General features: G+C 37.2%; 8 protein-coding genes and 1 long non-coding RNA gene across 14 annotated transcripts; 5 read left to right on the plus strand and 4 right to left on the minus strand.

Moving 5' to 3' along the window:
• The first annotated feature begins 1,602 nt into the window (after positions 1-1,602).
• On the plus strand, positions 1,603-25,394 carry thbs2b (thrombospondin 2b). The gene is made up of 21 exons (XM_084433472.1): positions 1,603-1,952; positions 2,166-2,319; positions 2,754-3,310; positions 3,608-3,692; positions 6,614-6,825; positions 7,287-7,521; positions 8,348-8,518; positions 8,602-8,778; positions 11,706-11,879; positions 12,029-12,156; positions 12,969-13,121; positions 13,272-13,490; positions 14,687-14,794; positions 14,906-15,065; positions 15,151-15,269; positions 15,351-15,585; positions 22,687-22,914; positions 23,010-23,281; positions 23,432-23,529; positions 23,910-24,049; positions 24,158-25,394. Exons 2-21 carry the CDS (start codon positions 2,253-2,255, stop codon positions 24,163-24,165), a joined length of 3,546 nt encoding a protein of 1,181 aa, XP_084289598.1. The 5' UTR covers positions 1,603-1,952; positions 2,166-2,252; the 3' UTR covers positions 24,166-25,394.
• Positions 16,966-19,628, plus strand: LOC311305660 (uncharacterized protein). Its single transcript, XM_084433473.1, has 4 exons — positions 16,966-17,263; positions 17,401-17,556; positions 19,195-19,287; positions 19,401-19,628. Exons 1-4 carry the CDS (start codon positions 17,084-17,086, stop codon positions 19,488-19,490), a joined length of 519 nt encoding a protein of 172 aa, XP_084289599.1. The 5' UTR covers positions 16,966-17,083; the 3' UTR covers positions 19,491-19,628.
• Positions 25,395-37,292: 11,898 nt separating the features above from the next.
• kcnk1a (potassium channel, subfamily K, member 1a) lies at positions 37,293-41,717 on the plus strand. The gene is made up of 3 exons (XM_084435208.1): positions 37,293-37,818; positions 39,827-40,222; positions 40,543-41,717. Exons 1-3 carry the CDS (start codon positions 37,464-37,466, stop codon positions 40,806-40,808), a joined length of 1,017 nt encoding a protein of 338 aa, XP_084291334.1. The 5' UTR covers positions 37,293-37,463; the 3' UTR covers positions 40,809-41,717.
• On the minus strand, positions 40,100-52,478 carry LOC311306678. Of its 2 annotated transcripts, XR_014630202.1 has the most exons (4): positions 52,324-52,478; positions 46,722-46,857; positions 40,524-40,634; positions 40,100-40,220 (listed from the first exon to the last, which is right to left on the minus strand). It is a non-coding gene; the product is annotated as an uncharacterized lncRNA (long non-coding RNA). The 2 variants fall into 2 exon arrangements; XR_014630203.1 differs by lacking the exon at positions 52,324-52,478 and having other exon boundaries at positions 46,722-47,594.
• On the plus strand, positions 47,832-58,673 carry slc35f3a (solute carrier family 35 member F3a). 3 transcript variants are annotated; one of them, XM_084435207.1, is made up of 8 exons: positions 47,832-48,352; positions 48,422-48,636; positions 52,597-52,930; positions 54,192-54,411; positions 54,549-54,674; positions 54,816-55,008; positions 55,113-55,202; positions 57,481-58,673. In XM_084435207.1, the coding sequence occupies exons 2-8, from the start codon at positions 48,426-48,428 to the stop codon at positions 57,729-57,731; spliced, it is 1,425 nt and encodes a 474-aa protein (XP_084291333.1). In that variant the 5' UTR covers positions 47,832-48,352; positions 48,422-48,425; the 3' UTR covers positions 57,732-58,673. The 3 variants fall into 3 exon arrangements, with proteins under 3 accessions (XP_084291333.1, XP_084291332.1, XP_084291331.1); XM_084435206.1 differs by having other exon boundaries at positions 47,832-48,059; positions 48,353-48,636; XM_084435205.1 differs by having other exon boundaries at positions 47,832-48,059.
• On the minus strand, positions 58,412-79,682 carry entpd1 (ectonucleoside triphosphate diphosphohydrolase 1). 2 transcript variants are annotated; one of them, XM_084435204.1, is made up of 12 exons: positions 79,659-79,682; positions 79,027-79,239; positions 78,665-78,914; positions 65,868-65,995; positions 65,647-65,764; positions 64,323-64,473; positions 61,881-62,040; positions 61,523-61,741; positions 60,074-60,325; positions 59,891-59,998; positions 59,656-59,793; positions 58,412-59,436 (listed from the first exon to the last, which is right to left on the minus strand). In XM_084435204.1, the coding sequence occupies exons 3-12, from the start codon at positions 78,678-78,680 to the stop codon at positions 59,227-59,229; spliced, it is 1,500 nt and encodes a 499-aa protein (XP_084291330.1). In that variant the 5' UTR covers positions 78,681-78,914; positions 79,027-79,239; positions 79,659-79,682; the 3' UTR covers positions 58,412-59,226. The 2 variants fall into 2 exon arrangements, with proteins under 2 accessions (XP_084291330.1, XP_084291329.1); XM_084435203.1 differs by lacking the exon at positions 79,659-79,682 and having other exon boundaries at positions 79,027-79,240.
• A 4,110-nt stretch (positions 79,683-83,792) lies between these two features.
• Positions 83,793-93,881, plus strand: aldh18a1 (aldehyde dehydrogenase 18 family, member A1). Of its 2 annotated transcripts, none has more exons than XM_084433688.1 (18): positions 83,793-83,926; positions 84,532-84,641; positions 86,452-86,603; positions 86,713-86,862; positions 87,331-87,435; positions 87,508-87,666; positions 88,163-88,253; positions 88,545-88,669; positions 88,768-88,912; positions 89,013-89,086; positions 89,239-89,338; positions 89,435-89,655; positions 89,884-90,021; positions 90,776-90,971; positions 91,097-91,218; positions 91,991-92,177; positions 92,431-92,526; positions 92,613-93,881. In XM_084433688.1, exons 2-18 carry the CDS (start codon positions 84,551-84,553, stop codon positions 92,807-92,809), a joined length of 2,349 nt encoding a protein of 782 aa, XP_084289814.1. In that variant the 5' UTR covers positions 83,793-83,926; positions 84,532-84,550; the 3' UTR covers positions 92,810-93,881. The 2 variants fall into 2 exon arrangements, with proteins under 2 accessions (XP_084289814.1, XP_084289815.1); XM_084433689.1 differs by having other exon boundaries at positions 83,796-83,926; positions 87,508-87,660.
• Positions 93,882-96,133: 2,252 nt separating this feature from the next.
• Positions 96,134-98,103, minus strand: crygmx (crystallin, gamma MX). Its single transcript, XM_084433860.1, has 3 exons — positions 98,010-98,103; positions 97,147-97,389; positions 96,134-96,665 (listed from the first exon to the last, which is right to left on the minus strand). The coding sequence occupies exons 1-3, from the start codon at positions 98,046-98,048 to the stop codon at positions 96,390-96,392; spliced, it is 558 nt and encodes a 185-aa protein (XP_084289986.1). The 5' UTR covers positions 98,049-98,103; the 3' UTR covers positions 96,134-96,389.
• Positions 98,104-98,659: 556 nt separating this feature from the next.
• On the minus strand, positions 98,660-100,261 carry crygmxl2 (crystallin, gamma MX, like 2). Its single transcript, XM_084433861.1, has 3 exons — positions 100,140-100,261; positions 99,448-99,690; positions 98,660-98,999 (listed from the first exon to the last, which is right to left on the minus strand). Exons 1-3 carry the CDS (start codon positions 100,146-100,148, stop codon positions 98,727-98,729), a joined length of 525 nt encoding a protein of 174 aa, XP_084289987.1. The 5' UTR covers positions 100,149-100,261; the 3' UTR covers positions 98,660-98,726.
• Positions 100,262-144,179: the final 43,918 nt, after the last annotated feature.

Consider the following 144,179-nt stretch of genomic DNA (forward strand, 5'->3'; position numbering starts at 1 on the left):
ATCATCTGTACAAGATGGTCAAAAGGCAACAAGAAAGAATGTGTATTGATGGAAAAGATTGATGATTCTCCGGAAGATTTCCTTTGAACATGAAAACATATTGGACCAAAATCAGTCCATCAAACCCATTGGGACGGTCTAGTGGTCTGAATGTCCTTTCTGTCCAATTTATGATTGTTAGTATGAAGTATGAAGTACCTCCGTAAAGTCATCGGCATTTGTTTATTGAACAGAAAATGTATTTGCAAAGACATGCCCTTTCCTCTACATCAAAGTGATAGTTCTATAATGAATTTAAAGAGGTTAAGATGTTATGAATGTTTTTAATGTTGCAGTTGGCTTTTAAGAGCAAAACTGACTGTTTAATTTATAGCTACAAATAAAAAAAGTAAGCTTATGATCAGATGATGTATGGGCTTTGGCAGGCATCCTTGTTCTATGTGCGTTATGTAATTAACGTGGAACCTTTCTCAAGAGCTGATTATAAGACGCACATCTTGGCAAAACAGCATTGAAAAACCTGGAACTGTAATTTAGATTCCATGGACACAAGGAAGGAAGAATTATTATTTATTTCACTCTAATCACGCACTTTAAAGAGGGCAGAACTCATGGGGATACTTTCTCATTTCAGAAATATACAGGATATAATGTAATTTCCAGCATATAGTAGTGAAATATACAATGATGTCATCATTTTAGGCCTCTGCTGAGGCCAGATTTTGGAGAACACCTCTCTATTTTTTTTTTTCACCTAGGGCATATTGTAAACATGTACATCATCTCATCTGCTGTATATATGTCCACTTCATGTGCTTTTGTAAGATGTTCCCACTCAACAAAAAATGATGGAATGTTATCAAAGGAATGCGATGCTCTTCATAGAAGAGGTCAAATTAAAGTCATACATCTTAAAATGCCACGTTGTGCTGTACTGTGTTCATTGTAACTATTCATCTTATCTATCTATCTATCTATCTATCTATCTATCTATCTTGGATATATACACACTACTGTTCGAAAAGTTTGGGGTCCAAAAAATAAAAAAATAAAAAAAGAAGAAAGAAATTAATGCTTTTCAACAAGGATGCATTATAGTAAAGACATTTATAATGTTACAAAAGATTTATATTTCGATTAAATGTTTTTTAACTCTTTTCATGTAAGAAAAAAAAATATCAAGGTTTCCACAAAAATAACGCCACGACAGAAATAAATTACAGTTAAAGAAAACTATTTTAAATTGAAATAATATTTCACAATATTATTTTTGTGATTATATACTTTGGCGTTTGGAGACATGATAATGTACTGCATAGTAGAAAATAATGACCCATAAAGGCATTTATTTGGTGTCAAGTATCTGGCATTTGACAGTTCAATCTTAGCCTTCTCACATGCTCACATTTAGGTCTTCACCCCTACCCCAACAGCCCCAGGCGCGATTCAGAACTGCATTAGCTAATGAAAACTGTCATGACGGTGCTGTCACAGCAACAACCCAAACCTCTCCAGCCCAGTGCAACCCGCCTCCAGCCAGCCCAAACCCTCCCCTTTGAAACCAAATATGCGCGCCCCTCATGATAAAATTCAAGAGAGATCAGTTATGAGGAGGGAGCCCGTGAGTCCGGCATCATCTGGATTTATCACGCATCAGCTTTGGAACATAGATACATTGTTCAGTAACACCTCATGATTGACTGCATTTCTCTGTGAACCGTGTAACCCGCTTCGTGCGCGAATTTTAAACTTTGCGCTTGGGGACCCGTGGTATCTCCAGGTTTTTACGCAATGAATTTTTGATCATATCGTGGGTTTACTATTGTGGAACTGACTGAGGATTAGGACGGATAGTTATTTTCGTCTTGTGCATAGAACTCAAACTTTTTCTTTTTCTTTTTTTTTGTCAGTTATTTTTTGCTAAACTTTTGCGGAGTTCTTCTTTGGTTCCGGTAAGTGAAGTGCCCGTCACTGTTCTATTGTTTCTGCTTTATGGGAAGTTTATAGGGGTTCTTAAAAGCATGTCCTCTTTTTACATAAAAGCATGTGCTCTTTTTACATAGAGTGCGCCAAATAGACGCTCGTTTCTCAGTTGCGCATGCCATTGTCCGGCTTGATAAATTTACTTGATTTGGGCATGTCTAATAATGTGCTTTTAATTCTAGGTGAGGTATCCCTATTTTCAGCCGAGCAGAGCCACTGTGGGGCAGGTAATTTAATTAACGTGAACAATTATTGTGATCCATAGAAGAATGATTCTCCGAAGATGTCTCCGAATTTTGGCCCTTTTGCTTCTGTTCACCTCTGTAAAATCTCAAGGTAATTCTGTAGGATTTTTCTATATATTCTGTTTCTGAATAATCTGTATTACATTTTAATGTAATGAATTTGTGTATCATAAGACCCCAAATATATCTTTAAATCTTTGCATTATTATTGTTATGTTTTATTTATTTTTTGTTACTTTCATTTTGGTATAACAATTATTTAATTATTATCTATACAACAATTGGCAAAAAAAAAAAAAAAAAAAAAAGATGGCATGTCTGGATCAAGGTTGTTGACAAATAACTTGTCTATGACCTTTTGGACATATTTGGTTTAAATTTACCTACAAGGGAGAATTTGTTTGTTTATGTCCTGTGACCAGTCATCATCTCAATTCTTACACCATGTTTAAACACCTTTTTGCAATCATTTTAAATGACCCTGTGATGTTTAACAGTAATAGCAAACCATGTACCCCTTTTTAGATGTGCAACTTGAAGATGAGACAGTTTTTGACTTGTTTGAAACCAGTGGGATCTCACGCAAGACTATCGGTGTGAAGCTTTTCAAGGGTCTGGACAGCGATGCTCCAGCATACCGCTTCATCCGTTTCGACCAGCTCCCCTCTGTCAGCTCCTCTGCGCTACAACAACTTCTTTTGCAAATACAAAACAATGAAGGCTTTATTCTGACAGCCACTCTGCGCCAGGACCGCACATCCCGTGGCACCATTCTTGCACTGGAAGGCCCTGGCGAGCGCAGGCAGTTTGAGGTCGTTTCGGATGGCCGAACCAACACTCTAGATTTGGTGTACTGGTGGGCCGATGGCTCACGCAACGTAATCTCTTTTGAGGATGTAGACCTCTCGGATTCTCAATGGAAGAATGTAACGCTCTATGTGCATGGAGAGACGGCAACTTTGTACATTGGTTGTGGACTCATTGATAGCTTCATTCTTGACGAACCTTTCTATGAACATCTGAGGGCCACAGGTGGCCATATGTTTGTGGCCAAAGGGTCCACCCGAGAAAGCCATTTTAGGGTATGTTTGATGTCACATTATTGAGAAAAGTAAAGTGCATGCAAGTAGAATACATTAGGACATACTCTACAGGAGATCAAGAATATTAACTAATAATTTTTTGCTCATTGTAACGCAATTTAGTCAGATTTAGTAGTTGCAGAGCAAGCCAAGCAAGTGGCTGGAAAGTGAGTAATAAATTACAGCTGATCCTCCAGTGTTCTGTAAATCCAACCCAACTTCCCAGTCTTGGGAGATATATGTGAACGGTTGAAAATTGGCAGAAGTAAGCCTGACAGCAGCTGTTGTTTCTTTCAGGGTTTGCTGCAGAATGTACGTTTTATCTTTGACACCCCACTTGAGGACATTCTGGAGAGCAGGGGATGTGATCTTGAAAACCCAGGTAGGAGGGGCTTGTGAGTCTTAACATTCTTTTAACACTTTTAGCCAGCCAAAAAAGATTTGTGGGATCAAGATGAAGTTCCTGTTTAATGGGAACTGCTGTACTGAATATATAACTCACAGACAGGAAGGGATTTGCTCAGTAATGATGTCTGTTTTTGGTGGAATTTTTTGTTTTAATTTTTGTTTCAGCCGAATGGTGGCTGTGGAAAGAATGGGTTCTTAGGCTTTTGACATCCCTCGCTCAGGGGAAGGTTTTGGGCTCTTGACAGTTAGCTTTGAGGGGCTCACGCCTGTAAAGACCTGCATGCGCACACTCCCTCAGACTAGGACCAACCAGCCTGATTGAAGGAATTATTAGCTTGGAATTGCCGTAATGTGCATGTATTACAAGCCTGTATTTGTCTAAATAGGTCATCCATCAATCGGGTCGAACTTTATGTGTCAGAGCACATCAACTCCTTTGATTTAGTTTTAAAATTGGTATGTTTTTGTAAATGTACTAGTATTGCATATATCCCACTTTTAGCTTGTATTTAAATGAATTTACCTTGTTAAAAGCATGGGAACATGTGTTGGGTCAGATAGATGGGTCAGTAGGTCATAAGAAGAACAGTTAAAGTTCACACTGCCACACAGACACAGACATAAACACAGAGAGAGAGAGAGAGAGAAGAGAGAGAGAGAGAGAGAGAGAGAGAGAGAGAGAGAGAGAGAGAGAGAGAGAGAGAGAGAGAGAGAGAGAGAGAGAGAGAGAGAGAGAGAGATAGAGAAACACACTTTTAACCACTTGAGGATTAAATGAGTTCTACAGATATAGAAAAACAGTCCTGGCTGCAAGGCAAGGCAAGTTTATTTATATAGCATACCATACACAATGGTAATTCAAAGTGCTTTACATAAAAAAAGACTTAAAATAATCACAACAGATGCAAATAAATAGAATATGCATAAGAAATACAAAAAAAAAAAAGATAAAATATTACTAAATTCGGGGCGTCTCTATCGAATGGAAGAATCTGAGAGGTTCCTTTTGTGATTTTACACCGTCAGTCTTTGACGGCTTCAACGTCTCTTCACCCCTAATGAAGTGAGACTTACAACATCTGCCTTTGATGGCTTCAACGTCTCTTTACCCCTTCAATGGAATGCGACACTTATACACTTATACACCTGCTTGACACCAGTGTATATTTACACCATCCATCCATGACTTAGAGTCCTGGTGTCTCTTCACTCACGTCTAAGTGCAAAGCCATCACTCTCCAATTCTCTAAAGCTTTCCCACCAGATATCCTAAATTCAGGACATCCCTATCTAAATGGAAGAGTCTGAGAGTTTCGGTTTGTGATTTTACACTAGAAGCAAGTGTCTCTTCACCCCTAATGGAGTGTGAAAACTTATAAACCTGCTTTACAAGAGTGTATATTCACATAAGGAAATTCTGGAGAATGTTCAACAAATACACAGTCTGATCATCTATGTGTCATATATGTAAAAAAATTATGCAGCTATCTTTAATGCTGCTGTATTAATCTTCGTTTCTTTGTTGTCTGGCAATATCAAAGGGATCAACTGAAGATATTTACAACAGTCTAATCTAGAAAGTAAATTCTGTTTCATGTTAGACTTTTTTTAATAATAGTTCATTGGGGTAACTCACACTGCTGCCCCACCCATACTTTAATATTGTAAGTTCCTTTGGAACTACTTAAAAATAACTTCAAAAATCGTGCTTCTATAAACGGCAATCAAGAATTGCTGAGATAGGTCTGTGTGCCTAGAAATAGTTTGCTCGCGGTTACATGTGTGTAACATCACAGGAGCCAATGAAATGGTTTAATTTGGCTTCCTATTACAATCTTCAAGCGCCTGAGTGTCGTGTATAAAGAGGCTTTATTGCAAGCAGATTTAGTCGTCACGCTGTGAGATACCAAATGTCTGCATTCTCTGTCCTTGAATTTGCCTTAAAGGTGAAATGTGACATTTTTCAACATTAAAATGCTTTCTCTAATGCTACCTTGCTAAGACAACTATAAGTAAGCCATGATTACTTTGGAAAGTGTAAACACTGTGGCTCTGTGGCTCTATCAAAACATAGCTGTGTTTGTTTGAGCATTTCAACCAACCCGACACAACATTGGCTTAACCGGTTCTGTGATTTAAGGGTAGAGCTACCAGTTTGGAAGTTTTGGCTGACCAAAAACAAATTAAATTTTCTTTCAGTGTATAACACTGCCGTTTAAAAGTTTAGGGTTTGTATGAAGTCTCTTGTACTCTCCAAGACCGCATTTACTTGACCAAAAATACAGTAAAAAGAGTAATAATGTGAAATATTATAACAATTACATTTTTCTATTTTAATATATTTTTAAATGTAATTTATTCTTGTGATGGCAAAGCAGCCATGACTCCAGTTTTCAGTTTCACATGATGCCTCAGAAATCATTCTAATATTCAGATTTAGTGCTGAAGAATACATTTTTTTTGTCAATGTTGACAGATGTCGAGCTGCTTACATTTTTGTGTGGAAACCATGATATATTTTTCAGTATATATTTTGATGAGTAGAAAAGAAATTGAATTATTTTGTAACATTGTATTTACTGTCAGAAAAAATCGTACTCACCCCAAACTTTTGAATGGTATAGTGTAACTACAATATGTAATATATTACACTACCTTCTTCGCACAGCTGTCTTTTGTAAAGAGAATGTATAATGACCTAAATACCGATTTGTCCTTCATGCAAAGTCCTGGTGCGTCTTTAGAAGACTTTGAATGTAGTGCAATGTGGTATTGGTGCTTTTATAGTGCGTATAAACAGCCTGTGGTCTCTATCTAATTGTTGCCCCATGGCTTTTGAACCAGCACATCAGAATTCATTTTAATCTAATTAGCATTTCTTCTGTCTTTTCCCAGTGGAGGTGAATGTAGTCAGTGAGAGCACAGAGGAGGTGGAGGTTCCATCTTCGATTGCCTCCAATGTGATTGGCCAGAATACAGATGTTCCAGCAACCAGCTCCTCAGAAATGATGTGTGAACATTCCTGTGAAGAACTGGCCAACCTCTTCCAGGAGCTCAAGGGTCTCAGAGTTGTCGTTAGCAACCTCATAGATGGTCTGCAGAAAGTGGTGAGACAGATCCGAATGTAAATCTTATGCTACACCTTATAAGGCCCAAACAAGATTAGGCACCTATAACTGCTGTCATTTAGAAAAGAGAAGTTTCCCGTGCCTCTAAGATCTCACATGCAGATATAGCATATCATATTGTTGATGCTAACTGATTTTGTCAGATGTTTATAAAAAACCTGAGCTAGGGCAGTTATGTTTGTGGGCACATGAATGTAATAGTTGGATCATAATTTGGTATACTCGCATAACTGTGGGAGGAATGTGAGCTCAGTAAATCACTGTGTGTTAGACGGTTTCTGTTGGAAAGCATCTAAAATTTGCAATGCATGAAAATGTATAGTTATTGTGACTGCTTGTTGTGTTTAAATGTGTGAAAAGCCTGATTTACGTCTCATTGCAGTATGAAGAAGGACAGTAGTGTGATTCAGTTCATTTCAAATGGACTTTTTTTTTTTCAGACCGAAGAAAACACAGCGATGAAGGAGGCACTAAATAAGATGCAGAATCCTGCGGAGCAGAGTATGTGTTGGCAAGATGGCCGTATGTTTGAGGACAAAGAGGACTGGATTGTGGATAGTTGCACTAAATGTACCTGCCAAGAAGGAAAAGTTGTTTGTCGTCAGATCACATGTCCTCCTGTGGCATGTGCCAATCCATCCTTCATCGATGGCGAATGCTGTCCAGTGTGCCTTCGTAAGTGCACACACAAACACAAGACATACAGTACAACCAGTACTAGTTGTTTCTAGTATTTATTTATGGTTTTGATAACAACGATTAAAAAGAAAAATAATATAAAACAATACAAAATAAGAATAAAATAAACAGCAATATAAAATAATAATAAAAAAAAATATATATACAAATTATACATTCAAAAGTTTGGGGTTAGTAAGATCTTTTTTTTAAAGAATGTATACTTTTATTCAACAAGGATGCATTAAATTGATCAAAAGTGACAGTCAAGACATTTATAAAGTTACAAAAGATGTATAGTTCTTTTGAACTTTCTTTATCAATGAATCCTGAAAACTGTATCACTGTTTCCACAAAAATGTTAAGCAGCACAACTGCTTTCAACACTGATCATAACAAGGAATGGTAAATCAGCATATTAGAATTTTTCAGCTTTGCCATCACATGAATAAATTCCAGAAAAAGTCATCAAATAGAAACACTTATAATAATAATTCACAATATTACTGTTTTTACTGTATTTTTGATCAAATAAATATAGCCTTGGTGCGCATAAGAGACTTCTTACTGACCACAAACATTTAAATGGTAGTTTTTAAAGACTTATAAATCATGTGTAACCGGTCCTATTTGACCCGCTCCAACCGGGACTCGAACCAGGGTCTCTGGCGTGGGAGGCGCTAAAGACCGCAGCCGCTAGCATGCCTCTTGAGGCCAGAGGAGTGAGGTTTACACACAAAGCTCTTACTGGCCTACGTCCGTTACACAACATGTATGTTGCATTTGTAAATTTTCTTATGATGTTGTATAAATCTTTGTCTAGCAATGGACAGCGAGGACGGCTGGTCTCCGTGGTCAGAGTGGACTCAGTGCACAGTCACGTGTGGGAGCGGCACTCAACAGAGGGGGCGCTCTTGTGATGACACAAGCAATACATGTTCTGGACCCTCGATTCAGACACGCAAGTGCAGTTTGGGAAAATGTGACCGCAGAGGTGCGAATACAAGCACTGTATGTGTGATAGCTTGTACTGGGTCATTGTATCACGCTTATAGTAACATTGTTTTGCACTCACAGTTCGTCAGGATGGTGGCTGGAGCTTATGGTCTCCCTGGTCGTCCTGCTCAGTGACATGTGGGGAGGGACTGATCACACGTATCCGTCACTGCAATGCTCCTGTTCCACAAAGAGGTGGCAAAGACTGTGAAGGTGACGGACGAGACACACAGAGCTGCCACGCAGACCCCTGTCCGAGTGAGTAAACAAATAGGGTTCACATATTTACTAGACCATCATTAAATTGAATAAATGTGAATAAACAGTGTGAATAATTGAATAAATGTGTTAGCAGCATTTAAAATGTGTAACGCTGTTAAACAGCCCTACAAAATTTAAAGCCCAACCCCCTAATTGAGATCATATAGAAACCTTCTCATCCACCCTGCTGTTCAGCTCTTAACTGGAAAACATAGAGAAGATGATGTCAGTCTTTCCATGGCTTATATTATCATTAGGGCAGGGACGCTACACAGATTTGGGCAATTTGTTCATCAGAGGATTATGGAAAAGATGCTTATGACATGGCCAATGAATGAGATTCACCTCTGAGACACTGCAGATGCCTGGGAACACCCTGAGATCAGAGCTATTGAGTACATAGGATCTGGGCTAACTTTTATTTTCAGTGAACAGCAGTAACAGAGGAGGGAGAGCTGTGTGCATTGTGCCTGCTTATTCTGAGCATTTATGTGTTATTTCCACATTAGCAGGGAATGTGACACAGATTGTGTTATTTTGGTGGTGTTACATAACATAACATGGGGTCCAAAATAAAATCCAAGTGAATTCATATCTACAAATGGTATTTATTAGTTAGTTTCATTAGATCAATATCAGTTCTTTGAAGTCTGCACTGCAATATCTTAAAATTGCATGAGCGGATCAATGGCACAATAAAACTAAATAACAACCAGTTTAATACAAAACAAAACTGAATAACAAGCAGATGGACTTTTGTCACATTAAAAACAGCCTAGTGCTTTACAATATGCAATAACATAAACATTACAATACAAATTTTATTTCTATAGCACATTTAAAACAACTGACGTTGACCAAAGTGCTTTCCAGAATAGTAATTACAACTAAAGCAGTTCCATACAGTCACACAAACAAAATGAAATCAGATCTAAAAGCCATACTAAAAAGATTCGAAAAGCATCCACAGATGGGGAAGATTTAATGTGCATTGGAAGAGGGTTCCATAAGCGTGTAGCGGCCACATAGAAGGCCCACCTTTTTTAGGAACATAAAGAATCTTCTGATTGGAAGATCTCTTTTTTTTTTTTTTTTTTTTTTTTATATGGTCAACAATGTATTTTGGAGCAATACCATGAAACTCTTTAGAAACCATTAACAGAACCTTAAACTCAATTCAGAATTTTACAGGCAACCAGTGTAAAGAAACCTTTTGAGGTCACAAAACAGATGCTATAGATGCCCTCCGGGGTCACTGAGTGACTACAGACAGATTTGTGAATCAAACTTTTGGGGCGGGATATCTAGGTAACACTTCATAATAACTGCACACTATTAATCATTAGTTAAGCATTAGAAAACAGTTGATTCATCATTTATAAAGCATTAATGGACATTAATAAGCAATTTATAAATACAGCTATAAATGCTTTATACTTGATTTAAAAGCATATCTATAATGTGTTTAATAATTGTATTTTCATACTTTATTAATGATCAATTTATCATTTCTAAATGAAGTATTGCATTATTTACACACCAGTTATTTAAGAGTTGTCAATGGTTCATAAGATCACTTAGAAAATGTAAGTAAATGATTAATAAACTATTTAAATGTACATTCATATATCTTATTATTCAGACATATAGTAATAGTTACTTAGTGTGTTAATAAATGCTTTATTAACATGTATTTCTACTGTAATTCAGGGTTAATTCAGGTAGTTATAAAACATTTAGTAGTTGTTAGTTAACTATTTTTGTGAGCTCATCTAAAGTGAGGACTAGTTATGCTTTGTAAAGCATTTACAAAGGAGATTTAAAGGCTGTTAATATTTATATGTTCTATATCACTGTGTTGTGATTGTTTCCTTTTTCTGTTTAGAATATGAATGAGCTTTTAAATCTCCTTTATAAATGCTTTACAAGGCATAACTAGTCCTCACTTTAGATGAGCTCACAAAAATAGTTAACTGACCACTACTAAATGCTTTATAACTACCTGCATCTACTACATTTACTTACAATTTGTAAGGGATCTTATGAATCAATGACAACACCTAAATAACTGGTTTGTAAATAATGCTATACTTCATACGATACGCGGCACCGATAGGCTTATGGGCAGCGTGCTGACATATGGCGCCGTTGTGCTTCGGGCGACCCGAGTTCGAATCCCGGCTCGTGGACCTTTCCCGATCCCGTCCCCCGTCTCTCTCCCATCTTGCTTCCTGTCCACTCTATACTATCCTATCACAATAAAGGCAAAAATCACGTAAAAAAAATAAAATAAAAAAAAAATAAAAAAAAATAAAGTATGACAATACAATTATTAAACGCATTATAGATACGCTTTTAAATCAAGAATAAAGCATTTATAGCTGTATTTATATACTGCTTATTAATGTTTATTAATGCTTTATAAATGATGAATTAACTGTTTACTAATACTTAATTAATGATTAATAGTGTGCAGTTATTATAGTGTTACCGAGTTTTTAAACATTTAAGCCCTCATGTTTTGCTTGAATGAGCTGTAATACTTATGAGCTCTGAGACATCACTGTCCTTCCACTGACTACCTTTCGCAACTGTCTACTTCGGGTATGTTAAATCTTTTAAGTGATTCCCATGAGCGCAACATTTTGATGAATGTTGCTGTAGAGTGGCGTAAAAGTCGCATGAATTCCTGTATGACGGTTCAGACTGCAGTTGCATTGTAAATAATCTGACCTGTAGGATTTAGGACCACATATGGAAGTTGCACAAATCGGAATGAAAAGATCAGATTCCATGTGGTTTGTGTAGTTCACACTGTCATGAGAAAAACATTGAGCAATGTGAGCAAAACAGTTTACCTGCAGTATGAATGTAGCCTTATAGATGGAAATATCACTCCATGTTGTGCCTGTTTCTCCATTTAGTTGATGGTGGCTGGGGTCCATGGTCTCCCTGGGCATTGTGTTCAGCTACATGTGGAGGGGGTCTGAAGAGTCGTGTTAGAGAGTGTAACAGCCCCGAACCGCAGCATGGAGGAAGGAAGTGTCTTGGAGACTCCATTGAAAATGAAGTATGCAACCGACAGGAGTGTCCAATTGGTAAGAAAAACAAACTTAGGAGCATATTGTCTTTGTGCCTTTTAAAGTGCCTTTACTTTTCAGACTCCTAAAATCTCTTTCCTTAGCATTAGAGACAGAAATGAAGTACAGTAAGAAAGAAGTAAGAAAGAACTGTGTTGATTTCACAGATGGCTGTCTTTCGAACCCTTGCTTCTCTGGGGTTGAGTGTGGCACAACTTCTGATGGATCTTGGGAGTGTGGGCCCTGCCCGAATGGCTACCGTGGCAATGGAACTTTTTGTGAAGATGTCAATGAGGTAAACAAAGGCACTGTTTAAACCTGGTTTTAAGATGTGTTTTGGTCGATCGGATCACAAGTAAACGAGGGAGACACATACCCCTTTACACCTGGTATTCTCTTTTATCCACTTTCAACCACTTATGTCCTGATTTCTTCGAAGGGAGGGTCTATGGGCAGGTAAATGTATAGGGTTTTTCAGATCTTTTGATCTAATGGACAAAATAAGCTCACACAATTTACATATGAACTCCAGGAATAGTGAGAGAACATTGAGTACCGGTCAGAGAACCGGCAACATGTGAGAAGAATTACTGAAAACTGTCAAAAAATTACATATAATTTACATGGAGGAAGGAACCAAAGCCATATCTAGAGACCAGAACATCATAGAGACTAGGAGCTCAGTTATTTTAACATGAAAACTGCCTACCAATGTTCTAGCAACCACACAAAAGTTGTTTCGCAATAAGCTAAATTTTGGTTGAATATTGCAGACAAAAAATGTCAATTATCTATTGAAATTATCTATTGATATCTAAGTTCAGCTCACACAGAAGTTACTTTCAAACCAAAAAGGTTTCTGTTGTTGGTCAATGCAACAAATTAACATAACCAACTGATGTGATGTGAAATGTTATGTGACCAAAGCAATGCATTAAAAATCACTCACAACAGTTTAGCAATGCCCTGGGATCATAGCAATGAGTTTTGCACGGGAAAGAACCTGTAGTGTGCATACACATGCAATATGTATATATATTCTGACAATCCTGATCCATTTATCTCTCTCTCTCTCTCTCTACTTCCTTTGCGTTCTGTGGTGTGCAGTGTGATATGGTTTCAGATCTATGTCATAAGGTGGGTGGCCAACAGCAATGTGTGAACACAGACCCTGGATTCCACTGTCTCCCCTGCCCCCCACGTTACAAAGGGACTCAGCCCTACGGCATGGGAGTGGAGTCAGCTAAAATCAACAAACAGGTCAGTCACACACATCACCTCACATACCATTTACCAGGCGGCTAATTTATGTCCATCCTCCTAGCCGATACCCTCAGAGTCTCAAGGTTCTGCTTCATATGTGTTTAAATATAGACAAAGTTTCAGTATGTTTTCCCCCCTCATAAATAGGTGTGTGAACCCTACAACCCCTGTAAGGACAACAGCCACAGCTGCCACAAGTATGCTGAATGCATCTTCCTTAGTCACTTTAGCAACCCGATGTACAAGTGTGAGTGCCGTATTGGTTATGCTGGAGATGGCATCATCTGTGGAGAGGACTTTGATCTGGATGGATGGCCCAACCAGGATCTTGCGTGTGGAGCAAATGCCACCTACCATTGCAAAAAGGTACTACATAACTCATGATTAACCAGTCTCATGTATGGGACCAGATGTAAATTTTATAGCAAAAATGTATAGAGCATTCAAATATATTGAAGACAGTATGCTTTCTGATGAGTTCAATGCTAATAATAAAGCAGACTGTGCATTGATTCAATGTTTTTTGTTTAATTTAATTCAAGCCAGACCATAAGGTTTAGCTGTTGACTGTTATGAGATGGCTTCTAAGGAACATAAAATGGAAAGAAATATCGTTTCACCTTAATAAATCCCACAGGACAATGGCATCAAGTCAGGCAGGGGGCCAGTGACCATGAACTACTAGAGGAATGTTTTGATTTGGCCCAGTATTTACTGTCTATTGTGCCTTTTGGAATCGTATATTTTATATCCCTTAAATGTCTTTGTGGTGAAATGTTTAGCCAAAGGGAGGGAGAGCAAAAGTAATAATTACGTCATTCTTCTCCTGTGATGGATAATTGCTTGATTATGTCATGATACACCGTGGAGAAAAACCAGGACCAGAATCTGCAAGACATCATAGATCTGAAGCTTGGGAAGCAAAGGGAGCCAAGCGAGAAAACAATAAAGGATAAAATATGTGCACATAACAAATAAAGGAAAATATTGGTAATGCACAGAATGAAAAATTGAGACCTCATAGCAGAAAAAGCGTGAAATTCTTAGTACTGTATGTGGGTGATTTGATGTGATTTATTTTATATGAGTAACTATTAGTGTCAGATGATTTCTGGTGTAAGACCTGTTCACATCGCACACATACAGTAAGTGAAGTAGCACTGTTAGAGCTAAGGCTCAAAATTAACTTAAATGAATACTGGTTAATTTATCTCCAGGATTAATATCATGGATTAATATCTCCATTAATCCATGAAACTGCATCATTTTATATACATTATTTATAATAATCTAAAATATATATATATGTATACACACTATTCAAAGGTTGGGTTTGGTAAGATTTTTGGTAAGTCTCTTATGCTCATCGGGATTGTGTTTATCTGATCAAAAATACTGCCAATAATTTCCCACTGAGTAGGATATATAGGTTGCGACCGATTTATTCAGATTTTAGTAGTCTTTTTTTTTTATTGAGTCATTATGTTCTTTCCAGATCAATATCCATTACTTATGCTCTCACTGATATGTTTCTGCAATTAACTCAACTTTATTCTCTGCAGGACAACTGCCCGACTCTACCCAACTCTGGTCAGGAGGACTTTGACAATGATGGGCAAGGAGATGCTTGTGATAAAGATGATGATAACGATGAAATTGTGGATGAAAGGGTGAGGCGTATTTAGTGCTTGTGATGCTTATGGACTTGTGTTCACGCTATGTATAAGAGTGTGCACTATTCATATTGACACATGTAGGCCTATATGATATATTTCTTCTAGGACAACTGCCCCCTGATGTATAATCCCAGGCAGTATGATTATGACAAGGATGATGTTGGAGACCGTTGTGATAACTGCCCGTATGAACACAACCCTGCTCAGACTGACACTGACAACAATGGGGAAGGAGACGCCTGTTCTATTGATATGGATGGAGATGGTAAAAAAAAATTTGATCTGCCTTTTATAATCCATGCGACTCTAGATGTGTGAATCACATGTCCTTTTCTTATTTCTGTCCATAGAGATTCTAAACGAGCGAGACAACTGCCCTCTCATTTACAACACAGACCAGAAAGACACAGATATAGATGGTGTCGGAGACCAGTGTGATAACTGCCCCTTAGTCCACAACCCACAACAGGTCTGGAGGAAAATGGAGACTGACTGCTTTCAGACATCTTTATTCATTTTTTTAAATAATGTTACCATTTTGTGTTTGCAGACGGATGTAGATAATGATCTAATTGGAGACCAGTGTGATAACAACCAGGACATAGATGAAGATGGCCATCAGAATAACATGGATAACTGCCCATACATAGCCAATGCTAACCAAGCCGACCACGACGGAGATGGGAAAGGAGATGCTTGTGATTTTGACGATGATAATGATGGCATTCCTGATGACCGTGATAACTGCAGACTAGTTCCCAACAAGGACCAACTGGACTCTGATGGTAAAACACTGTTAAACATGCTACACTGTAAAAAGTGAACATGGGTCTAAGTTGGATTACTAGAACTATTTGAGTCTATTTATTTAGTATTTCTGCTTTCCTAATCGTAATTGATTATTGTACATTCATTCAACTTGAGCACAGAGAAATTCACAGACACTCAAATATCTCACTTTCACCCAAAGTATAATTTCCCTTTAAAGGGATCTCCGCGTCAGACGTTTTTTTTTCTGACGTCATGACGCACGAGCCTGATTTCAACTTCTGTTCCTCAACTGACAACCGCCATTTTCTTTCTCTCCGGACTCGGATGAAAAAGGTAGGTTGGAATTTTATTTTAATTAATATACTCGAAAATGCAACTTTTGGACGTGTGTTTTAGTTGTTTATAAGTTAATTAATGTTGTTTGTGAACATGAATACTAACGAAATCGTAATTAACCGAATTTTTGAACGTACGTTTGCGATATAGCGTTACTGAACATGTTCTATGTATACAATATGTTGCATTTACTCGTTTGTTTTATAAAAATGTGTTCAGTTTGGATCTTGGTAGTGTGTGTATAAAATTATTTTTTTAAATTGATGCCTCCTTAACCGTCTGTGCCGCGCGAGATATTGGAAATGCTTTGGGCGGGAAGTGCTCGGGGAGTGGGATAAAATGCTTGAATTTGATTTCCTGCAGTAAAATATTGAGTATGCTTTTAAAGTAAGGTTTGTCTGTTCTTTTATTTGTCTTTGAAAACGTTTGCTAGCTCTGATTTATTCATCGATACATTTTTTCGCCCAGAAATATGATGATGATTAAAGTCATTGGGTGCGTCTCAATCAGCTCCCTAGTTAAGCAATCAGGGCACTGATCAGGGAGTCAGCCCATTGCCTGATTCCCTGATCAGTGCCCTGACTAAGTTACTGAACTAGGGAGCGGATCGAGACGCACTCATTGTGCTTCTGTGCTAGCTTCATCCAGGAAAAAATGTCAGGGTTTTCTTTAGTAGAAAATTATGATTTCTATTTGTAGAAATAGTAACGTTAGTATTTTCACAATTAATTAATTAATTACTTGACTTGTAGCAAATCATTTTCTACCACTTAAATACTAACTTACAAAATTTTACTCCCCTTAGAACCGAAAGCTTTTTTAATATTTAAGGAGGACACTTTGCTATAACGTTACATGGTAAGTAATTTCTATTATTTTAAGTAATTTATTCTATAATAGATAATATTAATTACTAATGTTGGATATGTTTGAGTAAATTACATCTAATGTTATTGACTTGCATTTTATCCTCATTAAGAATTTTCCAACTAAAATTTGCATTAACTCACCCTTATGACATTCTGAATGCATGTGCCTTATTTGGTTTTCAGAAAAATATCTCTTTTGTTAGTACATACAGTGTAAACCAATTTTGAAGCTCAAAATGATTACGGTACATGACGTGACATACAGTATTGTGCATGTAAAAGGTGCACAAGTACTAGCTGATTTAATATGAAAAATACCAAATTTAAACAGTGTTTGTGTCAGTTTTTCTTGTGTCAGACTTGCATTGAAAGGAGTTTGTGTTATAAAATATTTACGTTTGCTTACAGATGGCAGGAGGTAGTGAGCCAGGAGCTCAGTGTCAGGGATTTCAGGGCGAGGTGGCCTGCGCTTTTCAGACATTACGAGGTAATTGAAAAAATAAGTTAAAGTTCTAGTTTTACTGGCTAAATACATTATTTGAGTTGATATAATACAATTTTGCATGTGCAGTTTGAGACTGTTGTTGACAGTGTTTTTTTGTTGTTGTTTTTTTCTGATTTCAGATCAGTGCAGAGTTCCATAGACTTACGGCGGTTGCACTGGAAGACACGTTCTTTGCACAGTTAGATGTATACATGAGTCAACTAATCGGAGTAATACGTTCCAAAGGAGGAGCAACCCGTGAGAAGACTGCTGCAATTTTTCACATTTTGGATCAGGTACGTCTGTGTTTTAAATTAATATCAACTACACAATCTTATTTTAGTCACAGTATGTTTAACAGTAACATTTAATTGTTAAATACTTGTTTTATAGCATAGAAATTTGAAATTGTCATCACCACCCAATCAAAATGGACAATTTAAAAGTGATAGTTCACTCATAAAATAAACAAATGCTGTTAATTTACTATCCAAGATGTAGGTGACTTTTTATGCAAGGTGACATTTAATGCAAGTCAAAAAGAGTAAAGAAAAAAAAAAAGTAAAACAGAGGCAAAACAAAATTAATACCTGTGGGTCCTGACAATTCATTGAGGTTTTAAGGCCCCGTTTACACTGCCAGTGAAATGTGACCCAATTCCGATTTTTTGCTCACATGTGACACAGATCGGATGTGTTCTATGACAGTGTAAACAGGAAAAAAACGCATGCATTCGGATATTTCCAGATCGGTTTCAGGCCTCATTCATATGTGGAAATAAATCGGATATGTGCCAATGCGACTGTCATGTAAACAGGCAGATCGGATTTTCTGAGGCATTAGGCAACGTCTCCGCGGTTTAATGACGAGAGAAACCCCGACGCACATCTACAAAGGGACGGATGGCCCGACAAAACGTTGTGTCATTGTAGGAGAGGAATGTGGAGAGGGGCACGGGAAGTGTTTTCACATGATTGTAAATTTAACGAAAAATTTTGTTAATTTACATTTATTCATTTTAAGCAATTAATAATTTATTTGTAATAAACACTTTAAGTGGGCTATTTAAATTTAAAAAGTGCTAGGACTATTTACATGTTCAATTATATTTTTAAAACATGCGCGCAGATTGTGATGTAATATTGTGTGTGCATAGAAAGAATTTGTCCGCAGCCGCTCAAAAAAGAAAAAGAAAATTGTCCATAGCTGCTCAAGTACTCCTGAGCGCAACTCCACTGTCAGTGTAAGTAAAGGCTCTAGACAGTTTTTTTTGTGTTAATTTCTATTTCTTGTCGCTGTGCAGGCTCTTTATTGTATAACAGTGAACAGCCCTTAATTTATGTGCCGTAGATCGGTCCGTTGCATTACAAATGAAAGCAGTATCAGTAATCTCAAATATGTGATGTGCAGTCAAGTTCGGGTGTGTGTATGTTGTTTTAACGAGTGTTCTCACCGATACGCTTGTGATTCGTGGATAACGAGTTTTATAGACATTGTTTCTTATTCAAAAGTGGTGTTTGGTAACTTTGCATATCGCAGAGCATGAAACATATTTTGTGTTCGTCCATTTGTGCAAGAGAATTTAACCCTTTAAGCATGCGCGATATGTTTCAGATAGTAGGCTACTAGCCATGGCAAGTGTAAACATATGAATCGGATATGGGTCACAATTTAAAGAACGTGTAAACAGACAGTCAAAAAAATCGGATTTAGGCAACAAATCAGAATTGGGCATCAAGACCTGCAGTGTAAACGAGGCCTATGAAGCGAAACAATCGGTCTATGCAAGAATTATTATTTTTGACTCTCAAAGTGACTGTAGCCATTGACTTGCATAATATGAATCACAGAGGACTTTTCTCTATTCTCTATTACAGATTTACTCTGAATTTTTAAAATAAGAAATAATTTTTTTATCAATTGCTTTTTCACAGACTGAAAACATTCACGTGAAAAGAGAGTGTGTCCTGAAGGCCCTAATCGTTTTCCTGGGGGAAAATCCGCAAGATCTTATCAAGGAGTGCCTTGTGAGTTGAAAGTCCGCATATTCTATTTTTATTTAATTTTTCAGAAAGTACAAATTTGTGTTCTGTAGTTATGAACGAAAAATGTAAAAAAAAAAATATGTACACTACTTTAGGAGAACCAGCAAGATGATTGCGAGGGTGAGATGGAGCAGCTCACCATGGCGGTGTATGTTATTCGGAAGGAGGGTGGAGAACATCACTAACCACCGGCTGACATAGGTGTCGTCATCGAGGGTGTTAAAGTTTTGAATGAACTGCCTTCGTTCACATCAGCTTGTGCCTTGCTTCTCGGGATGATATACATCATCAATCTGGCTTATCCAAAACCACTTCGCTTTACATTCGAGGTATTCCAGAAAGTTCTCTTGCAGCTCGATCAGCACAAGATGTCACCCAAAGTTCAAAGTCTTTTCAGGAGACTACAGTGAACTTGCAGTAATGTTTGAATGTGCATATGTGTTTGAAAGAATGTCTCTGTTTTAGTTTGTTTCATGTGTTCTTATGTTTGTGAGACTATCCATTTGTTCAGTCATATGTCTAGTATGAATGTGTAGTTGTTCGAATCTGTAGGTGATTGGTTCCCTTTACATTGGTGAAAGGGTATAAAAACATGGCTCAGTTTAGTGCATTACCTGTAAGCTGTTCTAAAGCACTTCTAAATACACTTAATGGTTCAAGTTGTTCCAAACCTGTATGAGTTTCTTTCTTCTGCTGAACACAAAAGAAGATGTGTTGAAAAATGTTGGTAACCAGACAGTTGACCGTACCCATTGACTTTCAGTCTGTTTTTTTCCTGCTGGAAGTCAATGGGTATGGTCAACTGTCTGGTTACCAACATTTTTCAACACATCTTCTTTTGTGTTCAGCAGAAGAAAGAAACTCATACAGGTTTGGAACAACTTGAACCATTTTTGAGTGAACTATCCCTTTAATTGTTTTTAGGTGGCTCATTTAAAGGATTGGTTCACCCCAAAATGAAAATTTCCTAGATAACAACCTCTTCTTCAGCTGTGATCGCGTACAGCCCGTTTAAACACTTCAAAGACTTTTGAAACTGCATTGATTTGGACTTAAATACGATGGTCACCCATGAAGTCCGTTGTTAGAAGAAAAATCCAGAAATGTTTTCCTCAAAAAACATAATTTCTCTCCCACTGAGGAAAGAAAGACATGGATATCTTGGATGGCATTGGGGTGAGTAAATTATTAGGAAATTTTCATTTTGGGGTGAACTAATCCTATTATAAAGGGCATAACCACTTTTTATATTTTTATTTTATATTATATATCTTTTTATAAATATATGCAGTGCAAAGACAACTTTGCAAAAAGACTGTTATGGATGTAAAGTGTGTCAGTAAATGAAATTTCATTGAGAAATCATTACAAACTGTTCATATTTGTTGTGCCAAAATTTGTAATATGGAAAACACTGTTAGCGTATAAATGAATTAATGGTAATAAATATCTCTAAAGCAATTTGAGTCTTGTGTGATTGACCTAGTGAAATTAAGTTGAGAAAATATAATTATTTAAGTTGAGGAAACATAATTTTTTTAGGTGTTACCAATTGAAGTAATTTTTTTAAGTTGATCCAACTGTATTAGAAATTAAGTTAGACTAATGTAAATAATAGGATTGAATGAACTCAAATAATATAAGTGTGATTAACCTAGTGAAATGAAGTTGATAAAACGTGATAATTTAAGTTGAGAAAACTTAATTTCTTTAGGTGTTACCAATTGAAGTAATTTTTTTAAGTTGATCCAACTGTTCACTTTTTACAGTGTACATTAAAATAGACACACCTTATTTTGGACTCTGGTTATAGAACTGAAATAATAATCAATTATTTATCAGTTTTTTAGGGATGCATAATGAATTAATACCATGTCAGTTATTGTCCAGAAAAAGTTTTTTTTTTTAATCTTTGATAGTTGCATTGAATGTTATTGTAGGTAAAAAAAAAAAAAAAAAAAATACAATTTATAAACAAATTCCTAAAATATTCTAAATCAAATTGAAGTGGAAATATATATATATATATATATATATATATATATGTATTATAAAACATTTAAATATATTTGCACAAAAATAATATTACATTGGATTTTGCACCGCTACACTAACACGCATTACTATACACTCATATCATATCTCGCTTCTCTTATTTACCATTTCACTCCAGAGTAAGGAATGTGTGGAAATAATGTGTCTAATTATTGATATATGGCATTGGCTCTGAAGCATCATGTGAACATTTGTTCTGCAGATTATCAGAGAATGGAGATAACCGATAAACAACGTCCAGAATTTTCCTCCGGGCTCCTCGCACCTGTTTGTCTAAATACACAATCCTGCATTAAATTTTGGTGTCATGCGAGCGTCTGTTGTTCTGGACGTTGTTCATATTTCCTATGAGGGTCGTCCAAGAATCTGTCCCATAAAAAAGAAAATCAAAGACAAGGCATGAAAAGCAGGGAGATAAGAAATGCGTAAATTTCTCGCTGGCATCAGACATGCCGAAGAGTTGCAGTAGTCCGCGTCTCTTTGTGTTTTATGAGGTATTTTAGACACACATATACGCAGCTTGACGTTAAGCCTAAATGGTATAATGGTGGAATAAGTTCTCTGTTGTCAAGCCATGCTTACTGCTTGGGTTTTCTTTTATAAAGTGGATTTGAACTTTTAAGTGGGGTGAAATTTGCCTTGGCATTCCAAAGGGTGTTCATTTCAGCGGCCCTCTGAACTCCAAGTGCTAGCTGAAGCTGTCACGGTCTACGGGGAGATTGGAGATCTTTGAGGTTTTGTTGGCTTAGAGAGACAATCCTAAAGCTTTGGGAAAAGCCATTGTTCAAGTTTTCCAAAAGGAAAAGTACCTCTTGGCTAGGACTGCACTGTGATGCCAGTAGTTTGCAGATCAAATGATTGAATGTTTTGAAGCTTAGATTTGAATTTTCTAGGTCAGTGGCTTTGGAGTATTTTATGAAGTGGTTATATTGATAGTCTTAGCACGAGGAGTGTATATAGCCTCATATGATCTCATAAGCTCATAATGATTTGTTTTTAATTAATTATTTGGGTCACACTTTAGATTAGGGTCCAATTCTCACTATTAATAAACTCACCGCTTATTAATAGTTAGTAAGGTAGTAGTTACATTTCGGTATTGGGTATTAGGGATGTAGAATATGGTCATGCAGAGTAAGGCATTAATATTTGCTTTATAAGTGTTAATAAACAGCCAATATCCTAGTAATATGCATGCTAATAAGTAACTAGTTAATAGAGAAAATTGGACCCTAAACTAAAGTGTTTTAACCTACTTTGACTCCCCTGTGCAGGGCAAGCATTTCAGCTTAGTGGTTGGTTTAACGTTCTTATATTTTCTCCCAGGTGATGGTCGTGGTGACGCCTGTGAGAATGACTTTGATAATGACAATGTCCCGGATATCTTTGACACGTGCCCAGAAAACAGCGCCATCAGTATCACAGACTTCCGGAAGTTTCAAATGGTTCACCTCGACCCGAAAGGAACCACGCAGATTGATCCCAACTGGGTGGTCCGAAACCAGGGCAAAGAACTTGTGCAGACTGCCAACTCCGACCCTGGCATTGCAGTGGGTAAGTGAGCCGTAATGCAAACATTTACATACGTAAAAAGTTAAAACGTTCCAATATTGATCTTGGATCCTGATCTTTCTGCACAATAACGACAGGCTTTGATGAGTTCAGCGCTGTGGATTTCAGCGGGACCTTCTATGTGAATACAGACAGGGATGATGACTACGCAGGTTTTGTGTTTGGATACCAGTCTAGCCGACGTTTTTACGTAGTAATGTGGAAACAGATCACGCAGACGTACTGGGAAGACAAGCCGTCAAAGGCGTTCGGCATCTCTGGTGTCTCTCTCAAGGTGGTCAACTCCACCACAGGCACTGGGGAAAATCTACGCAATGCATTATGGCACACAGGCAACACCAAGCAACAGGTGAACGCTCTCTTCACTTTTATTAGTCCTGACAGATTTCTCTTTATGTGCCATTACTAACAATAAACTGTCCAATAAATTCCCATTTCAAAGTAGTGCTGTCGGTCTTGGTGCTTAAAATGATGAATGGCTTTACAATCCATCGTTTAGGTGCGCACTCTGTGGCATGACCCCAAGAATATCGGTTGGAAAGACTATAATGCCTACCGCTGGCATCTCATCCACAGACCGAAGACTGGCTTCATTAGGTAGAGACTTACACTGCATCTTGTTTTAGTCAGCAGCACACTACATATTGTATTCCTAGACACGTTTTTATAATATAATATAATTAATATAAAATGATGTATACACTTATTTCAATCTGATAATATTCTATAATATATTATATTATAAAATATTATAAAAATAATTATATATGGTTATATTATATTAGATTATATTATGTAAAAATAATGAATACAATTTATCAATAACATTATTAATCTAATAATAGATATATTATAAAAAAATAGAATATAACTAATATGCTTTTTCTATCTATCTATCTATCATTCGTATATAATGTATAAAAAATTATATTTATAAATTAATATTTAATAATGTTTATAAAATACATTTTCCCCAGGGTTGTTGTGTATGAAGGCAAGCAGATCATGGCAGACTCAGGTCCCATTTATGACAAGACGTTTGCAGGAGGAAGACTCGGGTTATTCGTTTTCTCCCAGGAGGCCGTCTTCTTCTCCGACCTCAAATATGAATGCAGAGGTGAACAAATATAACTTCCTTTACAGATGAAAATTTTTTTTTATAATCTTCCAATATCCTGTGATCTTTCTTTTTTCATCTTATTGAGAATTTTCTTTCTTTTTGCAGATAATTGAGTGTGATTGGAATACACATTCTGTCTCCTGTCATGGACTTTTTTTTTTATCAAAGCAAAACCAGATCGATGTAATCGAGAAAATGAGACATTCTGCAATAGAGGTTCCTTCACCTTCCGCTGGACAAGTATGAAAGGAAACAAATATTTGGTCAGCATTGCTTTAGAATCCTCAGTTAATTGTTGCACAAATAATATTTGTAATGCTACAATGAGTCCTGCCATCTTGAATATAAACCCAAGGCTCTGAGTGTTTTAGGGTTTATAGTTTTTCATGTCATATCATTTATTCTTTTACATGTCTTTCTAGTCATTCTTATTGAGGAGATTTTTGTGCTTTTTGTGTTTGTTGCAAACGTTTAGGGGAGATGTATTATATTCAGACATTTTCTATTATCTACTGTAACTTATTTGTCTTTTTTTTTCTGGTTATTAGTTAACATTCCTTTTGTATTGTATCCCTTGCTGACAAATTGTAAATACTTATTTATTTGTTTACATTGACAACTTTTTACAAATGAGGTTTAAAAAGATGTTTTGCATATGTTATCGAATTGCATTCATGTCAGTAAGGCTCCGTAATTTGCCATTACTGTATCTACATGAAGTGAATGTGACAAGAGGAACAGTAATGTAATATTCCTGAACATTTCAGAAGTATCAGGGTGTTTCACATTTCTTTTTATTAAACTACAGAGGCTGCATGAAAATAACCATCGCTTAAAACGTGTCTTCAGTGACCCCAGCAGCAGAGACTTTCCTTGCTCTCATACAATGGTGACAAACCAGGATTGTGACCTCAGTAACTCTTCAGTTTCTAGTCACCCTAACTTGGCATTGAACCAGCAATATTTGAGGTATCCCCTCAGAACCTTCTTTTGTATGCCTTTAGAGTCAATAAGGATAAGCGCCATTCAGGAAATGCCAATGAGAGATTTTATATAAATGTATTTCTTTCTTTTTTTATGAGCTGATAAGGGAATATATGTTATGCCTCTCACGTAAATGCTTTAAATCAATTAACTTGTTTCATTTACAGTCGTTTCATTCACTCCGCAACATGAAGCACTTCATCAGATGTTAGATTCAAGATTCGACTACAGGCTTGCTGCTAATCACATGTTTATCATACGTGTTTGTATTAACTAACAAACAGTTGTTTTTTATATTTTCTCACTCATATGTGATGAAATCAGTTTTTGTCAATAAAATTATATACACAAACCATCATTATAGTCTAATAAAATCTGTTTTATACTACATGGAGTGCACACACACACACACACACAAAACATTTAGACCTTAAATTATGATTTATGTATTTGAATTGCATATAGCATTTCCATCCATTTGGATTACATAAAGAAAGTAATAAACTTAATGTGATGCATATTTGTCAGTCATACAAATGAAACGGTAAGATTTGCATAGTTTGCATCTGCACATAGTTTGTAAAATAATCATATTCTTAAAATACAAGTATTCAAATTGCTTAGAATCAGCTTAAATCTGTGAAAACAATTACATTTATTCCGTTAAAAGGCATGAAAATATGGTTAGCTGTGGAACAAGCATTATTCAATTATTTAAGATGTATAAAACAAACTGGATTGACTGATGACAAATATGCATCTCGTTGAGTTTATTAGTTTATGTGGATGTTAGATCCATAAGTTTATGGATCGAAATTTAATATGCAATTCAAATACATAAATCTTACATATAGGCCAAGTACTACTTGCATTTTCTCAGCAGTTCAATTTTGCTCACAGAATAAATTATTCTGTAGTTCATTTCTGCAATGGCATTAGGCACCAAAAACTATATTTTTGCATGATGCTACACATCCATGCTGCTAAGAAGCTGCCACTGCAACATAAAAAAATTGCATCTTTAAAGAATTCTTAACAATTAATAAAATGAACGAAATTTAAATGTGTGGTTTAATTCTTTCTTGTAAATAAAGGCATGGACTGCTAGAAATCGTTCCAAATGTTCTAGCATGTCCATTTTTGGTAATATTTTATGTCTTCCATCTGGTGATCCCCTAGGCTCTCTTTGGAGCATTTAGGGTAGAATTAAGGCGGCATGCTGTCCTCTAGTAATTCTTGTCTCTGAAATAGTGCCCATATTTCACTGCTTTCAGATGCTGTTTTTGTGTGCATGCAAGCTGACACAACTGTGCAATTAGGGCATAATTAAGGGGAAGTTCTGTATTAAATCTAATGATCCGGCCACATACCAACAGGAAAACAGACATTTTTGCTAACAGACATACACGCATGTGGAGGATTTGAAGCTGATTCTGATTTATTTCATGTGCGGGAGTCTGTGGTTCATGAAAGCAGAAGATTTTAGACATATAACATCATGATGCACATGATGCTCTCTAACGCTTGGATGTTGTGTTACCGTTATTTAGTAGGTCTATAAACAAATCCAGCTGTGCTCACGGTACATTGCAAACCAAATCACACAGACAGCATTATGAAGCTTATGCTTCTGCAGTAATTTTCATGTGGAAGAAGCTGAGCACCGTGTCTCCTGAGGAGATATCAGATGTAGTTCTTGTTCCAGGGACAGGCAGAAAACTGAGAGAGAGGAAGAGAGAGATCTCAGAGGAAGCTTCTAAGAAGTTATTTAGTCCCTGTTTCTGGAAAGCACCATTAAAAACGAAAGCTTTTTTGATATTTTGCATGATTGAAAAATGCAGGTAATAAAATAAAACACTTGAGGTATTGCAGGACCACGGTGTTCTTTACTGTTTTGAACAACAACACTGTGTCAAGGTCCATTTACTTTTTCTCTTTTTATAAATCATTCAATAACAACTCATAAAATGCACAAGGAGAATTATTTATTGTTTTCAGTATTAGAGTAAGACATTTTCTCATAACTTTTGTATTGGAAGAGGTAAAGCTAACAAAAGCTGCCAAAGTTTTAGGATTGGTTTAAATTAGTCTTTTCTCTTGGTTTTACTGTTCATATAAATACATTTTAAGGCATCACTGCATCTCACTCTTTTATTTCCAGGTCCATCATTATGAAATAGAACCATAATGACAGAAATATATAAATAATGTGATAAAATTCAAGGCATAAAGTAGCTGAGATTTATGAAACAAGGCTGGCCAGAAATAGTTTCCTCTTTTTCTAGACAAAATAGCAAAGTGGGGACAAACTCTATTAAATGTGACTTAAATATTTATTCATATACAGGGATAATAATGAAAATTGTTGGGTACTATACACACAAACAGTCTAAAGTCGGTAAGAGTTTAGTTCAGATGTTCAGTACACCAGGATTTTCACCTTTTCTCTGTGAATTGTGTGACGGATGGTGCAAATGAGCACAAGGCCAAATACTACAGCAAATCAATTTCCTAAAATCCATATAGTCATATAAAACTGGGAAAGTGGAAAATATAGTTGCAGGTCAAAAGTGCGCAGAGAGAACGATGAGAGCTCTTTCATCACATCAGTATGTTTTTGAAATGATTTTGTGTACTGTTGTCGCTCTTGTTCCAGCAGGGGTAAAATGCAGAAGACTAATGGCTCATGGTGAATAGAGCGGTCCAAAATACAGTCATCTGAGTGGTGCATTTCCTCTCAAGACCCAAAATGACTTGGAAAGTTCATTATTATAATACATCTTTTAAAATATTATACTTGCATCCTGTTTTGGGAGATTAGGCCAAGCAACCGATAAGAAAACATTTTCCATTTCATGTTTTTTATAATTCCTTTCAGAAACACAAGCCTGCCATATGCGGCAAGATGGGGAAAAGATCTTTTATAGTAATTGGGGGCAAAGATGAGGGTTTATGAACTTCTATCATCTGCAGTGACCACATAAAATATGCAGTGATTACATAAGGCAAAAGACAATAGAGTGATGTAATGTGGACCACCCAGCTGTTTTTAGTGACCTCAATATTTGGGCAATGAACAAACTAATGAGCACACAATGCTAAAATGTTTTCCTCAAAAGAACACAATAGAGACACACAATTCCTTCACTCGACAAATTTTAATTCTGTCATCATTTGTTCACCATCATGTTGTTTCAAACTGAATGAGTTTCTTCTGTGGAACATAAAAGAAGCATATTTTCAATAAAGTTTTTTTTACTTTTTGTGTGTTTTGGACCCCACTGACATTCATTGTATAGACAAAAAAAGTGTAGAGACATTTTTCAAAACAAATTTTAAATTTTTTGGGTGAACTATCCCATAAGCTCAACTATGGTGAACAAATAGGTTGTCTAAAAATTGGCAGATATTAGAGAACATTTAGCAGAGGGCCCTATTTTAACGATCTAAGCGCATGGAAGCGCAGGGCGCAAGTTCACTTAGGGCTTGAATCCACTTTTGCTAGTTTAATGAGGGGAAAATGGTCGGCGCTCCAGGCGCATGGTCTAAAAGGGTTGTCTCTATTCTCTTAATGAGTAATGGGTGTGTTTTGGGATTTACGTGCGTTAAACCAATCAGAGTCTCATCTTCCATTCCCTTTAAATGCCAGTTGCGCTCGCGCCATGGCAGATTCGCTATTTACATGACGGAATTTGATAGTGGAAAGACTGAAGCCGTCTCCAGAGCGCAAACGGAACTGCTCGTGCGCGAGGTAAAAGTGCGCAAGCAGATCATCTGCGTGACAAGCTGGATTCCACCATAACTTTATATACATAATAAGAATCTTTTACATTGTAATCCTTTTATTGTAAATATCTGGCATGTTTGTGCTGCTGTATGTGCATCCCTGTGTGTTTAATAAGCAGTGTACGCACGTTGTGGACCCGCCTATAGGCGCACATTACTAACGCACTCTTTAAATAAAAAAATTAAAAAATGCCATTGACTTTAGACCAGGTTTCAGTTGGTCAATGGCGCAGTCTATTTCACTTACCTCAACATAGCAACGCGCCAACAATGCGCCAGAACACACCTCGTTTTCAGACCAGCACGCCCATGGGCGCACAAATGGGCACAAATGCATTTGTTATTTAAACAACGTGGTATACTACTTGAAAATGACAACTGCGTCGGACTGAAACTAGCAAAAAACACTTGCATCGCGTTTGGCCCTGTAAGATAGGGCCCTAAATGTCTTTCACACATGTTCTGCTATGTGACTGTATCGATTCATCTAACAAATACTCATGTTGTGGACAAAAACAACAGCTTGTTTTGTAGACACCCGTAGAGCAAAAGGAACTGAACTGTCACAACAGTAACTGAGCTCTCAGTTACTCACTCACACTCTATGGTTATTACATGCTTAATTACATTGGCTTACTCATTTTACTCATATTTGTCCAATAGTTCCGGGGTCATTTCAAGCAAACGTCTGGACATATCACAACAGCTTTGCCGGTTAAACAAATCTCCTTACCCAGAAATGTCTAACTAAATCATGTTATCTAAACATCTTCACAAAAAGCATGAGAACCGGCCATCATTAATAATCTTCATTAATCATACTTTACTGACAGGCAGACTCATTCTTTCAGCAAGATATGGAACTAGAAGCGGGAACAAGTTCAAAGTTGTTGTTTTACTTTAATCCAAAGGTTGGCAAAATTGCTTTCTTATGCTTACATCTAAAAACACGATCATTCATCAAGATTCTGTCAAAATACAATCCATTCCCTTTTTCTTCTTTTTTTTTTTTTTAGGACCAAGGGAGTTTAAAACAGCTTGTTCCAAATAACTCCTCAGCTCATTAGGGAACCACATGGAAAAACCTGTCTGTTTCATTCATTCACATAAAGGTATAAATCATCTGCAAAGGTAACGCTCATTCATTGCGTTTGATGTCTGTGCAAACAACTTAATCAAAGACACCAGTCTGACTTCACTATTGGCAGGCAAATAAAGATGAATGCGGCAAGGGTGCCAGTTTCAGTGTTTCGAAAATAGAGGGACCACAAGACAAAGTATTCATTTCAGAGCATATTACAGATGCATCTTTTCAGTTGTCGTACAGAGGCATGGCAAATTGATGATGTATGATTCAGGGTAGATTAAGAGGATATTAACTTTGCCACATTCTGGCCATAAGATGAGCTCATGGAGGAAGTTCAGCACATTTCAAACACCAGCCACTTTCACATTTCTGCGTACCAAGCCAGTCATCTGTCTGAGAAGTGAAGCTGATTAGTTCTGCACTCAAAACACCAAAAAATGGTGTTGAGGTCATGAAGGAAGGTGGCAGATTAAATTAGAAATGCTTTACAAAAAGCAGACTCTCAAAATGTTAAGAGTTATTAACTTCATGTGCAAATCTCTGTGGGGTACTGTCGTTTAAAAAAGTAACTCCAGCCTTTTTTTCTTTTCTTTTTTTAAATTTTTTATGTTCCTCTGACATTTTTAAAACTCAGTAGTCAGATACTAGTAATAATAGTAATTTCCAGTATAATTATCAAATGAACACTCACATGCGCTACAAAATCTACACCAACACTATTGACTCTACGGGCCCTATTTTAACGGTCTGAAACGCAAGTATCAAGCGCGAAACGCAAGTAACTTTGTGGGCGGATCTCGGGTTGGGTTCTCGCAAATCTAAAATGGGTTGGTCTGAAGTAGCTTCATTATTCATAGGTGTGGTTTGGGCGTAACGTGAAATAAACCAATCAGAGCATCATCTCACATTCCCTTTAAGAGCAGGCACGCTTGTTCTATAGCGGATTCCTATTATAACGGCGGATTTGCCAGACGCACGCCAGGAGCGGTTCACAGCCGAGGAGACCGACGTTCTCGTCAGGGCCGTAAAACACAGAGAAGTGACGTTGGGGATGGAGAAACACCCAAATTAACTTCAGTTAAACAGGCGTATGATAATTTGGGTAAATGTGTAAGCTAGATGTATGCTTTTATAATAAGCTGTCTATCTATCTATCTATCTATCTATCTATCTATCTATCTATCTATCTATCTATCTATCTATCTATCTATCTATCTATCTATCTATCGTAATAATGTATGATTTGCAAAAATGAAAACTGCTGCTTCTGTGTAGATGAGAGAATCAAAGTGTATGCACGTTGTGCACACGCTACATTGATTATGGCCAAGCATGCGCCCTTAAAATAGCATATTTTATAATAGCATAATAGCAAATAACATGCGCAACGCGCCACTGACTTTAAACTAGGTTTTTTCGGTCAGTGGCGGAATTGTTTTCTAAACCTGCAAAATAGCATAAGGGAACGTTTGCGCCGGAACACGCCTCCTCTTTGCGCTGAACCGCCCCCGGGAGCGCAAGTGTATTTCTTAGTTAACCGACGTGCGTCTGTGGAGGGAAAAGTCCGCTGTGCGCGGGTGCAAAATAGGAATGATAAATGCGTCGGTGTACAAAGTCAATTGCGCTGGGTGCAAGATAGGGCCCAACAACTACATGTAATATTTTACTCAAAATTGCAGTCTGAATTGAATGTAAGATTAATGGCAAGAAAACACTTATTTCTATCCAGTCATCTTCGCAGACAGCACACGAAAAATACTTTGTGACCTATGAAGACTGGTCAAAGAACAATGACTCGGATGAACTTATTCTTTTTAGTGAATAAACCAGTGAAGCCGATTCACATTCAAATGATTCTTGAGCCAATCCATTGAATGAAACCATTTTTATATTGACAGATGGATGGATGGATGGATGGATAGATTTGAAAGACTTGGGTCTTGAGGTATAAAGCGATGATAAAAAATCATACTTTCTCGATTTTAGTAATTCTTTATTTCGTTTTTCTAACATTAACTGCAGAAGTACATACAAGAATGCCAGTGAGTTTTCTCCCAGTGGCCATAAAAAAGGGTGATATAAATCAGAGGAGGTAATACAGGCTTTATTCTCAAAGGAGTGAACAGAATGCAGCGTGCTCACCCCAGCTCTTCATGAACTAGACCTAGTGTAAGAGCTCCTGTGGAGTGGACCGGCTGGGATGTCTTTTCCAGATGCATTTTCTGTGTCCCGACTACAGCCTACATGTCCAAAGTGATCCGCAGAAGTTGTTGAGCCAGGAAGCTTCCCCTGCACTCAACCTGAAACATATGCACGTATATGCAGCATGTGGCCCCAATCAATGACGTGCCCCAAAAAGTACAGCTGAACAGAGTGGCAGCTCCTGCCAAAGCACTCAACCCGGCTAACTAGTGTCCTGCCTGCGGGGCACATGGCGTCAGGGTGCTTGTGCGTCACAAAAGGATGACAAACCAAGGCCAGCTGTCAGATTGGTCCAGATCTTAATTTCAGCACTATTGCAACATAAGCCTGGGAACTGGTCAACAGCCCAGGGATGGGAAAAAAAACACATCCCTAACAGAAGGCACAAACACAAATGCCAACCATTGAGACAGAATGTTGACTTTGGATGGAGAGCTCTGCACGTGTTCACTTCCTGTAGAGGCTATACCATGTTAACAGCGAATAATATGAGCAGTCTGTGCCATGGAAGAGACAAATGATAGACTTAAGACAAGGTTAAGTGGAGACTCACAACATGATCTCCTTTGATTTATGAAGTAACCTCATGCTGGATTTTTAGAAAGTTCTTGTTTTCAACAAATAGGACATTTAATCCCTATGTGTGCACTGACATTTCATCTGTCTTTCTTTTCAGCCAGCAACTGGAAGAAAAGAGCCTTTCTGTGAAGCATTAAAACCAAGTTGGAATGCTTTGAAGCATTTATGCTTCTCTGCTGTTCCTTTACGCGCACAGGTGTAGATCAACAGAAGTGTCGACAAAGCCACCGATTAATCTTCATTCAGTGTCCTCCCTTTGACTTAGGAAATATCACTGGTTTTTACGAGGTCTAAAAAATATGATTAAGGCACAAGTGAGTAATGGAAATAACATTTGAATAATGGAATAAGTATGTGAAAATGGCTTTAAACAGTAGGTGATAACCTAATGGTAGCCTCATAAAACACAACGCAACAATTCAAAACACAAAACAAACAACTTCCTCTGCATTTAAAGTAGCTAAACATGGAAATCACAAGCTTTTAAAATATAACACTTACCACAGCAGGTGGAGAAGTACAGTAGACAGAAGAACATCAAAGGTTTGTGGGCCATGAAACAGGAACGATAAATTATACCCAGGTGTAAAGTTGACAGTGTTCTAGACACACTTTAATGGACTATAAATCTACAGATGTGGCATGGTAAATATATATTTTTTCCACTCACAGTAGAGGAATGCAAATATACGTGCTAAGGTGACGGACAGAGTTTGCTATGCTTTCAAAAACATGGTAGGGAGAATAACCAGACCAGGTTTTAGACGCTTTCTAGACACATTCCCCCCCACACAGTTTTTGGAGTCACAGCACCCTCAAGTGGTCATTAAAAGGAGCAATAACATTGAAAGACCCATATTGGTCATCCAGTAATCTGAATATGGCCTTCTGAAGGTGTATGGGGATCATCATGGCTCAGCGTATTCTGCATTAAAGGTAGCGTTCACAAAGTACAATTTTTTTTATTTTTTTTATTTTACGTCTCCCCTCTTTTTTCTATGTAAACATGCGCTCGTGTCTTTTGCAGCGTCTCGCCCCACCTCGTTCTAAAAACGCAGTGCTGAAGTTGAATGAATGAATAAGGCATTTATATAGCGCTTTTCATATGTATATAAACCTACTACTGTACACCCAAAGCGCTTTACAATCATATCAGGGAATCTCTCCTCAACCACCACCAGTGTGCAGCATCCACTTGGATGATGCGACGGCAGCCATGCACAGTACAACAGCGCCAGTGTGCTCACAACACACCAGCTATAACGTTAGGTGGAGAGAGGAGAGAGAGTGATAGAGCCAATTCAAGGGATGGGGATTAGGAGGCTGATTGGCAAGGCCATTGGAGGGAATGTGGAAAGGACACCGGGGTTACACCCCTACTCTTTAGAAATGCCATGGGATTTTTAATGAACACAGAGAGCCAGGACCTCGGTTTAACGTCTCATCCGAATAAGGACAGTGCTTTTTGACAGTATGGTGTCCCCGTCACTCTACTGGGACGTTAGGATCCATACAGACCACAGGATGAGCGCCCCCTGCCGGTCTCACTAACATCTCTTCCAGCAGCAACCTAGTTTTCTCAGGAGGTCACCCATCCAGGTACTGACCAGGCTCAACCCTGCTTAACCTCAGTGGGCACTGGGCAACCAGTCTTGGGCTACAGGATGGTATGGCTGCTGGCATAAGTTACAATTTTAAAGAGTCTCACGTTCCCAGCTAACAATTTTTGGTTCCCATAACGTTATTTTTTTAAGGTTTGTTTTTGGTTAGCCAGGAAAGTTTTCTTGACGGAAATAGAACGTAAGTTTTTGGTTTGTAGAATGTTATTCTAACGTTCCATATAATGGTTGCAAAATAATAACCTAAGAAAATAACGATTATGGGACGTTCTGTAGGCCTTTAAGTTATTTTTAGGCTATTTAAAAATAACCACCCTGCAACGTTCTGATAACGTTATTTTATGGTTGCAAAATAATAATATTGGGGAACTGTCTTTCTGTACAAGTTATTTTTTAGGTTATTTAAAAATAACCTTACACTGTAAAAAATTTCTAACCCTCCCAAATCAAAAATTTCAAGTGACCGATAACATCTACATTTTTCAATTGCCCCAAGTGAAATTCTGTAAATTTCAATTGGCCCAAGTTAAAATCTGTACATTTAATTTGATAATTTACAGAATTTCACTTGGGCCAATTGAAAAATTTAGATGTTATCAGTCACTTGAAATTTTTGATTTGGGAGGGTTAGAAATTTTTTACAGTGTAGGCTACAACGCTCTTGGAACGTTATTTTATGGTTGTAAAAAAATAAAACCTAAAAAGAGCGTTCCTAGAACGTTATTATTTGGTTCTCTAAAATAACCAGAACCAGATACTAACGTTGGGGAACATTCTGTGTTTTCTGGATTAAACGCAAAACCGCTGCTGCGGCTTGCTTACTTTACTGCATGGCATTATAGACCTATTATTACGAATATTGTTGGCTCTTTTGTCAGTCGCTTTCTATAAAAGAGTCTGCTAAAAGCATAACTGTAAATGTAATGTAAACATCCACATTGCACTCCCGTTTGGCGCAAGGCACAGCGTTCTAATTTAGGCTAAGGTTAAAAGGTAAAAGCGAAGGCAAAACGCGTTCTTTGTGAATCAACCCTTATGGTTATTAGATAAAAATATATATCTGGTGATTATTTTCACAAGAATAACATAGTTTGATAATAATCTTATTGTCAGTTAAATTTATGTCAATAATTGTCATAGTAGATTAGTTGTAACATATCACTTACAGTAGCATATAACAATAACATTGCCTGTGCCTGTGTGAAAGCAACAACCTTGACTACTGGCTCTCTGGTCTGGCCTGAGGTCTCACATTTCACTCGATCATCCAGAAATAACCCAAAGGAGCAGAACAAAATATAAAAAGGAAGTTCTCACAGTTTGACTTCAGTTCAATACCAAGAATAAAGTTTAGTCATCCAATGATACAGCAATACTGCAGAATGGCAAGCAGTACAGGAATACAGCTGCCACATCAAGCTGTCCAGCCACTCACGAAAACAGGCACTAAAATCATGACAAGAGCATTGTTTGAGAGAGAGTTTGTGATTGGCTTAATTCTTCTCATTGTACTTTTACCTTATTTAATTGTTTTACAGTGTTACACAAGGAACTTGTCAACGTGAGCAGACTGATGATCTCAGATTAGCTGAATGTGCACAGACCAGTCTATTGAGATATGCATCTCCTAACGTGTAATGCTGCCACGCAGGGTGGGGTCATGTTTTTAAAATGAAGAAATGTTTTAAAGACCAAAGGATGTGATGAGTTAAAGGGATAGTTCAAGTTCACAAAAAAAAAAAAAAAAAAAAATGATTATGTCATTCCAACCTTGCATAGCTTTAATTCTTCTGGAACAAACAAGGGGAATTTTTTTAAGTGAATGAGGACAGATGATGTCAAGCTCCAACAAGACAAAAAAGCTAATTTGTTGTAAAAATGGTAGATACAACTTCTGTGCAATGTTCCACGTGTGATATGCTCTAAAAAGTAAAAAAAAAATAGCTTTCATTATTATTATTATTCAATGTCAATCTTGACATTCATCCTCTGGTCATGTTTGTGATTGAATTGTTCTTTTGTGTCGGATATTTTCAGTGAATCAGGTGACTGAATAACAAAACTGGACTGAATGATTAATTTGTGAATCAAAATGATGTTATTCTGGAGTTTATAAGTATAGCTGTCAATAATCACTGTTTGTCATACAGCTAATGGCTTCAAGAGACATGAAACAGTTCAGTTGATGTGGGCCACTTTTATGATAGCCTACTACTATGGCACTTTCATACTCCGGCTCAATTTACATTTATTGATCAGATAGACTGAATAGGTCACTGAACTAAAGCTGAAATGCAGACAGTCCACCTCACAACTGCCCTTCACAGAAACCAGACACAAATTTTGGCTATACACTACAGAACCATTGGTAGCCTACAAAAGCATTTCGATGGGCTACATAGAAACAGGAGGCATAGGATTCCTAAGCCTCCACCTTGTTTGAGGTCACTTTTCAAAACTTTTGTCATGATTAGTCCATCCAATCACCACCTGGTCAAACCTGTTCTACCAGGTAGGCCTAACAGAAACTATCCCAATGATGGCCCAGTATGTCTTTGAGCAGATGCGGACTCTAATAGGGCTTTCACTTGGGGCTTTCACTTACCTATAATATTGTCTCTTTGAGACAGCTTGCTTAACTGTCTCTCTCTCTCTCTTATAAAGGCAAATTCCTCAGGTTTACCTTACTGGGTGCGCCCTGTCGTAATAAATGTGATGAATAAAGCTGATCTACGTAAGGTGACACGCGGAGGAACAAAACGTCATGAGTCTGACGTAAATCTACTACGGCGAAGGCAATCTTATGAATATTAATCAGGTAACGCTTACGTCCATTGCAACCGTCCAATGGCGAAGGCTTATCTATAAATATTAATTAAGTAGTGCTGACGTTGCGTTGTTACCTTCTACAGGCGAACGTTAGATTCATGAATATTTAACAAAAACCCTTAGCCATAGTACGATTAGTCAACGCGTCTACTGATAGTCCGTCGCATCAGCTCCGCAATACCGGCAAGGAGACAAACAGGAAATTATAACTTAAAGACAGCTGTAAGAGTTTATTTCTTTGTATGAAACGAGTTTATTCTGTTATTGGACTGGACTAAGTTACTGTATTAATTATCTTAACGTTACCTATTTTTCCGGGGAGACAATGCTTCAGTGTCTATCGGGAGGTTCGTGTGTGCGTGTCATAGAAGGTTACAGGTCTACGTGGTATTTTTTGGTATTGGTGGGAGCGTATGTGGTGTATCTGATATTCGGGGCTTTAGTGTTTTCCGCGGTGGAACTGCCGTATGAGGAGCAGCTTCGAAAGGAGCTTCGGGCCGTGAAGCAGCAGTTTCTAGATGACAATGAATGTCTGTCCGATGAAAGACTTGAGGAGTTTCTGGCTAAAGCATTAGAGGCGAGTAATTACGGTGTGTCGGTTCTCAATAATGTTTCCACTAGCTGGAACTGGGATTTCACATCTGCACTCTTCTTTGCCAGCACTGTGCTTTCCACGACAGGTGAGCACAGACATTCTCTTCACAACACTATACATTATAGTGCTTTTTTTTATTTATATATATATATATATATATATATATATTTGTGTCTGTGTGTATTTTAACACAGTTTATTTACATGAGATAATTCTGATAATATGAAGTCATTCTGTACAATTATTCACCCAAGAGGCTGAGACAGAAAAGAGGCCAGTGATGTCATTTCATTAAAGGTCGACCTGTCCTCTCTGATCTGCGATAAAAGCATTAGCCTATAGCTTACGCCTGTGTTGTCTGACAAGCTTGGATGGTCTTGTTAAACAGCCCAAACATTTACAATTTTATTTTTTATAAATACTAAAATATGCTTTAAACCAAGCATGCATGTAACTCTAGAAAAGAGACATGCCTGTATAATGGGTCCCCTCCCTTCATAAATAATCAAAAGTCAACAAATCTTTTTGGGCCTGGCCCTGATTGTTAACATTTGCAATATATTAATTAGGTACTTGCCAACATATGATAAGACAATAAAAAGGAGGTAAATAAAATATTTTCTTAATCTGCAAAAAGGAAAAGGTAAAAACATAAAATTTAAACACTCTCTTTCATACACACACACAAAGAGAGAGAGAGAGAGAGAGAATTTATTTAGCTTATTATTTCTTTTTTTATTTCTTTTTAATTTTTAATTTATTAAACTAGTTTGCAAAAGTTCAATCACATGAGATAAAAACATATGTGTTTTAGAAAAAACTGGATGTTATTTCACACGGACCAAGTTGTTTCTAATGGGCTTCATCATTTCAAATGACCTGCAGTGTCATGCAATTGGCAATTGACTGAGTTACTACTTTAACATTAAAGTCAGTGCTCAAGATGCTTTATTAAAGGGTTAGTTAACCCAAAAATGAAAATTCTGTCAGTAATTACTCACCCTCATGTTGTTCCAACCCCGTAAGACCTTCGTTCATCTTTGGAACACAAATTAAGATATTTTTGATGAAATCTGAGAGCTGTCTCACTCCTTCATAGGCTGCTAGGTAATCGATATATGCCATCCCAGAAAAGTTAGTAAAGATATCGTTAAAATAGTCCAAGTGACTACAGTGGCTCAACCTTAAGTTTATCAAGCAACGAGAATACTTTTTGTGCGCAAAAAAACAAACAAAAATAACGACTTTATTCAACTATTCATTTTCTTCTGTGTGGGCTTCTGAGTGAGTTCACGTAGTGTAACAGCGCAGCGCTTCTGGGCAGAGGTGTATAGTCCAGGGGTCAGAAAGTAAAAGCCCTGATACATGTTTATTCCACCCATGAACTCAGTCAGGTGATTTCACTAATTAGTTCTGTCTCTTGGCTGAATTAGCAAATCCAGGTGATTGGAACAAAATACTGAGGAGGACTTTTACTTTCTGAACCTGGACTTTACACCTCTGCTTCTGGGTTGTACATCAGAACATAGGCTCACTATTGGCCAGCATTACACGCATCACACAAATGACCAGCGTCGGCCAATAGTGAGCCTACGTTCTGCCGTACTAACTTTTCTGGGATGGCAGATATCGATTACCTGGCAGTGGCACCCTATGAAGAAGTGATTTTTTTGGGGGGTGAACTAACCCTTTAAACATTAGTATAAAAGTAGCAACAAACAGAACACCAAATAGGCATTTTTAGAGGTTTTAGTATATTTATTAGGATACTCTTACAAATATAGCAAGTGCATACTCATATATTTGCAGTGGTATACCCTAGTGGTTTTGTAATTCAATGTGGATGATCTGTGGGCGATTTGAAGGGTGTCTGAAGGATAAGCATGCAGTGTGTGTAGTGTTTCCACGGATTATGTAACTTAATCCAGCAGTATTTAAGCTCTACAAAAGGAAACACCCTTGACATTCCTGGTGACTTTTCTTTATGACATTAAGATGATGTTTAATACACAAATTAGCCTAACTGGTTCATTTGAGCAAAATGCTAGATTGTACAAAAGACCTTTTCAAAGAGCTTCATGTTTTCTTTCCAGGGTATGGCCACACCGTTCCTCTGTCGGATGGGGGTAAGGCCTTCTGCATCATTTACTCAGTGGTGGGAATCCCATTCACCCTGCTGTTCCTGACTGCGGTGGTCCAGAGGATCATGGAGTTCAGTACCCGCAGGCCTGTGGAGCGCCTGCACCGGCGCTGGGGCATTTCCAAACCTCTGCTGGCCGGCCTGCACGCTGCCCTACTGGCCATTATTACCATCTCCTGCTTCTTCCTCATACCTGCCATCATCTTCTCAGTACTGGAAGAGGAGTGGAATTTCCTAGAGTCTTTCTATTTCTGCTTCATCTCTCTTAGTACTATTGGCTTAGGTGATTATGTACCAGGAGAGGGCTACCACCAGAGATTCCGAGAACTCTATAAATTGGGCATTACCTGTAAGTGCACAATCAGTTGAATCCTTATTAATGTACAGAGCCATATATTGTACATTTCATTTGACATTCATACATGCACTACTGTTCAAAAGATTGGGATCAGGAATGTTTTCTTAATGTTTTTTAAAGTCTCTTGTGTTCACCAAGGCTGCATTTATTTGATCAAAAATACAGTAAAACAGTAATATTATGAAATAGTACAATGAAACATTTAGCAGAACTTTAACTGTGGACTTGAACTTTATCTTAGTTTGCTAAAGAGATCCCTCAAGGGTCATATTCCATCTCTCTTTAACCCTACCTGTCTTTCTCCTATACAGTCTATCTGATATTGGGCTTGATCGCGATGTTGGTGGTTCTGGAAACCTTCTGTGAACTTCAGCAGCTGAAGAATCTCAGGAAGGTCTTCTACCTAAAGAAACAAAAAACAGAGGACCAGCTTAACATCGTGGATCATGATCACCTCTCCTTTGCCTCTGTGTCTGACCAGGCATCCTCAATTAGAGAGGATAAGACTGATGTGTTTCCTGATGACATGGTCTCCACCTCACCTACTGCCACCTCTAATGGACCAATGGGCCAATGAGGCATCCTGCAATTCTGTGTCTAGAACCCGACACATCGATGTTTCTGAAGCACCTCCTCTGAGAGCATAAATGTTTTGTTAGTGTTCTCTGCTAAGTTAGCTAAAACGTACCATAGATATGAATACTTGAAACACCGGCTAAAGGTAAGTTACAGTGCTGTGGAAAAGGATTGTATGAATTTGTAGAATAGTTCATAATATCATAATATCAGATATTCTTGCAGCTACTGAACTGAAAAACATGTTGTGATCAAGGTGCGTGTGTGTGTGTGTGTGTGTGTGTGTGTGTGTGTGTGTGTGTGTGTGTGTGTGTGTGTGTGTGTGTGTGTGTGTGTGTGTGTGTGTGTGTGTGTGTGTGTGTGTGTACGACGGATAAATCCATCCATGAATTCTGAAAATAAATAGTTTACTGGTAAGTGGTCATAGACTAGCTGTACATACTGTATTCTGGTTCTTGTTAGGTAACTTAAAAGGGATCCATATCCTGTATTATAGGTTTACAGATGTAATAATGTAAATCATGTTTTCTGGCTATTCTAATTTGAAGAATTGCTTTAGGCTGAAATATACCACACATCTTTTGTACAGATTCTTGCCCTGATTGCTGTCTGAACAAGTCAGTGCTACACTCTTAAAAATAAAGGTTCTCTATTGATGGTTCCATGAAGAACCTTTAACATCCATGGAAACTTTCCATTGCACAAAAGTTCCTTTATAGTGGGAAAAGGTTCTTTAGATTTTTAAAATCCCACTAAGAAAAATGGTTCTTTTATGAACTGTCCACTAAAAGGTTCTTTAGGGAACCATAAATGGTTCTTCTATGGCAGGGGTGTCCAAACTCAGTCCTGGAGGGCCACTGTCCTGCAGAGTTTAGCGCCAACCCCAATTAAACACACCTGAACCATATAATCAGACCTTGATTATCTGGTTCAGGTGTGTTTAATTGGGGTTGGAGCTAAACTCTGCAGGACAGTGGCCCTCCAGGACTGAGTTTGGACACCCCTGTTCTATGGCATTGCTTTGACCCTTTTGGAACCAATTTTAGGCAGTCGGTGTAGACAGATTTAGCAGAAAATCACGTAGTGTAATACAGGCACAGACTCCGATTTTTTTTTTCTAATCTCATGATTCCATCCAAGCATTCCGTCAAAGGATATCAAACATGTTATCAAACTAGTGTTTTCATTTGGCAGCAACAATGTGCACAATTATGCCTAATTTTGTTGTGTCCATAACTTGAAAGTCTGGTAGTGTTTGATCCTCATTTGTTTAGTGTAAAGGTTGTGTAGTGTATTCCTGCCTGAAGCCTATTCAAAGTCTGCAAGTGTACGATGCCTAGTGTCATTCGAATTTTAGACAGGGGCAGGTCCCTGGTGAATTCCTTCTTTTTTTTTTTTTTTACATTCCATAATGCTTAAAGGGAATTTAAAATATATATTTTAGTAGAGGCATAAGACAATCAAAAAGCTGTATAATTAATTTATATACTAAAGGGATTATTGTTGTGTTTTTTTTTTGTTTGTTTTTTTGCCTTTAGTAATGATGGCTATCCTGAAGCAGTTCTGTATGTTGCAGTAGGCAGTGTCCACCACCTAAGGGTGCTGTAGTGCATTGAGTGCCATTACTGTTGTATTGTAAGCAAAAAACAGAAGTCACATCAGTGCATTCAATATGCTCTTATGAGTGACTGGGTATACTGCTGAAGGAAATAAATCAAATTTTATCATTAATTTATAATTTTCAGTTTTATATTTAAATTTTATTTCACATGCCTTAAAATGCTGAAAGTTGTGCATTTAATGTATGTTTCAAGTCGCACTTTATCAAAACAGAATAAACTGGTAATAGATAATGTGATTGTATTGTGTCCATTCTTCAGCAAATAGCAAGATGCTATACAGTAGGCTACATACACAACAGAATTTGCAGGACACATATTAAAAAATAATCCGAACTCATCTCCTCCACCTCTCAGAGTTTACCTAGATCATTTTGCTATAGGCTATATCAGTGTGTTAAAACCTTGCTGAGTGGGGGCGAAGAGGCTTTGTGGACCCGAGCAGCTGGAAGGTCTGTTAACAGTCTATCAGGATGCCTGCTCAGTGCTGTTAAAAGAGATATTTACTCTGCTGTTTGAAAGTGAATTCGATGCCATCCTGTAATTGTGGTGCTGAAATTGAGCCGAGGTTATGTTAACAAGGCCACGCAGCTGAGCTCACCTTGTTAAACTTGAACAGGACATATTTCAATAAGTTGTCCTCAGCTTAGAGCATGTGAAACTATAAGTGACCTTCTTGAGTTCCCCTAGACATTCACCTGAATGTTGCACTCATTATCATCACAGCATACGTTATTGTTGAGAACGGTGAGTTTGTTAATGGACAATGTATTTTGCTTGTATAGTCGATATAGGAGTTTATATTTCAGGGGGTTCACCAAAGGTAAATATTTCTTTCTATCATGGGTTTTTTTTTATATATATATTTGGTGTTCAGAATGATTTCTTGTTAGTATCTGTTGTTTTTTTATTTTTGATTCACTATTACCATTCAAATGACAATATAATTATTTTTCCTATACCTCAGATCTCATTAATGCTTCATTTACTGTACTGACTTAATATGAGATACGTGACCCTGGACCACAAAACCATGGATCACATGGGTCAATTTTTTTAAATGGAGGTTTATGCATCACACGAAAGCTGAATAAATAAGCTTTCCATTGATGTTAGGATAGGACAATATTTGGCAGAGATACAACTATTTCAAAATCTGGATTCTGAGGGTGCAAAAAAATCGAAACATTGAAAAAATCGCCTTTAAAGGTTTCCATTTATGTTCGTGTTTTTGCTGCACAAAAATTTTACTCACAATTTTTAATATATATATATATATATATTTACGGTAGGAATTTTACAAAATATCTTCATGGAACATGATCTTTACTTAATATCCTAATGATTTTTGGCATAAAAGAAAAATCGATAATTTTGACCCATACCATGTATTGTTGGCTATTGCCACAAATATACCCTTGCTACTTGTGACTGGTTTTGTGGTCCAGGGTCACATATTTCTTCTAAAATTCTTAGGGAGAAAAAAAATAGGCACAATAGACATTTGCTGACAAACCGTAAAAGTACACATCTCAATATTAATGTGAATATGGTTATTATAGCAAATACTTAAAAACATTTAAATAATAAAAAAGTAAGACATTTATATAAATAATTTGGCTTCAGAAGTATTTGATGATAAATATTTTAGATATCTGACTGTGTCAACAATCTGAGACATTACTGAAATATCTTCAGAAACTCCAAACCACAATATCAAAAATCTCCATTTGATCTCCATTCATTCTCATTGTTATATAGGAGAAAGAACATAGATATTAAAGAGATCTCTTGAATTTACTTTCCCATTGAAAATTGGATGTGTGGTACCAAAGGTAAAGGTATTTTGTCTGAATGTTGAAAGATTAACATACAACTATACATATTACATTTCCCTATTTGAAGATATGATATGACATAACAGCAACATGAATTAAATTTGAATGATTTCACTCAGCTTATAGGTTAGATGTCTAAAATGTACATTTAACTTATGGAATTACTGAAAATAACCTCATGAATTACAATAAATATTAAATTAAAAATAATAACTGCACCAAATCATGGGGGAACCATCTTACCCCAAGGGTCTAATTTGATCTTTTCACTTCGAAAAAAACATATCTCGTCCCAGGTGGCATCCCTTCTGTTCTCCTTAAAGAGAACAAACTATTGAATACTGCAGTTTTTATTTATAAATGTCTCCTTTTAACTTTGCATTTGGTTTGTCCTTGATAAATGTGAATGATCTCCACCAGCGCTTCGACAGTTCTCACCCAAGACTTTTCAATTAAACTCCCTCTCCCATGGCCTGTGTTTATCCAAGCCATGCTACTTCATTAGATGTCAGGTCTCGCTACAGTGTGTGCCAAGCTCAATTTTGAGTTAAGCATATACAGTGGCTTCTCCCCACGGCGTTCTCCAACGGAAGGTGTCGGGAAGGTATTGATGGCGCTGTCAGAAGTTTTTGCTTAGCTAAGCAGGTCTCCTGACTGAGGCGGTGGAGACGGATCTTCCGATCGATAGGTGCCAACCAGTTACAATGAACTCCCCTTCAGACACACACACAGACACACACACACACACACACACACCGTGGCTCACACCCCCACAACCAGCCATCTTTCAAAACCTGGCTGTGGACCGTGAAGCTGCCACACTGCAGGGAAAAGATCCCCATGATGTGCCGGCGCAATGCAGAAAGGGGACCAAACTCCAGCACCCTGTGTGCAACTATGTCCTCAAAAAGAAAGGTAAAAACTTATACATTTGATTAAGTGCTGAAAAGCTAATCTGAGTGACATTTTAATGGCATTATGAGGATTTTAAGGTGTTTTATTAATAAGACTGGCTTTGATAACCAGCATAGATCTTTTAATCCTCAACTTACTGTCTTAAAGTCTTGCTTTTCTTTCCTCTGCTATTTAATTTAGAAATCTGGCTTTAATTTTTATTTTATTTTTTATAACAGGCAGCAAATTCACAGGTTTTTGTTGCAATTCTGTTCATGTGAAATATAAAATTGGTTATTTGTCTTTGTTAAATTTGCTAAAATAACTGGTAACACTTTACAATAAGTTTTCAATGTTAACATTTATTATATTATTTAACATGAGCAATGAACATACTTCTACTGCATTTATTAATCTTAGTCAATTATATAGTTTCAACATTTACTAATGCATTTTTATCAAAAGTTGTTTTAGTTAATGCACTCTGAACTATGAACAAACAATGAACAATTAGATTTTTACTAATGTTAATGATTTAAAAATGATATACTCATGGTTATTATAAGCAATATGGTTAGTTAGATAATGTATTAACTATAACAGATGAGACTTTATTGTAAAGTGCTACACTCTAAAAACTGCTGGGTTGTGTTAACCCAATTTTGGGTCAAATATGGTCTCACCCAACGTTGGGTTAAAAATTCAATTTAAAAATGGACAAACCCAGCCGTTGGTTTACATTTTTAATGTAACCAATGCAATTTGTCCATTTTTAAATTGCATTTTTGTCCATTTTTGATTTTGTCCAAAATGCAATTTGTCCATTTTTAAATTGCATTTTTTAACCCAACGTTGGGTGAGACCATATTTGACCCAAAATTGGGTTAACACAACCCAGCAGTTTTTAGAGTGTACAACAGCAGCAATGAAAAATGCCATAAACTAGTGAAAAAGTAAATGTGGAACTTGTTAAACATGATTATGAACTAACATACATGTACTATATGTGAAAACTAACACGGTGTTTGCTAAGGTCTGCATCACTATTAGGTTATGATTGCTCATTTAATTGTTATAGATGTGAAAGATTGAACTTTGCATCAAACTTTAGCATGCAAACTCCATTCCACAATGTTTGTGTCATGACTGAGTTCTTAAATTGTGTGGCTTGATGAAGAGATATTGCTGTGATATGCACTTTTCTTAACAAGTTTAAGATTTTTATTTGGTGGACAATAAAATGCAGGTAAAAAATCTCATAGATTTACACTGAATGATTAAACAAACATTAAATTGACCCCAGCTGTAACGCACAAAACAAATGCTAATAACCAGTCAGAATGCATTAGCAACCGCATAGCAACACCCTGGTAACCACCCACAGCACCATATAATTGGTGTTATTGAGTTTAGCATGGTCAGGTACCACTCACATATCTTCTGGAATGTAAAAATTATGCATATGAGCATGTATGATGTACATGTATGGGATCAGTCTAAAACTCTGTGTGGGGAAAAAACAGGCTTTGCCTACAATGTTGTCTTCATGGGTAGCTTACCAACCTCTAAGATCCACTTCCTTCCTCATCTAAGTCTTGGCCAGTTTCCTTCTTCCCCCCTGCCATGCACTGGCATCTCTGCTGTGCCAGACAGATGGGCTGTGCTGGGCTGCTGTGTTTGCTGCAGTGTAGCTGTTCAACTAAAGGAAAATACACTGTGCTTCAGCTAAATTTAATGGGCATCACAAGAGCAACACAACAAGGATGTGTAAAAAGCAGAAGTGGACAGTAACAAAGTACCTTTACTTGAGTACTGGACTTATGTACACTTTTTGAGTATCTACTTTACTTGAGTATTATTTTTTCTGGAAACTTTTTTACTTTAACTTCACTACATTTGAAAGACAAATATTGTACTTTTTACTCCACTAAATTTCTGTCAAGGTCCTTGAGTAGAAAGTAGTAACGCCAGTCAGGGGATGATTTTGGTTGCAGACGTTGGATTTTGGTTGGAAATGAAAGTCGGGTTGACGTCAACATCCAAAATCGGACAGATGTTGGATTTTGGTTGGAAATGAAAGTCGGGTTGATCCGACTGATGTTGGTTTTTTGACGTCAACCCAATTTTCATTTTCAACCACAATACAACATCTGATCAACGTTGGAGATTAACGTCAATCTGACCTTGGATTCTGACATCAACCTGATTTTCATTTTCAACGTTAGGTTCGGTCTTCTAAATGCGAATTTTGTCATTGTTTTGGAGTACACTAGCTTATAGATAACAGTAAGGCTAACATATTCATACTAAAAGCCAAAAAACTTTTGATAGAGACTTTAAATTGGACACTATTTGAGGGAACAGTGTCCGAAACAATTGTGGACGTTATTGAGTGCACTTACTGGAACTGTGTTCTAGAAATAAATTTGATATTGATATGAGGGTATGAGCCTTTAGTCTGCCATTTTATTACAAAAGATATTTCCTCCACTGAATGCTCGTGATTTAAAAAATAAAATAAAAAAAAGACTATTTTCCTATGATTTATGCGCATGCACTATTGGACATTGTTAGTGACCAAATTAAATAAATTATAGTGAGTTTGAAAAGTGTATTTTAAGATAGTATTTTGGTGGTCCGCATGTGTAAAATCGTCCATAGAAGATGAAGCATCCATGGATTAGATTGGAAGCTCATAACTTACTGGGTCTCAGAATTTTGGTCCGCGCAGGCGCACTGCGGTCACAGGTGGTCGTGTCTTCATACGGCAGAGAAGCTCCAGCTCAACGCATCTGATTTTGACTACCCTGAACAGTCACGATTTAAACGATTGATTCTTTAAATACTTCTTAAAATGGGCTAATCAGAGTGCCGAAAGAAACAGAACTTCTCAGTCTCAGAGTGAGTTATACATTTCTTGGCGAATAAATATGAGAGGCTTCAAAATGAGCGCGTGCGCACGAACTGCTCATTGAATTTAAATGCATCCTTAGTCCTTTAAATGCATTCGTCTAGCCTGCAGTGATAAGTACCATAAACAAGTTTACACTATTGTCTGTTTAAGACAGCGGTTCAGCGCAACTGCAAGTTCTGACTCTCGCAGTTTTGTACAGTTTCATTGATTGGCAGCATTTTGTCGTATTGCGTTGTGTCGTGCCTCTAATTTGCAGTGTTGACGTTGTGTTTACATGCAGGTTGGTTCTTCTAAGCTCTACATTTCCGCTGAGATCCACTGTGTTCTGATGTCTCTTCTTTAACTTCAGGGGAATGATAAAGCCTTCAGACATGAGTCCGCGCCGATTGTCAGATATCAGTCCTGAGATCAGACAGCTGAAATCCCTCGTCATTGATGAAGAACTAAATGAAGAATTGAAGTCATCGAGATCTGTCGAGTACATCAACAACGCATCCATAGAAGAGCGGATTCTGAGGATCACTGGTTACTATGGCTATGTGCCATGGAACGCGTCTCTCAGAGGTATAGTAGCCTACACTTGATTTATGCATGTGTTTATGTTAAAGGTAGAGAATGAAAGACATATTATATAAGTTAAATTCACCATGAACTCAACATAGACAATTCTTTTTTTCTTTTCTTTTTTACAGAATATTGCAATTTTGATTTATCCGTGCACTTTATCATTAATAATAATACGCACGCATTATTATTTAATTCATGGGACATCTTTGTTAAAATAACTTCCCCAGTTCCCCTCCCTCTTGCAATGACATATGTTCTCTGATGACGTGTTTACTGGCGCGAGGGCGGGACAACCTGTCACTCACATGAGATCACAGCAGTAGCAAACCACAACCATCCAATCAATTCCTAGTGGACAAAATCAAGTCCTGACCTACATTTTACTTGTTGGAGAAAAGCACTCGGGCATACGTCACAATAGGGAGTTTTGTAGAACTCTGAGTGTACTATATAATTCATAATAAAAAAAAAATCGTATTACACGCATTTCATTATTGCATTATATGACTTTTACATGCATTATGTAGTAAGTCCTTAAAAGTTTAAAGGTGGCATAAAGGTTCAAGCGAGGACTGTTTCTTTTTGCTTTTCAGCTGTTTGTCCAGGCTATTAGTTTGATAGATGGTTTTTTTTTTACATGAGAGGTGAGCTGTAAACAAACACATCAATCAGAGTCCAACTTCACACCCCTGCTTCTATCTGAGCTCCTCCGCAACCCCACGCACAAGCAACAAAATCTATGACCCATTTGAAAAACAGCTGAGTCATTTGTAGACAACTTTTTTCTATTACTTTTTATATGTGTATATGTAGTACTAAAAAAAAAAGAAAAAAAAAAGAGCAATTTTTATGTCTTGCATATTCTGAAAATATCTGTTTAGCGAATGATGTATATTGTTGTATATAGGACTCTGATGAAGATGTAACTTTACATCGAAACGTTAGTCATTTATTGTTATGCACCTTAAATAAATATTTTAATTAGTAGACATCTGTGCAGCACCGGCGATTCCTTTTGTCTGGTTTGTTTTGTCCTGCCCTGGTTGCACCGGATTGTTTGTGGATTACAGAAGCGCAGAGAACCTTCTTTTCAAATGATGTATATTGTTGTATTTGAGCTGAGCACTGTAGCCAGAGTTATGATGTGCAGCTCTGGCACTGATTCTATATGCATAAGATGGTAACTGAGTCAGAGCCCAGATTTGCTGAGTCATCAGGGGCAGACGAGGTCTCTCTCAATTCTCATTTCAATTCCTCAACCGACTGCATCATAGCAATTTTATTTCGATTTTAACTAAAACTTTTTTTAACTTTGTTGTGTGTTTTTGTCTGTTTTATGTATACTGAATGTCTATATAGTTTTTATGAATTTTTATTTTAGTTATTTTAGTACATCAAGTCAAACTAAATGAAATTAACTGACATGTTTTTAGTAGTTTTAGTTAATAACCCATACACTGTCATGTCTTTGTTGTGCAGTTAGTTAACTCAAGCCTCTCCTGCATGTACATATTGAAACTTACCACAGTAGCTCCTTAAATGTACCCTTAAGCAGTTGAGACCTCTAAAACCCCCTGAGAGCATAAGCTGCGATCATCTTTAAAAACTATAGCCGGCAGTTCAGCATGTTTTGATGTCCAGACTGCCGATATACTGGGTTTTTGAATCATTGGGTTTAGAGGCCCAATCTTTAACCACTTTAGCATTACTTCGTAATACCTGGGTCAATATGCGCAGCACCGGGCTGGCACTTGTATCACATTATCTATCCCAGACTTTGGTCCGTGGTGTGGCTATGGTGAGGGTCACATTCGTTTGTGTTGACTGACTGCTACTTGGGGACAGTCTGTCTGCCTCCTTGTCCTCCTTGCACTGACAGTTCTATCCTTCAGACCTGGCTGGTTCTGGACAGTACATACTAAATGTCTTCCGACATGCCATGAGGACACAAGTATGGTACATAAAGGAGAAATGAGATGCCTTGTAAAACAATTAATGGTTTTCTGCATAGCAGGAAAAACAATGTTACATCTTCAGTGCAATGGACAGCAATACATTTGACGATCTTGTATATGGCTTCTTATCTGTTCTTGTATCTTTTTTTATAATGTTTTATAATCATGTCTTACTTTAAAAAAAATGTTTTATTACTGTGTTAAATTACATTATGTCACAAATATAGAGGACTGTTAAAGAAATTGAAGTAAAAAGTAAAAAGAAATTGAGTAAAAAGAAATTGACTTCATTTCTTACAATTGCCATTTTTATCTCACAGTTGTAACTTTAAATTCACAATATGACCTTATACAGTACCATTTAAAAGTTTGTGCTAAGTACAATGTTTTTTTAATTAATAATTTATACTACATCAGCATCTGTGTGTATATATATATATATATATATATATATATATATATATACACATATATATATACACATATATATACAGTGCTATGCATAAGTTTAGACACACATGCTAAAGTTGACTAAAAAGAGGAATAAAAAATCATCTTTTGGAAATTGAACTTAATGCCTTAATTTAAAAAAATAGGAAAAATCCAACCTTTAAGGACACCAATTTTCTTTGTGAATGAATAATGTATCGTAAACAAATAAATGTTCTTCCTTAAAATACAGGGTGCATAAGTTTGGACACCCCTATGTTAAATTCCCATAGAGGCAGGCAGATTTTTATTTTTAAGTATTTAAAAAAAAAAAAAATTAGGATACTATGCATCCTGATAAAGTTCCCTTGGCCTTTGGAATTAAAATAGCCCCACATCATCACATAGCCTTCACCATACCTAGAGATTGGCATGGGGTACTTTCCATAAGATCATCTCTCAATGCAAATCAAACTAGCTATTAGGCTAACTGAAATAAAACCATGCCAATCTCTAGGTATGGTGAAGGCTATGTGATGATGTGGGGCTATTTTAATTCCAAAGGCCAAGGGAACTTTATCAGGATGCATAGTATCCTGGATCCACGAAGTAACTGGCCTTTAAAAATAAAAATCTGCCTGCCTCTATGGGAATTTAACATAGGGGTGTACTCACTTATGCACCCTGTATTTTAAGGAAGAACATTTATTTATTTACGATGCATTATTCATTCACAAAGAAAATTGGTGTCCTTAAAGGTTGGATTTTTCCAAATTTTTTAAATTAAGGCATTAAGTTCAGTTTCCAAAAGATGATTTTTTATTCCTCTTTTTAGTCAACTTTAGTATGGGTGTCTAAACTTATGCATAGCACTGTATATATATACTATATTCCACAAAGATGCATTAAATTGATCAAAAGTGACAGCAAATGCATTTATAATGTTACAAAAGATTTTCAAATAAATGCTGTTTTGAACTTTCTATTAATCAAAGAATCCTTAAGCAGCTCAACTGTTTTCAACATTGATAATAATAAATGTTTCTTGAGCAACAAATCAGTATATTGGACTATATTGGATTTCTAAAGGATCATGTGACACTGAAGACTGGAGTAATGATGCTGAAAATTCAGCTTTGCCATCACAGGAATAAAATACATTTTAAAATGGATTAAAACATTTTTAAATTGTAATAATATTTCACAGTATTACTGGTTTTACTTTTTTAAATCAAATAAAGGCCGCCTTTGAGAGCATTAGAGGCTTCTTTTAAAAACATTTTAAAAATTTCTTAACGACCTCAAACTTGATTCCTGCTGTCAAATTCCAGGTTTATGTTGAAATATTACTTGATATGAGTTGTCTTACTAATGTTACACCTCAGAAATTATATTATTATATATCTTTTACTTGCTGCATTTAAGCTTTGTAAGCATCAGCTGTGTTATGCAAATATCTCCTATAGTACTTCATGAAAGTTTACTGCTGAAAGGAAAGAGTTGGCAGTACAGTTACATGCCTGTGGCTATTCTTATGACTTTATTATGCAATTTATGCTGTCTGTATCTGCAGAGGAGGACCAGTCCGGCAGCGAGAAGGTGGAAGTGAAAGTAGAAACAGAAACAGCCAAATCAGGTTGTGTGAGCAGGCTGCAGAGGCTCCGCTGCTGTTTGTGTACGACTGCAGTCCTCCTGCGCAGAGCACTGTGGGGTGTCGCTATGGTCATCTGCATCTGCGCGTCTTGGACAGGCTGCACTCAGTTGGCCAAAATAACCGTCAGACGCTCGAATGTCCCATTCACCCTCACTTGGTTCTCCACCTCCTGGAACTGTGCCATCTTCCCTCTTTATTACCTGGGTCACCTGTGCTGTAGCAAGGACAGACAGAGCCCCAAACAGCGCTTCAGGTGAGACGGGTTGATGCAAGTAGATCTTTCTGATTCTGTGGTCTACGAAACTTCACCGAGTTTCAAAATGAGAACTCTCTGCAAAAGTGCTGCACTGTGTAATAGTTTTGATTTATGCAGACACTTCAATTTGGCTTGCAGAACCAGAGTGACTGTTGACTTTGCAGTTCTTTTGGGCTAGGCTGCTCAGATAGAGGACTTGACCTTAACCTCATTTTCTTAACAATGTCCCATGGCATTTTTGTCCTTTTCATGAGTTCAGCACAGCAGATTTTTCGAAAGGTTTAGTCTTTTGTACGGAGCAGCACTTTTGGAAGTAGGTGTAATTTAACACAAACAGGGTTTCCCTCGTTTCTATCTAAATTGGATATGTTTTATCACTAGTTCTTCATCATGAAATCAAAATCTATTTATTAAAACGTTCTCAATGTGCACATCTTATTGTGTACATCAGTGCAAGAATTTTTTTTTTTGTCTTTGTAATCTTAAAAATTTAATTACTTTCTCCACCTCTGAAAAGACTTTCCTTGCCTAATGTTGATTAACATTACACATTATCCAAAGGCTTTTTTGATTTTGTTTACTATTGTAAGTAAGTCCCCCCCTCCCACACACACATTTTGGCAATTTACTGCAGAAATTTAATGGTGGTTATTTTTGATATGATATATTACAGCAGTATAAGCAATAAAAGCTTAAAAAGTTCACTTACCAGAGTCAGTAAGATATTTTTATGTTTTTGAAAGAAGTCTCTTGTGCTTACCAGTGTTGAATTTATTGATAAAAATTAAAGTAAAAACAGTGGATAGTATTACATTATAACAGTTTAAAATAGCAGTGATTAGAAGGAATGACGACACTTAAAAAACAAAAACAAAAAAACACTCTAATATGCTGATTTGGGGCCCAAGAAACATTTATTATTATTATCAGGGTTGAAAACAATTTTACTGCTTAATATATTTGTGTTTTCTTTGAAAAAAGTTAAAAAAACACACAAAAAAAAACAGCATTTATTTGAAATGGAAATCATTTGTAACATTATAAATGTCTTTGCTCTCACTTTTAATCAATTTTTAATGCATCCTTGCTGAATTAGTAATTAAGCATACGATTTTAGATTGAACATTTTTACAAATCAAGAACAGTCAGGTGTGCCCAAACAATTGGCAATCTATGCTACAAAAATGCATATTGTAAATGGTAGAATGATAAATGATGGTATGATAGATTATTTGCATGTGTGTGGATTCACAAATAGAGAGTGTTGTCAGTTCTTGGGAGATGACGGGCTGCCACTGAGAATGCTGCTCTCTCGCGTGGCTCCGTTTGGAGTGCTGTGGACTCTCACCAGCTACCTGTACCTGCAAGGCCTTCGCAGAATCCCTGCCACTGATGCCTGTGCCCTCTTCTGCTGTAGCCGTGCCTTTGTCTTCCTAATATCCTGGATTGTCCTGCGGGATCGCTTCATGGGGGTGCGGGTGAGTCTATTATGTATCAGTTGTTGCATAAAATGCTTTAATAGTGGCTATACTGGTGTGCGTAATTGAGAGTCTACTGTGGATTTTCCTTTTTATCATAATGTACTTTGTTAAAACAGTGTTCTGTCTGATCACAGATTGTAGCGGCCATTTTAGCCATTGGAGGCATTGTTATGATGACATATGCCGATGGTTTCCACAGCCATTCTGTGATTGGCATCTCCCTTGTGGTTGCGTCTGCATCAACAGCAGCTATATACAAAGTAAGAGAGGATTATATACTGTAGCACAACAAACACATCTTAGACTGTCATACACCATTGACCTATATTTCAAATGAACATTTAATTACTTCATTCTCTCTTCAGCTGTTCAGAAATGCATAAATGCACATGTCTCCTCAGGTTCTCTTCAAGCTTGTTCTGGGTAATGCAAAGCTGGGTGAAGCAGCAGTGTATCTTACAGTCCTCGGCGGAGCTAATTTGGTCTTCATTAGCGCTGTGCCTCTGATCCTGCTTCTCACGGGGGCCGAGGACTTTGTTTCACCTAGAGATTTGCCATGGCCAAGCATCTGCGGCATGTCCGCTCTTCTGCTGGGTAAGACGATGGACACAAACACACAAGCTTCTCTTATGTACTTGAATAGCCATCTTCCCTTACAATTATTAGCAATGTTGATTTTTCTTTGGTTGCCTTATTAGTGTTCAACTTCCTCTTGAATTTTGGTGTTCTGGTAACACTTCCCACTCTGATTTCTCTGGGCGTTGTCCTTAGTGTGCCTGTCAACGCTGGTGAGTCACTTGTTGTTTTCAAAATTAGTTATACTGTTATGTTTTTACAAATTTGCTTTATTATTTCTTCTGTAATCCACAAAAGGAGATGCTAAGACAGTATGTTAACTCTGCTCTTTTCTATACACTGAAAGTAAATATTGGCAAAAAAGCATCATAATCATGAAAAATATAACGGCTTGAAATGTACTAAATATTTATTGAAATTTAATTTGTTTTCCTGAAAATCTCTGCTTTAAAAACTCATTTGTGCAATTTGAATATGTTTATATAAATTTTTCATCTTTTACTCAGTCTCGCGTCAGACCTTTAATGAGGATTTTTAGTGGAATGTCGCTGCTGTTTTCCATATAAGGAATGTGAATATAGCGCTTATGGATTAGTTATGTTGTTTTTTTAAATACAGCGTCAACATTCTTCTAAACATTTCCTTTTGGGTTTCACGGGGGAAAGCAAGCTTGCAGGTCTAGAACAACATGAGGCTGAGTAAATTAGTTTAATTTACTCCTTCAACCTCATTATATACACTAAAAGTTTGATGTCAGTAAAAAAAATAAAAAAAGATGCTCAACAAGGCTGCATTTATTTGATCAAAAATACACTGAAACAGTAGCATTGTGAAATATGATTACAATTTAAAATAACTGTCTCTATGTTGATGTATTTTAAAATTTTCAGCATCATTACTCCAGTGTCCAGTGTCACGTGATCCTTCAGAAATCAGTCTAATATGCTGATTTGCTGCTCAAAAATGATTTCTTATTTTATACCAGTGTTGAAAACAGTTGTGCTGCTTAACCCTCAGACGGTCCTCGGTCAGAAAATTTTCTGTTTTGAATTTCTAAAAATCACAGCTTCATCGGAATGTTATGAAACTTGGTGACTTTTGTGGCATTAGGTATGTGAATACAAAAAAAAATTGGGGTCATGATCCGAGCATGCTAAGTGGTCGTAAAAAAAATAGTCACACTACAGGCCTTCGGTCAAAAATGACCGACCCATAGGAAATGAATGGGAATTTGACAAAAAAAAAATATTCTCCGAATTTTTGTGTGTACAATCTACAAATTGGCCACAATCTTAAAAAAAAGTACACCGCTGTAAAGGGGTGACACTCTACAACATCAAGAGTGCAAAAAAAGACACACCCACCTACACACACACACATACAAACACACTTTTATACACACACACACCAATAATTTTGATTACAAAAAATCTGTTTTGAATTTTTAAAAATCACAGCTTCATCGGAATGTTACAAAACTTTTTGACTTTTATGGCATTGGGTATGTGAACACATAAAAAAATTAAGGACATGATCTGAGCATGCTAAGGGGTTGTAAAAAAAATAGTCACACTTGTGGTCTTCGGTCAAAAATGACCCCCATAGGAAATGAATGGGAAATTGACCAAAAATGTAAAAAAAAAAATTAAAAAAAAAATTTCAATATTATTTTACATAAAGTGTTATAATTGAATGAATTGCATTTTTTGTTACAAATTCTGTAAAAAAAAAAAGAAGTAAATGTGTCCACAAACAGCTGGGGAATTCACATGCCTCTCCATAGAGAGCCATCTAGTGGTTACACAATGGTTCTACGCTTTCTCTCCCTACTCTCACCAGATGGTGTTAATCTGCTTAAAACATTTTTTTTTGGAAGGCCTAGACTCTATATTAAACTAAAATACTGCATTAAAAAAAATAAAAAAATACATATATATATATATAAAAAATGTTTTATTAATTTCAATGGCAAAAATAGACCATAAATATTGCATAAATATTAATAAATTCAATCAAATTCTCTCAAAATACAAAATTAAAAAGAATAAATATTATAGAACAAAAATAAATTGCATTGGTTTTACTGGGATGGAGGAAGTTTCATTTTTAGGTGTCCGGTCACTTCTGACCGGGAAGGCCCAGGGTGTGACTCCGAAAGGAAGACCTTCTGAGGGTTAATACTTTTGTAGAAACCGTGATAAGTGTTTTTTCATGATTTTTTGATGAATAGAAAATTCAAAATAACAGCATTTATTTGAAATCGAAATCTTTTGTAGCATTATAAATAGTTACTGTCACTTTTGATCAGTTGAATGCATCCTTTCCCAAAAAGAAATCTTACCGACCCCAAGCTTTTGAAAAGTTTAAAATTTACTAGAAATTGTTTTCCAAATATCCCTGATTACATTAGCATCTTTGTTTTTAAGATCAAATTATTCAAACGTTTTGAAGTAATAACCGAGTGACCACCATAAATCTTCTGCGCTCCAGTCATAGATCGCTACATGTGTGAGATCCAGCTCAACAGTGTACGCATCATTGCGGTGTCCATCATTTGTTTGGGCTTCCTTTTGCTCTTGCTGCCGGAGGATTGGGACCAGTGCCTGCCACACTTACGATCAATGCTGCACAAGCGAGAAGAGCCACAAGAGTGCGCCAGAGACAAACATTCAGAGACGCTTCACATCAGGCCAAGAGAGGCCAAGAACTGCAACGCCAAAACTACTCCCAGTGTCCACTGACTCAGCATTTTATTCATCCCATAAGCTCCGTATGGGCACCAGTCTTCCACACAAAATTTAGATGTACTGCACATCAAATTGAATGGCAATCGCTGCTTAGAGAGATGAAATAGTTGGTACAGATCCTCAAAGGAGGGTATTATATAGAAGATATTTAACAATTCTATGCAAAGTTTGATTGGTTCACCTGTTACACGATTAAGTACGAGCCATTTTTAAGCACAGCTGTGAGTCTAGATTTGAACATTTCATTGTTGCTTATGTTTAATGTTTGTATATTGCCAGTATCTCCACTGCTGACACATCATCACACTCTTCAGCATAAAATAGTACTCCTGAAATGAGCTGTATTCTCAAATTGGTTCTATATACTCTGCATATGTATTTGACAGTGTTATGGCCTCTCATATAATCTGTGAGATAGGCTATACCCACGGATTCTTCAGATTATTGTCTTACATTATATCAGTGGCAATACTTGTTTCAAATATTCCTGTGGAATGAAGGCTTCATGTAAACCTTTGTAAGGATGATTTTTGTTACTTCTCATTAGCAATAATAAAGAAAGAATGTATATCCTATGTATATTGTAGCATATTTATCTGAAGAAAAGAAGAAAAAAAATGTATATATGGGGTCAGTAAGATATATATATTTATAAATAAAATATATACACAATCCATCATTTGTAAATTTAATAGAAATTTGCTACAGGTATTGTTTAAATATAAAAAACCAAAATCTCACATAATTTTACATATCACTTCAGGGCAATATACAGGGAATTCATATACAGAATGTGCCTTACAGAAGCAGACATGAAGAAATGTTTTTAGCACAAAGGATTATTTTACCTCTCCTGTTACATCATTGTATGTAAAAACTATATATAAAAAATAAAAAACATTGCAATAAAAAATGAGAAACAGCAAAAATAAAAAACATGCAATGACAGACCTAGCAAAATGTCTCTCCATTTTGCAATTCATAAAAAAAACAATGATATCCAGTGATATTCATATGACCATTACGCAAAAGAAGGTCTACAATGAGATACCTTTGATCTCAAAGACATTTCTTTAAAACAAGTAAAAAAAGTAAAAGATACTGGCATCAAGAAGATATGTTCTTTTCCATAAATTGGGAGAACTTTCACACAGACTAAAGGCACACAATATATTGAATGTAAGTACACTTTTCCTTTTAAGAAAGCTCAGCAACCCTCTTTCATCCAGCTCCCCAAAAACTAAAACCTGTACTTATGACTTGATTTCTTTAATAAAACTTTTATTTGGTCACAAAAAAACACAAATGGGAATAGAGTTGCAGACAGTGGAACTTGTAACCCTTCTCTCTCACAAAACCTGTTCATCCTTCACATGAGGTATGGTGTCCAAATTCTTTGAAATGTAAGAACATTTAGATCAATTCAAAACATTTTTTTTCTCTGCAGAAATAAACATTCAGTATTAAGAGACCACAGCAAAATATCTATCTAAATTATGCCTTTCTGATCTTTTCTAGTGGACTGACGGAAATACAGGAAGGCCAGAAGAAAGAGACCAAGTATAAAAACTGTGAAGAGGAGCATAAATGTGACGTATCCCCCATGAGGCATCAGGCGAGTGTCTGGAGCTTCAGCGGGGATCATGTTGGTCAGGTTAAGCATGTAACCTAATGTCCAGCCTGCATCACTGTCTTCTATCTGCAAAAAAAGAAAGCAGTTATGACACAATGTGTGGCCCCAAAACTATTTTTTTGCAATTCATTTTACTGTAAAATAAAAGTGATTCAGTATTAATTTGTACTTAAACCTACATTAAATGTTTTGAAAATAATTTTTTAATATGTCTTAAGTGTCTAAATACTTTGAAGCCACTGCATTCTTTGATGAGAAATCATTTTTAATTTACACCATGCTTACCTTTTTAATGAAACTGATGTCTTTCCAGTTTTCAGAGGTGAAATTGTATCCGTCTTCCAGAAGAGTGAGTATGTATGTTCCTGAGAAGCAGTATTCTGAAAGGTACTTCTGTTTTACTGATGGATAATTTTCTACAATCTATAAAAGTCAAGCAAGTTTACATTTAGACATCCTGTCCCAACAAAATGCAACCGTTTTAAAACATCTTTCAAAGACAGTAAATAAACCATTTCACCTTTTTCCATGGAGTAGAGCAGTATTTTGCCAGCTTCTGCTTTGTAATATCTAATGAATCACTGGTCAGATTCAAAAAGTCCATCACAAAGAAAAAAGCAGAAAAAGCCTAGAAAATCAAATAGCATGATTATTAATACTAGTTTTGATTTGCAACCAGCCATTCAAATTTATCCAAACTTACCCCGAATTTTCCATCAACAGAAGGCTGGAAAACCTCATTGAAAGAGCATTGTGAGAAAGCACAACGGCTGGTATTGAAAACCTTTCTGATCGATTGTTGGCACTGAGACCAATCCCCCAACCCCACATGAGCGATATTTCCATTTGTAATGTTCACTGCTTTCATACAAGGGGTATCGAAGACACTTTGAACTGTCCTGGTGAAGTTATATCCAGGGTGGAAGCAAGGATCCCTTAACTCAATGGGGTCTGCCTTAGAGAAGAAAAAAATATTTAAGAATATAAGATACAATAGTATTAGAGTCAAGTGTGGTCTATATACAGTACAGGCCAAAAGTTTGGAAACATTACTATTTTTAATGTTTTTGAAAGAAGTTTCTTCTGCTCATCAAGCCTGCATTTATTTGATCAAAAATACAGAAAAAAAATGTAATATTGTGATATATTATTACAATTTAAAATAATTGGTTTTCAATTTATTATACTTTAAATTATCATTTATTCCTGTGATGCAAAGCTGAATTTTCAGCATCATTACTCCAGTCTATCACATGATCCTTTAGAAATCATTCTAATATTCTGATTTATTATGAGTGTTGGAAACAGTTCTGCTGCCTAATTGATGAATAAATGGTTAAAAAGAACTGCATTTATTCAAAATAAAAAAATATTTTCTAATAATATAAATCTTCTTTACTATCACTTTTTTTATCAATTTAACACATCCTTGCTGAATAAAAGTATTGATTTATTTCAAAAAAAGAAAGAGAAAAAAATTATTATGAAAAAATATTAAGCAGCAGAACTGTTTCCAACTTTGATAATGAATCATCATATTAGAATGATTTCTCAAGGATCATGTGATAGACTGGAGTAATGATCCTGAAAATTCAGTTTTGCATCACAGAAATAAATGATAATTTAAAGTATAATAAATTGAAAACCAATTATTTTAAATTGTAATAATATATCACAATATTAAAAAAAAATTCTGTATTTTTGATCAAATAAATGCAGGCTTGATGAGCAGAAGAAACTTCTTTCAAAAACATTACAAATAGTAATGTTTCCAAACTTTTGGCCTGTACTGTATATACTTAAAATATGCATAAAAAAATATATATAGTTAACTTCAACCAAAGCTAAAGTAAAGATAATGAGATAAATGTTTCATTGTCCCTCTCAAATTGAATTTGTTTGCTGTCAAATATTTTAATGGCTTTGCAATGTAGGTATCAAAGTATGTACAGTAAATGCATTAAAATGGTACTGTACACATATTGCCTCAATGCAACACTCAATTTGATACAATATGCAATAGGGGTATTTTACGTAAGTCTACACCTTTTCTTTACATATATATTTATTTAGATTGGATTAGGAAAGGACCACGAACAGCCCGCACAGCTATGGCTTCGACACACTTTTTCAATTGCAATGACAAGCATACCTTGTTAGCAGCATGTGCTGACGCTAATTTCTTGCCCATAGAAAGCTTGAGAGCTTGGTCCTTTCCGTAACAGAGAAAGCTGTGGGTGTACAGGTGATAATCATTTCCATACAGCCTAAAGTCAATAGAATTGTCATCCGATTCAATTTTCTGTTGAGGTATGAAGGTTATCTGAGTAGAGGCGCCACCCAGGTCCAGAGCTCCAAGAGTCCCTGTGGGCTGCATGAGAAAAACAGGAGCTGACATTGTTTCACTGTTCATTCTTATACCTGATAAGTAATTCACACTGTAATTCTGTGTGGAGCGGAGCTTTGGGTTCAAAATGACAAATTTGACATTTGAAAAAAAACCAGCATACCTTATTTAGGTTTTGGCTCAGGTAATTGACGGTGATCCATCCAAAAGCTCCCTCCTCTTGGCCAGAAATGATACGAGCTCCCTGGTAGGAGAAGGGGTACGCCTTCAGTGAATGTTCTACCGAGGCCAGTACCTTTTCTGAGGCTGTTTCATCCTCCATCCTTGAGAAAATAGATGTTATTGAACTTCATCTCTAAACAATTAATTAAATAATCATGACAGAGGTTCACTTATAAATTCGTGTTGGGGGTTTTTTGTGCAAAAAACTCTTAAAATAATATGTAGAAAAACAATGATTTTCAACCTTCATTCTGCCCCCTGTCTGAAATGATCAGTTTTTAAGGGGCGCCTCTTTTAAAGGGATAGCTCATCCAAAAATGCCATCATTTACTCACCCTGTCAGTTTTTTTGTTGAACACAAAAGAAGATATTTTGAAGACCGTTGGTAACCAGACAGATGGTAGCCATTGACTTCCATAGTATATATTTCTTTCTATTATGGAAGTCAATGTCTACCATCAACTGTCTGTTACCAACATTCTTTAAAATATATTATTTTGTGTTCAACAGAAGAAAGAAACCCACACAGGTTTTGTACAACTTGAGGGTGAGTAAATGATGACAATTTTCATTTTGGGGTGAACTATCCCTTTAAATCTTGTCAGTAAATGACCACTGTTATGCTTGGCTAATGTAATTGCATAGGAAATAGTATCCACGCCCACTCTCTATTGCACGCAAGAAAGTGTTTTGAAAACATATAAAACCGTAATTTACAGACAAAGCATTATGAAATGGTTAACTTTCGATTTGCGATACAGCTGCTGTCAGATCCAATACAGCTGACTGCTTCATCGGTCAACAAAATTTATTTCCGAACTCTCCAATACACTGTGCCTCGTTTACAAAACAACCTGTGGTCAAACTCTCTGAACACACATATAATCCTCTGACGCGATCCAGGACGACATTCAAAATAAACCATCCACTTGTTTCTGAGGCTGGTATCCTTCTAAAGTCTGTACAGAGACACAAATGAGCTGTTTTAACAGGACGCGTCACATTGAACGTTTCTTTAGGCTTCTATTTAGTTTTCCATTTTTCCTCTTGGCGGCAGACTCAAGCGCGTAGAGTAAAGTGAATGGGCATCTGTATACTGTATCCACTGTAGACAGTGTCAGTGATTATAATGGGTTCTATTTGCTTTTGACAAGACGCTCACATTCGGTGTAGGCAAGTGTCAGCCATTAAGTGACTGAACACTAGAGGGCAGGGCCTATGGTACAATGATGTAAAACTATTTGTCGATGTCTTGCTCTGGGGGCAGGTATATGCAAATACATTGGCTCATACAAGTCCCCCAATATCCAAACAAGCTGTTTTTGGAGCTTGATTACTGTAAGTAAATGCTTTGTTTATAATGAGGAGGACGTTTTTAGCTCTGGAACTTGCAGGATGTTTTAATAGGACTACCTCTTATATGTCAAAAGATCAAAGCAAATATGGGGTGGGGTGGTGTGGCGCAATGGATGGGGTGGCGCAATATGGGGTGGTGTGGCGCAATGGATAAGACACATGCCTTTGGTGTGAGAGACCCGGGTTCGAATCCACTGTGAGACACCAATGTGTCCCTGAGCAAGACAGTTAACCCCTAGTTGCTCCAGAGGCGTGCGACCTCTGACATATATAGCAATTGTAAGTCGCTTTGGATAAAATGTCATGACCCCTTTAATAAAATTGTTCAACTAAATCATTTGCATTATATACACTACTGGTCAAAAGTTTGGAATAATTAAGATTTTTAATGGTTTTGAAAGTCTCTTATTCTCATCAACGTTGCATTTATTTGATCAAAAATATAGTAAAAATAGTAATAATGTGAAATATTATTTTAAAAAAAATCAACTTTTTTCAATTTCATGTTTTAAAATTTAAAATTTATATTTAACATTTATTTTCAAATAAATGCTTTTCTTTTAAACTTTGTATTCATCATATAATCCTGTTTTCCACACAAACAAAAAACATTATAAATAATTGAAATAATTGAACACCAAATGAGCATATTAAAATTATTTCTGAAAGATCATGTGACACTGAAGACTGGAGTAATTATGCTGAAAATTCAGCTTTGCCATCACAGAAAAAAAAAAGAAATCACAATATTCACAGAAATCACAATATTACTGTTTTTATGTTGTTGCTTTTTTATTAAATAAATGCAGCCTTGGTGAGCATAAGAGACTTCTTTCAAAAACATTTAAAAAAATAAACTTAATTATTTCAAACATTCGACATGTAGGATAATTACAGAATAAAGACAATTCATCACTGATTTATAAGTCTTTCTTTTGAGTACTTAGAGTTCTATTCCAAATTATTCTCTATACCTCCCTACTCCCTTTCTGATTCTTGAGAATTGAGAATATTGAAAAGTGATTACTTGAGCAGTCTCATGCCTGCTGTGGCTCCCAGGTACACAGGGGTTTCTGTGTGTCTGTAAGCAGGTATTATTTGCTTGGCGTCCATCATGCACTCCTGCAGAGATTTGCCAGCCCCATCTGGATTAGCATTGTAACTGGAGATGCCTTTGCCTACAGTATGCAAAATGTTGTTGGAAATTATGTGGTGTTGACAAACTACTAAAGGAATAGTAAATTAAACTCCTGACTTTGTCTTTCATGGAATAGCAAAGAAGAAGTTTAGCAGACTGTCTAAACTGCGCTACAATGAAAGTGGATGGGGACCAGGAGCTGCCAAGCAGCATTAGGAAGAACAAAAAGTACCATAAATATATAAATTATTATATATATTTTTCAAGACTTCGGAAAGACATATGATAGCTTTGTGTGAGGAAAAGGCTGAAATTCAAGTCGTTATTTAATAAAAATCAGTGACTGTATGGGAAAAGAGCAGCTTGGACAATCTGCTAAATATCCATTTTTTTGTTCCACGGAAGAAAAAGTCACACAGTGCATTCAAGTCCTCCTGGGAAGTCCGTATTTACGAGTTGGGAAGTAGTGTTTATGACGTCATGTGCGTTCAAGTCACTTCAGTCTCAGCAAGATGGCGGTGAACCTTCTCTTAATTAAAATACAGCAACGTTTTTGAAATCTACTTCAAGAAAATGAAGAACAGAGAAAGTACATCAGGTGCATTTTGCTTTTTAATGTGTTTAATTAATTTATGAAGCCACTGTAAAAATAATTATTACATATTATGTTGTTATATTACAATGCTACTATATTTTTTGCATTGAATTAGCTTATTTTGTTGTAAATAAAAAAGCCTGACAATGTCACAGTTGCTTTCTTAAAGTACAATCAACTTGGATGTTTAAGTCATTTTCAACTTATGGAACAAAGTTGAACATTGCTTAAATTATTTTGATGAGTTAAAGCAATGTAAAAACGTATGTTGTCATAACTTATTGATCATATAACTTTTTACAGTGTATAAATATTGTGGAATTCCATGACCCAAACTCATAAAGATCGAGGCTTAAAGAAAATCCCAAGCTTCCCACTCGTATTTACGGCTTTGTGGTGGCGTTCATGTGCATTCAACTCATAAATACGATCTTTTCGACATGACTTGAACGCACCAACAGACATGGGGGGTGACTAAATGATGATAGTTTTCATTTTTGGTGGGACTATCCCTTTCATGTAGTTAAAAAAACACCAATTTATCCAGAATTATTTTAAGTTTTAGTTGAAATCCAATCCAGATCTTGGCCTCTGCAGAGTAAATTAGGGATCATGTACCTCTTACATTGCAGGTGTGTATCTGCCGTACCATGCCTGTGTTGTTCTCCTTCTCGGCAGGCCATTCATAGATAAACACAGAGGTGTGCGAGGAGCCTGCATCCAGAACTATTCCATACTGTCAAGTGAACAGGAACCACTGAATTAGTGAAGTCTGTACAAATCAAATCTGATTGATTATTAACAACCAGTAAATGGTTCACTCAAAGTGTCAGTCGTACCTTGTACTTCTTTGATAAAGGTTTGTGCTGGACGACAGAAATGGACACCATGATGACGATCCCCAGGATGATAAAAACAGTCAGAAAGATGAGCACTGGCCTGTGCCATGGGCTCTTGACTTTTACTTCTAAAAAGAGATAATAAAGAGAGCAGGTTGACAATTTACACTTATGATAGTATTTAACAGCCTCTGCGAGTCTTTTTTACAGTGTGAGCTGAAAAAATACGTAAATGTTGTTAACTAAAAAGGACATGTATTTCATATCTGTGTTACAGAATCTGTGTTACAGAACAGTATATAGCCTTTTAAATTATTCACAACAGCAATACAGGCTGGTGCCAATAGCATTCAACTCTGCATTCAATACAAACTCAATCTATACATCTTGTGTTTAAAAAAAAAAAAACTTTTCAAAATCTATAATGCAGTCTAATAATATTTGTGAAGTACTTTTTGTGTTTTGGTGCGGCTTTTTAGGTGTTAAAAGAACATAAATCAAACAGTAATACCCACTGTCATTTTAATGGAAAAACAAACAGGGATTGAAAGCATGATGGCACTGTGTATTCTGCTGGGCATTACAGCTGTCTCCCCACTGTGTATACATTAAAGCCTTCTAAGAGGCCCTTCATTCGTGTTTTAGATTGATGTATTTATTTTACAGATCAGGAGAATTTTCCTTGCTCCAATGAATAACTTTGAAATAAAGAAAATATCCTGTTTGTATTTTCTGTGATGGACAGGACATCTGTCTAGGGTGTTTCCCTGTCTTTAGCCCAAAATGCTGGGATAGGCTTCAGAATTCTCATGAGCATAATGTGGCTGCGTGGAGAATGGATGGATGGATTGATAGTTCATTTTGGCTAAGTGAATAGGCTAGGGAAAAGTGATTCCAGCAAAGCATGTGAATTTTGCGTTCCGAGTGACTAATTCAATTATTTTGGTATGAGATGATTAAAAAAATAAAGGCTAAATTATTTGTTATATTATTATAAATTCGTGAAACCTCTGTGATGTTATTATTTTTGATTGTTTCATTTATTTAAATCAGCTACTCAACTTTGTACATCAATGAATTCAGCCTGGGGAGAACAGGGAATGTTGCAGTAATGGATATGTAACCAATTAGAAATGAAATCACTATCATGACCACCTCCCTCATGAGGTCCACACATAAGTCACTATGTACAATTATATTAAATGCAAAAAAAAACAACAACAAAAAAACCCACATTATTCTTTCACATTTGTCTCAATTTAATTCGTGATGATCATGTTAATTAATTAAAGTTAATATCTGAACTGGTATAATCTAAATCTAATGTATAACATTAGGCAGCACAAGTTTTTAGAGGCTGATTTGTTCTGGCGTATTTCCCATTTTCAAGTAAAATATTTAAAATGAATTAAACAAGGATGGTGATGGGGTATGACACAATGAATTGCAAGTAAATCTGATTACATTTGTGCACAAGATTTAAAATGATCATGTTTTCAGTTATTCAAACTCTGGTAAAGGTTTGTGTGTAGCCTAGGCTACTTGACTCTAATTTAACGAGAAATCTACAAAATGATTAGTTTCCACACTACTTTTATTTGAAGCAGACACATATGGAAATATTCCGTTTGAGGCACACATAAAAAAAATAAAAAAAAATAAAACAGATCTCCCCTGCACGCTATAATTAGTTTAGGCCTAGATCTATTGCAAGGCCAATAAAGCAACATCTGATAAGGTTTGCTTAAAAGGACAGGTTCGCATGATTTCATGCAATTAAGCGGAAAGTAGTTACAAATAAATGCCAGGATTTAAGCATTTCAATCCGCGCGCCTTGCTGCGCTTTTCACCTACCAGCACCCATCAGGACACGCGCAGGACGTTTAACCGCGGAGAACGGTGTGTCAACGACTGTCGAGGTTTGTGTGGTAAGTCCCAGTGAACTGAGTGTTAACCGATTCCTGCCCACTTTTCAGTATCAAGAATCAGTACCAGGATTTCAATATTTAGTAACGACTTATCACACCTGTGAGCGTAACTGCAGCTTTGCTTGGTAAGAGTATGCGTGTGATTTTGGGGAAACACCCATTGTGCATGTGGAGCCATGCAGGCTTGCAGTGGCGTCACGGGCGGCAGTGAGCGGAATCCCCTAGTGCAGTGAGTCGTGCACTCGTTTTGGAAGTGAATCACTTTAGAGAACCTGTGTGTGAGCTGCATACTGATCTGTCTCTGGAACTGAAGCTTCTGTCTTTGGCATGCAAGTCAGTGGCATCCAAGTGTTTGGGAAACATTAAAGTTCTGAAGACTGTAAACCCATTGCATGCACAAACTATTTAATTTTTTTTATTTCTCAGAATTAAATTTTTCTTAAAACGTTTTATTAAAAGATAATTAGTGAAACTGTCTTCATAAGAGGACACAATGGATGAAAGATGTATCCAGTTCATGCAAGCATATAGAGATACAGAAATAACTCACTTTTAAATACCCACTTTCCTTCATTCACTGCATGTAGCAGCATATGTTATTTTCCAGACCAAATAGCTCAGCTGTTGTTCCCTTAAAGCAATAGCTCAACCAATAATTAAAATTCAACTTAAATTCCAGTCTGTTTCTCTGAAGATCTGGAATACAGCTAATGATTCTTTTTATGACAGTTTTATGTCATCTTTATAGCTTCATTCCTTTATGGAAAAGAAATTCCCAGGATATTCCTCATAAATTCACCCTTTGTGTCTCAGAGAAGTGAATGCAATGAGGGAAAGTCGATTTTGTTTATTCCCTAGCAAGAACAGCAGTGCTTTTTGTTCGGGAAAATAGCATCTGCTGCATGCTGTAAATGCAGTGCATGAAGAGAAGTGGTCAGATTTAAGAATACAGTTCACTTTCCATAAGAGACATAAGGTCATACGGGTTTGGAACAACACGAGAGTGATTAAATGAAGTTATGCTGTTATCCAGAACAAACTCTGTTGTTCTCTTTACAACATATCCCAAATATTTTACTCAGTGCATCAGGGTCTTTTATTGTCCTGAGAAGTCTCAAATGGAAAGTGTTCAGTCTCCGTCTTTATTTCAAGTTCCTTATTGTTGGTTTCCTGCCCTGAACTGAACGCCTGTTTGTGTTTGGATAATCTGCAGTGTTGCCTGGACACAATGAAAACACTCATTGTTAGATTAGAGGGTTGGTGAGAATTTTTTAACGTAGTCTCTTATGGCCACCAAGGCTGCATTTATTTAAACATAATACAGCAAAACCGTAATATAGTTTAAACAGTAATATATTTTAAAATATAATTTCTTCCAGTGATTGCAAAGCTGCCATTACTTCAATCTTCAGTGTCACATGATCCTTCAGAAATCATTGGAATATGCTGATTTGGTGCTCAAGAAACATATTATTATCAATGATGAAAACAGCAGTTATGCTTAATAATTCTTTGATGAAATTTTTTTTTTTGCAAGATTCTTTGATGAATAATTTCAAAAGAACAGCATTTATCTAAAAAAAAGTGTAACATTATAAGGCCTGGTGTGCATCTTGAGACCCTCTCCATCTCTGCTCATAACAGACTAACGGTTTGAGGGGAGTGGTTAAGCGTTTCCCAACCCAAGCCGTCAAACCTACATCATCAGAGAGGGAACGCCATTCCAGACCGGAAATAACTGTTCAGACTTTGATTAAAGATTACGACGGCAAACAATTTATCACCACAGATTAATTTTTCACCACAAGACTAGTAATATGCGCTAACAAAGTAAATGGGGTCAATTTTGATTTCAGTTGGACTTTAAGTCTTGTCTGTGAAATCGGGGGTAAATGTCTTACTTTCACTAACAAACAATTTAAATGCATCAATTTCAAATATTAATTACTTTTGAATCCTAGCCTGGTCTTATTTAACTGTTGCTATCTACAATGTAAAGGGAGCAAAGAAACACTGCTAAGACACCAAGAGACACTGCTAAGATTTTGCACAGAACTAAACATGGGCCTTATTTTAACGATCTGAAACGCAAGTATCAAGCGCGAAACGCAAGTAACTTTGTGGGTGGGTCTTGGGCGCTGTTGCTATTATACCGGCGGGATAAATGACTCTTGCGCCCGACGCAAATCTAAAATGAGTTGGTCTGAAGTAGCTTCATTATTCATACGTGTGGTTTGGGCGTAACGTGAAATAAACCAATCAGAGCGACATCTCACATTCCCTTTAAGAGCATGCGCGCTTGTTCCATGGCGGATTGCTATTATGACGGCGGATTTGCCAGGCGCACACCAGGAGCGGTTCACAGCCGAGGAGACCAACGTTCTCGTCAGGGCCGTAAAACACAGAGAAGTGACACTGGGGATGGGAGAAACCCACCCAAATTAGCTTCGGTTAAACAGGCGTATAATAATTTGGGTAAATGTGTAAGCTAGATTTATGCCTATTTTTTCACATCTTCATGGACACAACAATGATTTCCCTCGTGTGTTCATATTTTTCCTTGTAATAATGTATGGTTTTCTAAAAATGAGAACTGCTGCGTCTGTGTGTAGATGAGATAAGCAAAGTGTATGCGCGTTGTGCACACACTACATTGATTATGGCCAAGCATGCGCCCTTAAAATAGCATATAAATATACATGCGCATTGCGCAACCCGCCACTGACTTTAGACTAGGTTTTTCCTGGTCAGCGGAATTGTTTTCTAAACCTGCAAAATAGCATGAGGGAACGTTTGCGCCGGAACACGCCTCCTCTTTGCGCTGAACCGCCCCCGGGAGCACAAATGCATTTGCTAGTTTACCGACGTGCGTCTGTGGAGGGAAAAGTCCGCTGTGCGCGGGTGCAAAATAGGAATGATAGCCTACATGCGTCAGTGTACAAAGTCAATTGCACTGGGTGCAAGATAGGGCCCCATATGTTATAAGTCATATTGCACAAAACCAAAAACAGCTGAACAGTTTGGAGTTCTTAAACACAGAAGAGCATTGGTTGTAAGCAGCTATCAAATTGCTATAAGAACTGTCTGATTTACCGAGAACTTAAATTTACATCCTTGTGGTAGTTAAAGTCAGAGGAAATCCATGGTAAATTAACCATGGATGACCAACAGTACATATTCCCATTAGGACTGAACAGCCCTGTTTTATTGCTCTGAAAACTAAGATTAACATTAGACTCAGTGTTTTTCATGCATGATTTTGCAGTATTCGTATTATTTTATGCAGTCCTATCAAATTTTAAACTTTGGCAATACATTTAAAAATCTTATAGCGCAACCCTTTGCATTTGGAAAATGCTTTTCACTTCTGATCAAGTCATCCTCTATTTTCCTTTCAGGCCTCTTGGGAATGTGTTTTGACAGGACAGAACGTTAGTAGATTGCGAATAAAAACAGAAGAACCGCTGTTATGCTTACAAAATAACATTAGAACCAAACAGCTCAATCACTACACTGTGTTTATTGCATTCTTCCAGACAGAAAAAACGCATCACCTCAGAGCTGTACTGCAAAAAGTTTATGCCAAATGCAAGTTGTTACTGATATAGAGACAGCGGCCAAAAACAACCTTTGGCACCAGTGGCGTGTCGCTTGCCGTACTTAACAGACCGTTATTACAAAACTATGAGTTGCATTTCCTCTTCAGAAAAGGGAAACACACACAAAAAAAGGTTTCTTTGTGAAATGAGGGTCATTTCAATAGATGTTTGTATAGCTATGTCTCAGCTGTGAATCTTTTACTGACTGGAACACAAGAGATACATCAGAGCACACTCATGCTCTCAAGTAAACAGACTTTCTTTCTATCTCCGGTGTTTCTCTAAAGTCCTCCATAGATCAGCCATAATTGAGACAATGTCGTCACATACTAAATCCTTTGAAAGCATAGTAGCACAAACAGTTTTCATTATGTCTCATCAGACTGAAGAGTCACTGTAGTTTAAATCTGTGACTAAACGTGTTACATCAGGTTTAATATCTTCTCTGTAAGGTTCACCTGCACTAACATGCCATAGGTACCTGAGTAAGCTTGTATGAGGTAATCCAAGTCAATGTGACACTCTTGAGACATGGTAAATAATGATATGTGTTACTTCACACCCTACATAGAAAACTGTGACAGTGGTTCTTGCAAAACATTCGTGAGAAAGCGTGATATCAAAGGTGTCAAGTTGTGATGTCTTTGGGTTGTTTTGTGTTGGTATGTATCAAATGCACAGTATCTTTGCTTTCAAACAATGAAAGAACGAAATTCTAATCCTCATTCAAATGTGATTTAGATTACAAAAAACAGTACCTGGATTATCTGTCACTACAAGTCACTGTAAGTCACTACAACATATTCTATACTAGGGCTGTCACTTTAACGTGTTAAACTGGTGCGATTAGTTATGGAAACAATTAATCTGAGCAACACACAAAGGTGTTTCATTACTGAATGTCCTCGTCAGAGCTCATTTCCCAGTACATTCAGCTCATATTCACGATCTCAAACAAATTCTTAAAACTATCATTTTCAACATCTTCAAAATCAATATTTTGATCGCTGACAGCTTCTTCACCAGATCCACCATCAAGTGACAGTGACACTAATATTTGATTGCGTTCAGTACTCGGTCTGCAGTAAATCACTGAGCCATTTCAAGTTTTGCTGATGATACTTCCTATTCTTTTGTTTTCTGCCTGCGGTGACAATGAGTGAAACGTCACTTCATCATTGTGTATCAGACATTGCCACCTTGTGGAATAAAGGTAAACTGCACTTATTCAGTCATCAAAGATTCAATTATAGTTGACTCATTGATTGCCGCCACCTACTTGCAGTTTTAGTTTAATATTTAGAGTATCATTTCATGGTAACACTTAAAGGAACACTCCATCGTTTTTTCATATTAAACTATGTTATTCCCTTAACTAAGACGAGTTGATACATACCTCTCTCGTCTCAGTGCGTGCACTCAATCGCTCTGGCGCGCGGCGACACTTTGATAGCGCTTAGCTTAGCCCAGTTCATTCATTAGGTACCAAACAGAGATGAAGTTAGAAGCGACCAAACACCTCCATGTTTTCCCTATTTAAATACAGTTACACGAATAGTTACACGACCAAGTATGGTGACACAAAATAAAACGTGCCGCTTTTCTAAGCGGGTAAAAAGGATAACTATAATGTATGGCGGAATAGCACTTGGGAGCACTTCGACTCGGCGCAGTAAAAAGTCACGTTGGTTCTAATGACAGAAGTGAGAGGGAGAGAGGATTTTTCAGGCGTGACTTTTTACTGCGCCGAGTCGAAGTGCTCCCAAGTGCTATTCCGCCATACATTATAGTTATCCTTTTTACAGCCTGTGGAAATATACCTAAACGCCATATTTTAAAATATTATTTGAAATGAATTCAACATGAAATGTAAAATTTGAAATATTGAAAATGAAATAATTGTTTTTAGAAAATACGTTTTATTTTTTATTAAAATACGTCTACTTTTGAATTGTCGTCAATAAAGGAAGATGTTTTTTGCCTTTCAGAATTGTGTAATTTTTGCATCTGCCAACAGGGAAGTATATGCTAAGATGTAGGATTTATGAAGCAGACTGGACGATAAACACTAACTAGAAACGAACTCTCATGCTGACAGGCGAATCCCACATACAGCGACTTCCGCCCAAAAGTAAGTGGTGTGAATAAATAACATGGCCTGATCTAGAGCTTACACTAATGAGACCCTGTAATATCTCGTCATAACAAGTATTTTTGACCTCACTGTAGCCTTTTAGCTAGCAGTCATTCAAGACTCACATTAACAAATAATTTCCATTGAGTGTACATTTTGCTTTTCTTAGAGAGGAAATAAAATAAATTGTGCCTTTCTTGCCACTTTACTATGCTATCTAATAAAGTCCATTTGAAAGCAATCAGACTGTTTTTATGTGAGAGCCAAGAAGCCTCTTTAGATGACACATTATGCGGTTCATTCATCTACGGACTGAGAAATGAGTCAACTGAAAGTGTCTGGTTTAGCGGTTTAGAAAACTTGCACTCACAATTTCCATAAGAGAGAATTGCTTTTGTCACACCCATGTTTGAAGCGCGTGCCAGTGTGATCTTTTGGTTAACATGGGCTTGTCAGCACAAACACATGTCTGAGAAGGAACGATTCCCAGCAGATGACTTCCACTAACCCTCTTCAGAAGAGAGACATGCCAATGCAAACTCTTAGTGTTCTTCTTTGGCGTTACAGTTTGTGGAAAGTTAAGATCTGAGCTTTGATCTCAATAATAGACCAAGATAAGGATGTTTTTGTCATAACAGGAAAGGCCTAACTATGACATCCATTTTTGTTGTTTTTATGTCTACTGTCTTATTTCCTCTGTGTATTAAATTAAGTGACCTTGTAAAGTATGATGTATACATTTCAGCACCTCAGAAATATACAGGACAGTCTTCCTCCACGGGTTTGTTCAGACAGAAAAGGATGTTTATTTCAACTGCTGTGAGCTGTTTTGGGGTTAGAGGAAGTGAGCGTGTCTGTGTTCCAGTTGTGAAATGACTAATGACAACAGAACATCTCATATAGTTTTAAAACTAGTATTTCTTAATGAACAATACTGTCCAGAAATGTATTGCTAATATAAAAGTTACAAAAATATATAATATTTTTGGCCTTTTTTTAACATAATTGTCTATCTAAATATATTTATATAAATATTATTGTTTTTTAAATAATATTAGATTTATGCATTAATGTATTTTAAGATTGGAAATCGTTTTTTGTTAACCTTTGAAGTACATTGTGTAATATGTGGGTTTAAATAAATATATTTTAAATCCAAAAAAAAAAATCCATGAAGTCAGCATGAAACGGAAGTCACGATAGTCTTTTCTTCCCTATTGTGACGTATACCCGAGTGAAGCGGCTTTTCGAACAAGAAAGAATGTAGGGCGGGACTTGCTTGTGTCCATCGGGAATGGATTGGATAATTGAATCGTAGTAGTTTGCTATTGCTGTGATCTTATGTGATTGACAGGTTGTCCCGCCCACACACCAGTGAACGTCTCATTGAGTCTCAGAGTATTTCTGGACAGTTTGCTTAAAGGGTTAGTTCACCCAAAAATGAAAATGATGTCATTAATGACTCACCCTCATGTCGTTCCAAGCCCGTACGACCTCCGTTCATCTTCGGAACACAGTTTAAGATATTTTAGATTTAGTCCGAAAGCTTTCTGTCCCTCCATTGAAAATGTATGTACGGTATACTGTCCATGTCCAAAAAGGTAATAAAGACGTCATCAAACTAGTCCATGTGACGACAGTGGCTCAATCTTAAGTTTATCAAGCGACGAGAATACTTTTTGTGCGCAAAAAGTAAACAAAAATAACGACTTTATTCCACTATTCATTTCCTTCTCTCTGGGCCTCGAGTGAGCTCACGTAGTGTAATAGCGCAGCGCTTCTGTGTTGTACGTCACACGTAGGCTCACTATTGGCCGACGCTGGTCATGTGTGTGATGCGTGTGACGTACAATACAGACGCTCTACGCTATTACACTACGTGACCTCACTCAAGGTGAGTATAAAGTCGAATAAAAAATAACGAATAAATTCGTTATTTTTGTTTACTTTTTGCGCACAAAAAGTATTCTCGTCGCTTGATAAACTTAAGATTGAGCCACTGTAGTCACACTGTAGTCACTACTTTGATGATGTCTTTATTACCTTTTTGGACATGGACAGTATACCGTACATACATTTTCAATGGAGGGACAGAAAGCTCTCGGACTAAATCTAAAATATCTTAAATTGTGTTCCGAAGATGAACGGAGGTCCTACGGGCTTGGAACGACATGAGGGTGAGTCATTAATGACATCATTTTCATTTTTGGGTTAACTAACCCAAACTTATTAAAGATTACAAGGGCACATACACTTTAATGTATAAAAAAAAAACACAAAAAGAATTGTCCATATCGATTTCATTGTAACAGGTTTCAGATTTCATGATCCCCTTTGACTTGCACTGTAAGAAGTAGAAAGAAAGGAAAAACAGTAGAAAACAAAAGCAAAACAAAGTTCTGGTAGGCATATTTTCTACCAGGACATTATCCGGTAAGTTTACAGACAATTCCTTTAATCCTAAAACATAACACAATGCAGTGTGTAATTCAAAATACAGTAAAAACATCTGTGAAAAAAATCCTTTACACTGGGCCAGTTTTTTTTTTCTTTTTTTTTTCTTAGAGTGTGGAACACAGAGGCTTTATCTCTGCTTACAAACAAATTAGTTACATTTTGAGTGACACACAAACATCTCACCAAAGGAAGCCTAATTGTGAAAGAGAATAATATGTCCTCACAATTATCATTAATCTCTGACAACAAGAAACATATTTCCTTCACTGTGGCAACTTTCTCCATTCAAACCTGACCAGTCAAGCCCGAGCAGAAATATATTGCATGTAATTTTCCTGTATTAGAATGTAGTCCAAGATACTTTTTTTAATCATAGTTTTCATTGCTCAGTCATTTCCATTTCTTCACCACCCACTCAAATGCATGTCTTCAATGCAGTTGTGTGAAGTAATTCTTGCAATCTGTTTGAGCATGTCAGTGATTTTGATTGATTCATTTAAAGTAAAATAAGAAAGCGCAGCATTCTAGAGAGTCGCTGGAGGACACATAATATGTGCTTTTCCTGGCAGTTAAATTGGCCTTCAGCAAAATATTTAATTAGGAAGGAAAGTTTAGTAAAAGTCAGTTGCGATTGCTCTTTGCAGAGTCATTCATTTGTGTTACAGATGTATTGTAATTCCACGTTTACTTGATCAATTAATTGATTTACATTATCATTTTAAAAATACACATCAGATTGAATTATCAGAGACTTTCCGTATTTCAAAAATTAGACTTATGTTTTAATAATTTAATAATAAATTTAATAATGTTTTATTTTGCAGCCAACTAAAATACAAGCACAAGTTGTATTATGTGCCCTAACTTGTAAATTTTAACCGAAACCTAATTGATGTTATCAGCTTTTAGTGAGTGGTCTGTGGTTGGTGATCACTTGAATTTCCAGTAAAGATTACATAGTACTGATTAGTAAGCTTACATTTTGTCAATAATTCACATCTACTTTCATGTTTGAAAAGGTACAATTGTCAGATGGACAGTATCAGAACAACTTCTTAACGGCAAAGATGGAGCTTTTATTCATTACTGTGCAGATGTCATTTGATAGTTTTAATTAACTTATTTTAAAGTTTCTAAATGTTTCTCTTCATAGATTGATCTTCATCTATGACAAATGTTCTCACGGATAGTGTCATGAGAAAACCGCATCTGAGGACAGTGTAACCACTGCCACGCATCAGACATTCATCTGAAATATGTCATGAGAGATCTCAATAACGTGTGAGTATAGAGCCCTGAACCTTCACATGCCATTTACAATGACACGCAATATACCACACTCTGAGGTCGTGAGGAATCCATTTTGCACGCAACATTTTCCTATATGTCCTATAGTTCAAGTACTTAAAAAGAATAAGTGTCCCTTTATTTGTTATTTCTACTTTTGAAAAGCCTGTCTTGTCCAAAGATGCGTTGGATTTTTGAAGTATAGCCCTTTAAATAAAAGGGAATTACTTCAGTTGCTTCTAAAAGAGGCCCCGTGTGCGGGAGGGGTGGGACTTCCTCAATTGCACATGACTGGAATAATGACGAACATCTACACTGACCTTGTTGTGTCAGCTACAGGAAGTTTAGTTTGCTCAAGGCACTTAGTGGAAGATGGCACAGTGAGTACGTTTTCTCATTTTAGCATGAGAAAGAAACAGAACTTCTCCTATCGAAAGCATTCCTGTAATTCCTTGCCTCGTGCAAGAATGCAAAACTCCATGAGACATATTGCAGCTCTAACTAACTAAATTACTTTTTTGTCATGGTGGTAACACGTGGGATGTTTTGTCGGTTACCAGATGGCCTGTCCACTCTCAGGAAGAAATCCTCTGGTGTTATGTAATCTTTCTCTCTCTCTTACTGATGCTGCCTCGGCACTATCGGTCCTGCACAAACTCTCTGCTAAAGCTCTTAGATGGACACCAGATGCTGAAACCTGATGCTTCAGACGACCAAGCAGCCTGTAGGCGATTGCTGTATTTTTTTTTTATCTTCCTTTATTTACATTGCTTATTTATTTGCATGTCTAAGCCAAATGTAGTGCAAGATCTCAGAACAATGGTGGATTGTCCTGATCTACAATAGTGCTTCTTAGATAGTAAACTGATGTATTAACTTTTGAACTGTTTTACAGGCAGTCAAACAGTTAAAAAACAGCATGCTTCAAAGAACATTTTAAAGCCTTTTAGGAGAACGTTTCGGGGTGTATGATGCCTTTTTGGAGTTTCCATTGAGATCATGTCACTCATTTAAGCTGCAAAATGCTAATTACGTCATTTGAATCACTAGTTAATTAGTTGGTTCAGCGAACAACAGATTTTTAATAAAAAAGTTCCTGAACTATCTGCCCAAAGTAACACACAAAGATGAATAAATGACCACTCATTCATAACTAAGTACTTGTGAGTATTACTATCTTTTCTTTAGAAAGCTAGATTTAGAGCAAAAAACACTAAATCAGATCATTTTGAGTATATTTCCAGTTCCAAATAATGTGATCCAAACATTTTCCTGAAGTTGTGTACTTCTTTTTCTTGCTCATTCCTTCCTTTGTCCACTAAATTACATCCTGCCCTGCATGAACCCATATGGTGAAGTGTGAGTTCATATGAGTGGTTGTCATAGACTCACCTCCTTGTTCATCCATGAATGCAGCGACCTATAATCCTCTCTCTCTCTTTCTCTCTCGCCCTCTTTCAGACTCGTCCCAGCTCAGAGTGCTGTTTCGGGTGTTTGGCTCGGCTCTCTTAGAGGGTCTTTCCCATTCTTGAGGTTTCTTTATAAGGCTGGGGGCATGAGTGGGCGGGCCAGTCGCCAAGCTTTCTCCCTCCCTCCGCCACCAACCATGTTAACGATCTGCCTGTTACCTCTCTCTTCTCAACTGTGGGTGTGTGAGAGAGAAAGAAACAAAGACGCTGACAAAGAGCGTGTGTGTGTGTGTGTGTGTGTGTGTGTGTGTGTACATGAGAGAGAGATAAACAGAGAGAGCTTACCTTACAGTATTATTATTCACACTCTTCCCTCAACCGTGTTCGTACCACTTTTGACAGAGCTCTGACCAGAAACAAAGACATTTTTGTTTCTCTCTGGGTTACAACTAGCTCTGTCACAGCCCTTAGTAGTCATAAAAAAAACCATCAACACACAACAAAAGCCATGTTTTGTTCTCTGCTGTTTGTGTCTGGTTCTTTCACACAGGTGATCCCCTGGGGACAGAAAGAAGTATTGGTTGATAGGATATTAATAATGATATCTTTAAGGTAGGATGTGAAAAATATGAGGCTTATTTAGGCTTATCTTGTGTATTACAGTATATAAATGCAGGGGTAGTTCACTTAAATGCAACTTTCATTGAATGAAAAATAGTTGCTTACATTCTGCTAAATAAATCCTTTTGTAGGCCTATTCTACAGAAGAAAGAAAGTCATGTGGATTTTAAATTGGTTTTATTTTACATCTGCATCTGAAAACTATAGGGAACATTATGTATTTTAAAAATGTATTGTATTGTGTTTAATAATAAAATAATAGTATAAATCTAACAAATAAGATCAAACAAATCAATATAAATATTAAAATGGTAATAATATAAATGATAATCTTATGTGTATTATTGTATTCTTACCAGGTTCAGGCTGTCTGAAAAACTCTTCTGATATTTGGACTAATTAAAATTTGACGAAAAAGGGATGTTGGAAAAATATATGTTTACAAAGAGAGACGTTTGTACAGCATTTTCACTTCCTCAACCAGCGGAACTGTTTTGCATGAATTCTAAGAAGGTTTGCAAGAGAACAATCATGTTGCAATTTACTGCAGAAAACAGTTTTTGTTTTGAATGCTCAGAAACACAGATGCTAGTCCGTTCTCTCTAAAATCTTGAAAGAACATGTGCAGCTTCCCTGAGATCAGCTGCTCCTAATTAAAGCGATAGTTCACCCAAAACATGTCTTCATTTCCGTGTTGTTTTATGGTGTGTCTTATTCCCCATTCACTTTCACTGCCTTTTTCCATACAATGTAAGCAAATTGTGACTATCGTTGTCATTCTGCTTTCTTACATCTTCTTTTGGGATTAAAGAAAGTCATATGAGTTTTGAGTAAAAGATGACAGAATGTTCATTTTGGGTAAACTGTTCTTTTAAATGGGCAGAGGCTCCAACACGATCTCATGAAAGTGCGTATCTATAGCACGAATGATATTTCTTGTATCATTTATACGCCAAAAAGAGTTTTGGCGTTCAAATGATACGCACTGTAAACCCCTTGGGTAGGATTAGGGGTGAGGAGTGCGTGCGTATTACACGCCATAACGTGCGTATCATATGCACGCGAAATCTGCGTATCATATGTACGCAAAAACTCTTTTTGGCGTATAAATGATACGAGAAATATCATTCGTGCTATAGATACGCACAGATGAGTAAAGAGATTAAACACAAGATCAAAGTCATAATATGCAGTTTTAGGTTTTTGTTAAAAGTGAGCATGAAATATTTAGAATATATTTAGAACAATAAAAGTCTTTGAGGCATTTCCACAACAGTGGAAATGCATTGCAACGTGGTCACCCTAAGTGGAAATTAGTTGCCCTTTTAAACTTAGAACACAGAAAGGACCTCTGTGATGCCAAATGCATAATACATTACTTTTGGAAGTTCAGTCTCCATATGACTTTCCTCAAAAGAAAATGCATCGTCTGAATGACTTCCAGGGGCCCCGAAACAGACTTAAACGGCATATTCTTTCAATTAAACTTTCAGAAAGCTGTTTCCTGGTGTATGTTTATATCCCCTGTATTTGGATGGTAACAACGTAATCAAGTGCCTCATCTTGTTTCCATGTGATTTTTTTGGAACAATGTCATTGGACCGAATTATCTGATTAGAGAAAGAATAGCAGATGTGTTCATAGGGAACATTTGAAAAGGAGCGCCTAATCACCTTGCATCCTATACTATAATGCATTGAATATAGTATACAAAGACTATTCAGTGTTACTGAGGCGGACAACAAAAACTATCCGTGAAAAAAAGAAACAAAAAAACTCTGTTCAGTCATTCTCTGACCCCACATCCTATTGTTATGGGTTCCCATATAGCCTGAATAATACAGAGTTTCTCCCACAGTGATAATTTTCAAGAAATCATCAATGATTGTTAGAAATATGTGGTTTTAGCATTGGGTCAAAAGTGTATCCAACCATTTCTGCACAGATCTGTGTATATCAGTTCATGCCATGGTTTGAACTGGCCAAGTATTATTAAATGAACCCCCAACGGTACTAATGGCACTAACCGATCTTCAAAAAGTAAACAGAAAACTTTGTAAACTTTGCAAATGGTGACTCAGATCCAGCAGACTGGTCTCACTAATGGCTGTTTGGTAATGATGTCAACCATCTGCTTCCCGCATGGAGAAACTCTCTTCCCTTCAAAAAGGTTTCTTGCTACACATTAAAAGGAGCATTTGTGGTACACAACTTGGACAATAAGTATGCACCCAGTCAGTTATATTGATTTTCAAATAATAAATGAATTTTGAGCTCATCACAAATGCTGAAGAACAGCAGTGTTTCATAATAACAGAAAAATGAAACAAAATCTATTAGCGTTTCTTTCAGAATGAGGAAAAAATGCAGATGTTCCTGTTGCTCCTGTTGCTATGCCGGCCGCAGTATATTATTTTTGGTCTCACTTAGACACCAGCACTTTTGTTCTTGTATTCTCTTCACTCTTCACCAACTCTTCACATTCTTCTGAAATAATGCAGCACATATGAAGTCTATTTAAAGAACACATTCAGCACGGATGTCATTCTCATTTGATTTATATAGATAAAAGACTGCATAATGTGATGAATTAACTAGATTGTGAATTAGATTATTTATGTTTGTTGTGAGTGGTATAGGTTTTAAACTGTTTAGTTGTACATTACGGAGCTGTTCAGTGCTTTTTGTATTTTTTTAGGCTGATCATGCATGGCCCATTATTCCCCACTTTACAAATTCATCCATCAATTCACTTCTACACTGTAAACTGCATTAATGGGAAAAAAAAGAAGAAAAAAAACATGATATTTATTGCCTTTAAAATCAGTGTGCAGATGCATAAACTGCTTAGACTAGACTTAAAAATTAGTAATCTACTTTTTTTCTTCAAGACTGGTCATCTTTTTTTAAGTCACAAGTTACATAAAAAGGCTGTGTAACATGCTTTTGGGTTTTGTTTGAGTTTCATGCTTTTTATTTAACGTAATGTGTACAAAACAATAACTTGACTTGACTAATGACTAACAAGGAACACCTGTGCACAATCAAACAATGAACCAGTGAGAACATGACACATAGACAAGGAACCAATCAGAACAAGACACATGAACAGGGAAAGCACATGGCAGGAACATGAAACATGGCCAAGGCAAACTACTAAATAAAACCAAAACCCAACCAAACGTGACAGGTAGATCGTACAAATTGAATTGGAAAAGTAGGACAGATTACCCCTCGGTTAACTGCTTCAAACTAGTTCTTCAGGCATAGTGGCTAAGTTTATGCAACTGGCCCTCAGGTTTTCATAGAAGAAGATAAAGGGTTCTGTCTAAACTGACAAACATTTGAGTTGTGCCAGGTGTTTCACTCTGGGAATTGTTTCAGATTTAGTCACGGGATCAGAGCTTTTAACTAAGAGACTGTGGAATGTGGAAAATAAATAAAACCTGTCTGAACATCTGGATTGTGTTGTCTAAGGTGTCCTTGTCAGTGATGTGCTCCTTTAAATTGAGTCATGATGCATAGATGACGTCAGGCCATATGGATCATTCCTGTTATGCATATTTTCATGTCCCAATCATATGTTTCAAAATCACAATTATGAAATCAAGTCAGGTGTATTTAATTACAATATTGTCTGAGATCACCAATTTATTAATATTGATATTTATCCTTTTTTTATGTTTTTCTTTCTCAATATCTCACTAGCTATTTTTCTGCTATTGTATAATACTTATTAAAGGTGAATTGCATTGACCAGAGCATAGTTATGAAAGTCTACATTAATATTCTAAAGTTCCAGAGCTGTTAATACAGGTGAATACACAACAGGAATGCCCCACAGTGTCCAAAATTAATCAGTTTTTTTTCTTCTTCTTATGACCAAGACAAAACATTCTTTTAGATACCTAGCATTCATAAAAAAATAATCTATTTAGATCACTTTACAATAGAAATAATTGCCATTTAGTAACGCCTATGGAGTCTGGAATACATCACAGCACAGGCCTATTTAAATGACTATTTTAAAGGGATAGTTCACCCAAAAAAAAAAAAAACTATCCCTTTAATGATGCTGGAGGAAGGACTGGGCCACCAACCCACTAAAGACCTAAGAAAACTGCAAAATATCGGCATTAAGAATGGTCCATTGTCCATGTCCGGCCTTTGGAATGCAGGGTCGTCTGATACAAGTGTATCCTGATGTTTACACGCCGCCCTCTAGTGCTGGAGATTATGATTCAAACCCATGCCCTGTATAACAACTTTTGACGTTGTGGTTGCGATACCGACAAAAATACTGCATTCTGACCTTTATTGACATTTTAGAAGTTTATTATTATTATTATTAAATTTAAACAGTCATTTTTTTGCGAAGATTGTGTATGTTACAGTAGGTAAGCATAGTAGGTAAACGGCGTATCCAAGCGACCGTAAAAAAAAAATTGTGAATCGTAACGTTCTCGGCGTAAAGCTTAGTACGTACGCTCGTTGCGTATCAACGTGGATGAACGTCAACATGGCCGAATTCATGAGAGCAGCTGCTGAGAGTTGATGTGGCACTGAAGAGCAGCAGTGGCAGTGAAGTTGAATTGAATAAGTAATATTTATTTAGCAGATTAAGGTATGTAAGATGATATTTACACATTAAGATACTGCACGATCGCTTTTGCATTAGAAATGTCATGCTGGGCCATTTATTCTTCCTTCTTGCATCAGCCAACGTGTCTCTTAAGAAAGTTTACTGAAGAAATCAGACGTGTTGTTCTTTAATGTCTGTATTGATTGTGTTTATTAATCATATTGATTATTGTAACGGTTTCCTGAACCTCGTTGTTTTTTAATATTGTTAAATATTATTGTAGATACCATGCACTTAGATCTTATACAGTATTAAGCATATATGCACAAAACGTATTAAAAATCGTATTAATATAATAATAAAAAACATCAAACCCTGGTGACAACTTTCCTTCAGCACAGCACTTGTCTTTGAATTTGAATTGAACGCTAGGCTAACGTTACTAGGTCAATTGGGTGTTGAATTCATGTTTTAGATCAAGCTTTTGTTTACATTTACATTCAGTTTAAGAAATTATGATCACATCATATCTCACATAATTCATTTATGTGGGAGGACTTGCCTAGGATCTAGCCTAAGTGAATTGATCAGATTAATTGTTTTTATATATATATATCTGAAATATAAATATCTGGGCTATGTTTTAGTTGTACAGATCTGGTCACCATGTATCTCCAGAAGATGTTCTCATGTTCTCGGCTTTTAGCGAGACCAAATGCTCTGCAAACCTTCAGAAGAGCTGCTTCACAAGGCAAAAGTAAGTACTTGTGTATTATTTATGTGCCTTGCATCCCATAGCCTACCTCTTTAAAGAAAGAAAAATATGTAGGGTAATATAAAGAAAAGTTTGCAACACTGACTGACTGTACCATCCAGTATATCAGTATTCCTTGTTTCTTATTTATTAAAATCAGTCAGTAATTAAAATATGGAGATGCAAATAGTTGTTTCATGACCCTTGCTCCTAATTTACAGCACGTCTGTCGGTCTCATTCACTGGGTCGGTGCTCTTCTTTGAGTTCTGTCCTGTCAGCGTTTGGTTGTGCTGTCTGGCTTTGCTGATGTGGCACCTTTTAGTATGTTATTTTCTTTCATAAAGAATGCGGTGGGGCTTTGGTGGTCGCTGTACTTTACAAGCTCACAGCTTTGTGAATGGCTTGTCCCAGATTTCTGTTCTCTTCATTTGATTGCTTTGACTTTGATTCCAGATAACTTTTGTGACTGCACTGACATAATGTAGCATTTTTTATTTATCCTCTGTTATGTGAAATTTAAGAGTTAAAAATTATGTTTAGCTGGAATTTAATGTAGGGCGAGACTTAAATGTATTAATTGAAAAAATGTTGGGTCATGAAAGTTAGACTGTAATGTTATCTGCTAATGAACCTTTGTTTACATCAGCATAAGAGAAGCAGAGAAAGTTATTACGTTTTAGATTATGATTATTATAGATTATGAGAACATAATGAGAGCAATGATGAATTTTGTATAATAAGACCAGGGATATTTAATAAGTAAAATATAGTCAACATTGATTTCATGCTTTGTTTAATTTTCTGGAATCCCATAGAGAGCTTTGCTCTCTTTGATGTAAAGGGTGTGATTTCAGATTCACTGTTATTACTCAAAACATATATTTTTTTACATTTAGATAACCTTTTGCAGTCATTTAAAGTATTTAATAACTCTTAAGTGTAATCTTTTTAATCTCAGAATAAATAAAAAAATCCACTTTTCATACTGTACATTACTCTACACTTGTAGCATTTAAAACAGTAGAATTTAGCCTAGTTTTTAGACATTTTATTGTTAATTTATTCACAGAATCTTTATATACACTAAAGTAATATATTTATATTCATATTTTTTATAAACATTATTAAAACAAATCAAATGTTTTTTAACTATGAAATATTTATATATAATTAGAAATATATGTATAATTAGATTAGACTTCAATGGAAGTTGATTGGATCATGAACCATTTTTTTCCTTGCTCATGTGGCTATGGTTACTCCAGTTAAAGAGAAACAGAGGAAGTTATTACATTTTAGATTATAGATTATGAAAACATGCATTGATTCATTTTGAATTGCAAGACAAGGGACATTAAATAAGTAATTAAGTAAATATAGTCAATAATGACTTTTACTGTCTTTAAATCAGTTTTTTTTTTTTTTTTTTTTTTTTTTTTTTTTGGAATACCAGGGGGACCAGCATAGTGTTCATTTGTTTACATTTATGCATTTAGCAGGAATAGAAGAACATAGGCAATTTGTCAACGGTATTTATTCATAGTATACAATGCCATTTGTTACATTATGGACATGCACTTCATACTTCCTGTTTCCTGCTTGTCTCTCACCATTTCCCCATTATTCTGATATTCATCGGTGATACTATCAGTGCACACTAACACAATACATCTATGCACTCACGGCTTTCCTGCATGGCGTGGCTCCTCATTGGGTTCTTTCCCGGCTCTCTCTCCCATGCAGATCCCTCTTCCTTCCCATTTCTCACACTCCATGCTGTGCGTCAGTGGAGTAATGTGCCTTTTTTTACAGTGCCACTGGCACGGGCGCACGGTAAGTCCTTTGCCCACCGCAGTGAGCTGCGCCAGGCCAAAAGAATCGTTGTCAAGTTGGGGAGTGCCGTCGTAACCCGCGGCGACGAGTGCGGCCTCGCTTTGGGCCGACTTGCTTCAATAGTAGAACAGGTAAAGGATTTGCAAATAAGTCTGTGATGTAACACATTTTACTAACAAGAAGGCGTTATGCAGTATTTTGTTGTTGACACAATATGACTCTGAATTTTTATTGTTTAAGGTGGCCGTGCTTCAGAATCAGGGTCGAGAGATGATGATCGTGACCAGTGGCGCTGTAGCATTTGGAAAACAAAGGCTGAGGCACGAAATTCTTCTCTCACAGAGCGTCAGACAAGCCCTGCATTCAGGCCAGAATCAGCTCAAAGATATGGTGAGGACATACAAATGAATGCATATGAATCGAGTGGTTTTATGCAGGCTCCTGAAGAGACTGTCAATTCATATGATGAACGGATTTAATTTAGGCTTTTATTCACATATAAACATTGATCATAGCACACAAATATTTAATTTGATTTTATCAATCAATAAATTCCACTAGAAACAAACCTTGTTGTATTATTTTAATTTAATACTGTGAAGCTGCTTTGATACAATCTGTATTGTGAAAAGCGCTCGGCTATACAAATATACTTGACTTGACTTGACTTGACAAATAGATCACATCAAATCTGGTAAATGAAACCGTACTTCAACCATACTTGCCTGACGTGTGAGAACAAATGAACAAACCTCACTGGTTCTCTCGTACGTCAAGCGAGCATGTTTTATCTGAGTGAACTGTCCTTTTAACTTTAAGAAGTTAAGAAGCTAAAGTTGAATGTGTTTCCTCTGTCAGGCACTGCCGGTTCTAGAGGCGAGAGCGTGTGCCGCTGCGGGACAAAGTGGGCTTATGGCTCTGTATGAAGCAATGTTCACTCAGTACAGCACCTGTACAGCCCAGGTACATACGCACACTCACATATGCATGATGACACTTCAAAATACACTCTTATTCATATTTTTGTTGCTTCAGATCCTGGTAACAAATCTGGACTTTCACGACGACCAGAAAAGACGAAACTTGAACAGCACCCTTCACGAGCTGCTGCGTATGAACATCGTTCCCATTATCAACACCAACGATGCTGTGGTGCCTCCCCCAGAACCCAACAGCGACCTACAGGGGGTAAATGTGGGTACAGAGCAAAACGAATAGGGAGATAGAGTCTTCCCAGCAGCCTTGCCACCCATCCTCTTCCTTTTGGAACTGCATGCTGGGAAGGGGCTTTACAGATGCATGCTGGGAGTCAGAGCAGAGCAATACAGAGGCTTGATCTTTGTCTTCTGCACTGTTGTAGCCTGAGGGTTTTTCCATTCCTGTAGAAACTGGAAAGAAACTAACATTACTTCATTCACAGTACTGTCGCTTACTCTCTGAGCTCATCTACACTTGCTCTATCATGCACTGGCTGCGGCTTCTAATGTGGTTTCATGTGGAATTCTGCCTTTTCATAGACTAGACATTGTGCATCACACCCATTTTATTGTCATAGTTTAGTGATAAATGCTTGAAATATAGAGATGATGTCTTGCTTTGTGGGTTTTAAAAAACAAGGGCTATTTTATCTAATTTGCTCTTTTGAGACTCATTTTTTTAACACTCTATATTTCTCTTTTTCATTCTGCAGGTTATCAGCATCAAGGATAACGATAGTCTTGCAGCGCGGCTTGCCGTGGAGATGAGGGCTGACCTTCTCATCGCTCTCTCTGATGTAGAGGGTGAGATTTCAGATTGAATGTTTAGATCAGTACCATACTTGTTAAGGCCCTGATATACTTCAGTGGTAATTTCCAACAAAATCAGGCAAAAACTAACTTCGTTTGAAGACTGGAGTAGTAAGTTCCTTAAATAAATGCAGCCTTGGCGAGTAGAAGATACTTATTTTAAAAACATTAAAAATCTTCTGAAACTTTCCAGACAGAGTAAACAAAGGCAGGCTATACATTTTTGGTTGAAATCTTTCTTAAACTCAACTGTTTACTCTCTGTCCTCTTTTGCCACTTATTTAGGCCTTTACGACAGCCCACCGGGGTCAGATGATGCCAAGCTCCTGGACACATTTTACCCTGGGGACCAGCATTCCATAACCTATGGCACAAAGTCCAGGGTCGGCATTGGAGGAATGGAAGCTAAGGTATTATTACAGAAAGGGAATCTGATATAGAAACACAATGTAGCTTTTGATAGTATGAATGCCTAAAAATGACAGTCTGTGCTTTCTCTAAACTTTAGGTGAAAGCTGCCCTCTGGGCCCTCCAAGGTGGGACTTCTGTTGTCATTGCTAATGGTACACACCCCAAAGTCACAGGTCATGTGATCACTGACATTGTTGAGGGCAAAAAAGTTGGAACATTCTTCTCTGAGGTCAAGCCAGCTGGTAAGCTATCTCAGGTTCTACTGAATCAGTTTTCGTCTGACATGATATGTTTATCCTTATCTGTTAAAAGTCCTCAGATGCCACTTTTCTTCATCCACAGGCCCTACAGTTGAGCAGCAGACAGAAATGGCTCGCTGTGCTGGCAGGACACTTGCTTCCCTTGAACCAGAACAGGTTAGCTAAACATTTAAACCACTATCTGGAATCATGTGTGCCCATTTTCCCAGAAACCATTGAATCATTGCATTAAAATGAAATATTCTGGGTTATTTTCATCTTAACATCTATAGACAGCACCTGCGTCAAATCATTCTGTTTGTCCACAGAGAAGTGACATCATCTGTGCATTTGCTGATCTCCTCACCGAGAGGAAAGACGAGATCTTATCTGCCAACAAAAAGGACATGGAGCATGCTGCCAGCACAGGTAACAGGAAGTGATTGCTTCTCTCTAGACCACGTGCAATGTAATTTCCCACAATTGGAGTTGCATATCAGTCAGTTTTTATCTGTGATGTTACAGGTCGTCTGTCTCCAGCCTTGCTGAAGCGACTCAGTTTGTCATCATCAAAGCTGAACAGTCTGTCCATCGGTCTGCGCCAGATCGCAGTGTCCTCTCAGGACAGCGTTGGCAGGGTTCTGCGAAGGACCCGTGTGGCAAACAACCTGGAACTGGAGCAGATCACAGTCCCCATAGGAGTACTGTTGGTCATCTTTGAGTCACGGCCAGACTGCCTCCCTCAGGTCAGGTGCACAAAATGCATGCCAAATGCATTGGTTTTCCTTTTTGTGAGCATGTTTATGTTTGGGTGGTGCTTAAAAATCTGGGCTGTAAACTGAAAAGTTGTTGGTTCAAACCCCGACAGTAGCCAAGGCTCCAGGTTGCTTCATTGAGATTGAGAAACCAGTATGTGTACTGTAAGTCACCTTTTATAAACCTGCTAAATTACTAAATTTTGTTTATCTCAACAGGTTTCTGCTTTAGCCATTGCAAGTGGAAATGCTCTTTTGCTGAAAGGTGGCAAAGAGGCAGCCAACACAAATCGCATCCTGCATGAGCTCGCCCAGGAGGCCCTGTCCTTACATGGAGTGAAAGACGCCATCCAGCTGGTAAATTAAACACTTTTGCACAGTAGATTTTTACCTTACACAAACACACACACACGCGCGCTACTGTGCAAAAGTTTGGCATTAGTAGTTTTTTTTTTTTTTTACAGAAGTCGCTCACCAAGGCTGCACTTATTCAATACAAAATGAAGTAAAATCAAATATTCTGAAATAGTATTACAATTTAAAAATACTGTTTTCTATTGTAATATATCTTAAAATGTAATTATTTCCTGTGATGGCAAAGCTGAATTTTCAGCAGTATTATTTCAGGCTTTAGTGTCACATTTATTAGTAATAATGTTGAAAACTTGCTGTGCTGCTTTTCAAATTTTTTGAGGAAACAGTTGACACATTGTTTTCAGGATTCTTTGATAAATAAAGGGTTCAAAAGAACTGCTTTATTTGAAATCGATATCGTATGTAACAATATAAATGTCTTTACTGTAACTTTTGAACAATTTAATGCATACTTGCTGCATATTAGTAATAATTAAAAAAAAATTTGACCTTCTGATTGGTAATGTAATCAAAACTATTCAACTCCCATTGCAAATCAGGTGTATTGGCAAAATGTACAGAATTGCAGCTGTTGGCAATGAACAAATCAAGCAAAAGTAATTGAAACAGAACACAACAAATGTCTCAAGTGGTTTCCCCAAATTCAAAATGAAATGAAATGCAATGGGCGTTGAATAATCTTAATTACAACTGTATATGTATATTAGTCATTCAAGAATGATATATTGTGTGGCAGGTGAGCACACGTGAAGAGGTGGAGGATCTGTGCCGGCTGGAGAAGATGATTGATCTGATCATTCCCCGTGGCTCCTCTCAGCTAGTCAGAGATATTCAGCGTTCAGCAAAGGGCATCCCTGTTCTTGGTCATAGTGAGGGGATCTGCCATGTTTATGTGGACCATGAGGCCAGTATTGACAAAGCCATCAAGATCAGTAAGACTGCCAATGAGGATTTACTAGTGTGGATTATGTTTATAAAGTAAAACTACTGTATGTGGGATTTATTTTTTATTGTTTGTAACGGTATAAATTACTCTAGTTATGTTTCATCTTTCTAGTCCGAGACTCCAAATGTGACTACCCTGCAGCCTGTAACGCCATGGAAACCCTGTTGGTGCATCGAGATCTTCTCAGAACACCAGTGTTTGATCAGATCATCGACATGCTGAGAACAGAACATGTAAGACTGTCAGTGGCTATGTTTCCATTCAAAGTTGCTCATTTAACTTGTACGCAAAATTTGAATATCACATAAAACATTTTGCGAAGCACTATTACCATTCCATGTGTTCAAGAGAACAAAATCATCACTTCCTGGGAAATTGCCACAAAACATCTTTAATAAAAAAGGTTGCTGCAATCAGGAAAGCCACTGTGGCTCTTTTATCCTACATCATAAATGACTTGTGCAGACGAAATGCAATAAACACTGTCATGCTATCTTGCGTTCAGATGCCTGATGTTTGTGAATGCAATCGTGAAACAGTTCAGGGAGGTCATTATACCAAATAATTGATGACAGACTTTGGCTCGGGCATTTCAGAATAACTAAAACAACATTTGAGATGCCGTGCAATGAAACCGATCCACTTGTTAGTCCAGTTATCCAATCACATTCTCTGTTGAGGCAAAGTCACATGAGTTGTTTTGTTGTTGTTGCTCATCGATGGATTTATTCTGTTAATTCTGTAAAACATTTTTCTGATAGAAAGTTCCAACAGCTTTTATTTGAAATATTATTTTATAACATTATAAATATGTTTAGTTACATCAATTTAATGTGTCCTTGCTGACTATAAGTATAAAAAATAAATAAAAAAAATCTCACTATTTACTGTTTTTTGTTTTTATGTGGAAACAGGCTTTTTTTTTATTTTTCTGCATATTACAAAATGAGAGTCTACGTTTATTACTACATTTTCTTAAACTGATTGATGATTTGACCCCTGTAGGTGAAGATCCACGCTGGACCCAAGTTTGCATCCTACCTGACCTTCAGTCCATCAGAGGTGAAATCTCTGCGTACCGAATACGGGGATCTGGAGTGCTGTATCGAGGTGGTGGACAGTATGCAGGAGGCTGTTGATCACATTCATAAATACGGCAGTTCCCACACTGATGTTATTGTCACGGAAAATGGTAAGGCTGACCATATACCTGTCCTTTAGTGGTGGATAATCATGTATCATAAGACCAGACACTTTAGTGAGTTAATAATAAAGTTACACACTATGCTAATGTTAAAGTTAAGAAATTTGTTGTGAACAAAAAAGCAGTGCTGTAGTGCCATCTAGTGGAAAGATTGTTGTTGCTTCCATACATGCATTGACATCTAATTAAAAAAATATATTTAATCAATTATTTATCTTTATTTTTCATATGCTCTGTGTAGAGGAAACAGCTGAGCAGTTCCTTCAGCAATTGGATAGTGCCTGTGTCTTCTGGAATGCCAGCTCACGGTTTGCTGATGGATATCGTTTTGGTCTCGGTAAGTGTCTTTCTTTTTCCCCCCAACCACTTAATTTAAATATTTCCCTTTTAATTGCCTAATAATGACCCTGTGGTGCTTGGTAGGTGCGGAGGTTGGCATCAGCACGGCCCGTATTCATGCCCGTGGGCCTGTGGGGTTGGAAGGGCTTCTCACTACCAAGTGGGTCTTACGGGGCGAAGGCCACACAGCTGCAGACTTCTCTGAGCAGGGCACCATGACGTATCTGCACGAGAATCTTCCAGTGGCGCAGCTTCTTCCTGGACGCAGAACCACCAGCTAGAGTCTTTAAGTAAAACTCACCCACTTAAAACCCAATTAAAGACTCCATCAGGCAGTGTATTTCGATTAAGTGCGAATACATGGAAAATCATACGTGCATAGAGCTGTTCTGTAAACCCATCACTTTAAGACCCTTTATAGCTAATGTTCCTTTGTTTTTCCCATAATTTGGACTGTCTCAAGGGGCAAAGAGACTTCACTTCAACTTTTAGTCAAGTGTATCCTGTTTTCAGTACATACCAGTTGAACTTAAAGCTATGAAAAAACACATGAAAGGTCATGCCACACAGACGGATAAGGGATTTTGCTTAAAGCCTCGATCCATCTTCTTGTTCATGTTGTAATTTTTGTTATGATTTGTGCGTTGTATTATGTTTCATGGCAAATATAATGCCAATTCTACCCCAGTACTGAGTTCGAACTGACTTCTCGAACTGCCAATGTTATATTTATGTAATATTTAATATTTGAAATCCAGTAGCAATTTCAAAATGACATTTCCTGGTACAAATGAGAGCATTAAAAATCTTTGTGCTGAATTACAGCATATTGTGTACACATAACTTCGAACATAATCGGGAAATAATCTTTTTTTATGTGGCACACTGCTGGTCATATACAACATTACATAATAAAACTGTATTTTTGCGGAAAAAGGACCATTTTCATGTGGCATAGTGCTGGTCATATACAACATAAGACAACTGTATTAATAATGAAACAAGAAACTACTATTTTCATGCTGCTTTGTCGTGTCAGTTGCTTTTATTGACAAGAAAACAAAGGAAAAACATACATTTCCTGTTCTTTACTTCTCTCTTTTTCCTTTTTTTTTAATATTCATTGCCTTTAAATCATAAATAATGTGCAGAACTGTAGATATTTCCCTGTTACTACTGTAAAATTCACCTGGGACAGACAGACTTTGTCCTGAACTGCTACAGAAGGCCTTGTCATGTTTACTTAAAAGTACTATAACGCTCCACAAAATAGTGATGCTTATGGTGAGAAGAGTGTTCTGAAGATGTTCACAATTTTTGTATGTAGAATAAATTTCTTTTTTTTTGTACTTTCCAAGTGCTTCTGGATACATTCGACACTTCTGAAAAAGACCTTAAAGTTTAATTTGTACCTGAAAGATGTTTGGAAAAAGATTTAGGGAGGAAGCCGACAAGTATCGGGGCCATTTTGAACTTGATTAATAATCTTTCTTAAGTGCAGTTCAGTGTGGGAAACATCAAGAGGCTGTTCTGTAGGGAGAGAGAGACTTGCCAAGCACTAAGTGGGACATGGAAGAGTGAAAACAATACTACAGAGGATTAATTATGTTGCTATTAGGAAAGAAGAGACTGCGAGAAGACTGAGGCTTGCCATGAAAGTGCCAGTGCCTTTTGACTTACGAATTCTTTTTATTCTCCAAAATATGCGGTTTACGCTCAATGAGCCTTCATCGGGAACTAAAAAGATCCAGAGATGAAGAGAAACAGAGTCTAATTCATGTGTTATTGTGTTCCAACTTTACTGTGTAAGATCTATGATCAATGATTGTTTTGGATGAAAGAGGTTAAAAAAATGCTCAAATGAGGAGAGTGTTACTGCCAAAGCAGGAGACGAAAATACAGGTGCAGCCGTAAGAAAAGCATAATTATAACTAACATGCGAAACAAAGGTTGTTATGCTAAATTTCAAATGATAAGATCACTTTTTGTAAAGTAACATGAGCGTTGACCCTTAAAATTGCATTTTAGATTAATTTTGTCTGCAGTTATGTTTGTGTTGAAATTATGACTGCTAAATAATTCTTGATTTGGTGTTACGTCAACCTGCACACAAAATGTCACATGTCAAGGTCTAAGTTAATAGTTTAGGGTATATGGAAATGAAACAAGCCATCGGACCTTCACAGTCAGTACAGCTTTAATTGAACATTACTTGAGGCGAAAACGCATATTTCTTGTGTTTCCTTGATCTTTAGAGACTCAAACGTGCTCCCTGCAGAGCCAAATTTTTTCAAATGTATAATTAATCGTCAAAGTTATTTATTCATTTGTATCTTTGCCAATTATGGGCTTCTAATTAAAAATTTCAATAATTGATATTTATCTCTGAAAGGGCTCGGTATCCATACCTTATGAAAAATGCATGAGCTGAGATATGGACTTGGTTTTGTTTTGTGTTCTGAGAGAGCTGCATGCTTGGGGCTAGGACCAGGCCACTTTGACTTTTCCTTTTTGAGTCTGCATTGCCCTATGATGTGCTGCTAATATGGGGCCTCTTTCATGGGCCCAAAGCGTCTGCTAGACATCATGTGATCTTATAAAAGTCTTCTACTCTCCCATCCTCAGATAGCCTTTTTTTGTTCCTTAATAACTCAGTTCAAAGAACAAGCTTGTGTTTCCTTAATAATTTTCTTTTGTCTCTTGGGCACAAGATGAAGTCATGCACCATCAAGGCAATGGATACGGAAGGCCAACAGGGCCAAAACGTGTGAAACTAACATGTTAACGCGTAATTACGTAATTTACGCGCAGGGTTTGAAATTAACACCTGCCAACTAAAAAATCAACTGTGGCGGGTGACGCTGTTAAATCACTAGCCAATTTGGCTTGTTACTTATGTTTACTCACTTTGCTGGGGAAGTTCGTGTAAGCCAAATCTGTGCAGGTTTAGCGCAAATACTCAACTCGTGAGTCACCATGATAAATACAGCGTATTGCGCATAATCTGCGCATATCTGGCTTACTTGAACGTGCACGTCACTATGCAACAAATAACAGAATGTTTGTTCATTTGCATTGAAGCAATAGCGAAGATTAAAAAGCATTTGGTTAGAAAAGACATTGTTATTTTCCAAAATCGTAATTTTTGGGATGTTCTATGTACTGTATTGATCTGTCTACCTAAAACAGATTTTGGGTGAAAAGGATGCGGATGAAAGAGGAAGGAGGAGACGGCTGGATGACAGGATTTTGTTTGAATAAGAAATGAATGTATGAAATCCAAATTATATGTATATATAGGCTAAGCTGTGACATTCATTTGGTTTCTTTTTTCTTTTGGCTAGTAGAAGTTCTGAATGGCCGGTAACTTAAAAAAATTATAGCCAAATTGGCCGGCGAGTGAAAAAGTTCATTTGAAACCCTGTTTACTTAAAAACATAATTACGTGCAAACGCATAATTGCGTGTAATATGTTAGTTTCATATGTTTTGGCTCAAATGGCTTTCCATAAATGGACGACATATACTCATACGTCAACGTTTTGACGTTTTCATTCACTGCATTGCATTCAGACTGTACAAATATAATTTGTTTGATTTTAATACATTTTTCCTTTATTTCCATTTGTAGTTGGGAAGGGAAGGGTGCCGATAAAATACACAGTTTGCTCGGTCATCAGTGTTAAAGGAGACAGATAGCACTACTTAAGTCAGGCTGAACGGCACTTGTGCCGGATTACAGCAAGCATCACAAATACATTCAGCACGACCACCTCGAGGTGATTGAAGGTTAGACATTGTCGCTGCATGGACAGGCAGTGCTGTTGACACATTGGGAGAGGTGGTTGCGTGATTTAAATCTTCATTTGAGGTCAGTCACACGTCGCAGGGAGCCCATGGTAGGACTTGGACTGCCCCACTCGACGTGCCTCCTGTATTCCCCAGGACGCAGGAAGAACTGGCGGCCAGTGTAGTTGGGGTGCTCATGGAGCATCCAGTAGCCCTCCATGACATTGGCAGAAGAGATGTCTCCGTTGTTGAATCGCTGACGCAGATCAGGGCAATCTTCATTCAGCTCCATTGCCTGACCACCGAAATCGGAGCGCTCAAAGATCTTCATCCTGTAGTTTCCAGTGTACTGAGGAAGAAACAAACAGTATTATATATAATAGATATATTTATATATAAAATGTCAAATCATTTTCTACTACTCTGTTTATGCATTTGTAACTTAATTCCCTCCAAAAATGTAAAGCATTGCTCTGATTGATCAGCCCAACATTGCAACGTTGCATCAGCCAATAGCCTGAGTATGGGGCAAGATCTATCCTGTTTGGCAGACCAATGACAGACGAGGTGAGTGTTGTTATATACCTGTAAACCTGTTTGTTATCTATATTGTACTATTAAGAACATAATATAAACAGAGTAAACATCTGAAATCTTTAAAGACAAAAATATCAAATAAGAAAAGTACAAAATACTCAAAGAACAACCATTATTTTTGGTGCGCCAGTTCCTCACAACATAGCTTAACCTCTAACATTTTGATGTAATTATGTATTGCTTTTTAAATAATACAGTTGTCTACTAATGCTGATTATTCAGTAAAGACTCACGGGAGGAACCATGCGGCAGGAGCGAATGCAGTCGTTGAATCCAGCCCAGTGCTTGAAATCAGGGTATTCGCCCTTAGACAGCATGTACTGATATCCAGAAAAGTTGGGCTTCTCGTAGGCCACCCAGCTTCCGCTATCTACTCGGATGGAGTTGCAGCGAGAAAAGTGAGTCTGCATGTCAGCACAGTCTCCACTGCACTCATAGTGACGGCCCTGGAAGCTTTTGTCTTCAAAGAAAGTAATCTGTTGGATGTTGTAATGAAAGACAAATACAGGATTACAGGTACATTTTAAGTTCACTTTTTCTTTTCAATATAAGTATTTTGAAAGTATGTTTTATGGTCTGTCTGTTTACATTTTTGTCTTCTGTATTGCAGAAAAGTCTACAATGTACAGATTTAATCTCAAACATATTAATTGGACACAACAGAACTATCTTATGCTAATAGCAGTCTGTTTTTCAATTAGTTTCCTTCTCACTTCATTGTAGGAATCAAGTTATTTTGTAACAGAATATGATGGGTACAGTAAAGATCCCTTATTTTTTCATTTCCAATGTTAACAAAGCTGAATTTGCATTGCAGTCCATTATTTTGTCCATAAAATACCCTTAGTGCAAACATGTATGAATATAACTCAAATTACTACACACTCCATCAATTAGGGTTAGAAGAACTGTTGCCAAACATATAACATGCTAAAAACATAATAATCACTGCAATAATGATCCAATCCTAGACTCTTAAGCATTTGCCTACTTAAATCCAAACTGTGACCTTTTTTTTTTGGCAGTGTATTTTGAAGTTAAAAGCATGCTTTCAGTTTAGATCCGTATAATTTACAGACACTGTTTGGTCACTTACCTTGCCCATTGTGACTGTTCTCCGAGTGGACCAAACCATTTCTGAGGTCAGGACCTCTTTATAGACCCAGCATGGATCAGGGCTTTGTGTGTGACTCACAAAACTCTGTCTGGTCAGCACAATGTGTTCTATAGAGTAAATGCGACTGTAGATCTGCCAGCATGCGCCCCCTTTGTGTCTTTGCAAGCTTTGTGCTTTCTCTCTCTCTCTCTCTCTCTCCAAAGACAGCACCACTGCACTTTTCAGTGCTTGACAAAAAAGTTGCAAACTCTGCTTTTAGTTGCTTCAGGGCTTTATATGCAAATGCAATGAACTAGCAGGGCATATAAATGAGGATAAAATGGTAATATGAAACTGGGATATGAATTGATTTAAACAAGATTTAATTGAAATTGTCCTCTCAGATGGGCACAAAGTTCTTGATTTTTTTTTTTTTATCAGCTTGTTTTATGGTTTGGAATGAGATTAAAATGAATTCTTCAACCACGTCAGATTTCTAAAGTTGAGTTTGGCTTGCAATCGTGATCTTTATTTTCATGTGCATTGGGCAGCGGATCAGTGGATCCTCATTCGAAAGAGAAATGGCAAGCAGAACAAACTTTCTGTTTCCTTCGCTACAGAGTAATTCAAAGCCTATTGAAGAAAAGACAGCATGCGAAAACTGTTTTAATTGGTTTTAATGTCTTTAATGGTTAAAAAAACAGACCGCTTTTACATTTAACTGCTCCTCATTCTCCTAAAGGAGCCAATCATGGGATTCATGCAACCCCAGTCCATGCAGGCCCTGTACTCTCCGGGCCTCAGGAAATACTGACGTCCTCTGTAGTTGGGGTGCTCGTAAAAGACCCAGAAGCCCTCCATACAGTTACTGGAGTAGATGCCGTGGTGGCCAAAACGGTCGAAGACATTGGGGCAGTCGTCTGTGAACTCCATCATGTGTCCGTGCATTTCAGGCCTGTTGTAGATTCTCATGCGGTAGGCTCCTCTGTACTGTTGTGTGGGGAGAAAAACCAGCAGTTAGGCTCAATAATCAGGGCAATGCAGACACATTTGAAAGACCAGTTGTCAGAACGTTAGGGAGGCGAAACTCTGAATTCTTCATGTCGCTGTTGAGACTGAGCCTTTGAACATGACTTGCTGTACTGCTGTTTCAAAGATTTTCAAGTAGACGTTTAGTCATTTTTGTCGAACAAACTCTAGTGACAGTGTCATGATTCTTCCACTGCCAAAAACAGAGATGAATGGAATTATGATGAGCTGCGCAGTCATTGGAGTGTGTCTTGCTCCATTTCAAATAACTAACGCTCCTGGTGGACCTGTGAACCTGTTTCTTTTCCCCTGCATATATGAATTACTTCAAAGGGCTCGCTGATTGACGTTGCTTTTTTAAAAGGTGTCTAACTGTGTGAAATAAAACCCATCAGTTTGATTGACTTACAGGGGGGAACATCTGACAAGATCTAATACAATTGTTGAAGCCCATCCAGTGGTGATAGTCAGGATACTCCCCAGGGCCCAGGACGTACTGATACCCCATATAGTTGGGCTTCTCGTAGCCCACCCAATGACCCCCCATGACCCGGAGGGAGTTGCAGCAGTTGAAGTGCCTGTAGGTGTCATAGCAGTCAGAGGAGCACTCATAGGAGCGCCCCTGGAAGTTGCGGCCTTCGTAAAAGATGATCTGGTGACAGAAAGGCAATTATTTCAAAAGGCACAGCAGGTAGAAAGGATGTTTGCAAGGATCAGAGAAAAATAAATAAAAAAGTTAAGTCTTTGAATGAAAATCCTGATTCATTTTGTCCAGTTTTAGATATTATATGCATTGTATGGGCCTATATATATTATCTTATGAGTGAAGATAACATACAGCCGTGTTATGGTTTATAGTCGAGTCATGAGAAACCATGAGTTTGGGATTCCATCAATATAATTTAAGATGCACATGGAGTCTTATTCTTCTATCTAGTGTGACAAGCACATTTGAGACTGTATGATTATCAGGTCTTTTCTAGCTAATGTCCTGCACAAATGTCCCTGTTGTAGCATATAACCACATACTATCTTCATGTGAATGGCAATTTTAAACAGCCAGTGTCACTCTAACTTTAAGGTACCACTATCAGCGCCTACCTTTCCCATGATTGCAGAGCAGGATGTCCGCGCCGTTCTGCCGTACTGCCATAGAGGTCCCGGTGGACCTTTTATACTCTTCTACAGATGTATACATGTTGCTGCCAGAGGCACGTCACAGAGACTACCTTTGAAAACGTCACAGACCTTTCCCATTATTCATTTCTCTAAAAACAACTAAAGCCACACTCCCATTATTCCCAAATGCTAGAGTTTACAAATTCCGCTCACCTCATGAGCCTTAACAGCAAACCAAGCCTTGTTCACCCATGACCCGGTGATGTGCTCTTTTCACAACAGCCCACAAAAGGATCGGGAGGTACTATAACAGGCCTTTCTGTATATGGAACAATGTGTAGTAAAAATGGCATGTAAACAATTTTTAACTGAGTGCACAAGTTTCATTTGATGTAAATCAAAGTTCCCTTTACGTAACAGGGTTTTCAAAAGGAGGGGTCCCACGGCGGCCGCAAGGGGATGCTAGGAGATTTGAGAAGAGAAGGATGTTCACCTTAGATATGAATGAAATATGTTCATAATAACATGAAAGGCAATTATTTAATATGGCAAAGTATTTAATTTAGCAAAGTATTTATGTTCTAAAATTGTACGTTTTTGGTGGTTCTTGACATCAATACGTTTGAAAACTTTTGAAGAGTCAAATTTCCCCTACTTCACATTTTCCTTCCTTCTCTACACACACCTATATTAAAGAGACTGTCGAGACTGCAGATAAAGCAAACGTTTTTGAAATCCCTATATGGTAGAAGTTGTTCTCTGTAGCTTTGTTTTTTGATTTCATCATCAAATATGCAATTAGAGGGAAACACAACTGTCACATTCTGTTAAGATTGAGGCAAACCAGCTTGACAGACATTTTGTCAACCATTTGGTCTGGAGATTTTTATTGAATTATTTATTTTCAAATGCTGGCATCACAGAGAGTGATTTCATCACAGCACACATTTTGGTACATCTGGTGTCTATTTTTTCCTGCCGTGTGCATTTTCAGCCGTACTCATCTAAGTGATTCTGACACTATTGATTGTTCTGGAATGTGTTGACATAACCTCCGACAATATGTTGCCTTCTTTTGCTTCCATAGCCTGAAGAGCCACTCTGATGCAAGGCCTTCATAAGGCTGTGTTGAGGTGGGTCATACATTTCATGTGTATGTGTTTGTATTATTGTGTGATGGTTGTTTCAACTCTAGGACAGTAGACTCTGGCATGTAAGCAAACCCCTCAGCTGACAGGCAAAAGGCCAAAAAGAGTTGGCCTTGTGTTTCTATTCTTTTCAAAGCCCCCCTCATCTCTCCTTTCATCAAGATGAGGAGCAACGCTCTGGAGTAAAAACAGCAAAAAAAAAAAAAAACAACACACAAAACAGAGAAAGACAGCTTTTGTAAAACAATAGCGACACTGTTCTTTGATAGCCACTCTAGCATTGTTTTAAAACACAGCTCAGAGAGTGAGAGAAGTTGTAGCGCTTTGTTTCTTTATCTGTTAATGGCTTGAGCTGACAGTCTCAAACATAATTAATGTGTCAGATCTCTTTAAAAATTCTAAAGACTGATTAAAGTTTGAGATCACATTGAAAATCTATTTTAAACCTGGTGATAAACAAAAAAGTTTTTAAAAAGATTTAAAAAACTTAAAACAAAGAAACATTATGACAAAGTGGAAGATTAAAATAAAGTAATTATTAAATGAATAAGATTCTGCACTATTTCTAGATCGCTTGTCTAATAAGAAAAATTGCAACATTGATCATTTTACCTCATTTATTTAATTATTTATTTATTTTACACAAACTTGAATAGAGGTAAAGTCATTAAGGCAAAATGTGGACAAAATACGAATACTAATAGCTATTACAAAGTACTTCTGAAATTAATTTCAACTTTTGAATGTAACTTTTTCACTTTATAGGCTACTATACTGTAATTTGTATTTAAAAAAATCTAAATATACAGTACCAGTAAAAAAATTGGAAACATTACAATGTTTAATGTTTTCGATTAGCACAACTCTTTACAACATTTATAATAACTGAGGATTAAATTAGCATATTAGAATGATTTCTGAAGGATCATTTGACATTGAAGACTGGAGTAATGGCTGATGAAAATTCAGCTTTACACCACAGAAATAAATGATATTTTAAAGTATATTCAAATAGAAAACAATGAATTTAAATTGTAATAATATTTCAATAATTATTATTTTCTGTATTTTTGATCAAATAAATGCAGGCTTGATGAGCATAAGAGACTTCTTTCAAAAATATAAAAAATAGTAATGTTTCCAAACTTTTGACCGGTACTGTATATTTTGGAGGGAAAAACATCATGCAAAAAGCAGACTTTTGGACCCTCTTGTGTAAATGATTCATCAGTGTTATGTCTTTTGTGAGGAATGATCTTTTAATTGAACTTTTTTCCCTGTCTCCTCCTCTTTTTACCTTTTTTCTTGGCTTATAGCTAGCAATTACTGTACCACATGTACTCTGCACTATACAGGAATGGTTCTCTCACATCACAGGCTTGCAAATAGTAATCTTGAAAGCACTACAAGACATTTCCTCCCCACACGGGGCAGGATACTTCAAATAAGCCCAAGCTTTCTCTCTTGGTTCCCCCTGGAGAACAAAAAGCCAACACTTAAGATCTTTTGCTGCTTCTCCGGTTGAGAGAGATGGGATGGGAGAGAGAGCGAAATGGAGAGAATTTCTTTGGACACAGCCAGAGATCAACAGTACAAGTGTTCTCACATAAGATTCTTTTTAGGTGATAAAATGTGCAAAATACACTCATTTCATTTGGTCCAGCTTGAGAAAATGGTTCTATTTATATATACAGTGGGGAGAACAGGTATTTGATACACTGCCGATTTTGCAGGTTTTCCCACTTACAAAGCATGTAGAAGTCTGTAATTTTGATCATAGGTACTCTTCAACTGTGAGTGACGGAATCTAAAACAAAAATCCAGAAAATCACATTGTATGATTTTTAAGTAATTAATTTGCATTTTATTGCATGACATAAGTATTTGATACATCAGAAAAGCAGAACTTAATATTTGGTACAGAAACCTTTGTTTGCAATTACAGAGATCATACGTTTCCTGTAGTTCTTGACCAGGTTTGCACACACTGCAGCAGGGATTTTGGCCCACTCCTCCATACAGACCTTCTCCAGATCCTTCAGGTTTCGGGACTGTCGCTGGGCAATACGGACTTTCAGCTCCCTCCAAAGATTTTCTATTGGGTTCAGGTCTGGAGACTGGCTAGGCCACTCCAGGACCTTGAGATGCTTCTTACGGAGCCACTCCTTAGTTGCCCTTGGCTGTGTGTTTCGGGTCGTTGTCATGCTGGAAGACCCAGCCACGACCCATCTTCAATGCTCTTACTGAGGGAAGGAGGTTGTTGGCCAAGATCTCGCGATACATGGCCCCATCCATCCTCCCCTCAATACGGTGCAGTCGTCCTGTCCCCTTTGCAGAAAAGCATCCCCAAAGAATGATGTTTCCACCTCCATGCTTCACGGTTGGGATGGTGTTCTTGGGGTTGTACTCATCCTTCTTCTTCCTCCAAACACGGCGAGTGGAGTTTAGACCAAAAAGCTCTATTTTTGTCTCATCAGACCACATGACCTTCTCCCATTCATCCTCTGGATCATCCAGATGGTCATTGGCAAACTTCAGATGGGCCTGGACATGCGCTGGCTTGAGCAGGGGGACCTTGCGTGCACTGCAGGATTTTAATCCATGACAGCGTAGTGTGTTACTAATGGTTTTCTTTGAGACTGTGGTCCCAGCTCTCTTCAGGTCCTGCCGTGTAGTTCTGGGCTGATCCCTCACCTTCCTCATGATCATTGATGCCCCACGAGGTGAGATCTTGCATGGTGCCCCAGACCGAGGAAGATTGACCGTCATCTTGAACTTCTTCCATTTTCTAATAATTGCGCCAACAGTTGTTGCCTTCTCACCAAGCTGCTTGCCTATTGTCCTGTAGCCCATCCCAGCCTTGTGCAGGTCAACAATTTTATCCCTGATGTCCTTACACAGCTCTCTGGTCTTGGCCATTGTGGAGAGGTTGGAGTCTGTTTGATTGAGTGTGTGGACAGGTGTCTTTTATACAGGAAATGAGTTCAAACAGGTGTAGTTAATACAGGTAATGAGTGGAGAACAGGAGGGCTTCTTAAAGAAAAACTAACAGGTCTGTGAGAGCCGGAATTCTTACTGGTTGGTAGGTGATCAAATACTTATGTCATGCAATAAAATGCAAATTAATTATTTAAAAATCATACAATGTGATTTTCTGGATTTTTAGATTCCGTCTCTCACAGCTGAAGTGTACCTATGATAAAAATTACAGACCTCTACATGCTTTGTAAGTAGGAAAACCTGCAAAATCGGCAGTGTATCAAATAATTGTTCTCCCCACTGTATATATATATATATTCTGATGCAATTTATGCTGGTTAATAATTTTATTATCAGGGTGAAATTTTGGTGAAAAGTTTGGTTAACATGAATTTGAAACATTTTTGAATTTCTTTTTACTAGTTTGTAAAACTTGATGATCATGTTCTCAAGCATGAACATGACCCAGAAAGCATTTTGTGCTTTAATAGAAGAACATCACTGTAAAAAGTGATCAGTTGGCTTAACTTAAAAAAGTGAGGAAACCTGAAACCTGAAAAAAATAAGTTATGTGAACTTGATTCACTTAATTTTAAGGCAACGGGTTTTCCCTCACTTTTTTAAAGTTAAGTCACTTTTTACAGTGGGACCATCAGTACAAAGTTCATATGATCAGTGTGGGAAAAATTACTTATTTGATTAGTGACCTAGAAATAGTACAGAATCTTAAATGTTTTCTAATAAGCATAAGGTTTATATATATATATATATATATATATATATATATAATAAAAAATTCTAAGACCATTTGTTATTTCCAAGTTTTAATGTTGTCTCAGACTTTTAACCATGAACAGTCTTGTGGTTCATCTGAAAACGTAAAGCAAAAAAATGAGGAACTCAGACAAAAATGGATGGTCTAATTTAGTGACATTACAGGAAAGGGCAAGAAGACTCTTTCAGTGCAAATGTCTGACAAAATGGCCAACAAATACACTGTTAGCTTCTTGATTGTAGCATTAAATTGTAATTATATAATCTAGAATTAAGCAGAACAGCACCCAAGTAAACATAATTCATTTTTATTATTTCATGGGTTGAAGACAATATGCAGTAGACTTTGCAGCCCCAGATATAAGTATTTAAAGAAGCCATCAGTGCGGGTTCTTATAAAGAAAATGTGTACTTTTAAGTACTTTATGGTTCTAGGACAAAAGCTCTGCCCTAGTGAATGGCAGCTGCCGCTTCTCTTCATTAGCCTTGTGGGTTTCTACGAACAGGCCTTAATCTGCTGTCGGAGACGGTGTGATGTGGCTGGGCGAGCCAAAGCCTCCCGTGTGAGGGGGAGGAAGACGAGGGCCCTTTGCTGAGAGATCATCCTCCTGTTGTTGTGTGGAGCTGCAGACAGGCCCTGTCTGTCCCTGCCAGTGTACAGGCCTCGCTATCGGCTCCGCCAGACGCTGCCTACGCTCGCCGGCCACTCTGAGAGTGTGCCAGGGACGGCTTTGTGGAGATGTGTCTGATGTGCTCCATCTTTTCTTTTGGAGGATAATTAAAAGAGGAAATAGTGGTTGAATATACACTGAATAATGGAGGGATTGGGGGCGCCTCTGAAGCCATTCAAATGTGCTTATTATTTAGTTTATACTTTGTTTACATGCAGTTCTCTCTCTCTCTCTCTCTCTCCTTGGGTGTTTCATAAAACTTTTCTCTTTTAATAATGATTTTAGCCCCAGTTTACACCCAACATATGTTATTTCTTTAAATACACCACTGTTAAAAAATGTGGGATTAGTGGGATTTTTTAATTGTTTTTGAAAGAAATCTCTTATGCTCACCCAGGCTGCATTTATTTGATTGAAAATATTTGATTTGATTAGGGTGCAACGGTGCACACCTAAGGAAAATGTGCTTTTCACTTCTCCCACAGTAGAAATAATATATATGTTTTTATTGACCACTGATGGATCAACACATTTTGAGGGAAAATAAATAATTAAAGTGGTTTGTAAAATTATAATTATTTTAATCAATTTAATGCATCCTTGCTGAATAAAAGTATTAATTAAAGAAAATGATCAAATCAAATAAAAATCCCCAAACTTTTGAACCATAGGATAACAGAACTTTTCCAAGCAATATTCAATATTCAGTGCAATTCTGTATCAATGAGGTAATTTCTTGCAATGTCTAAAGGATAATTTTGATGTAATTTAACACGGAATGATTTTGTTATGTTGTGCTATAGAGAATTCCTGAAATTATTTTTTCAATAGGCCTACTTCAACATTTATATATATATTTTATAATTATGTATTTATAGGCCCATGTTATTAAAAAACTATCTTGATATGGAATGTGCTTCTTTTTTTCTTTTTTTTACTATTTATTTATTAAGTGATGTTGCATTATTAAATATTAGAGCCTTTAACCTCATTGCACACATGCAAACATGAGTATGCTTCATGGGTTTCTGGGTTTGTCTTCCCCACACGGTCCAGGTAACGACAACCTCTCACGTGACGTTTCCCCCACCGTCCCAGGGCTCAGAGTTTAAAGAGTAAGTTTCTTTTGTGTGATCTGCCCTCATCTTAAAACAGTCTCTGTGTTTACTGACACATGACAAAAAAAAACTCAGATCTTTTCATCTCTTCTTTTAGAAGGTGGAATATCCTTACAATGCATCCGTGTGTTTAAAGGCAGAGGATGGCAACAACACAAGCAACTTCAATAGAGCGCCTTGAACACACGAGGAAAAGGAGCTGCCGATCTACCCCAACCTTTCTACAGCCTTAAATATATAATCACATATGATGCCATTTTTTTTGCTTCTTCAAATTTGGCATCAAAGCAAATGTGTTCTGACAACAGTTAGTGACAAGGGCTCCAAAAGAAAAGAGGAAAGTCGGCCGTACCACTCCGTATCAATTATTGATAGTGCGGCTCTCGACCGGAGTGAAAGAGAGAGAGAGAGAGAGAGAGAGAGAAAGAGCATTGTCATAATGAAATATGTGATTTAAAAAAAAAGACAGATAAAGGTCGTTCCCATTGTTCTGAAGACTTATGAGTTTGATTGACAGCCTGCAAATTCTCTTCGTTCACTCGTAAAGGAGATCAAAAGACAGTTCTTCTCTTTGCCCAAGGCCACTTGCAATTTATTTAGAAGCCCTGCGCCTGTGTCCCAGCAGGTATCACTGCCGAACCAAGCCACTCAGGATAATCACAATTTTAAGGCGTCTCTCTTTCTTGCTCACTTTCTTTGTCAAATTAATGTATAGCCAAGAAGCTGGTTCAGTTCCTTAGTTGTAACAAAGACAATATTTTTAAATCATGTCTGATTTAAATGATAAAAAAGCAAAATTATGCTTTACAGTGGGATCGATTCTAAGGGCCCATGCACTTTTGTGGCCCCCAGAGATCGATTTTATGAGGAGTAACAGTATAGTAATGTAGCCTAATAATAGACATTGGTATAATCTACCAAATAGTTACAAATAAAACAAAATGATATGTGATGAATATATGTTTGGTACGTAATGGGTGCGGTAGGGGTCCCAACCTCATATTCTTTCATAGGGCCCAAAATTGCTAGCGCGCCCCTGACAGTAGCTACCATATTGATAAAGGACAGGTGCCATTGTCGATTATCATTAGGCTACTGACTTTCAGATTGTAGCCGAACACCAGTACATAAAAATATGCGATCGATGGTAGTGGAAGAAGCCACTCTGCTTTGTAACCAGCGATAAATAACACTGTTTATTTCAAAGGGACGCAGCAGTTCTTATGAGCAGCGGAAGGCTTGAAGAAAAATAGGGCATTCATATGGGAGCAGGTGAAGGCATGAAGAAATAAAAGAAAATTGAGAGCAGTGTGAAATTCCTTTTGAGTGGTTTGAAATGAAGTAGCGTTTGAAATAAAATGTTTTGTTCACCTTCGTGCTGGTGCACCATATCTCTCAAAGAGTGTTTGAAAAACCTTACGCGTCACATTAATAATACACAGGAGGACGCTTAATGGAGTGTGTGGCTCGTCCCCATATCGATAATGATGAAACTGTATACCCCCTTTGTAATGCCCAAATAACGTGCTAGGGGGCCACTTTTTGTTAAATGTGTAATTTAGATACCTATGTGTTTTTTTCTTTATTACTTTTGTTAACTTTAAGGTCCAACTATAATATTTCAATTTGAATACAGTTAATATAATGTGTTATTTGCAAGATATATACCAATAAACATTTTGAGATCATGCACTCCAGACAAATTTATTTTTATTCTCCTGATTTATCAAAAATGATCCTGTATCTTAATTAAAAACACATGGTTTTGATTTGTTAACACATATTATCAAACAAACATAGTCCACAACATATTTAACATGAGCCCAAACCCAAAAGCATATAGCTATGATAAGTCAAATTCATCAGTTCACACAATGCATGTGTAAAATTCAAAACAATTGATAGAACATGTTGTGTTGACATTATATTTGATGATATCGGTATATTCAGAAATCAGAATATGGATGAAAATTAACTCTACAACATATTCAAAATGGGACTACACACACAACAACAAATAGGGCTAACAGAAATTCAATAAGAGGAACATTTAAAATGGTAACCATATTGTAAAACTTTTTCTCTAAATTGTGTCCATATTTTAAAGCGTTATAATCTGCGTCTACATTTTGCTCCTCTCATCCTTTCTTCACTCTACAGAATGAACGTAATGCCTCATCTTATTAATTCTGCTCTTTTCTTTCTTTCTTCCATCTCTGACTTGAATTTCCTAACTGCACACTCATTTCTGTTTTCTAAAAAGTAGATTATGCATGTCAACTATAAAATAACCAGTGAATGTCAGTTTATTTAATTAATTTGAGTATAATTACTGAAGGTTAAAGGTCGCCCACTTTACCTGAATCCACTGGCCCACTTTATCTTACACATTCAGCCAAAGGGGGCCAGCAATATTTAAACACCTTACAAGAAAACTATTAATGTGTAAACATTTTATTCTATGCATTGTATTCCGTTAACTGTAGTAAGTAACACACAAAACAGGAACTGTCACAATAATATTTGTTTACATTTAGTGAGCAACCTTATTTCATAGTTAAACATGTCAGCTGTGGATACTCTGGATTGACAATATTAATTTCACGATTTTAATCGGTATTGATATGGTTTCTTAAATCTAAAATATTTTAGTCAGTGCTGTTTTCTGTTTATGCGTGAACAAAACATTTGTAGTGTGCCTCCCATACAATTATAGCAAAAAAAAAAAACTTTGTGCTTTGTTACTTTTATGAAACAAAGTCTCAACTTTAAAAATCTGTCGATTTTATTATGAAATGTGGCGATCTTTATATGTGACAGATTCAAGTTCAAGAGGCAGCGCAGATCACGTGAACAGATCATCATCTGATCTCTCTACTACTATTTACAGCACGAAATCAATATGGGAGAACAGCAAAAGGTAGGCATATAATGAAAGATGCATACACTTACCGAAATGAATCCTGTCTCATGTAATCACTTTCAGTGTTTGAACCGGTAAAGACGTCAATAAAACAGCTTGTAGGCTTTACATTGTAACTTACATTGCACACACCCATAGCGAAAACGCGAATTTTGAAGCAGTTATGTAAATTTTTGAAAACGTATGGTTTTAACTAGACAAGACAGCTTGGTGTGTGTGCAGTGTACATTGTTGAACAAGACGTCGAAGTATGGTCAAGTTATGTTTTCCACAGGCTTAATTTTAGGCTACTCAAAAATAAAATAAAAATCGATTAAAAAAAAACATAAGAAAAGCTCAGGGAACCAACGGCGAATTAGACTTCCGGGTTCTGATGTCATACTGAATAATGAATAAATGTCATGAAAACAAGTTATTACAGTTTATTCTCATTTAAATGTTTATATTTCACCAGAAGACTGGAGTAGAAACAATTCTGTTATTAAAAAGCTGACATACTAAAAACTACCTTATTTGCAATTTAAATGTTTGTACAACTCAGTTTTAGCTATTTGAGTGTTGATGATCAAGTTTAATGAATGACTTAATTAATAATTTATTACTTATTTTCGGCTTTCGGTTTCATCCCAGAATTTTCCATTTCGGTGCATCCCTAAATCAATCACATCTGCTGCTCCATCCAACAGGAACACCGTTCAAACGGTTTCCCTTTCACACCACTAGAGTGCAGTAGAGCTTTAAATGTGCTTCTCTCTCTCTGTCTGTCTGTCTCTCTCTCTCTCTCTCTCTCTCTCTCTCTCTCTCTATTTGTAAAATAATTCCTGGAAGAAGTGTGCAGACAGATATGTATTTACTGGCTGTGTCATCTCTCTGTGCTCTAAATCCTATCAGCTGCAGCAGGTGCTGTGCTGGGCTCAGACTCAGACACAAGTCATTTTAAACAGCTGCTGTGAGGGAGCTGACCTGGAGCACAGGCCACAGCGGGCATTCATACACAAATACACACGCTCTCTTATACAAACAAAGATATGTGCACACACAGCACACATGCACATATGTAAAAGCTTTTTGTTTTTCGGTGCTGCAACATTCTGGCATGTTGCATGTTCAGATTAGTGCTCGGACTGGCTTTGAAATGTACGTTAAACTTTTTAATAGACACGTGGGAAATAATATATAAATATAATATTTACTGCAAATATGGCCCCAGCAGTCATGTTAATGCTGTCACATTGCATCATTATTTTAAAGAAATGGTGATACCGACTGCGTAAAATACATCACAATTATAAACGAATTAATTAAATACAGAGGATTAGATCAAAACTCACCAAAATATTTTACACAAAACCAGTAAAACATAGTTTTGAGTATGCATTTTAAAATAACATCTTTATATGGCAGAAATGCAAGTATGCCATTCAGCTACATTGTTGTCACATGATCTGACTCCATTTGTCACATGACCTCATAATGTTGCATGTGTAAATCAGCGAGTGGTGTCCAGGTGGATTAGGTCCAATTTTCATAACTTTAAAGGAGATTTAAAGAGATGGTGTGATTATTGCTTATTCAAGTGTCATGCATTGCATTTTATGATGTATGCCAGTGTGCTCTGACAAATTTTGGCAAATTGGTGATCTGGTTATTTCAAGCATACAGAAATTTGGCATATTGTGCTGAAAGAGTAAGAGTAATATGTTAGTAGGCTAATTCTTTTGGTTCTGCTCTTCTATTTAATGGCTTTGGGAAATCATGCGTGTGTCCTATAGATTTATTGAAAATGTTTGCATTAGAGCATTATATCCCTGTTATTTTGATAAATGCATCTGCTATGATTGTTTTAAGAGAAAAAGTTCAACAGAAAGAGTTCAATTCATTTGAAAGACTGACACCGGTCGGGGTCACGACTGCGCGTGTAAGAAGAAGCCGAGTCTCAGTTGGTGAACTGATTAGAACTTTGAGATTGTTTGAAAGACCCGAAGAATCAAGAGCGACTTGCAGCAGCATCCCTGGAAATGCCTGCAGGTCCTCAGAGAAGATCACCAAATTAAAAAAGGCAGGGAAATAACACAAATTCCCACCATCAATGCCGTGCTTCTTATTCTTTTTGCTTTCAACTTTTGTTTTTCCCTTCTTTCAGCTCTCTCTCTCTCTACTCCCATCACACTGTTGTTTTCTTAGTATGTTTTTCTCTCATTCTGCCTTTTCTGTCGCTGAGCACTGCAGCCACTTTCAAAGGCTCGGCTGTCACGCGTCGGCTTTGAGAGCTAGTTTAATTTTTAACGTACATGTTGTCAGGGTGCCGTCAGCTGTGATTGACAGGTTCGTCCCAGAGCAGCCCTGCTTGGCAGGCTGGCGTCTTTTGTCAGAGAGAGCGGAGAGAAGCAACAAAGAAAGGAGAAGGGGAGGAAAAAACACACATAAATAAAACACAAACCCCCACTTACACTTTTCAATAGAGATTCAATTAAACGAAACGTAACATTGAGCTTTTTCATATATGGAAAATGGACTTTTGTTTTTAAGCTGGAGATCCAGTTCAGAATCAGAACGTTACTCTTTTGGAAGCAGGAGAAGAAAATGCGATAAACATAGGTGAAGGCATGAGTGCTTTGTGATTGCAGTGCGATATATATGATCATAAAGACCAGAATGAACTTAAGGCAATAGATTGTCTATGCCAGAGAGTAAAGGGATCAGTGTATTGTGATACTGAAGGGACTAAACAGTATATCGCACACTTGTCTAGATATCTGTGCTGCTATTCTATGTATCTAGATAGAATAACAACCATAGGATTACTACTTAAGGCTATTTGACCATCAACCGAGATGACAGTCTATCACAATATATAATTTGCTTGCATAAGCAGTTGTGTAGGCTATACGGCCCTAGATGATCTTTCTGCAGACTGAAAGAATCTCAGAAGTGTATTTGCAGATAAATTTCTCTGTTTTGTCGCTCCCAGTCCGTCGAGATGAAGACATGAGGCTCCTCTAGTGTAAACATTGAGTTGGACACTCTTTGGAGTGTCAGGATTCTGACAGGACTGCCGAAAGCCAGTTCATCTCTGCGCATATTCACACCAGCCATAACTGTTTGAGAATGAAAAGAGTGCAGGACAAGTTCACAACTGCACTCAAAACACAGACACGGAGTCATACTTTTTTTTTTCTTTTCTTTTATCAAAACCAATAGCCAAAGAATTTAGTTTTCATTGGCTTTTTTAAATACGTTTTTTTTTTTTGCAGGGTTCTTTTTAAGAAGCGTGGATTCAGTATTTGTTGCTGGCTGAAATACGTTTTTTTTTTTTTTTGCTGAACTGTAATTATTTATAATTTCATGTGACTTGGCGCTGTTTGCTCCTTTCGTCTATTAAGGATAGGCCACTTCAAGGCTTTAGAAAAATGATGGCTCCAATAAATAAAACCCCAAGGTCATTTCTGTTATGTGTTATTTGTTCAAAAGTTTGAGGTCTGTAAGATACACACAAAAAAAAAATATATTTTTGAAAGAAGTCTGTTATGCTCACCAAGGCTGCATTCACTTGATTTTTTAATCACAGTAAAAGCAGCAATATTGTGAAATATTACAATTTAAAATAAGTTTGCTTTTTTAACATATCTTAAAATGTCATGTCAAAGCTTAATTTCCAGCATCATTACTTCTGTCTTCAGTGTCACTGTCACAAGATCCTTTAGAAATCAATTTAATATGCTGATTTGGTGCTCAAGAAACATTTATTATTATTATCAATGTTGAACACAGTTGTGGTTTGCTTGTTGTGGAAACCATGATAAAAAAAATGTTTAAGGCTTATTTGATGAATATAAAGTTCAAAAGAACAGAATTTATTTGAAATGGACATTTTTGTAACAATGTAAAAGTCTTTACTGACACTTTGATCAATGTTATGCATCTTTGCTGATTAAAAGTGTTAATTTATTTTTATAAAAACTAAAAAAAAACTATAAAAGGGTATTGCAGACTTTCATAAACATGTTTTTCCTCATGAAATTATTTAAAATTCACTCCTGTTTCCAACTTTAGTGGAATATTTTGGTTCCAAAATGTTGTTTTCACATCGATGCCATAAAAGAACCAGAACCCAAATTCAGTGATCAGTTCTTAAAAGAACCATGTTTTTAATAGTTTTTCATAATCTGAAGAACCTTTATCCAATATAAAAAAAAACTTTGGTGGAATGGAAAGGCTCCATTAATGTTAAAGGTTCTTAATGGAACCATCAATGCCAATAAAGAACCTTTATTTTTAAGAGTGAATATAGGACATACATCATGGAGACAAATGAAAATGTACTGCATAATAGGAATGACTCCAATATCTGTTGTTATATTTGCTAGAAATACGTAATACAAATACAAATACATGCAAAAGGTCCTAATGCCAGTTTTGGGGGCCGCACATGATGCCTGAGTGTCTGGCACCCTGCCTCGGATAGGTGTACATCCCCCCCCCCCCCCCCCTCCTCCTCTGCCAACATTTTTAAAATAAAAACACATCTTGCATTTGATAACAGCTTGACATTTGACAGTCTGTTCAGACCAATCAAATGAAGCAGATTTTTTTTTTTCTTCGAGCCGTCTAGCAGAGCAGCATTGGGGGAAAATAGTCCTGTCACGCCTCAGAACCCTATCAAAGACTGCCTTAGCCACAACGATCAACTTCTGATATAGCACTGCCGCCGCCCCCTTTTTTATTTATTTATTTTATTTATTTATTTGTAAACCAGCCTGTTGAGACATCACAGCTAACATCAGAGCTAAACCATGATGGGATGAAGTGCCCCACTTTCCTCAGAGAAGCGGCGGGTTGTTTTTGTCTCACGGATGGAGGGAAGCAATGGTGACTCTCTGTCAGTCACGAAAGTCAGAGCCAGAATCTCAATGAAAACAGGACGAAACCTTTTCCTGGTCATCGTATCATACTCTCATTATAAAAGTAAAGCACGGATCGCATTATGCATGTGAGTTCCTCCAGTGAGGGCACTCTTAAAAGAAGCAACAAAGCTTCCAGTATCTATTGGTTACATAATTTATAGCAGCCAAATTCAAACAAAATGTAACACATTGCCATTCATATAAGGCCACGTGTATTAGAGCAGTTAACTCCAAAGTGATAAATTAATAACACTGCACCAGGGTATTATGGGAATGAGCATGTTTAATGATTCTGTTTGACAACAAAAGGAAAGTGTCTGAATCCCAGGGAGTCTCCAGCCTTCCTTTTCTTTTGCTTCACTATAAGCCTGTATGTACAGTTGTTGGATGATTTGATAAATACCATTATAAAATGGATAGTTCTTGTACCAGATGCTGATTGGTCAAGACAATGCTAAACTAGGCCAATAGCATAACATCCACTTTGACACAAAACACCTGTTTATCTAGCTATCACTAATGTTTATGTCTCAGGGACTTCATCTTTTTTTCCCACCAGAAATAATATTGTTTCAAAAATGTGGGTACGATAAGATTTTTTTTTTTGCTGAATAAAAGTATTAAGTTTTTACTAGGGGTATAACGATACACAAAACTGACGGTTCGGTACGTCCCACGGTTTTGACGTCTCGGTTCGGTTCGGTTCGGTTCATTTAGGTGGGGTGGGGGGTTTAGAAAGCTAAAATTGCTTCTTTTTTTTTAAACAGTGCTTTAATTAAGAAATTGTGTCCTTGTCTTTAAATTAATTCAATTACAAGTAAACGTTTCGCAAGGATAAAAAAAATCATCTGCTAATGCTGTAAACTATAGGAGCCCTTACTTGCACATTACTATAACATTAAAGCTTAACAACAGAGCAGACTTATAGCCTAAATTCAGTTGCTATTTATTTTTAGATATAATAATCAACACTCAAGTAACAAATTGTATGAAAACATGTAAACTGGACATATAAGGCAGTTTTTACATTAACATTTTTACTCTAATTTATTATTGAAATATAATCATTTACACAGTTGCTGTCATTTTCATGACAGATATTTTAAACATACATTAAATAATCAAGATGTCATTAACAGGTTAAGTAAAATATAATATATAGGCTAATATAGTGCATTTCCGCTGCTGAAACACTGATTGAGTGATGACATGAGTTATGATGCCTTTCAGTAAGTATACTGTATCTTTCATACCTTCAGGTGTCCATTCATGTTTATTCTGTAACTGAGGAAGAGAATCGCGTTTACTCGCGCTCCGCGCTGCCGCTTTAAATGAGGAGCCTAGTAAGTTACGGTGATCTGTCACGCCACATCAAAGAGCGCCAAAACGACATTTAATGTTTGAATTTCGTGATCAAATACACAGAATTTGAAAGATTACACCTTGCTTATTATCAAATGTAACAAAACACTGAGCTTATTGCGATTAAATGTGGTTAATAGTGGTTAGGCAACGCTGTATTCGTTGTGTACACATAAGACATGATGTCCAATGAGCCAGGACAGCAGGGGACGGGGCGGGCGTGTTCGGTAGGCTACGCCATGAGAGTATCGCGATTCGTATCGTGGGTGGTGTATCGCGGTTTTTCGGTTCGGTTCGAATATCGTTACACCCTATAGTATTACTGACCCCAAAGGTTGAATGGGAGGGTATATATAATTTTCACACACGCGTCTGCTTTTTTTTTTGTTATTGGGGGTTCCTGATCACTTTTTTAAGCTTTAAATTCCTAATTTTCTTATACTCTTCCCAAATTGTTTTTTTTACAGATGTCAGTATCACAATGTCTTTGATTGACTTTTTGTATCATTTAACTAAGAAAATATTAAATGTGGCAATATTCACTAATCAGCAATTCAGCAGTAGTGTAAGCTTACACCGTACAGCTGAGTCAGTGCACAACAGAGAGCACAACTAAAATCTGATGCAGTCAGTCAATATTGAAGGGATTTCTCTGTAATTCACATCAATTGCACCTTCTTTCTTCATATGAAAGGGCCTCTGTTGAAAACAAAAAAATATGTCAGAAAAAAAATCCCCCAAAACATCCGGACTTCCACTTATTACAAATCTTGAGTCAGGAGGCAGGTGTCGAGTGTTTTGAGAAATTATTTGTGTGTGTGTGTGTGTGTGTGTGTGTGTGTGAGACAGATTTTTATTCCTCACTTGTAAAGCCTCTCACTTAGAACTCACTCGCAACACACAACAGATAAACAAACCTTCACATTTCAAAAGGAAAGTCTCAGACGTGGATGTGTGATTCTTTTTTTCATCATCACTGTTCTCACTTATCATGAAAGGCAGCTTTCAATGTCAGTTTGATAATAGACAGCCCGTCTATTCGCCGTGAGTGCTTAAATACTGCCGAGTTGCTGCCGTGTGCGATGGACGTCTCTTCAAGGAATGACACAGAGCAATTCTTCCTTGTCTTTATTCTTTCTTTTTTTTTCTTCCTCTGGATGCTTTGACCTCTTCTTTGCACCAGGTGTGGGTTTGCTTGATCCCCCTTTTCCTCTATTTGCAGTGCCCCCACTCTCCGCACCCCCTGGTATGAATGATTCACTGCGAGAACAAGCGGTTTCCCTCCCCAAGAGTGTGGAGCACGGTGAAAAAGCCATGCAGCAGAGCCAAAGCTCCACTCTGATCTCGCCATGTTGTGTAACTCTTCAGAAAGCCAATGTTCCTAACTCATACTCGGTTTTTCTTTTTTTTTCTTTCTGACTGTAACACTCGGTATTGACTGTTTATGCTTTTTAATGTTTGCGGAGAGGGCCTGGGGCTTGCAATGGGGGGAACCGTTCTTCTTGACACACTTAACGCCCCCGTAGTGAACTCTCGCTCCCAGCACTCCTGGAAGTACAGAGACCCCATCACCAGCCGGGAGTTGGTATGAAAGCCAGCACCCGCCGTGCCGCTCGAGAGAGATCACCCAACGCACGATTAAGACGCACAAAAGGCATTCTTTCACACAAAATATTTACACAACAGCCCCCCTCCCTATCAAAGCTGCAGAGGCTCTCTTCTGCTGTGCTTTCTTTGGGGAAGTTTGAGGGCACTGGAGATAGACTGAGAGAGAGAGCGAGCATGCACAACCTCGCAAAGGGCACACTTCGGTCATATTAAGCAAGGAACAACTCTGTCTCTCATTCTTTTTGTCTGCCCGATTCTTTTACGCGCTCTCGCGGTCCCATGTGAGCGACAGCATGGAAATATTCTTGGATCGAATCTGCCAATAAATGCATGCGGGTCAGCATGTAAACGTCAGGGTTGCCATGGTGTTATCTCAGAAATCCATTCCAGCTGGAGTGTTTACAGATATTGTATTTTAATAGACTAGTTGACATTTATTAGATTCAACTGACATAAGTGAATGTGATTTTAAAGATGTTTTTTAATGGATAGATTGCTATAGCTTCAAACTTCTTAAAGTCTTGTTTTTAATAATGCTTAGCAGACTTATTAACTTCTCTATAATGCATGTATAAGTGGTAAAATCAGGGAAATTCTAACTTCTTAACATAATTCGTATAATTTTCAATTAATTTGGTATTACAGTGGTTTTCACTGTCAACAATATTGTATGTGTGTTTGATTTTGAACTTTACATTTCGGCAGAGGCTATTTACACTAAGTGAAAATAGCAGTATTTTCTGTCTAAATAGATGCACCTCAGTGTATTATAGTCCGTTATAAAAAAAATATGCAATTATAACTACATATTCAGTGTATATTTATTAAAATCATGAATGAATGCTGCCTAATTGGGACCTTACATGTCCCTACACGTCGTGGTTGATGTGCCGTCTTGTCCCATCGACTTGAGGACACCATATCTATTGTCAGTGATAGATATTAAATATTTGCTAGGCTCTTCATTTCAAATAAAAGCCTCTCCGAGCTGATATGCGATGGGAAAAGGGAGAAGAATGGCATCGGGAAAAAAGTGTATTTATCCTTGGGTTGGCCACATCAGAAGTTAAAAATTCACTATCTTTACTCTCCATGCCACCCACTATTGCTATTACCAGATGGCTAATTTTGTCTGACTCAACCAGACAATGGTGGAGTTAATGTTCTGTAAATAGGCCTTTGCCAAAAAGATGGGCTATATCTTGTTACTTCTTGTTTTGTTTTGTTTTTTTCTTACAGCTTATATTATCAGCTCAGGAGGGTGGTGGACATGTATGAACCCACTGACCACATTAGTTCATTTTTGCATTTTCCAGAAGTGGGTTTAAAACCTTGCATCGTAACTTCATGTATTTCTTTCCATTAGTAATCCTACTGAACATGGCTAATTCTCTATCTACATTACTGTCGTGTGGTCAGATTGGTCCCAGATGGTGGGAACGGTTATTAAAGCAGGGTACCAGTGGAATCCAAACCCACCCCCTGCTTTTTTTTTTTCCAAAAGACAAAGATGTCATAATGTGCTAATGAGAGAAGATGGCTAAGACCTCCTACCTTCCTCTTCCCCCCACCTCTCTGTGACCGCGGCCGCGGGTCGTCTCCAGGCGGGTGAGGCCTGCTCGTCAAAGGCTCCGGCCCTCGCACCATATTGATTGCGGACTCGATGAAAGGTCAGCAGACCCCCGCTTCCACTCATCACCATAGTTGCAATGTTTCTGTGCCTGCCTCCCCACAGACGTGAGCCCACCATCGCTGTCCTTCTTCCTCGCCGGCACACCCCTCCTCCTCCGACTAACCACCACCTGGGGGAAAAGGAGAGCTTGCAAACGAGCTAATCATCGCTTACTCTGAACACCTCCTGACTGGCTGACAAATGTCAGGGTGACTTGTACAGGATTTAAAAAAATAAATAAATAAGAAATGAATTAATTGCACTGGTTAATTAGGTCCCTGAGGCCTGAGCGCTAATTGCAAGCCACAGAGCTGGCGAGCCTCGAAAGCCCAAACAAAAGAGGGAGCGTTCAAACAAACAGGCGAGCTCAAGAGCAGACATACCACAGATACACAAGCCGACACACACCACTCGCATGGGCTTTTTTCCCACTTTCGCAAGCCTCCCCTCTCCTCGTGTAACTCTGTGACCTGCCAAATGTTCTCGGTGTCTTGATGTGCGACGCAACGAGAGGCATTCAGTCACAGAAATCTGCCGCATTCCACAAAGCATCTGTCTCGGTACCACCCGCATTCATTAAGTTTGTATCAATTAGCCGTTATGACTTAGCAAACCTCTATTTGTGCTTGGCACTTTGAAAATCTTCCTAAAGTGACTGTGTCCCTCAGTGTACCCTTGTGTCATCCAACTTTAGCTTCACAAAGTGTCTCTCGCACTTAATTAGAAAGAAAAAATGAAAGAAAGAAAAACAAAAAAACTGTGTATTCATCATCCTCTCTGCGACAGTTTCTTTGCCTTTTTTATGTTTCCCACTCAAGTGCAAACTTGAGAGATGGTGTGTTTTGTCAAGGTTGTTTGAAAGACAGGTAGGAGTGAGTGAGGAGTGGGGTAAATGGGGCTCTAGAACCGTCGCATTTCACTGTTCTACCAGTCGCTGCTTCTGTTTCCACAATTATCCGCTACTCTGATACTCTTTCTAAAGGCATCGTTCACTTTTTAGAACTCATCTTTGAGTTGTGTGCTCTGTGTCTTTCAGAATCCACTTCTCCAAAGCTCAGACTGTGTGGGCGTCATTATATCCTTGAATCACAAACTGTACATCTTTCTGTGATTGCATGTTCAAGTTTAATCCAGGTTTGAGAAGTTTGCATGTGTCGGTATTCTGTACTAGTATTAGATGAAATGTGAAATACAGAGCCCATTTTTAAGGGAAAGATGAATACATGTGGAAGACATCACGGCAAACATCCTTGGTGGTCTGGCTGCTTATAACTCTTCTCTCCAAAATCGATTATTTAGGACCGTCATTTACAGCCTTTGAGTTGCTTTTTGGGTGTCGTAATTCATTTTTATTTTATGTTTATGTCTATGTTATGTTGATACTTTTCATTTCATGGTTATGGCATTGGGGTGATAATTTCTTACTTTGCGGCCTTATTTTTGAAAGTGTTTCGCTTCATGACAAATATCCATCTGTATTGAATAGCCTACAATTTTCTGGAGTTCATTTCATTGTTGAAATGTTCTGCTGTACTAACTTTTAAATGTTTCATTTGGTCAGATCTGTGGTGTTGTGGATTGAACACATGTATAAGATCTGTTAGCTAATGGGGACCTTAGGTTCAAGTCTTGTTTTAGTTTTTTTGTATAGACAAAATTTGAAAATGTGTCGATATTTTTGATTGCTATATGAATACTACGTTACACCACTAAAAATTGTGTAAATGAATATTAGTAGCTCATAAAACATCAAATATCTTACAAAACATTAAAGGGATGGTTCATCCATAAAAAAAAAACCTTACCCTCATGTCATTTCAATCTTTCTTCTGCATAACATATTTTGAAAAAACTTAGATTGTATGGACAAAAATAAATGGATGAACAAATTAAAAAAATTCTGTTTTTATTTAAGTATCATACAGGGTTCGAACGACATGAGGGTGAGTAAATGACGACAACATTTTTTTTTTTTTTTTTTTTAACTATCCCTTCAAAAACCTTGCCTATTCAAACGGGAATATCATATTAATTTATTCCTAGTGCGCCGTATTTTTGTGGTGAAGCCACAGCCCTCCATAACAGCTCTTTAGTGCCTCATTAACATTCAGAAACACCCTTGACCTCAGGAAACGGGGTCTTATCGCATTCTGATTAGTTGCTAAACAGCAGTGCTTTCTCTAAATGCCCCCTGCAACATCATCATGCTCTCTTTCTTGACTTTGCCTCTGACCCACAATCCTTTGCTCTGTGGGGATTGCCTACACATTAGTTCAAGCAAAGGAAAAGAGTGCTTATACACTATATGAGCCAAGGGTCAGCATGCACAGCAGTAAAAGTCAAGATGTGCGTCTTCAGACAGACTGACATATGACTTGAATAAAAAAAAAAAGCGATTTGGGAAATAGAAGGTAAGTATAAAAGGAAGAGCATTAGACTCTGGTATGTGATATTTAAATGCACGTATCAGCCAGGAAATATGCCTGCTTTTATAATTTGATACTGATGGTCTGTAGTGCAATGTTCTCCCTAGACGTTTCATGCCGAGCAGTCAGAATCTGTTGAGCAGAACCATTAGCCTTAATTTGTGTGTGCTGCCTACAGTATCTGGAGACAAGCTCCAAAGGCCAGTTAGCAATATGGTTTGGCTTTGAATTTGCAATGTGTCCAGGTCTTCACAGACTAAATACTCCTTAGAGACCCGTCTGTCCCAATCCCCCATGACTAGGCCCTATCGATCCTGCTGTTATTGACATGACACCTGCAGAGGAGGCTTTAGCTATTGATAACCGATGGTATTTCTGCCGCAGATCAAAAGCCAACTGCCAGCTTTCATGTTTGTAAACAGTATTGATTTGCATAATAACCTCAAAAATTAGTACCTAGGATTAGGCAAGGACAAATGCATTTCAGCATTCATTACGATGTTTACTGTGAGAACCTAATTAAGGGAAAAAATTGCGAGAATCGCTTGACAACATTCGGCCAATGACATCCTTTGGAATGCCATTGTTAATGAAACGCATTTTATTAGATAAACTAACAATACTCTCAATAAATAAATAAATAAAGCACGACTCTCCACTTCTCGGCAGACAAAGCACTGATGTGCCGCTTTTTTTCCTTAAAGATGCAAATTATTGCTGTGTGTTGCATTCATTTATTCATGAGCTGGTCCCTGAGCCTGCATGTTCACCTGTTCGCAGCGGTCCCTGGCCTGCATCAGGCTCGGCGCTGAAAGAGATGTCAGGGGAGAGGATGAGGAAGGAATGATGAGGCAGACGCAGAGGTATCTCTCCCTCTCGCTGCTGTTCATCCACTTCCACTAAGCTTCTATAAAACCACTGAATTATGCATGTGTCTCTGTCACTTATTCATTTCTTAACCACAGCCGCTGTCATTAGGTGACGTGCATTATTTTGGCTCTGAGCTCTTCCCAGTGGACGTTGTGTTCAAACTGGGAAGCCGAGTTCATAAGAAAGGAAATTGCAAGCGATTGTGTTTTATGCATGATGGCATTTGTGAGGTAACTGTGCTGTAACAAAAATCGAATTAACATTTATTTGCAATTCATTTGTGAAATATGGTTCTAAACCATTTCGTATTAAACCCTCTGATTTATATATACACACACTGCCAGGCCAAAAAAAAGTCGCTGTTTGGAATTAAATTGGCAAATGCTTAAGAGTCTATGACTGTATCATTATTGCAGTGGTTATTGCGTTTCTAGCATATGTTTGGCAACAGTTCTCCTAACCCTAATTGATGGAGTGTGTAGCTTTTATTTCTTAAACAAGTATGTAGGAAGACACATCATGGCCATATTCCAGGATGACAATGTCAAGATTCATCAGGCTCAAATTGTGAAAGAATGGTTGGGACCATGAAGAATCATTTTATGTTACTTCACAACACAATTTTTAATAACATCACAACATTTACTTTAATCAAGATTCCAAAGATTTTCAATGAATTTAAGGTCTGGACACACCCAAATCAGGTGTGAAAATGATTCTTCATGCTCTCTCCCAACCATTCTTTCACAATTTGAGATTGATGAATCAGAACATTGTCATCCTGGAATATGGACATTATGTGTCTTCTTAAGAAATGAAAGGCTACACACTTAATTAGGGTTAGAAGAACTGTTGCCAAACATATAACTTGCTAGAAAGATAATAATTACTACAATAATGATTCAGTCATAAGCATTTGCCTTTTTAAATCCAAACTGCGACTTACTTTTCTTTTTCTTTTTTTTCTATTTTTGGCTGGGCAGTGTATATATAATAAATAAATAAATAAAAATGTAATTCTGAAAGGATGCATTAAATTAATCAAAATCAAAAGTGACAGTAAAGATTTTGGATTTTTCGAGATATGATTAATGTGTGAGCACCTGTGCACCAGCTCTGCCTGACAGCCTTCCAAATGTCTGTCACTTACCATCTACTGAAGGCCCTTTAATACTGTGGCTTTCATACTTTCACTGCTTTAATACAGTTTAGTTTCGATAACTTGAGCTTTTCACATCGAGTCTGGTCTCTTCCCTCCTGGTAAAACAGTGTGCTCTGCACAGGACATGAAACAACAGAGTTATGTTGTGACTAGCTAGTCAACAGAAAAGGTTGACTCTGGATAGATAGAACTTGGAGACGGGAAGAGAGAACGCTATGAGTAAGAGTGCTGTTCCCCTTTTAAACTACGTGCCGCTCACAGCGGTAGCAGAGAGATCGCTCTCCCAGACTTCTCTTGAAAAAACAATTCCACATGTGCCTGAGCGAAAAACCCGCCTCGCACACTTGCTGTTATTTACGAAGTGCTGACACCGGGGCCTGAAAGAATTAGTATTCTGTTAGGTAAATGTTTTCCTCTGGGTTCCTTCTCAGCAACAGTTTGCAGATGTTTGGGCAATACAGAGAGAAAGCACGTTCCCATTGCAGAGCCAATGAAAAAAGCATGTCAAAAAAAGTTATTCTCGGCCGAGCTCTGACAGTGATCTATGACTTCTCACTGCCTACTCACTGCCTTACCATCCCCAACTTCAGGCCTGTGTTTTGGCTGCCAGAGATTTTACACTGGCTCTGTTAAACCCAAAGCTGTTTTTTTCCCCCCTTAACACATTTATTTTTTTATTTGTAAGAGTTGGATGCACCTGGCTAGAGTCCAACAGCAGATGTGTTGGCAGCGCCATGGCTAAGTAGCAGATTTCACACCATACGGCCCTGTAGAGACAAAACCCCAAAACCAGGATGACAAAGGTCTTGATGTTTAGATTTGTTTATCCAGCTAAAGATGTGAAGGTATGCCCTAGCACTGGCTTAGCTAATATAATCTTTTAGCATGCATCTCTAGAGACTGCGCTCAATGTGAGCGCTGCGTTTTATGAATTGACAATATTTTAATATTTTATAGTCATGTTTACAGTGAACTTAAGAAAGCAGACATTGAAAAGCTGCCAGGCCCGTTTGAATAGAATTAAACATATGTTCTGAAACACCTGCACAACACACACACACACACATATACACAGAGGAGACGTAAAATGACCTAGACGTGTTTATGAGTGCAGAGGTCGGTCCCTGTTGGCTGCTGGTGGAAGCAGACGGTATTCCAATCATTAATACTAGTGTAGAGTTTCAGAACTGTGGAGGAGAAAACATCCTTATCAGCACGCAGGACAAAGCTCTTCCAGGACGAATGGCCCGCCGCCGGGCAGATGGAGAGATCTTATCTGAGCCGTGGATTGCTGCAGTCAGGGTGGGAAAAGGCTTGGTTTAAAGGCTAGTTAAAGTGGACACGGTCTGAGCTGGAGAGGGCTGGCTGAAGAATAGCTCTTCCCATTCATAAGACTGTGAAACAACTAGCTAACAAAGACCAGTTTCAGTCACTACCTGGAATTTTATGTTTATTTTTTTCATAATGGAATAAATTGCATATTGCCAAGTATTTTTGATGAAATTTAAAGTGATTACAATTATTGGTAATACTTCACAATGCATGTACACTAATATGCTTTAATTCACGCTTAACTAATGCACATATAATCTTTTGTTAAAGGGTTGGTTCATCCAGAAAAGAAAATTATCCCATGATTTACTCACTATTTACTTTATAGTATATAAAGTTATAAATATGGGTATTTTTCTTTAAAAAAACGCATTGCATCGCTTCAGAAGGCCTTTATTAACCCCCTGGAGCCATATAGATGACTTTTATAATGGATTGATACACTTTTTTGGGCTTCAAAATCTGACTATTCACTCCCATTATCAAGCTTGGAAGAGCCAGGATTTTTTTTTTTAATATAACTCTGATTGTGTTTTGCTGAAAGAAGAAAGTCATACACATAGGATGGCTTGTTGAGGGTGAGTAAATTATGGGATAATTTTCATTTTTGGGTGATCTAACCCTTTAATGTACACTGATATTTGTGCAGCTCAACTGACCCATCCTTCAAACACATTCTCTGACATTACATTCACTGTGCAATTGTCCTACAGACCTCAAATGTTATCAAAAGTCATAACCTTATGACATATTACTTAAGTTAATAGTCATGTGCCTCAAGAAGTAAAATCATAACAATATATTTGCAAATCATTAACTTATGATTCATTAAAACAGAAGGCTGGAAGTTTAAATACGTGGTTTTGACCCATTGTGGTAATTGACACATTGATTTACACTATTTGTTAATGCTAGATGTTTACAGGGAATTAGTCCATGTTGACACATTTAATAAATATCAATTCATATATGACTTAATTTTATTGATCAGATTAGTTGCTGATGGTAATGAATGGCTTTGTTCATCTTGAGTCATAAATTAAAGGATTAATTTATGAATTAAATTCACTTCAGAATTAAAATTTCCTGATAATTTACTTACCCCCATGTCATCCAAGATGTTTATGACTTAGCCTACTTTCTTCGGTTGAAAAGAAATTAAGGTTTTTGAGAAAAACACTCCAGGATTTTTCTCCATAGTGGACTTCAACGGGTTGAAGGTCCAAATTGCAGTTTCAATGCAGCTTCAGAGGGCTCTATGATCCCAGCCGAGGATAAGGGTCTTCTCTAGCGAAACGATTGGTCATAAAAAAAAAACAACAACATTAGGCTATGTAATCACATTGAAAGGTCACGCATAACGTAGGCGAAGGTACTACCAACCCAGTGTAAAGTCTAAGTCTAAAGAACGTGCAAAGATTAAGTCAACCGCCATTTACAAAAAAAAAAAAAAAAGGTAAAAACAAAGATGTCAGGTGATTTTTGAAGTTGGAGGAGAAAATGAGATGGAGTTTTTCACGGTATACTCTACCTTTTTGAACCGGAACACATTCCAACGTGATTGCATAATGCGTGCTAGTGCAAGATGAGAATTTGTGGTTAAAAAGTAGCCTATATAAATTATTTATTTTTTTTTTTTTTGAAAATGACAGATCGTTTCGCTAGATAAGACCCTTATTCCTCGGCTGGGATCGTGTAGAGCTATTTGAAGCTGCATTGAAAATACAGGGGGCTCCAACACGTCGCTCACGATCTACCAGTATACTGTAGCTCGTGGCCTGATTGGAGGCAGCTCGCTAAGGTGCCGTTCACATATGTATTTTGCGCGCTCGAGTTCGTTATTTCAAATGTAGGCGGACGGCAAGCGACGCGCTAATTTTTTCCAGGCGCAGCGAAATGAAAAAATCTCAATTTTTCAGAATACCGCCAGCGCACCGCAGGTCATGTGACAAGAACCAACCATTCAGCTTCACCCTTTCCGGAACAACATTGAAAACTCAGTCAACATGTTTTTCGGTGGTGGAAATCCATTAGCAACTAAAACGTATTTGTCGTTGTGGAGAGCGCAGTGCATGGTTGCTGACAACGTCAGACGCCACGGGAAAATCGGACCGAATTTTACTATTAGGCCTAATAATAAAAGATAAACTAATGTGCATTGTAAATGCCAGTAATTTATCTTTTTTTGACTAATTCTTTTTATAAAAAATGATTTAAAGGCTGAAATATGTAGGCTAAGGTTTAACGTTTTATAAAACTGATACTTTTTATAAAAAAATGTTAGTAGATAACATGTTGCAAGACACTCCTTTAAAATCTGGCCATCATTTTTAATGTTATTATTTGAATTTTTATGTAAACAAAAAGTGCATATTGATGCTAGTTGTATTTGTTATTTGCTGGTTTTCGACATAAAACTTAGTGAATTGATTTCATTGTGTTAGTACTTTTTGAACAGGATTCTGTGATAACCGTGATCATTTTGGTCACTATCATGAAATGAAATTTTCATGCCATTTCATCTCTAGTTATGATAAACTAAAATCAACTATAATTATGTGTTTTTACAGTATAATATGCAAATTACAATTTTCTATAAAAAAATAATAATCCATGATTCTTTTCTCTGACAGAGTGACATAGGCCTACAAAAACTCTTTTAGGTCTAAAACAGTTTGGATAGTTGTTAATATGAGAGTTATGAGACATTATTTAAGAGATTTAAGTAGGCTATATTTCATTTTTAAAAAGTATTTCTCAAATGAAAAAAGGTTGGAGACCCCTGGCCTATAGCCTAATTATTTAGAAGAAGAAAAATTAACATTGTAAAATTCCACACGTTACATTTAATTTAAAAAAGTGCTGTATTAAAGCTCATGTTAGTCTGAGTTCAGGTTGAGATCAAACACATTCGTTGGTGTTTTAAATTCATAGTGTCATGTTCTCCGCTCGCTTCATCCATGATCTCGGGGTTCCACTTTTTTAGTATTTCGACGGCTTCCCAGATTCACTTCTTCAGGTGCCTCGTAGTTTCAGCTGCGGGTTCCCTCACAGGTGTTTGAGCGCCAGAGGCATGAAAAGCGAGACGTGTTTTTCCTCCGCTTTTTACAAAAGAAAGGGCCTCGTTCGTGGTATTGCGTCGAGGGATGGTGTCTCTGTGCACCTACCCAATGAGAACAGGACCAGACTAATATGAAGCCGAGTCTGCCGCTCACATGCGCTTATCAGAGGGATTCATTATTTTAGTGAGGCCAGCGCTGGACGGTGATAGACAGCGTGAAGCTTAAGCAGAGATGGACAGAGATAGAGAGAGAGAGAGACAGAGAGAGAGAGAGAGAGAGAGAGAGAGAGAGAGAGAGAGAGAGAGAGAGAGAGAGAGAGAGAGAGAGAGTTACACCTGTCAGGGGCAATCATAACCCACAATAGAGAACTGTAAACAAGGATGCAGGACTGCACACCCTCACACACAGGCACAATTATGCACACATAAACACCTACTTGTGCACACAAAGAGCAAACACAAACCACAAATGCAAAGCACTGGCAGTGACAGATGTTGGCAGGGAATTGGGTGGGAAAAGAAACACTTTCATTTCTTTCTGCGCTTCATTCGGCTTTCATGGTGCGGATGCTACGAGGGAAAAGATGGGAAGAGAGAGCGCTGGCCTGCCTATCGCACGGCACACTGGGCTCCAGTCGCAATTTCGGCTGGCTGCTCTGCCTTCTGTTGCTTTATCCTCAAATATAAATGGAGGCATTGGTGCCAAGCTAGATTAGAAGCGAAGGGGAAACACAGAAAGACAGTTTGTCGCTAATCAGATGTTTGTGTTGGCTCGAGGAGCTATATTTGTGTTTGTAAAAGTGAGAATTTGCTTTGACAGTGCTGGACGCTCAACTAAAAAAATAAGGGGGATTGTCATGATTGTCATAGTTCTCATGTCTATAGGCAGGTTTATGAGTTGTATTACTCATCATGCACTGTATTATGCTAACAAACTGAAGAGAGGCTCCCATCATGTAGGACAGAGGAGTGGGATGACAGAGTTCCCAGAGCTTCAAACGGCTAGTGTTTCTCTGCAGGTGCGCGTTCTGTCATTCGACCACCTGGTGGCGCTAAAGTACAGGACAAACACGCACTTCTCCGTATCTTTCAAACTGCTTTAAAGCCACCGATAACACGCCATTCTGAGACATCACAAAGAAAATATGCGAGGCTAAAACTTTTCAATTCCTTTTAAAGGGAAATTCCAAGAGATTTGAAAATGACACTGACTTATAAATGTAGGCTATTTAAGCAGTTTTATAATACAAAGAATAAGAGCAGATATATTGCCTATCGTTTTATAATTTTTATATTAATTAGATTAAATATAAATGAGTATTATTAAATTAGTATTAATTTTTGTAATAAATATCTGCAGATTCTGCAATATGTATTAACCTTACATCATGTAGCTAGTCTTAATTGACTGCAGGTGAAAATGAGAATAATACGCTTTCCACTAAATCCTACTACTACTAACTAATAATAATAATACTTTGTTATAAATGTTATAATACTTTGTTTTTATTATTATTATTATTGAATATTATTGAAAAAGTTAATAACAGTCTACAATTAAATAATTGCATTATTTTATTCCGTTTATTTCTTCCACTTTATTTGTTTCCTTAGGCTTTTAAAATATATTTATATATAAAAAAGAATCCCTTATTTATTCATTTTTCTTTACTTTTTTTGATTTCCTGCTCAATTTGCTGTCTGTCACCGGTCATTAAGTCACTAGTCTTGTGCTCTAGTGATATTATAATGATGTAAAATCTGTAACATTATTTGCACTCATGTTATTAATTTTCAGGATAAAATGGACTAAAAAAGTGTAGTTATGAGTAGAATTCTTGTGATGTGCACATAAATATTTGGGTATTAAAATGTCTTCATCATGTCCAAAGTTAAACCAATGTAATACTGTCCACAAATATTTCCTTTGGCAAATCTTAAAAAAAAATTCTGAGGTTTGCTAATGCCTGAAAAACAATTGAAAGTGAAAATTGTTCATAATGTGCGTTTGAGTGGCCAAATGATTTTTTTGTAAACTGTCAGTTTACTTAATCATTTGTGATGAAGATTAAAAAAAGACTGTACTTGATGGAATGAATTAAATTAAAATACATCCCTCACATATAATTAAAAGAACAGCTTTTCACAATAATATATTTATTTGTATTACAAAACATTTTAATTAACAGTCAGTCATTTACAGAATCCTCCTGCTTAAACTTAACTTATACCATCATTTCTTCTGTCTTGTCATTATATATTGAGCATCTCCTGAGCTGTTGGCTGCCCACTGTCACCATGGAGACTGTAAGGCTCTTTAGCTCATATAAGGGAGATTAGATGTAGTCATAGCTGCCTTACAGATGATGGAACCACAGATGCATTTTATAAAGAAAGCAACTTTGTTTCTGTGTCTATACAGTACATCATACAGTGCGGTACTGTGTGTGTATGTTAGGGTGTGTGTTCATATGTATTCACATGCATGTGATGTGACAGGGGTGAACTCAACTCCATTCAAACCCAGTACGGTGAGCTCAGCAGGAGATGCGGCTCACACACTCCCCACACACACACACCCACACTCCGTGCGCCATCAGCCCCCGTCTCCGCAGAGCTGCCATGCTAATCATTTAAACAGCACAATCAAAGCAAATAAGATGTTTCACGTGGGGAGAAAAAGACGGGGAAAGTGATTATCAGTGTTTGTGAACGTGACAGAACTGAAGGGGACTTTGATTTTGAAATCTGCTCCAGTTAGCAGTGACTCCAGGTTCAGTCAGTAGTCCTGCAAAAAAAAAAAAAAAAAACTACTGCTGCCATTGCATCAATAAAAGTTTAGAGAGAGAGAGAGAGAGAGAGAGAGAGAGGCCTTATAAACTCTGCATACTTTCCTAAGGGGACATAAAGTAATTGGTACTTTAATATTTTATTTTTCAGGTCACAAATGCATTATCTTATTCATGTGTGTCTTTTTTGGACCACGTTCACGTACAAATGCAGTTGAAATAAAAGTATAACTCCTTCCAAACAAAAAACAATCACATCTAACAACCGTGATGGAAGGTATAAATAGCAAATGGTTCTCTTCTCCAGTAGGTTTTTAATCATTATGTTGGGTTTGTAGACTTGTAGACTGGGTTTGTAGTGCCCGATTCTGTTGAGGTTAGCTAATAGAAGCATTTGATGTAGCTTCACATATGTTGAAAGGAAGGATCTGTGCGAATGCTGGTATCACCCATGTGCGAGAGAAACTACTTAAAACAATAAATAGCAGACTGCGTCTCAAACTATAGCGCTAAACGGATCTCTTTAATGTCAAACACCCCAGTTTTTATTTAATGTCGCTGCTATCCACCGAGTGCTTTGTTGGGGGAAAAAAGGCAGTTGCACTCAACAATAAACTGTTTTTTTTTTTAGCCTGGATGGCACAAACGTGAGCTATGTTGGTCCCAAGCGTATGTGTGTGTGGCACCGCTGTGAATAAATGATGCGTGTAATCAGTGTATTTACTTACAATGTGGCAGTGGCACCTCTACATTCACTTTTTTGCATTTTTTTTCCACTTCAGGAGAAAACAGATCCTCCCCACCAACCACAAAAACAGAGCTTAACTGCCTCACTGTACATGTAATTTACTAGAAAGGCTGTGTTCAGAGTCTTTAGTGGTGCAGATCCACAGATATGTTTCGGAGAAAGCATCACTGCTGCAGAGTTTCTCCATAGCATGGAGAGAGAGAAAAAATCTTGACACACTCCCAGTTTAGTGCCATGTTGTACCTTCGGTCAAGCCATTGGCTCCCTCAGTCGGTTTTCAAGGAATTGTGAGTAAAAAAAAAACAAATATCACAAAATGGGTAAATTGTTGGGTTCGTTGATGTGTATTTCTAGTAAACTATTTCCGTCCCTTGAGAAAATAGTTCTTTTAAAATAATCCCTCAGGTTTATAGAGGCATGTATTCAGCTAAATATTGTGGGCAAGGGTTGAGGGTTATTATAATTAATGAAAAACAGCACTTATATATTAAATCATTCATATGAAATGCAAATGTATATCTCTATGTGTTTGTACATAGACTTTAGAGAAACAACCCTGCAGCGATGAATTCTCTTCTGCGATGCTTAGAGGAGGTTAAAGCATGGCTAGCCCAAAATTTCCTATTCCTAAATGAAGACAAGACTGAGGTCATTGTTTTCGGCCCAAATGAAAACTCTCAGTGTACAAGTGCAGAGTTGGAGAGTCTATCGGCTTTTAAATCCACAGGGGTGCGGAACTTAGGTGTTCTTGTTCTTGTCCTGCCTTTAAAATTTGACAAACAGATCTCATCTGTAATCAGTTCCATTTTCTATCAACTTCGTCTATTCGTCAAAGGCTTTCTCACCCCGAAAACTCTGGAAATGGCTGCTCATGCATTTATTACGTGTCGGCTAGATCACTGCAATTCCTTACATTGCTGTATATCAAGTTTTCAAATTGCTCGTCTTCAGTTAGTCCAAAATGCTGCGGCCAGACTTCTGCATAAGTGTCGCAAATATGACCACATCTCTCCAATTCTCAAATCTCTACACTGGCTGCCAGTTCGACAGAGAATAGATTTCAAAATTTTAAATCTCTTCATAACTTAGCTCCTGCCTATCTCTCTGAACTCGTCCATCCCTACACTCCTTCCAGAAGCCTAAGATCCTACGACCAGGCTCTGCTGGTAGTCCCTTGCGTTAGACTCAAAGGGGGGAGCGTGCATTTGCGGTGGCCGGGCCATGACTCTGGAACACCCTCCCCCTTGAGATTAGAACGGCCCCTACTCTGTCTGTCTTCAAGTCTCTGTTAAAAACCTACCTGTTTTCTTTAGTATCTTGATCTCTTCTCTAATGGTTGGTTCTACTATTTTATATTTGAGTCTTATAGTGCTTTGCTACTGCTGTTTTTTGTTTTATTCTATATTTGAGTCTGATACTGTTTTGTCACTCCAGTTTTAAGGTTTCGCTTAGCTTTGCTGCACTTATTTGTGTTTTATGTGTTGTTACGCAGGTCTTACTATATTTTAATCTGATTGTTCTGTAAAGCACTTTGGTCAGCCTAGTGGCTGTTGTAAATGCGCTATGCAAATAAAGTGAACTTGAACTTGAACTTATCCATGCAGCCTTAGAAATGTGATTCAGATCAGAGAAATCACAAGCTCCACCAGCCAAAATGTTCTTGAAAGAGCGGTTAGTCGGAGTCCTGTTTGTTTATTTAAACCTAACTGGTGATTATGGCTCTGAATTGTACAGACCTTAAGCCTAAATTCTGCAGCATCTCTCAACCAGTCATTTAACATCCATGATTATGCTGTCGCCGATCGCTGCCGGGCTGGAAAAGGGCCGTTCCATTCATCCATGTGGCGATTGTGTGTCTCTCCAGTCTCTGTTGCATCTTTGACCAATCATGGAAAACTAACATCACTTTTAAACATATTTCTAGCATATTTAAATTAGTGGATGTTGTTACAAAATGTTAAATTGAAATAAATGAAAATTGCAATACTGTGTCTCAGGGTTGTAAATTACATCCTGGTTCAAGTATTAAGCACATAAGCTTTGACTTTATTGAGATGCTGAAATCTGAATATATTCATTTGAGAGCAGCCCTCTGACTCTCTCTAAAGTTTCATGATCGTGGAATGTTCCTCCAACTCACTGACCCCCATTAAAGTACCTGAAAATTCACATTTAAAGGCCTACGGCACAGTTGCTTTGACCTCCATCCTTGCAAACTAGAAGGCTGAGATGTCAGTGTGTTTCCAGCTCTCAGTATAAAGTTTCATTAGGGTACATCAAAATGATTTGCGATATTTATTTATGATTGACTGAATGGGCTTCTGCTTTTTGACAACTGTATTTGGCAGATGCTTTTTTCTGATTGCCATTAAGTTATTCATGCTATCAGTTCACGCATTCCTTGGGAAAATGTATTTATGTTTTTGGAGGATTTTATCACTGAAGGAATTTTAGTTACACTTTAATTTAAAGTGTCCTTGTTACACTATAGTTATACATTTAAGTATGGAGTAATATTTATTAATTACATGTAGGGTAGAGTGGGGTAAAACGCCCCCCTGGGGTAAAACGCCCCCCACCAGTTTTTCCCAAAATAACCACTAAAAGTAGTCAATATAGGTTTTTACTGTTGCTATGCACTACGTTGATAACGGGGATATACAAATCTCTATGGAGAAGCTGACACCAGCGACACATTTGAAGAGAAGAGGATTACATGGTAAATGCTATAATTTTCAGATATTAGTAAACAAGTGTTTAAGAGAATATTGTTCTGCAGGATATCGCAGTGATGTATGATAGATGAATAGTGAAGTCTGTAGTTTGAGATCATATGTTATTTATAAGGAATATAACTATATAAATTTTTTTTTACATTTTTTAAAAAACTCATAGCTTGTGGGGTAAAATGCCCCCTACGCTGAGGGGTAAAACGCCCCCCCTGGGAGCATAGTTTCTCTCTATCATAATTACTATAATAAAATATTTATGTCTATCAAATCCTTTGTTTTACACTTAATGCAGTATAACTAGGTGGTAAAATCAAAATATTTGAACAAAACATGAAAAAATTACCTCAAGTGAACATTAACTAGCTAGCTTGCTAGCAAAGTTAGCTCACTGATGGAAGGTAGTTAATTTGGCTATTTTGGACATTGCTGAAATAAATATTAATATATTTACATGTTTATACATTACTTGCCTTTTACTTTTAGAGATTAAAAACTATTGTCTGTTAATTTTGCTGTTGATCTATCAAGCAAACTGGTTTGTAAGAAAGGGGGCATTTTACCCCACCTTGGGGGGCGTTTTACCCCACCGCTGGGGCAAAACGCCCCCTTTGTACAAAAATATTTTCAGTCAAAATGCTAATTAATTATGAAGGCTAAGCAATTTTTATATTTGGTGAATAACTCCTGCCATAGTCACTCAAAACCGGGATGGCAATTCTAGTCACATTTATGTTTTGTTTCACTGTAATGCCACATTTTCCTTAAGGGGGGCGTTTTCCCCCACTCTACCCTACTAGGGTTTGGGTTATTACACTGTAAAAATTGAACAGTTGGATCAACTTTAAAAAAATACTTCAATTGGTAACACCTAAAGAAATTAAGTTTTCTCAACTTAAATTATCACGTTTTATCGTGAAAAACGTGATAATTTAAGTTGTGAAAACTTAATTTCAAAAGTAAAGTAATTTTTTTAAGTTGATCCAACTGTTCACTTTTTACAGTGTATGTTTTGGTTAAGAGTTACTTTCCTGAAATTGCAAGCATAATTTAAAGTTATTACTATGTAACGTAAAGACACTGTAAAATAAACTTGACCTAAATTGTAATGCCTCTTTATTTCTTATGCGTCTTTTATGACTATTTTTAAATAATGTGTATGTAATGTGCTATATAAATAAAGTTGCCTTGCCTAGGAATTAAGAAAAAGTTATTATGTCAAACACTGACAAGGAAAATGACTAAATTCCTTGTTCCAAAATTTGCAGTGTGATTTTAGCAAGCTGTGACATTTCAATGTTTACATTGTTTTTCTGACCAAAGCCTTTGCTGTGATACAGTTCGGAGTGTCATTACTGTTTTTTTTTTTTGTTTTTTATTGTATTTTGTTCTTTGAGGTTTTAAGAGCATTTGTATTAGGGAGCATTACTTTCCTCCAAAGCATCACATTATGTTCCTTGACACCCCTGAAAACTAAATGTATACGTGTTCTCTTTTTTACTGGAAGCTTCCTGATTTCCACGGATGTGCAGTTGTTATATTAATAAGTACGGAATACTAATAGCCAAACTCGAGCGATACAAAGTTTTCTGTTTCCGAGCCCTGCTGATGACCTCATCAGGAAAGCGCCCATCCTCAGTGTCTCTTTCCTTCAAACGCCAGCCAAGTCGCTGAGGTAGAGAAAAGCTCCGGCACAGATCTCGAAAATGAACGTGTCTCTTATGTGCGAACCCAGCACAGACCCATACTTTCTTCCCTGTGCCTTTCATCCGTTCTCATACTTCTCACATTTCTCTTTCACTCTGCCTCACTGGCTGGTTGAAAGTTGTCCTGCCTTTTATTTTCAGCAGTATTAATTTGGTGGAGTTTGCCAGCTCGGCAGTGGCGTGCTCTTCTCACTTGACGTTTTGCTGAAGTTTGTATGCCACTTGAGCTTGCCGTCTCCCTCGCTAATGATAGCGGCGCGGGCTCTCAGGGGAGTGCGGGCCGCCTCGCACGGCTCCCGCGCTGGATATTTTGGGAGGCAGGAGGGAGCCTGTGAGGCACATCATTGCCTGCTCATCCTCCTTCCCTTTTCTCTTTCTCTCTCCTCTCCCTCTCTTTTTGTTGTTGTTGTATGTCTGTGCGCGCATACATTCTTGAGCGTGTGTATTATTATTTTTTTCTTCCTCAGACATATTTTTTGATTTCTGAGGGAATGATGAGAGGGGGAAAAAAAGAAAAAGAAAAATCCATTTTTATTAACTTATTCATTGTATACGAAATCAAGAGCTTTTTCTCCTTCTCTTCTTGCTAAAGCCAAATGAATGTTTAAAGAGGTAATTTACAGGGCCCTGTCAGGAATCCACATTGTGTTTCACACAAACACTGGGAAAAAAGGAAATTCCAATCTAGACAGTAACATAACTGAACCGAGGAATCTCAGCGGGAGGTCCGGATAAATTATACAACAATCTGTGTTCTCCCTTGTTTAATTTAGAACTGTAGAACTGTTTTTAAGGCTATTGCTGGGTTCTACAGGAGAGGAGAAAAATGGACTGAAAAAAGTAGGAAACCTGAGGATTAGCAAACATAAATCAACTAGGGAGAATAGACTCTGTTTGAATGCACTTTGCTGTAAAATTCTGTCTTGATTTTGTTTTGTCTTTTTGTCCAGTACATGTTTCTCTATCAATGAATCGACAACTGAAAAGTAAAGGGATTTTATCAGACTCAATACACACACACAAAGGGTTTTTTATCTTCCAATGCTCTGCATTCCTTTATTATGAGAGCATATCATCTTTTTTTATATTTAGCGGTTAATGAAGTTGTTTCACAACTGGATTTACTTTAATCCTCCCTAATTCTTCAGAATGAAAACAATGCTGTTTCTTTATTGTCTTGACCTCATATTCATGTTTATTTTGGCTAATCGTGATCAGACAAAAGCAAATTTATCCCCAGTGTCACATGATCCTTCAGAAATCATTCTAATATGCTGATTTTCTGCTTATGAATCATTTCTTGTTGAAAACAGTTGTGCAGCGTAATATTTTTGTGGAAACCACAAAAAGGATTATTTTTTCAGGATTCTTTGATGAATAGATAGATTTTTTTTTCAACATTTTTCAACATCAATTTATTGTGTCCTTGCTGAATAAAAGTAAAAATTTCTTTCAGAGAGAAAACAATACTGTTCCTTGACCTCATATTCATTATTTTTGGTTAACTGTGATCAGACAAAAGCAAATTTAAAGAGATACTTCATTCAGAAATTGATCCATTTCCTCATTCAACCCCGTTTCCACTTTTGCTATGTGTAAAAAGCAGCTTAAACATTCTGCTAAATATCTTCTCACAAGAAAAATTTTTATTTGGTTTTTGGAACAAATTTTTTTTTGGATGAACTGTCCCAAACAGTCAGACAGGTGTAGGTCTAACAAAAATCTTTAACGTCAGTGACAAACATTTCAGGTCAACTGTTTTTCCATTCCTTTCTCTCATTCCATTATTCTTCACTCTGCCCGTTGAGGTATTTCTCTTTCCTTTCCTAGCATGCTCTTTGACACTCTGTCTCTCAATCGCTCCGTCTTTTCGCTCTCTGCGTGTTTCTCTTTGGTGTCATTGTGTCAGGTAGTGACAGAAAGACTCACCCACCCTGAATCTCCTCATGTCAGCTCTTATTCCCTCACAGCTCATCGCCCACACGCTGTCACACCAGCGCAATTCGTGGAAGCTGATCATACCTCACCCAATCAACAGGCCACAGCTTCTGATCTAACCTGTTGCCCCGAGCCTGTTTTCTCCTGACAAGCACAGATTGGCCTTTGACCTCTGGAAGAAGAGAGCTCAATTCCTCTTTTTTTTGTGCTGTGGCGGTGAAGAAAGACAGAAGTTCATGGAGGAGTGATGTGGGTTGCAGAGTGATGACATCGTCCTTGTCCACCTTATGTGTTCCTTCAGCTGCTGATGGTTCAGTGGGCCTTCTTTATTGCTCTTCAATAATAATAATAATAATAATAAAACCCCTGTTTGGTGACACCTCCGGATAGGGTTAAAAAATGTTTTTACATTAAAAATAGTAATATTGTAAAAATATTATTGCAAATAAAAATAAGTGTTTAATATATATTTTTAAATGTCATTTACCCATGCAATGGCAAAGCTGAATTTTCAGCAGCCTTTACATAACTGTTGAAAGCAGTTGTGCTGCTTAATATTTTTGTGGAAACCATGAAACATTTTTTTTTTCAGGATTCTTTGATCAATAGAAAGTTTGAAAGAAACTAATAGTTTTGAAATAGTAAAAACTTTTATATTGTATCAAAAGATTTCTCAACTTAATGTTTTTAATCAAACATAAAGGGTTAGTTCACCAAAAAAAAATAATCATCCCATAATTTACTCACCCACAAGCCATCCTATGTGACTTTCCTCTTTCAGAAAAACACAATCAGAGCTTTATAATGGGAATGAATAGTAACTGAGATTTTGAAGCCCATAAGCGCAAGTGACCTCTGACCCGACGCACAACGTATTGAAGAACATGGAAGTGCAGAGGAAAGAGCAAAACAAAACACTGGTCATGAATTAGAAGTATAAAACGAAAATTTTTAAAGAGAAATGTTGAATGATTTCGATATAAGAGAAGAGGGGCTTGAGTTTGTTTGAACCAAGAGAGGCGTCTCAACTAAGCTTACGCTACTCCTACATCCTTCGACAATGGTCGGGTCAGAGGTCACTCTTCCGCCAGAACTAGACTCGCGTATGGTCGTTACCGGAAGCCACTGATTCTAGTTTATAAAGTTATAAATATGGACATTTGTCTTACAAAAATGCATCTCAGAAGGCCTTTATTAACCCCCTGGAGCCGTGTGGAGCACTTTTATGATGGATGTGACCACAAAATCTACCATTTACTCCCATTATAAAGCTTGAAAGAGCCAGGATATTTCTTAATATAACTCCGATAGTGTTTGGCTGAAAGAAAGTAATATACACCTAGGATGGCTTGAGGGTGAGTAAATTATGGGATGATTTTTATTTTTGGGTGAACTAACCCTTTAGTGTGTGCATTATTTCTTTAGAAAGACTTACTCTTTAAACAGATTCGAAATGATTTTGCTTTATGCAGCCATTAGACACATTAATGAAAGGGAATACAGAACTTTGCGTGATGTTCTGTGAAGGCTGAATTTATAAGAACGTTTACTTAACACAAAACTGATCCGAGTTAACACATAGAAAAGAGACATGTCTTGCCTAAACTAAATTCTGCCTGATCAGCACTGAGATGAAGCTCACGTGAAAGTGTTTTCACACACATGTATCGTGTTTGTGTGAGAGGTATGGTGCCCTGGGGCAAATACTGAGCACACAGACACAGGTGAATGGCACACAAGGGAAAGTCTCTGCCATGAGGAAGAATTTATAGAACCTCGCTGAAACCTGATAAACTTACATTCCCATAACATATCCGCTCCGGTGTGTGTGTGTGTGTATCGAATGCTTCACAATTTACCCCAAAGTCCTACAGTGACCTTTCCTCCAACCTGTCTCTTTCTTTAATCTGGTACCACTCCAAATTTAACTGCTTTGTTGACTTTTCGATCCATAATACCACATGTACTATGTCTGTGTTTTGTGAAATGCCTCACACTCTTGCTTGTGGAGTGCAGTCAGTGCACTGAGCATGGCCTCTGAATTTCATTTATACATGGATGCAGAAAGATGGAAAAACACACATCTATTTGTCTGCTAAGCTTATGTTTACCATTAAGATAAATATCACTATGACAGTGTAATCCTCTTCCGTCAGCCCATCCCCATTCATGCATTAGAAGAATGATTGACAGGCCATTGCCGTGTGTAGATTCTCAGCAGGATGTCCAGCAGGAACATTAAGCTGTTGGTTCAAGCATGCAACCTCATTGCACAGCACAAATCCTGCACAAGATCTGCTAGGTAGACTACATGTGTTGTATAAAAAGGATTAGAAGAATTATTGAAACTATTTTTTGAAATTCATAAATTATGGCAAAGATGTTTTGTTTGTGGTTGCGTTGGAATGGATCAGACCTTACCATATCTTGCTCGCTACTTTGTGTAATATTTAGTGTATACTAGTGATTCCCAACTGTGTGTCCCTGAGGGTTTTGGCTATAGGCCTATATTTATTTATTTTATTATTCATGATTTGTTAAAGCTAGAAAAGAAAAATGTTAAAATTACATGTTAAAAAACACACTGATTTATTGACTACAGTATGTGTGATCTGTAAATGTAATAGGCTATAGGCTACACTACGACCCATATCCATAACCATCTTTGGAAGAAGCACAACATATTTTTAATACCACGATGCCTATTGTTGATTAAATGTAATAAAGAGAAGCTTTTAGATTAAAATACAACAAAAAAAATTACCGAGTCTACAAGAGGGATAATTTTAATTAGGTTGTGTTGCGCATCGACGTAGCAACGTGAGCGCGACCTGATTAATATTCATAAGATAATCCTTCACCATAGTAGGATTCATGATTTCGCTAGCGGGCCAGATGAATATCTTGTTTGAAATGAGTCACATCTTCACTTCTGGGATATCAAGGTCAAGTTTCAACGAATAACAGAGGTTATGTTGAATTTAAGGCAAAGATAAAAAGATTTTTTATTTTTTAAATTCGACGTGTATCAATCAAATGTAGGCTAGTTTTCTCGTCGTCACACCAGCAGTCTTAGTATTAGGCCATCCCCGCGTCCTGGCTGGCACACACTCAAGCTAACATTACTTTAGTTAAATTAATAAACAATAATTAGTTATATAATAATTCAACTATAAATAAGTTATTTGTATTATTTATGTGGACGTCACATTAACTAATTAAAATTCATGAGCATGGACCTGGACCAATTTGTCACAAAATTGTACCACAAACAGGAACTATTTATCTACTGCAGATATTGATCAAGTCTTGTTATGGCTACAGAATTGAAACAAAGACAATCAATAGCACTGAAACCAGAAGCTTGACAATGATTGTATGTAGTGCTTGTTGAAATAAAGATTGAAAGTAAAGGTTAACTGCTGATAAGCTGACAGATTGTTTGTACTGAGAGTCATCATTAATAAATCTTATTGGCTTTAGTGCAGACGCCATGTTCAAACAATGAAGCATTTAAGAAGATTAAACAAGAATGTACGTCAATGTATTTTGCAGTGTTTGTGAAAACAGGATTGTGGAATATATGATATGAATTCTCTGTAATCTTTATTTGCACTGTGGGCTGAAGCACATCAAGCAACATGTATTGACATCAGAAAATATTACTCCTTTATTGTTTACATAAAAAAAAATAGACCATTTTTAATATGTCTATCAAACCTATAGATAACCTACCTGGGAGTATCCTCTGTTTCACTCCCAAAACAGCTTCCTTGCCCTGTGCAAGCACCCACGTCCGCAAACATGCACAGATTCACACACATCAGGTTTGATGGATGAGGAAATAGATGGCAAATTGCTGTGTCCAGTCTGATGGATGACATCATTTGGCCAATGTGCTGATCATGTATGCCTAAAAGTTGAGTCTCCTTTTTCCTCCTCGCTTTGTTTACCATTGATTTTCCCAGCTTGTTATGCTCCCTTTCCCTTTGAATCTAATTCATGGAAAGGACCACATGGTGAGACCCCGTCTCTACCCATCAGCCTCTGCTCCACACCATCCATCTCTATCTGAAGAGCGCTGGGCATGATAAATAAACATTCCCCCTGACACACACCTGTCATTTCTTCTAAATATTCTTCATTCTTTCAATATGAACCAATGTCCTCCATTCTGTACATTTCACTAGGGTGATGTGAGTATTTGTTTCATGCCATTAGTTTTTGTGTGTAATGAAACAGCAGGAGGGCGACGGAATCTGTGAATCCAGTAAGAGACATTTCCAAATTCTTATAGGCCTATATTTAAACTGGCATTACCATTACATCTATAAAATATGCATTCCAAGAGTTCTGCTTGCTTTTGTGTCACTATGAGAGTTTGTGGCAGTCATGCGTTCATATATTCATATGGGGTGCCAGCGATGGGGACAGCTGCTGATTGATGGAGAACAGACTGTCGAGGTGGCCAGGTTTATGAGCCAAGCTACATTTGAATATTGAGAGCGTGTCTGTGTCACCCACCCCATATTGAGAATTATTTGACAATGCATTATGTTCAAAACCTGTCACATAAAAATATAAGCAAGTCCTCCCTAGTGTGTGCAAATTATGGCATGAAAAATGCCCTTTTAGACCTCTTTTAGACCTTTTTCGGTCCACTTCTTCTTTTAAGAGCCCTCCAAATAAGAAGAAACGCCAAAAAGTTTGGAAACAATAATACAGTATTTTTAACGTTTTTTTTTTTTTTTAAAGAAGTCTCTTATGCTCACTAAGGCTGCATTTATTTGATACAAAATAAAATACAGAAAAAAAAAGTGATATTGTGGATCATGAAGGATCATGTGACACTGAAGACTAGAGTAATGGCTGATGAAAATTCAGCTTTGCATCACAGAAATAAATTATATTTTAAAGTATATTAAAATAGAAAAGCATTATTTTAAATTGTAATTTCACAATATATTTTTTTCTGTATTTTTGATCAAATAAATGCAGGCTTGATGAGCATATATATAATTTAGAAGTTGTAAATTACATAAATGTATTAAATAAAAAGTATTTAATCAAATATATATATTTAAAGACATTATAAATGATAAAATATTAATTATATAGGCTAAATATTTTTTTTATAAATACATTAAAATAAATAATTCACTAATTTATTAATAAATAAATTAAGAAATTAATAGTATTTAAAAGATAGAAAATGATTGCTTTATAGATTCAGTTTTTTTTGTAGATTCAGGTATTTTTAATTTCTCACACAATAAATGTGAACCAACGTATGCAGAGAAAAACAACACAGAGTGTATACAAAATGCTGTAAAAGTTTCATTTTCTACAAAAACATGATGTTTAAGATAAGATATTCACAGATTTTTTATATAATTGAATTATTTTCACTTTTGGGTAACTTTTTAAATTGCTGACATTTTCAACTTAATGGCCAAGTTACTTTCATGCAGCGCAGCGCGACAGACACTGAGAGACAATTTGGATGTTCACGGCACGGTGAGTGTGGAATCAGACAGAGCAAAGAGATTCATGCTGACAGCTCCTGTGTAGCTCTGTGAAAGCGATCACACCCTGTTACAACATGGAGGAGGACTTTTGTCACCACAATGAATCAGGGGAGGGAAGGAACACGGCAGAGGCTGGCAAGAGCCACTCTAGCGAGATCAAGAAGCGGCTAATGAGGAATTGTTAGATCCCAAAATTAAAGCCGGGATGTCTGTTTATACTAGGCCCCCTGACTGAGAGAATTACAGTTTCTGAACACATGCAAACATTGTTGTTTGAGTTAGCGCACAGACTTCCGCGATTCAAAACGACACTTCAGCAGACTAATCAGACAAAAAAGGAAAATGATGCATTCTGTTACGGGACTCAAAGCAGAATCCAAGTTGGTAGAGCAATTCAGTTAGCTTGTGTGAGGACTGGGCAGCTCAGCAGGAGGAGATAGTGGGGAGTGACACCTCAGGGGTTAACAACTACATGCCCTTTACTATTATAACACACAACCATTGTCAGACTTGAGAGGGCTTTTGGAAATTAATTTAGCCGCTCAACAGCTTCTTTACCAAGAGCACGAGTCAA

The sequence above is a fragment of the Rutilus rutilus genome (assembly GCF_951802725.1).
Source record: "Rutilus rutilus genome assembly, chromosome: 16".
NCBI lineage: Eukaryota > Metazoa > Chordata > Actinopteri > Cypriniformes > Leuciscidae > Rutilus > Rutilus rutilus.

Coding starts and splice junctions, on each gene's coding strand:
- thbs2b (XM_084433472.1), top strand. CDS start 2,253: ATGATTCTCCGAAGATGTCTCCGAATTTTGGCCCTTTTGCTTCTGTTC. Junction 11,880..12,028: donor CCGACAGGAGTGTCCAATTG/GTAAGAAAAACA, acceptor TTGATTTCACAG/ATGGCTGTCTTTCGAACCCT. Junction 15,586..22,686: donor GGACCAACTGGACTCTGATG/GTAAAACACTGT, acceptor ATTTTCTCCCAG/GTGATGGTCGTGGTGACGCC.
- LOC311305660 (XM_084433473.1), top strand. CDS start 17,084: ATGAAAAATACCAAATTTAAACAGTGTTTGTGTCAGTTTTTCTTGTGT. Junction 17,557..19,194: donor TTTTTCACATTTTGGATCAG/GTACGTCTGTGT, acceptor GCTTTTTCACAG/ACTGAAAACATTCACGTGAA. Junction 19,288..19,400: donor ATCTTATCAAGGAGTGCCTT/GTGAGTTGAAAG, acceptor ACACTACTTTAG/GAGAACCAGCAAGATGATTG.
- kcnk1a (XM_084435208.1), top strand. CDS start 37,464: ATGCTTCAGTGTCTATCGGGAGGTTCGTGTGTGCGTGTCATAGAAGGT. Junction 37,819..39,826: donor CACTGTGCTTTCCACGACAG/GTGAGCACAGAC, acceptor TTTTCTTTCCAG/GGTATGGCCACACCGTTCCT. Junction 40,223..40,542: donor CTATAAATTGGGCATTACCT/GTAAGTGCACAA, acceptor TCTCCTATACAG/TCTATCTGATATTGGGCTTG.
- slc35f3a (XM_084435207.1), top strand. CDS start 48,426: ATGATAAAGCCTTCAGACATGAGTCCGCGCCGATTGTCAGATATCAGT. Junction 54,412..54,548: donor ATCGCTTCATGGGGGTGCGG/GTGAGTCTATTA, acceptor GTCTGATCACAG/ATTGTAGCGGCCATTTTAGC. Junction 55,009..55,112: donor CATGTCCGCTCTTCTGCTGG/GTAAGACGATGG, acceptor TTGCCTTATTAG/TGTTCAACTTCCTCTTGAAT.
- entpd1 (XM_084435204.1), bottom strand. Junction 60,326..61,522: donor CAGCACATGCTGCTAACAAG/GTATGCTTGTCA, acceptor TTCTTCTCTAAG/GCAGACCCCATTGAGTTAAG. Junction 59,794..59,890: donor GCTCTACTCCATGGAAAAAG/GTGAAATGGTTT, acceptor TGACTTTTATAG/ATTGTAGAAAATTATCCATC.
- aldh18a1 (XM_084433688.1), top strand. CDS start 84,551: ATGTATCTCCAGAAGATGTTCTCATGTTCTCGGCTTTTAGCGAGACCA. Junction 90,972..91,096: donor TGACAAAGCCATCAAGATCA/GTAAGACTGCCA, acceptor TCATCTTTCTAG/TCCGAGACTCCAAATGTGAC. Junction 91,219..91,990: donor ACATGCTGAGAACAGAACAT/GTAAGACTGTCA, acceptor TGACCCCTGTAG/GTGAAGATCCACGCTGGACC.
- crygmx (XM_084433860.1), bottom strand. CDS start 98,048: ATGGTTTGGTCCACTCGGAGAACAGTCACAATGGGCAAG. Junction 97,390..98,009: donor GAACAGTCACAATGGGCAAG/GTAAGTGACCAA, acceptor AACATCCAACAG/ATTACTTTCTTTGAAGACAA. Junction 96,666..97,146: donor CCTGCCGCATGGTTCCTCCC/GTGAGTCTTTAC, acceptor TTTCTTCCTCAG/TACACTGGAAACTACAGGAT.
- crygmxl2 (XM_084433861.1), bottom strand. Junction 99,000..99,447: donor CTTGTCAGATGTTCCCCCCT/GTAAGTCAATCA, acceptor CCCACACAACAG/TACAGAGGAGCCTACCGCAT.